Below are 144,179 nucleotides of genomic sequence, written 5' to 3' on the forward strand. Positions count from 1 at the left end.
CACAAGAACTTTAGAACCACAATTAGCCTTGTGTTTGATGTCAACTGTGACCAAAGATGTGCAACAACTACTCAATATTGCCCTGTTTGCACCCACATCAAAGTGATGTAACCCAACAACTGGATCATTTTGATATCAGTACCATTGGCTCCTCAGTAATTTCATAAAGGGTTTCTTTGAGTTATTTAGATATTTGCCCAGTAATAAAGGACTGGATATGTGAGGACACTCTAGAAAATCACAGTTTTCTACATGGTCACCATAAATCTTCCATCTTTTTCTGGAATGTATTTTTGTAGGCTTTATAACTCTCTACAATTTACTCCCGGGGAGTTCATGTACTCACCCTTTAAACATGGGTAAATTGGCCAATTCCTGATTGGCACAATTACCTTGCCTATAAGTCCTCAGTGTATGGGGTGGAAAATGTCAAAAAGACTTGACATTTTAAATCCATTTGTCTAATGCAGCACCTATTACCATGAATACAATAGTAGCAGTGCACACATTTCTTCAGGCCTACCCTGTGTAGACTACTGCAATGTAAAACCTGCAGTGTGGTCTGTCAACATAACCATTTTTGACAGGTAAATCCCACCTTGATAAATATTAGTAAATAACCCCTATGTAGACCTTGTAGCTTACAGGTAGAAACCTTGTAGTACAGGTAGAAAATTAATATTACCATGCACCTACAGTGAGATGGCCCAAAAAGCATTTCATTGTGGCAGGCCTGGTTGTCCTAATTATAAAAACAGAGTACAGATTAAAATACTAATACTGCTATCTCAGGAATGGGACTAACTAGAAAAATAATTAAACAACTATTTTTAATAGTTATTAAAAACAAATTCAGCGGTGAAGTTGAGTTGTTTAAAAATATATAGAAAACTTAACTTTTAGAAAGTTACCATTTACCTGCCCGGATAATTAGCACTAGCCTCTGCAAACTCCTAGCCTGTCCTTAGCCCTGAATGAGCTGTTAAATTCCTCTCAGGAGCCACACAATAGGTTGATCTGAATGGGTATGCATGACTCCCCTGAGCTCAGCAGAATATCTGTGATGTGGGCTGGGGGCATCCTGTTGGCAAACAGTGTCATATTATGTCTGACATCTCTGCTTGAGCCTCATGTAATACTTTTGCACCCTTGACAGGGAGAAAACAAGATTCCAGGACAATTCTTATGTATCCCATTTATGGGTGTCATAAGAACCTGCCTTTTTCCAAACAGACATCTGTCTCCTAATTTGTTTTGGGTACAGGGCCTGCTTCATACTAGATTTTAATGATAGATATCTAGGAACACTAGTATCACAATGCACCTGCCATCTTGAAAATGTCCTGGCACAGGGCATTTCAGGCCAGTTTATAGTTAACCAAACAGTAACTACTCAAAACGTGGCTAGGGTTGCCCCCAGAAAGTTTTACCCGTTGGTTTATGGAGTACCCAAGAGTTATCTCCACTCACTAGCTAGCACCAGGCATAAAAGTGGCACCTCCATCAGAGTACTTTCTAAACCTGAGGAATAACAAAGGAGGACTGAACCATTTGTCTATGACCTGAGAGGAGCCCTGAATGAATGAACCTGCTCTCTCTTGTACTCAATACAAAGAGGTGGACTGCAAGGGTCAGTTGACTTACCTCGATTGTGGCTACAGGGACACAGGAAGCTTCAAACGGCCTATTCCCTAAAGTGCGAAGCTAACCATTGGCAACTGTACTTGGACTGGACTTTGCTGTTGTTAGAAGTATATCCTTGAGGTTGTTTTGACACCTAGCCAAACTTTGGTAGCTTTGAAAAATGTTTGCTCCAGAGATTCAGAGACTCAGTGGTACCCAATGCGAAAGTATCAGTTCCATAACATCAGATAGAAGAACTTTGTCTTTGATCTGTACGAACATCTCCACAACTTAGAAATAAGGCAAAGTCTTTTTACACTTTGAAACACAAAAGATTTTTCAGCTAAAATTGAAATACTCTAGAGCGTTACTGGGACAATCCTGTTTCAGTATCCAACCTGCATTTTCACAGCGGCGGCTACAGGTTCAGCTTCAACATGGGTGGAGAGGATTTTCAACTGAAAAAGTCAGAATGCCTTACTCTTCAGCTAGATCCATCCACTTGTGATATCTTGCCCTTATTTATTTTTTTGTTTTTTAATACATTTTACTCAAATTTTCTGATTCAGTTTGGGATTTTTATAAGGGTGGGCGTAGTTCGCGAAGTAGCACTTCGCGAAGCTACGCAAAGTGAAGTTCGCACTACGCGAGCTACGCGTAGCACTTCGCGAACTGCGTAGTAACATGTTCGCACTGTGCAAGATGTTGTTTTCAATGATTGCACAGTGCGGACAAGCAACCGGCACTGTGCAATCATTGAAAATGGCATCTTGCACAGTGCGAGCTGTAGTTTTCTGCTGCTCGAGCAGATTTTTACTTGAGCGGCAGCTTTCTCAACGCGAACTGGTAGTTTCTCATCGCGAGCAGTCGCGAGCATACGCGACCCCTCGCAATGAGAAACCTGACCTCCTCGCGTTGGGAATCTCGCCGGGAGGTTTATTTTCCATGCTCGCGATCGCGAACAAGGAAAAAGTCTCGCCGGGATGTCATTTTGCTTGCTCGCGGTCGCCAACTTGACGTTGAGGACCGCGAGCAAGCAAAAAATGACCGCAGCACTACGCAACACTACGCTACGCGTGTTCGCACTGTGCTACGTGCAGTTCGCGTAGTGCGAAGTAGCGCGAACTTCGCAAACTACGCGAGCGTAGCGTAGTGCTTCGCCCAGGCCTAGATTTTTACTGCTTGGTGTTTTTAACTTTTTACTGTTGTGGTAATGATTAAGCACTTTACACCTATGCCTAAGGTAAGCTGAGGCACGTGAAGTCTACAATTGTTATGATTATAAATCTATGACCTACCTCATAAATATTCATGAGGGAGGTCCGAATGTGATCCACTAAGATTCAGGATTTTAGCAATTGACCTATTAGAGCATAGGTCTGTTGACTCGTAAAATTCTTTTTTGGTCGCTAAAATGCTGGTCGCTATTTGCAACCATTATCTTGTGACCATTTATTTTTGGAGGTGACTATTTACCTGGCCCCCGGCCATACAGTACATAATCTCTGTTATTTACCCAGTGGCTGGCAAAGTAGCACATAATCCTTGCTGTTTAGCAAGCCACAGGCTAAAGGCTTGATTACAAGTAATGTATTGAACCTGGTAAATAACTATACCTATGGGTTCCTTATTTAAATAAATAACTAATTTTAAAAAATAGCACATATTATGAGTTATTGTGGAGTCACATGTGGATGTTGTTGTTTAACACACTCAAATCTGCATGGCACGGTAAATACCATAAGTGCATCCCTTGTTAAGTTTTAGCAGGTTTGACCTGCTGAAATGTAACAAATGTTTGGTTATTTGATGCGTCTGTTAATTATCAGATCCGTTAAATAAAACCAAACTCATAATTCCTTTCCATGCTTAAACAGACATTTAACGCACAAGGCAAAATTAACCTCCCAACTTGTTATTATTATTATTATACACTTTATTTCGAAATACATGTCATAAAGGTTTCATGTAAAATAACCATACAACATATACCATACATTCCTCGTAGTGTAATAACAATGTCCTTACTTTAAAACACAAGGATAAAAACAATACCATAAAACAATTAAAAGATTATAAAAGGCGACCGGCTATCAATAAATGTATGGGATCAAACAGATGCAGTTACTAAAAATCCGCAATTTGATATATTAAACTTAAATTCATGTAAATCACCCTTGCTCAGGTGTCCAAGGGCACAGAAATATAGTTAAAACCATTATATAAAATCAGTTATCGCTCGCCCTCTGTGCTCTTTTCCTGATACCCCACATTTGATCAAGAAACTTGGCCACCACACATGCAAACAATGGTCTGGTATCAGATCAAAAAAATTGCAAAGCTTCTATGTGATTTTTAGTTCCCAACTGTTTGCATATTGGACTTAACCAGTTAGATCTGGGTATTGTGAATGTCGGGCAAGAATATATTACAGGGGCTAGGAATTCCTTGTGGTTTTACAGCCAGGACAGCACCGGGGAGGAACTGGGTTGCTGTCCCATTTGCCTGTGAAATCATACAGGGGCAAACTGCTGAACCTAAACTGAATATATGGTTTCCTATCCTTTGGTGTTTCTATAAAGTCTAGATAACCCTCCAAGAATCTGATTTATGGGCCATAAAATCTAGGGAATGCTTCGCTTGAGACCCACTACTTATCTGACCTTGCACTATGCATTCCCAGTAGCGTGCTTTAACTTGATTTTTCTGAGGGAGCAAAGAGGTCTCATTTTCCTCCCAAATATCCCCTAGCCCAATGTCAGATTACAGGCTCTTCACATTTCCTAGCCAGTTGACTTTATTAAATCTATCCAAGTGGCTTACTTCCTCCAAAGGGTGAGTATAAGTGGATAATTCAGGTGTTGACCTAATCCTCAGCCAAAACAAGTGAGGACGGAGCTTAGCTTTAGCAGCAATAGAATGTCTTTCCATGTCCAGCATGAGGGGATACAGTGGAGTATTCTTGAGAAACATCCCTAGACAAAATGTGTACTCCGAACTAGTGAGTTCTTTCAATAGCTCGAATCCCCACAGTTACGACCCATACATCGCGGAGCTCACTACTTTGAGATCAGTGAGAAAAGTGGCAGTGGCAGTACTCAGCTTCGGCGTACTCCCCTACTAACAGGAATTGGATCAGTAAGTTGCCCCTGGGTGCTCCACCGTACCTTAGCAAAGTTATCTTCATGCAGATGAATCACCGGTATTAACATTTCATTTGGCAGCCCATATCGGTAAGGGTTTGCCACAATTTCTGTCTAGGGACCAGATCAAAGGCTGTATTTATGTCTATGAAGGCAATATATAAACTACTCCTTCCAATAGTCACTGTTTTCCAATATAATAAAAGAAAGCGAAACACCTGGTCGACAGTCCCTGTTTTCTCTCTAAAACTCACTTTTTAAATATTTAAAATTTCATTTTCTATGGCCCAAGCCTCAATCTGGTGCAAAAGCGCCCGACTATATACTTTCTGAAGTGAATCAATTAAACTAAATTGGCCTTTAGTCAAGGGGCTGATCCTTCTCACCTTTCTTGAATCTTGGCACAACTAACGCCCCCCTCCATGACCCCGGAATTGGGGCGCCGCCTGCTATGGCATTAAATAGCACAGACATATTACGCGACCAGCTGTGCATGTCATGAAGGAAGAGGTCACTAGATATACCATCGGGTTCCGGGGCTTTAGATTGAACTATTGTGTTGATCGAGGACTCAATATCGCCCAAAGTAAAAAGGACGCCATTAGTTTGATGGACAGCTCTTTGCTGGCCACCCAAGGAGGTAGACGTTTCTGGGTTTGCATATAGGACTGAAAAAATATCATACCAGTCAGAGGCAGAAATGTGATTCTCGAGCTGGGGGGCTTCTGACTGGTCTCCCCAAACCAAGCGGCACAGAACATTTTAGTGTCCCTGGCATGGTAGGCATCCTTAATAAGCTGCTGCCTAGATTCGTTCCACTCCTTCTTAGCTCTCAGGATTACTAGCTCATATGCTTCCAACTTGTAATCAGGGTCTGAATAGTGGAGATAATTTACAAGTTAAAAGGCGGCCAGATTATTAGTGTGAAGAAGGTCTTTATTTAACTGGCCATTAAGAAAAAAAAAAAAAGGGACAACAGGCAATGGTAGGGTGGTGGCTATCTTCTAATGGGGATGCAACATGAGTGAGGCATATACATGTAAGTGTGTATTCAAATGTACAATATGTTGTAGAAAGGTAAGTGCATGAATTAATTAAAGATAAAAAACTTTAAAATAAACTTTGAATAAAAGCATTTTTTATTTTAGTATTCAGATATGAAATGTAGGAAACAAACTTTTATTCGAGGAGCTTTAGGATATGGCACACTGATATTTTTCACTTCAACCTAGGAGTATTTGGCTGTCTGCAAAGAATAAAGATGATGCTTTTAAAGCATGTAACATTGATGATTTCTTAGGGCTGGGCTCTTTTTTGTGCTTCTTATGGAAGAGCTTGTGCTAGCTTTAGACTTATTTGAGGGGGGTTGTGCTTGTTTAGTATTTCAAACCTAGCAACACCGCAGCATTTGACAAGCATCAGCAAACAGGGAATGAAGACAGATATCTGGGCCCCAGACGAAGAGATATGTACCGCAGGCAATTGGTATTTGGGTGTGTAGTGCCTTGGGATATTTGCAGGAGGTGAATTGAGTAATGAGGCTTTATGGAATGGAAGTGAAAGCAGGGGACAGGAAAGTAATGCATCAGGATGAATCACAGGAGGAGTTCATTTTGCTGCCTGTAAATAAACACAATTGTGTATAGTATTCACCCAGCAGAGTGGGATTCAGGAATAGATGCTTCTTGGTCCCATGTCATAACTGGCCCCTTCAGCCACACTAACATTTTAATAACCTGCACAATGTATCTTGGGAATGGTAGTGTTGATTTTTACATACCAAGCAGTGTTTAAAATAGATCAACGTCCTGTGTCAACTGAACCCTCGTTTCTGCCCTTGAAAGTGCTGTATAAGCAACAGAAATCTTTAACCCCAATAAAATAATAATCTGGGGGACAGGCATGGTGGCTGAACCTGACTAAAGCCATTGTGGAGGGGCTCTGAGGAAGGAATGAGTAGGACCAGTAGCAGCAGGTTGATGAAAAGTAGGAGGATAAGGGCCAGAAGGTGGACCTGCAAGAGGGCTAAGACGACCAGAGCCACAAGGCCCATGACAAGAAAAACCAGGCTCTTGCATTGCTTAATAAATGAGGACTAGAGTAACTAATGTCAGAAGGGACCATGGACAAACAGACGATTGGGAACAGGACAAGGAAAAACAGGGACAACTGAACCAGGGTGAGGAGGATGAGGAAGGCCAAGTGGATGTGCAACAGAGGAATCTTGACCCAGTGGATCTCTAAAGGAACAGAAATACGAAGTGTAAAAGAAACATAAGGCCAAGGACCATAACAATGAGATGGGCTAGAAGGGTCTGGGAGCTCCAACCAGGACCAGAGGAATGAGTGCAACCAGGGCCAGGAGTAGCAGGCCCAGATAGAAAAACCAAAGAGTACCAGTACCAGAAGACCAATGGAAAGAGGGACCAGAGGCAGGAGGGCCGAGAGCATAGAGATCAGATCTAGGAGGACCAAGGTGCCAGAGGTGAATGGACCGGTACCAGTAAGACTACGACCAGAATGGAACTGGGCTAATAGGACCTGGAGTCACTGGATTGGACCAACCAAGGAGCATATAAAAGACCAGCAAGTCTAGGCCCAGAGGGACAAGAGTCAGAAGGTCCATGAGGGTCAAACTCAGTGGGATCCTATACCAGACTGACAGGGACTACGTGAACCATGACCTGGAACATGGAGACAAGTAAGACCAGAGGACTGAGGAAGACTAAACCAGGACGACCGTACTAGGAGAAGCAGGATAGAGGGGGCAGGGTTGAGAGTGACAAGAAAAGGCAGACCAGGATGAATAGTAGGACTTGGATGAGTAGGAGAACAGGGGGAATGGGAGAGCCAAGGAAAACAAGCCCAGTGTGATCAGCACCAGAAGACCCGATACATGATGACCAGTCACAGGAGTACCAGAATTATATGAACTAACAAAACCAGGAGCAGAAAATTTGGAACAGGCAAACCAGGGGAATGGTTAAACCAGGGGAACAGGACCAGGAGGCCTGATGAATGAGAATTAGGGTGTGAAAAGGTCTAGGACTGGGAGTCTGTGAAACATGCGCCTCGAGATACAAAGGACTAGGTGCAAGAGTACATGGAAATAATGACCCAACAGACCAGGAAGTACAGGGTAAATAACTTCTAAGACTTGCTTGCAGAACCATGAGGTCAAGGAGCAGAAGGATTAGGATCAAGAGGATGAGAATGAAGACCAGCTTGAAGGGGACTATGAAGATCAGGATCTGGAGGGCAACGGCCAGCAGTACAAGGACACTAGGATAATAAGGACAGTGAGTAGGAAGACCAAGTGGACCGGTACCAAGGACACCAAGAAGACCAGAGTCTGGAGGACTAGGTGATCTAAAATGTTTATGTACAGGAGAACTGAAAACAGGGCTAAGAGGGCCATGAGTGTTAGGACCTAGGGGACTACAGCTCAGATTCCCAAGCAGGACAGATCAAGGGGAATAGACAGTGGTATCCATGAGAACAAGGATATGCGAAGGCCAGTACACAAGAGGCCAGACTGAGATGGAACTGTGGTACCAGGGCTAGAATGTTCAGTGTGAGAAGATCCAGGACAAGGTATCCTGAGCCAATTGGACCAGAAAGAAACAGAACAAGATGAGCTGAAACTGGGGCAACCGAGAAAGGTCATAATGGCCAAAAGGCAAGGTTTATGATAACAAGCAAAATAGGACAAGAAGAGCAAAGACAACCAGGACCAAGGAGACCAAGCCTGGGATGGTTGGTTTGAAAGGGCCATGAGAACTAAGCCCAGGAGAAACCAAATTATAAGGACCAGGACCAACAGGATCAGGACCAACAGGGCCAATTGGGACAATTAAAAACAATAACAGCACGAAAATGGCCAGAAATGCCAGGGGGGTGAGTCCAGATATAGGCAACCAGAACCAAAAGGAAATGTTCCAAAAGTACCAGGAAACAAAGGACCAGGGGAACCAGGAAGATAAGGACAAAGAGAGTCAGGAGCTTCAGGAACAGGAGGACCAAAGTAAGCAGAATCAGGACTCGGACATCAGGACCAGTATTATCACAGCCTGGAGGTCCATGACAAAGTGCTAGGAATAGGATGGCCAGGAAGATGAACAGCATGAATGCCAGGTCCAGGAGAGCCTGATAAAGTAGTACCACGATGAGCTTGTGTAGAAGCACAAGGTGTAGGAAGACCAGAGCAAGAAGGATTAGGACCAGATCCAGGAAGACCAGATTAAGGCCAATATGACCAAGAGCCCTGAATAAGCAAGTAAGATGAGTAGATCAATACCAAGAATACCAGGAGGATCAAAGCAAGGAGGATTAGAAACAGTAGCACCAAAAGGACCAGAAACAGGCCTGGGAGTGCCAGGAGGGCCAAAACTATAGGACCAGGTCTCAGAGTACAAAGTAGCAATTGGGGATAGCAGAACCATGGTGAGGAAGATCAGACAGATCAGAACACCAAGAGCCAGCAAAGGTAAGGGGACTGGACCTGAATGTCCTGGAGGACCAGTACTAACAAACATGACAAACATGAAGGACCCAAACAAAGAGGACCAAGACCAGGAGGGCGTAGACCACTGAGTGTAGTGAGGACCATGAGGACAAGACTCAGGGCCTGGAAGACAAAGATAATCCAAACCAGGAAGGCAAGGGCTAAAAGGGCAAGGCTTAAGAGGGTAGGACACAAGAGGTCAGGTAGACCAAGGGAACCATCAGGGCCAGGAACTGATGTACTAGGAATCAGATGAGAGCAGAATAAGAAGTATCAGAAAAACCAGGTCAAATGGAGAAGGGTCATGAGGATCAGTAAAGAAAAGGAAGAGCTAGGATGAGAGGACCTGAAAGGATGGTTAGAAGGACTAGAACCAAGATGATTAGGCATAAAAAAAGCCAAACAAGGAGAACCAGAAACTATTGAATAAAATTGTATGGGCACAAAACGAGTGAACACAGATTTTGAAGACTAGGAGTGCGAAGATCATTTCTAGGTACACCAGACTGAGAGCGAGGATGACGAGGGAACAGGCCCTGAAGGATTAGAGGAGAGGGCCCCGCAACCAGAGCCAGCAGGGCAAAAGCTAAGAGGACCACTTCAAGGAGGACCAGTGGGACCACAACCAAGGGGAAAAGGAAGCTCATGTGACAGAGGTCCAAGGGTATCAAAACCTGACCTACCAGGACAAGCAAGGCCAGGGTGAGGAGGAAAGGGAGGATCACAACAAGGAAAGCCAGGATGATGGGAGTCAAAATGACTAAGCTGGGTGGCTAAAAACAGGGTGACCTTAACAAGGAGGATCAGGGCAAAGTTGCCAATTTAGTCCAGGATGACAATGAGTTGGAGGAGCAGGGCCAAGAGTATTATGACTTGTTGGAGGAGAACCCAGAGAACTAGTCATGGCAGGAGCAGGTAGACAAGGGCCATTATGAACAAGGACCATATGGGGGAGGGCTAGGTGTACTACAAGGCTCAAAATAAGCAGGGCCATGAACAGGGCTAGGAGGACTAGATTGGTCAGAACTTAGGGAACCAGAACCTGAAGTTCCATGTGGAACAGGAAGACTAGGAATTAGGGTATTAGGACCAGGATGGTAAGGATCCGGGAAAACAGGACAACCAGAGCCATAAACACCAATCGGACCAGACTAAGACCAAAGTGGCCAGGCCGAGCCCAAGAACACTTAGTAAGGAGGACTAGGACATGTAGATGCATTACCACATGGACCACAAGGACCAGGGCAAAGAGAATCAAGATGATCTAAAATATGAAGAGTAGGAATGCCATCCCTAGGAGAACCAGGACTACAGGGTTAGGTGGATAAGGACTCAGCAGACTAGCAGGATCAGGGTGAGGTTCCGTAGTACCAGTATCAGGAGGTCCAGAAAGGGCTAACACAAGGTTCAGCCAAGAGCAGGGCCAGTAAGACAGGAATCAGGAAGAACTACAACCAGGAGCACCAGATTCAGGAAACCAGTACCAGCATGGCCAGAATTAGTTAGACCAGACGCAGGATGAGCATCAGGAGGACCAAAATAGCCCAGAAAAGGAACCTGGAACAGGTCTAGTAAGGAGGACCAGTGCTAAAGGCACAGAAGGACATGGAAGAGAAGGAATATGACCGGGAGCAGGAGGGCAGCTATATGAGTCTAGGCCACATGCATAAGGATATCCCTTTTGTAAATGGTTCTAATTCATGCTTCCTATGCTGCCAGCACTGAGATTGAGAAACCCCCACCTCTTCAGCCCATGTATAGAACTGGTAAGTATTTGCTGAAAAAACAGAGCATTCAAAGTGAATTAAAAGACGGGACTGTTACACTCTGACCTCTGTGTGATAGAAGGCACTGTCTTATACTGGCACAGTAGTCTTCAGGTGGATCTGAGGGCATAGGAATTAAAACTTGGAAAGACACTTTAAAGGTGGATAGGTGAAAATGAGTGTGGACTGTGAAAGATGGCAGAAATAGTTTGAGAACTAGAGAATGCAGAAGTCAGGAAAATTGGTTAACAGCTAAGAAAGGAGTCATAGAGCTATGGCAATCTGCAAAGGGGAGCTCGGCATCTTAAAGGGGCTGATGGAGTCTTCAGATAGATCATCTCAGATGCCCCACAAGGGTTGTTGTGTGACCCGCGGATCTTTGCACTGACAGTCCATGTGTGTTTAGGTGGGAGTGTAGCAGGTGTATATTAGTAAGACTCCTTGTGTGATGATAGTCTAACTGCCTGGACCGGTGGGATACAATTTGCATGATGTGATGCAGAGTAGATACAGTTTCCCTACACAGTGGACATGTATTAACTGCATCCCTTTGAATGGAGGGTGAAGACCCAGAACTGAAGCCAGGGAGAATGGAAAAAAAAACTACCCAAAAAAATTACTTCTTCCTGAGTGACAACATAGGGTAGATGGTAGGAGTAAGGGGTGGGTGATAGGTTTCTCTTCTTAAAGGTATCAAAGGTTCTAAGCATAGCTGACATTTTTCTGTGCCTAATGACTGCTCAGGAAAGGTGAGATCTCAGCTTCATTGTGTCCTTGTTTTGGATACTTCTTCTTGGAACCATCACTATTGCTACTTTTGGTAGCGCTATCACATAGCACTTAGGCTATGTCTGAGCTACAGCCAGAAAATGACAATTGAAAGAGAATCACCTCAAATCAAATCCAAAACCTTAATAGTGGATCCAAATCCAGTCTGAAAAATTAATATTAAAGTAGAACTGTGAAAATATCAATTCGCAAGTCACAAAAATGGAGATAAAAATGTATCTCTGTTTATTCAGTGTCTTATTTCTTACAATATTAATAATAAAGCCAGTAAATAAAAATGTCTGTTTAATTTCTTCTGTGTTTGTGATGCCTATATAACTTTCCCTGATTTACTGTTAAAATTAATTCATATTCTGGAGACATTCAGTCAAAGTAATTATAATCCGATTCTTTTGTTTGTATCTTCTCCACAAAATACATCCTTTGTAGAGTCGGGACCGTGATCGAAAAGGACTTTATATTGTCTCCCCTATTAAAGTAAAACCTGACTGTAAGAGACAGGAAAACAAGTAATGAGGGCTCCTGGGGGCGCCACTCGCAGAGTGTGCACCCCCGGGCAGCTTCGGGCACATGGTATGGCCGAGGCAGGTAGGCAACGCTGATTGGTCGACGTTTCGGTAGCGCGAGCCAAACATTCCAGAACATTCTGTGTAGGCGCCTGGAGTGTATGACAGGAAGGACGACGAATTTTGTCCCACCCTCCCCACCCAAAAGAGAGAAAGGGGAAAGGGAGAGAGAAAGAAGAAAAAAAAAAAAAAAAAAAAAAAAAAAAAAGCGTCATGGGTAACGCTTTGTCTGGGAGGTTGTCGCTTGGACAGGTGGCAGAGTTGGAGGAGATCAAGACAGGCAGGAAAGTTTGGGGGCGTTAGGGATAGCTTCGGACAGAGGAAAGCAAGGGAGAGAAATTGGAGGCAAGAGTTAGGCAGGAGATGGAGTTAGGGGTTTTTGGGAGGAGGATTAGGCCGAGCAAGGTGGGGTGGTAGTTGTACGGGGATATTGCTTAGGGGCGGGGGGTGTTAGTTCGGATTATGTTTGTTTAGGACCTGATCTTTGCCTACCTGTCCAATAAAGCGGCCTTTTACCCCACTTTGAGTCTTGGTCATGATTATTGCCCGATGACCCTGTCACCCTGGGAGAAAACTCCAATCATATGGGAGCATAAGCTGTTTTGTTTTTCAAAAATAATCTTCCGGTTTGGGAATTTACTTTTAAAAACATTTGTTTTCAACGTATGCTGGCCATTCATAATGTCTGACACTACTGCCCTTCAAATCTTTCATGAATAGACAGAAACCGTCATTAGAGCCATTCCTGTCAATGTAGAGAGTTGTCCATAGGGTCAGCATGCAACTTTAATCTTGATGGGTGGAGGTCCCGCAGGATAGCAGGTGCATTGTCCACTACTATCCTGATGGAGTGAACTCTGTCCTTTACACTCTAAATCAGGCCCATAGTTTTTCTTTTTTTCTATCATGAGATTGAAATAAAGCCCCTCAATTTTATTATATGGTAAATACTAAGGGGCAGATTTATGTTTCCTGGCGCATCCCTGCAAATCAGCAGGGATGCGCCAGGAAAGATGCGTCACGCAAGTTTACCCTTGCGCCACCACAGATGCGCCGCATTTACAATGCAGCGCATCATGGCGCAAGGATAAAAAGATGCGTGACGCATCTGATGGCATAAGGGCAGCGCATTGCTGGAGTCGTGTCGCAAGCACGACGCAACTCCAGGAATGCTCAGGGGCTGCCCATATCGAACATGCTGCGTCATGCCTTACGCCTGCTTCAAGCAGGCGCAGGGTTTTGACGCAGCAGCGTCGGAAAAGTGACTCAGTGAAATCTTGTAGATTTCACTGCGTCACTTTTCCGAGGCTTTTTCTGACAGAACGCCCACCCTGCATACATTAAACCTGACGCAGGTCTAATGTAGCGCAGGGCTTTACAACGTGACGCATCGGCCTAGATGCGTCACGTTGTAAATAAGGCGCAACATGGTGCATGGTTTACGCCGCTGCTGCGTCACAGAAGTGACGCAACGGCGGCGTAAATGTCTCGCAAGGGGCTTGTAAATCTGCCCCGAAGTGAGTTCATAAGGCGCACTATGGAATTGTTTTTATTTTGATAAAATCACCCTAAAAAATAGATGGCTCTATGTCACTGGGATGAAACATTTCCAGATCTGGTTTTTCCCTTTACAAATCATTGTTTTCAGGTGCTTTAGTCTAATTTGTTTAATTGCACGGAAGCAGAATTAATAATTCCAGAATGCGCTGATTTGCTTCAGAAAAAAAAGGTATTCTGAGAACATAGAGCATTTTTTTAATCCTTTATCTGTCCCTGGTGCATTCCCATAGCTTTGTGAGTAGGAGCGAGTACATTGCTTTGGAAGAGTAAGCAGCTTTAACTCGACTTGCAAAGATTCTAATCATATTTGTCATTAGTCGCCTCTGCATCATCATTAGTTACGTCCGCCAATTAAATGTAAAAAGAGTAGTAGCATTTGTGGAGCACAAGACAACTCCATGAAGGCCTTCCCAAGTTGCTATGTCTTAACCTATGGTGTAATGGAGTGGTATTCTGTGCCACGTCTTTCAAAATAATGTGGAAACATTCAAACATTTGAAACCTATGGGCCTAAATGTTACTGCCTACATCTAAGCTATTTTTAGCATTTAGGGCCTAATTTTGTAAAATCCCAGTGTTTTTGACCACAAGAGTACTTATAATTATGCACAAACCCCTTTTTATGAGTTGGAAATTCTTTTGACTAGTAAAAGAACTTTTGCTTTCCTGAATTGCAAATAGGAGGGTTCATGAAATGGGATTTATCTCTCCCCTTTTTACTTTGGAAAGCAATTTATTGATAGTTTGTGACTGCAGTTGCAAACCATTGATGAGCTAACGGCCACCAAGTTGGGGAGGTAACAAATTTGCAAAAGGGAAGGGGTCCTTTTATGATTCCTTCCACTTCAGAAATCATGTTGGCACCCTTAGGGTGAGAAGTTTTAAAAAATGAGAACAGTACATATTTTGGTTTGCAAAATACTCTTCCATTCTCAAAACGTAGGAGCGGAATTTGTGGCCACTTTCTGCGAATGAAATAATAATACATCAGTACCTGAACCTTTATAAGGAGATGGATGACAATTGTGTTCATTCCAGGGTCACAGTTGAATCTGGTGTAAGTGCCTAATGAAATCTGCATAAGTCATAATTAAACAAAATGTAGGCTGTTTAGACTGCAGCCGGGTAAATAATGAAGTTCCTCTGCTATTTAGATGGCTACTGGCCAAGTTGTGCACTTTGTCTACTATTTAGCCAGCCACCAGCTAAATAATGAAGTTTCTTTTCTAGTTATTTGCCGGGCCACCAGCAATAGAGTACATAATTTCTGCTTTTTAGCCAGCTGTTGAGAAAATATTGAAAATTCTTTGCTACTTGCCATGCTACTGGTCCCGTAATATATAATTTCTGCTATTTAACCAGCAGCCACATAAATAAGTGTATTTACCTGGCTTCTGGACAAATTGTACATGTCATCTGTTTTGCCAGCAGGTGGGTAGTGAGTGAAGTTTTTTGCTTGACTGCTGGCCAAGTAGTACAAACCCCCTGCTAGTTAGCCAGTTTCATGGGATGTTCAGGGCCACCAGCCAAACAGTGCAGAATCTCTACTATTTAGCCAGCAGCTGGTAAATAGTAAAGTTTATCTGCTATTGCATGGCCATCAGCAAAACGATGCAGAATTTCTACCATTCAGCCAGTTGCCAGGTAAATAGTGCAGTTCTTCTGTTATTTACATGGCTGCCAGCCAAACAGTGGAGAATCCCTTTTATTTAGCTAAAAAACAAATAGCTAGCGGTCGGGTAAATAGTGAAGTTTTTGTCTGCTATTTTCAAGGTCTCTGGCCAAATGATTAATTTCTACAATTTAGCCAGCGGCCGGGTAAAAATGCATTTTTTGCCTCGCAGCCGGGTATATAACGGCTACCTTTATTTTAATCTGGTCCAATAGTTTGTGCAATCTGTAAACATGTACATTTGTGCACAATAGGCTATTTGGTTGAGGCACACGTTGTCTTTGTGAATGGGCAACTTTTATGCCTCTTTATACAAGTCCAGGCTACACTGCACAAATCCGAAAGCTTGAGCTCCACCACCCTTTCATTCAGAGAAAGCTGAGTCATAATTTTAGGAACCACTGCCATTAGCATTCATTAAGTTATAAAACGGCATGTGTGCATGTCTCTGCAATTATTTTGTGCTCTAATGACCGTTGTAAATAAATGCGTTCATGGAAAAAATTGTTAACAATACAGAGGCACACAAGTACTTTATTTGCCCGTGGATCATTTAAAATGAAAGCGGCATTTATGGACAACCCTTCTAATGGGCGTCATGCTGAGGTCAGAGCAGCGCCGAACGACCTGTCACGCCTTCCTACTCGCAAAACACAATTTTTGTAAGTGGCGTCTTTCATACAAATATGCCTTCGAGTGCACTGCATGGCAAATGCCATTTACTTAGCAGTTCCTCATTTCAGAAAGATGAAGCCTTAGTCGAAAGAAAGACAGCAGATTGTTTACATGCAAGATCAACACGTGGTTTGGGACATACAGAGAAATATGGAGCAGTTTTCTTTAAATTATAGTAAACGTTTGCAGAACGAACTCCATATTTAAATCACAGATTTGATAAAACAACAACTTCTGAATAAAATATTTAGAGAATATTACACTCATGTTCATTATTTTTATGAAAGGGTTGCAATATTGTGCCGAAAATATGAATAACAAAAATAGAAAGAGAAAAAAATGCACGGATTACACTTTCAAGAGAATTTCAAAAGACGCAGATACCAATTACATGAAACTTACCACCCACTGTGGCACATTTTTCCACTGACCGATAATGTCACGCCACATAGGCAGTTGGGAATAAGGACAAATACATTTGTTTTCCTTCTCTTCCATCCTTCTGCCAGCAGTCCACTCGCTGTAAAGCCGGTCAGAAATGTAGACGTTGTTTGTATGGGCGGCATGTGGAGTTCTCCCCTCGAGAGGATGCTTCTGTGCTGCCATCATCTGGGGTACATTGGGAGGCCAAAATGCGAGTCTAGTTTCAGCACTGTGTATCCTTCAACAACGACCACCAGTTAAACAAGTATTTGCAATGCAATAGGTCTCGCATTTACGCGAGTTTGAGCTATTGGCATTGTAAATGACAATCCCTTTTTTTTTTATAATGTTTTGTTTGTTTGGTTAAAACATAAATAAAACGCATTGTCATTTACAATGCTAACAGCTTAAACTCTCACAAAAACGACACCTATTGCATTGCAAATGCTTGCTTAAATAAAGTAATTTGTTTATTTGATGTAACCTTTTTTTATTTCACATCCAGAAAAAACTATTTGCAAATGACACCTGACCGTATTCTGATCTATAACCATACTTCAAGCAGGTTTATGCCTAACATGCACCAGGTTGTACCTTTGGTAGGAGAACGCTTCTTTTCAAGATATCTTCAACGTTCATTATTATTTAATACATTTCAATACAAGAACTCTCTTAGAGGCAGAATTGACATCTGCCAGCTAGCAGCAAAGTAGGGGAAAGGCGTATTCCTCTGAATCCTCTTCTATCTTATTTAAAAATGAGTGAGAATATTTGAGAGACGGCTAAAGCGGTCTGTTGCCAGAACCAGAAAGCGAAAAAAGGAGTACAAACAGGATCTTTACCTCCTCTCTTGTTGATCAGCCTTTTTACGGAGACTCGGCCTCTGATTGTCCATCAGTTTTGTTTGTGTGCCCAAATACTGTTATTTTCCAGAGACTGTAAAAGCACAGAAAACTGCTGGACTGCAGCACAAACTGCAGAGTTTGACACAGATTACTGGAGCATAGCATGACTGAAAGAGCACAAGATGTACTGCATGTGCACTATGATGACTGCAAGAGCATAGTGTAAAAGATTTCAGGAGAACCTTTAGAAGCAGAACACAGACTACAGGGTCTCTGCACTGGCTGCATGAGCATGAAACAAACTGCAGGAACGCTGCACTAACTGCAGGAACTCTGCGCTGACTGCAGGACCAGGACACAGACGGTAGGATCTCCACGGTGACTGCAAGAGAATGACTGATTTGATTTGATTTGACGAAGATTTATATTGCGCAGACAATAACCCGCAGGTATCAAGGCGCCTATCAAAGTGAAGTATCAGTATATCACCTTACGCATAGGCTTGCAGGAAGAGGCAGGTTTTAAGGGCACCTCGAAATCTCTGAATGGAGGGTAATGATCTGAGATCCAGAGATAGATCATTCCACCATTTAGGAGCCAGGGTAGAGAAAGCCCTACCGCCCCATTTAGCTTTTCTTATCCGGGGGATTGTCAGAAGCAATTTCCTGGAGGACCGCAAGTCCCTTCCGGGAGTGTAGTGAGAGATGATAGAAGCAACTCCCATATCATTATTCCTTGCAATGGCTCTGTAAGTCATACACAGGACTTTAAACCGTATCCGGTATTCAACCGGTAGCCAATGCAGTGTTCTCCTCGCCAAAGTGGCCGAGGAGCATCTAGGAACATCCAGGACAAATCTGGCAGCAGCATTCTGGACTACCTGCAAGCGCTGCAGCAGGCCTCTATTCATCCCTGCATACAGCGCATTGCAGTAGTCCAGTCGGGAGCCGATAAGGGCGACCACTACTTGCTTTCTGGACTGAGGGGAGAGGTACTTCCTAATTTTACGTAAGGTATAAATTAGGCCCCAACAAGAGGAGATGGTTTTACTGACCTGTCCACCCATACTAAGGACAGGATCTATCATCACCCCCAGATTTCTGGCAGACATCGTGGGGGAAGGGCATAGTCCTAACGAATCAGGCCACCAGCTGGCTGACCAAATATCCTGACTCCCTCCAAACACCATCACCTCAGTCTTCTCCCCAATGACAGACTACAGGATCTCTGTACTGACTGCAGGAGCATGACAGACTGCAGGAACTCTGCACTGACTGCTGGAGCTCCGCCCTAGCTGCAGGAACAGGACACAGGCTGCAGGATCTCCGCACTGACTGCAGGATCTGCGCACTGACTGCAGGATCTGCGCACTGACTGCAGGAGCTTGACACTGACTGCAGGAGCTTGACACTGACTGCAGGAGCTTGACACAGACAGTAGGAACTCTGCACTGGCTGCAGGATCTCCGCACTGACTGCAGAATCTTAACACAGACCGTAGGAACTCCGCGCTGACTGCAGGAACTCCGCGCTGACTGCAGGAACTCCGCACTGACTGCAGGAGCTTTGCACTGGCTGCGGGAACTGCGCACTGGCCGCAGGAACTCCAAACAGATTACAGGAGCATAACACAGACTGCAGAATCTCTGCTCTGACAGCAGGAGCTTGAAACAGACCGTCGGAACTCCACGCTGACAGCAGGAGCATGACACAGACTGCAGGAGCTCCGCACTGACTTTAGGAGCGCCGCACTCACTGCAGGAGCATGACATGGACTGACTGCAGGAACTCCGCACAGACCGACTACAAGCACAGCTCTGGCTGCAGAAACACAGCAATGGATGAAACAATCAGGAGGTGCTCAACACACAGACGAATTTCAGACGGCTTTGGAAAATCAACAGAGCAGCACAGGGTGAAAAAACAAACAAGAAACAGACGGGGGCATAGGGTTAAAACAAAAAGCAGAGCCTACGTATAAGGGAAATGGACTGAAAGACAATGCCTTTAAGCTGTCACGAAGAACCTCAAACAAGCTGGCGCAGCAATGCATGAAAAGGTTTTCTCTTCAAGACAGGGTCTGAGAGAGGGAGGAGTCGGGTGAGTCTCAGACAAACGCCACAGTTCAGGAAAGAAGACGGATTGGCGGGTGGAGAGACGGGAGGACGAGAGAACAAAGAGAGATAGTGAAGGGGGCAGAGAGAGTAGAGGCACGAAGAACAAGAAGGGCTGGGCGAGAAGGGAGGGGGGAATGCCAGCAACAGAGGAGCCCGCGAAAGTGAAAGTGATCGTGATTACGATCGTTACGGAGGAAAGACACATGGCGATGCGCGCGTGCACGTTCACGTGCACTGTAGCTTTAGGCCACGGCAGCACTTTGAAAAGCCCAGATATAAAATGTCTCTTCGAGCCTTTGGCTCGCGAGACCTAAAAATGGCTGTCTATAAGAATACCGTGTGGGAAATATTGACCTGCCAACTTTTTGTAGCCTACATAACAAGGATCAACATATCAAGAAGATTAGTTTAAATGGGAAAGAACAAACTGACTATTTTCCTCATCTACATACCTTCAAAATATATATGTGTTCAACCTACATATAAAAAGAGTTAAGTATAATCAGCTTATAGTTACCATTATATACTTAACTTGCCGATGTTTTGATCCCCAATATTTATGTTACGCTATTTTGGCAGATCTGCATGTTCACAGCAAAATCAGGGACTATACAGTGAAAAACAGAAGGACCTAATTTGCATAGGGACATTTCCACCTAATTCCCATTGTCTTATGGTGATGGGCAGAGACAAATAATGATCCCAAACTGTGTAGAAGTGGGAGGTAGCTGCTTTCAGGCGGTTTCCAAAACCACTGTTGTTTGGATGCTTCAACTCTCATGCATAATGCAACCTCTTGTCAATGTTTACATATTTAGAGAAACCAGAGAGTTGTACTTGATTTTATTTCATCACATCGTTAGTCACAGCATCATGAGACATTATATTTTGGCCAGAACATCTGAAGTCCCTTCATTGGAAGTACCATAATATCACACATTTTTTATTTTCTTTGCAGATAATATATATTCTCTTTTAGAGTAAAGTACCAGAGGCATGCTATGTTTAGAAACTGATATGGTTAGATCTTTATTGAAAAAAATAAATATCCGTGGCAATAGCCAGTCCGGCAGACTATTGTACTTTTTCTTTCCTACATGACTCTTCAAAACTTAAAAAAACTGGCATTTAGCCAACTTCAATTTTTCATCGTAGTCAATGCCATGCTTCACTTGTATCAAGCTGGTTTTAGAACTAGTCAAAGTACTGAGTTAATGGTTACTGTAGTGTAAGTTGATCCCTGTCATTCTGGTAGTAGTGGTGACGTATTTACTCTGATAATATTACATTAGCCCTATCCTGAGCATTTGACACCAGTGACTACTCTCTTATTTTGGTGAGAGCTCGTACTTTGACCTAAATGATGATGCCATTAAAATATGTTTTCATCTTTATCATCAAATCATCAGACAATCTTATTTTAGGCAAGTTGGTCATCTGCAACCTCAGTAAACTACAACTACTGGACAATCCCCCAGGGCTCTATTCCATCTCCTCATTTGTTTATTATGCATGAGTATGCATGTGGCTCCTCTTGCATGTGTGCACTACAAGGTATGGCTGCGGCTGCACAATCTATCTATCTATCTATCTATCTATCTATCTATCTATCTATCTATCTATCTATCTATCTATCTATCTATCTGTCTGTCTGTCTGTCTGTCTGTCTGTCTGTCTGTCCGTCCGTCCGTCCGTCCGTCCGTCCGTCCGTCCGTCCGTCCGTCCGTCCGTCCGTCCGTCCGTCCGTCCGTCCGTCCGTCCGTCCGTCCGTCCGTCTGTCTATCTATCTATCTATCTATCTATCTATCTATCTATCTATCTATCTATCTATCTATCTATCTATCTATCTATCTATCTATCTATCTATCTATCTATCTATCTATCTATCTATCTATCTATCTATCTATCTATCTATCTATCTATCTATCTATCTATCTATCTATCTATCTATCTATCCATCCATCCATCCATCCATCTATCCATCCATCCATCCATCCATCCATCCATCACCTACTGGCGTTTGCCAGTAGGTAGTTATAGTTAGGACCTATTATCCATAGGAAATCCGCAACATTCTATTTGGAATAACTTTGGCGCCGGTTGATGAATCTTGGTGAAAATTTCAAAACTGGTGGGGCGCTCCGGTCCACTTCTATCCTGAAATTCTCAGGGTGATCCATCAAGCAGGGGGCGACACAAAAAGGGGGGTCCCAAAACGTGTTTTCCCATGCAAATTTCTATATGAACCTTTAATCACAGCTACAGCCTGAACTGCTGAATGGAATTACACCAAATTTGGCACAGAGGTAGCCCTTGATTCAGAATCGTGCCTTTTGGTTAAATTGTGTAAATCCGTTCAGTAGTTCCTGAAAAAATCAAAAGTAAAATCACATATATATCTGGGCGGAGCCTAACCACACATCTCATCGTGAGATCTGATTGGCTGCCAGCACTTCATCCAAGAAGTGTTGGCAGTCATCTTGGGACCAATATACATGATAGCACCTCATTAAAAAGCATTGCAGTTAATAGAAGGTTTTAAAACTTTAGTTACATTATAAATCACTTGCAGATGGTACCATACTCATTTTAGGAATTGTGGTGTGTTCTAAGGTGATTTTACAATGTGAAAAAGCCTTCTGCTGGGATATCATGAATCATGTTTGAGAGAAAACTATTTCTCATGCTTTTCCCACAGAGGTTTGAAAGGTGATCAATAAGCTAAACTGAGAGCATGTTTTCTGTAAATTCACATTATCTTTCTCAGTCACGTGAGAATGAAGTCTGACATTCTCAGTAAAACATGTACATCCAACAAGGGCAGAGACTGTCAGTTGATTCCTTTGTGTTCTACTGCAGCTTCCCAGAGTGTTCTAAAGAACAAGTAGAGCGCTAACAGTCCTACTTATGACAAACGTATTGCACACCTGAAGCCATCTTGATTCGAATAAAGTGGTAACTCTTAAAACATTTAATTTAAAAAGGAACAAAATGAGGTGGTTCATTTTGCCAAAGAAAGTATGATTAGTGCTGCAGAAAGAAAAAATAGGGCACATTTTGAGTGACTTCTCAAATCCTCTTCTATTTCATTAAAAAATTGTGACATGCAGACTGAAACATGCACTTTCAATACCAGCAGAAGACTTCCCTGGTGAGCAGTATCTTTACTACAGTTATCTAATGAGCAACTAGAGTGCTAACATTCTGAATTTATGGCAAATGTGTGACATATCTGAATTCCTTCTTGATGGAACCAAAGTAAAAAACTGAAAGCATTTCCTACTGAGGAGACTGCAGTAAATGAGGAAATTAGGAAACTTCAAAGCAAATAAATCTCCCAAGATGGCCACCAGAGACAAAAGAGCCCAAATGCAGCACAAATATCCCCCAGATGTAGCCCACATGTAGCCCAATGTGCAAAACACTTTTTATTTTTGGTGTTTTTGCAGTTTTATATAGTGCAGACTTGTCAGGTATTGGAGTGCTTTACATGAGCATTGGTTACATCACACAAGAATAAATTCATTTTGGTTGTAGACATGGGGAGATTAAGTGATTTGACCAGAATCACAGAATGTCGAGCTGAAGCAGAAACTCCAACCTGGTTCCCCAGTTGCGAAGTCTGCAGCTCTGGAAGTAACACCACATCCTCTCACCTAAGTGCAACATTTAATCAAGTGGTCAACTGGATTAAAAAAACATAAAGATGACAAGTAATTTAAAAGTGCTTTTTCGCTATTTGAAAACTCAGAAAATATGTCCTCATTTTAGTTTTTTAGAGCACTAACCATACGTTTGATGCAAATAAGACCCTCACATATATGTAATTTTTAAAGGAAATGCTATAGGTATTACAGTTTTGATTACATCAAGATGACCTCAGGCCTTCCACACATTTGTAATACATTTAGAATGTTAGCAATCTAGTTGTTCTTTAGGATACTGTTGAGAGGCAGAGGCCAGGGGCACGGACTCTGAAAATTGAAGGCAGGTAGGAGGGTGCAGAGGCAACAATTTGACCACACTGGGCAGGCAGGAAGGGCAGTGGCAGCACAACAGACTATGGAGGGCAGTGGAAAGGGGGGCAGGGGCAACAAACCAACAATACAGGACTGGCAAGAGAGGCTGTGGCAATATAATAGACCATTGTGGCAGAAGGAAGAGGCAGTGGTAATACAACCATACATGCCAACAGACCCGATTCAGCTAGGAAACGTCCAATGTTTTAAAGCTCAAATGGGCATCATTTGATCTGTCTCCTGTCTGCAATCTCCTCATTTCCAATGTAACTCAAAGGGGAAAATCAATACCCCAGTTTATTTTCAAAATCTCCCTCTTACCAAGTTCAAAATGTTCGCAAGGATGGTACATTGGATCATGGAAGGCAGGAGGAATTGGGGTAGGGACATGGACTCGGATAACAGAAGACAGGAGGGACATGGAGAGGTGCACCAAACCGACCCTACAGGGCAGGCATCAAGGTTTGCAGCAGCACAATACACCAGACAGGGCATGCGGGACGGGAGTGCAGCACAGCACTCCATAGAAAGCAATAGGGAGGGGACAGAACCATGCACATGGACAACAGAGAAAAGAGGGGAAAGAGGCAATGGTAGCTAGCTGACCATAATGGACAGACAGGAGAGAAAGCTGCAGCATAAAAGACCATAAAGGGCAGGAGGGACGGATCAGTCAATCAATCAATCATTGTCATTTGTATAGCGCACTACTCACCCGTAGGGTCTCAAGGCGCTGGGAGGGGGGGACGTTACTGCTCGAACAGCCAGGTCTTGAGTTGCTTCCTGAAGGCGAGGTGGTCCTGGGTAGTCCGGAGGTGGATGGGGAGGGAGTTCCATGTCTTGGCTGCCAGGTGGGAGAAGGATCTTCCTCCGGCGGCGGCTCTGCGGATGCGTGGAACGGTGGCGAGGGCGAGACTGGCGGAGCGGAGTTGGCGGGCGGGTGTGTGGAAGGTCAGGCGGGTGTTGAGGAGCTCGGGTCCCAGGTCGTGGAGGGCCTTGTGTGTGTGGGTGAGGAGTCTGAACGTGATCCTCTTGCTGACGGGGAGCCAGTGCAGGTCTCTCAGGGGCATTACAATGGAACAGACAAGCCAAGAGGGAGGGAATAGGGGTCTGCACATGGAAACAGAGGTCTGGGGGCAAGGGGGCAGGGCAGGAGCAGCAAGACGATCATGGAGGTCAGGCAGGATGGGCACTAGAAGCAAGACACACCATGGAGAGCAACTGTGAGGCTATGATGGCATACACACAGACCATGGAGGGAAGGTGGGAGGGGCTCAGGGGTAGCTAGCTGACCACACAGGGAAGGTGGGAGGGGCCGTGGCAGCACAGAAGACCATGCATGGCAAGCTGGAGGGTTAGTGGCAACACAATGGCTATGATGGGCAAGAAGAAGGGTGCAGGGGCATGTACAAAGGACCATGGAGGATAGAAGGGAGGGTCAGGACCTGGGCACAGACAAGAGAGTTCAGGGGAAGGGGCCTCACAACAGACCACGCAGGGCAAGCAGGAGAAGCAGTTGCAGCACAACAGACCAGGGAGGGCAGAAGGGTGTGGCAGTAAACTGGACCCTGGAGGACAGGAAGAAGGGGATAGGGGCATGAAATGTGACAGGCAGGGTGGAGGTGGCAGGGACAGGTTACAGTCATCTGACAATGCTAGGCAGGTGGGAGAGGAGTGGCAGCTCAACAGAACACTCAGAGTAGATAGGAGTGGCAGGTCCATGGAACATGGTGGGCAAAAATGATGGAGCAGGAGCATACACAAAGACATCGGAGGGCAGGGGGAAGGAGAATAAGGGCAGCAAGTTAAGCACAGAGGCTAAACAGGAGGTCAATGATGGGGCATAGAATTGGGCAATGGAGGGCAGGAGGAGTGGACTGGTACATCATGCTAAATGGAGGGCAGTGGCAACACATCAGACCATGCATGGCAAGAGGGAGGAGGCTAGTCCATGGATTCAGACAACAGAGGATAGGGAGAAGGTGGATGGGGCAGCAAGCTAACTGTTCAGAGAAGGCGGGAAGGCCAGTGGCAGAACAACAGCTACACAAGGCTGTAATAAGGGAGCAGGGACATGGACTTGGACAATGGATGGCTAGGACGAGGGAAGGCAGGAGCAGCAAGCTTGGGTGGGGGCAGCACAAAGCCAGGCCCTTCTTCCAACCCCACACCATCCATTGTGATATGCATCTTACTTAACGTTAAAAAAACCTAGAAATTTGCTGAAAAAAACAAACATTACAGGGACGATATAGTTAGACTCAGATTTCACTCATACACAACCAGTGAAATTCAGCAGTTATAGTTACCTGAGCTAACTATAACTTTTGCCCCCGCAATGTACTGCTAATGACCTCAGACATTACATCATTCATGACATGGTCAGTTACATCACTCATGACATCACTCATGACATCTCTAATGAGCTGTGAATGGAATGGAACTATAATCGCTAGAACTTTATATAGGGATAGTGTGTGTATATTAACACCCCTTTTTTTCCTTTTCTTTAGTTTAAGAACCATTATAATACGCAACGTGCCCAGATTAAAACGGCTGATAGCCTTTCACTTTAAAGTAATGTGAAGTCCATTGTTTATGTTGATGTTTGCAAATATAAGTATGTTTATTATGAATAAGTCACGTTGACGAACATACAGGTATGGCGGTCACGGGGCAAGATATGCTGAAATGACATTGTGTGCATATTAACACTTGTTTTCTTTTCTTTATTGTATCAATTCCTGAATTTTCACATCGTGACCAGGCCAATATGGCCACCAGCTTTTTAGATTAAAGTTATGCACTGCTGATGACGTCACATATTACATCACTCATGACATGGTCATTGACATCACTGATGACATCACTGATGACATCTCAAATGACATCACTGATTACATCATCTACATGATCATCTGATGCACCACCCCTAAAATACAGACTACCATTCTCGAAACCATAGACACACCAATACTAGTACAGCTACAATATTCTGTGCACTATGCATGCAGACCTCTAATCCGCTACATAGTTTTGATACAGTCTTTTAAATACTCAGTTAGTACCTATGCAGTCTAGGAATCCTTCTGTCTGTCCCATGCACTTCTCCATTCAACCATCCAGCACTATCTACGTATCCTATCACTCTGCCAAAACCTAAGCACTAATAAATTTAGCATGCACTCTCTTTGCAGCACTGAAATTACTCCAGTTATTAGCCATATACTTAAGGAATGGTCTAGCGACTAACACAAGTTCAGGTACAATATTTTGTACACTATGCATGCAGACCTCTAACCAGCTATATACTATTGATACGCTCTTCTAAATACCCAGTTAGTACCTATGCAGTCTAGGAATCCATCTGTCTGTCCCATGCACTTCTCCATTCACCCATCCAGCACTATCTACGTATCCTATCACTCCACCAATACCTAAGCATTTATAAATTCAGCACGCACTTTCTTTGCAACACTGAAATTACTCCAGTTATTAGTCGTATACTTAAAGAATGCCATAGTCAAAAACACAAGTGGAGGTACAATATTTCGTACAATATGCATGTACACCTCTAACTTGCTACAAACTATTGATACGCTCTTCTAAATAATATTTAGTTAAGGTTGATGGAGCGGGTAGAACTAAAATTTTGTATACCCCCTATTCTGCATGAATAAATTAATTAAATAATCTAATAATTATAATATTACTAAATGAGTTTGCATGTGTTTTAAACAACATTACTAATATATGAAATATACATGGGATTTGCATTTCACATGGCTAATTAACTTCTATAACTAAAATATGTACGCATATTAACAGTAGTATATGTAGAATACTGCATGATATATGTTGCTTTTATGATGTTTCGTTATGTTGCTCCAGATGACATCAAATGGGTGAATATGAACGCTTTAAATGACGCTATACGCTAGATAATTACAAGCACATAGAGGGATTAGTAAGGGGTTAACATTTTATTCATTATTTCTATGTATTAATTACTTTTTGTGTTTGTTTTCGCTTAAGTTGTCCTTTGGGCCTAAAAACAAAATGGCCGCCAACGTGACACGACGTGATGGCCACCATTCCACGAGGTTTCGGGCGAAGTGCGACTGCGCATCAGTTTGTTCCTGTGGCCTCGTCATGACCCTTGTCATACTGTGCCCGAACAAGACCACGGTGGGAAGTCGGCCAAGTACCCACACAATGAACTTTTACAAGAAACCGGAAAAATCCAAAACCATGACATAACCTCTTGAACTGTGCTAAAACTCACCGGACGATCCCAACCGACCAATCAAGAAAGCCCAAACTTTGTAAATTGTTACATCTTGACTTTACTTTTATTATAAAAATGATAGTAGAATAGAGAGAGATTGCGCATACTTTCCCTTTTCCTTCTGCTGACGAAGACGACGGTGACGCTACGCAACGCTACTATCTAGGGTGACTGCTTGGTTCCTGAATCTCAACAGTCTGAATGCTGCCCATTTTCCTGATGAACTGCGAACTTTATAAAATTTATGGGCACTGATAGATGCTTGCACGTCTCTGGTCCTTACCCATTCTTGGGACTGTAGTGTGCTGCATGAAGAACTTTGAATTCCGACTGATTGACAGCTAATTTGATGACTTAGAGGATGCCCGATAGCCAGATTAGGTAAATATGGTGTTCTGTGATTTATATAAAAATTAGTGGACTTGCCAGATGTAAACTTAACTCTTTGCGATAAATAGATAAACAAATATTGATTAACAAACAAATGCATTTGTGATTTATTGAAGGAGGGAAGATCAAAATCTTAAATGTGTTTTAGCTGGTTCTAAATCACCATCAACTAATCCAACTAAATGATCCATTGATCACGTGGGAGGAGTACCTTGATGTTTACGATTGCGATCTGTAGGTGTAAGGATATTAGTGTATAGAGATGTAATATAACTTTTCTTCCTGTAGGTTATAAGGTATTCCTTTCATGTCAGCGCATGAAATACTCATCTCTCCTGTAAGTGCAGACCAGTGTTAATTGATGTGTGAATGTTGCTGTTATGGGCCCCACCAATGACTGCATGAGTGAAAGTGTTAATGTGATATATGGTCTGTGATGAAGGGATGATATTTGGTACGGGTCTTGTCCTGTTCCCCGTTACCCAGGTTTCAGCGCTGCAACAGTTTTTCTGGTAGCAAGATGATGGTTTTTATTGTTTTGGTTTGGTGAATATTGCTTATTGCTTATCGATTATTGATTACTGATTGATATTGGTTATATGTATTAACACTCTATATTGAGTCGGTCAGGTTCTATGTTGTTTGCACGGCTTCTGGGATGTAGGAAGTCAGGAGTTTGTAACGTTTCCGTAGTAGAGCAGAGGTAAGCGCTGTTCTCGGGAAAGACGGAATTGTTGTTGCCCTGTAGGTACACAGGGAAAACGTGTAACAATTGGAGTTGCACAACGCATTGTCTGGGTTCGATTCGGTGACATCGTCATGTGTTGCCATTAGAAATATCTCTTGTATGAAAGAAGTGTATGGTAGCGAAGGTCACCTGTGAAATTTTGGTCTTAGGTACCAGGAGTCCAGAAGGAGCTCTGATAATGCTTATCACTGGAAAGGTAATAAGTGTTCCCTAAGCTTGATAGAAGGATAAAGTAGAGGGAAGTGCTAGTTTGTTAACGAGTGTCATGATTCTGTAGTAGGACAGACTGTTCGCTGTTCTTGGGGAAGACAGAATTCTGTGTGAATGAACTGCATTTTCCGTGTGAAAGTGCGTGAATGAAATAGCATTCAGGTTAATTGTGAAACTCTGGTTTTATTTCTCAGGAGCATTGGGTCTCCAACTCGGTGTCTTAATTCTGGAGAAACAGTTAGCTAATGCTTGCTGGAAGGGTAAGGTAGAGGGATGTGCTACTTTATCAACGGAAGTAACGATTCCGTATTAGGGCAGAGGTAAGCGCTGCTCTCGGTAAAGACAGAATTTTTGTGAAAAAGGTAATTAGCTATTCTTTGGTTAGCGAAGCAGACAATTGTGGTGTTTTTATGTCGTTACTAGCAGATTTGTAAAGTAAAAAGAACATAAGAAAGTTACTGATAAAATTTTGTATAGGAGAGGTCAGCAGGAGCAGGAGCTGAGACAGCGAGAAAAGCTGACGTCAGAAAAACCGCGCTGGGATTGGCTAGTCAGTGATAAACGTAGACGCCCTTGAGTGATGCACTAGTGCATGCCGCGCTAGGAGTGGAGAATTACAGGGTGACGTAGACGTTGATGATTGGTGGGTAAGTGTGAGACGCACTGGAATTGGACAATCGCAGAAGTGGCATAGACGCTCCGGATTGGTGCATTAGTGTGAGTCGCTCTGCGATTGGTTAGAACAACAGAACAGTCGAAAGGGAAAAACTAGCGCTACACGGAAGACAAAATGATGTATTACGATACACTAGTAAAGGAGAAAAAGTCCTGGTTTGGGAAAATTAAGAAAGTGTTTAAAAAGGACAAACCGATTGTGACTAGGGAAGGACAATTACTTCCCCCACCGAAAACCCCCACATCTTTTATGGCTGCGAAATACGGATATCATACTTTTTTTAGTTAGACAATTGGGTAAAATACACAAAGAATGCCAAAACTTCATTTCCAGAGCATGGTTCGTTTAACTTAGCGGTTTTGAGAGATTTGAGAGCGAAAATGATATGTCTCGAACCAAGACCTAGACCAACATAGTTTGAAGCACTGACAGAATGGGAAGATGAGATGCATGACAGAGAAAGACAGAGAAGTGGCGGATGATATAGATACATGTTTGGTAGATATGGGCATGAGAATCATGATGACAGAATGAGGAGGTGGCAGAATGCAACTATGACTGAAGGTTTATTTCCTGTAAGAAATGCTGAAGAAGTTGGAGGTAGAAAATGTATGGAAAAGAGACATAATATAGAATAAGGAGGGTATGGAGTGCATGAATCGGAAGATGATATTCTTGATGACATGTTCTATAAAAGTCCACCCCCGTATCAACCAGAATCTGAAATGTTGCCACCAAGTGCCCATTGAGAGAAACTTTGCAAATCATTAAAACTGAACCAGTACCCCAAGAATTAGCGGAAAATAATTCCTTCAGAGAAATAGAGAGAAAATCAGATGATAAAGTGAGTGATAAAAATTCAACAGAATTAGCAAAAACAACTTTAGAATTAACTGAAAAGATAAGAGAATTGACTAAAAATTTAGAAGCTGTGACTGTTCCAGTGACTATAGGCCCAGTTATGCCTATTTTTGATAAACAGAAAGATAGTGAACATTGTTTAACGGTTCCTTATAATAGTAATAAACAGACTGAGAGGCCAAAGCAAAGCATAGATGAAAATTCATGGAGGCAAACAATGAGTGCGATCGAGTCAAATGTTTAAAAAAACCAAATATTAAGTCCAAATATAGCAGAAAGACATACAATAACAATGGAATCAGTATTAGAGACTCAAAAAGACCTAGAACTAAGTAATTTTGAAAAACCAGTGGGTCCTACTTCGGAAGAATTAAGCGAATGGTTGAGAAACTTGCAGAGAAAAGACAAAGAATCCCAATCAATAGATGTGGCTAAGCCACAAGTGGTTCTGGAAAAATTAATAGTAGGAACTATCCCCACAGAGAAGTTAAAAACTTATCAGGATAAGGAGTTATTATTTCTGTGTAAAAGTATAACTTGGAGAGCAAACAATCTGCATGAAAGATTAGAAGAAGTAGCAAATGAAATGGGTATAGATATTGAAAAGGTAAAGGCTCTACAGAAACCATATTGAATAGATTTTACTGAAAAAGATATTGAAAATTTGAATACCACAGGACGAATAAGTCAGATTAAGGAAATAATTATCTTGTTGAGAAAATGCGGAGATGTGGATAAATGGAGAAGCAGGTGGTATCAAAAACGAGATGATGTCTCAGATAAAACTTTTGCAGCTGTCCCTGCAAGAGAAAAAGTAGTAACAGAATGCCCCATTAGAAAAGTTCCAGGAGGAGGATATGTACATGTTCCATGGACTAGGCAAGATATTTTGTCATTTACCAATGATTTCCCTCGACTACGCGAAAAGCCTGTCGAGTGGTATAGGCAAGTGGACAGATTTGTGAAATTATCTAAAGTATTATGGATTGATCTAAACAGTCTATTTGATATAATAGTACCAGCAGATTTATGGACAGAGTGCAAGCTTATGATAAATTGGCCTACACAGGAATACCCTAGCGATCCAAAGACAGGAGCCCCTGACCCAGAAGTATTTATGTGGATTTTTGCTATGTGGAAAAGGTGGTTTTGGCACCTGATTCTGTTGGGTAACAACCTGCTGCTGTCACTGCGGTTGACCACTCACCTCATTCTGCACCTGTGGATTCAATGGGTGGCATTGGATTGAGTTGGGAAAGTGTATTTTTTTGGGGTGGCCTTTCTGATGTTGTTGGGCCTGGCCATGTGGCTGGTGGCCATTTTGAAGCCTAGGCCTGCAAGCTTGCCTGGCCTTGTCTGCCAACAGGCCTGCTTTTTCATCCACTAGGATCAGAGCAGGTAGCCACAGCTTTATTAATCAGGTGTTTTCTGTGTGGTCTGTTGAATTTAGACATCATTTAGAGCATGGATGGCATTGGATTGAGTTGGGGAAGTGTGTTTTTTTGGGGTGGCCTTTCTGATGTTGTTGGGCCTGGCCATGTGGTTGGTGGCCATTTTGAAGCCTAGGCCTGCAAGCTTGCCTGGCCTTGTCTGCCAACATGCCTGCTTTTTCATCCATTAGGATCAGAGCAGGTAGCCACAGCTTTATTAATCAAGTGTTTTCTGTGTAGTCCTTTGAATTTAGACATCATTTAGGGCATGGATGGCATTGGATTGAGTTGGGGAAGTGTGTTTTTTGGGGTGGCCTTTCTGATGTTGTTGGGCCTGGCCATGTGGCTGGTGGCCATTTTGAAGCCTAGGCCTGCAAGCTTGCCTGGCGTTGTCTGCCAACATGCCTGCTTTTTCATCCACTAGGATCAGAGCAGGTAGCCACAGCTTTATTAATCAAGTGTTTTCTGTGTGGTCCTTTGAATTTAGACATCATTTAGGGCATGGATGGCATTGGATTGAGTTGGGGAAGTGTGTTTTTTGGGGTGGCCTTTCTGATGTTGTTGGGCCTGGCCATGTGGCCGGTGGCCATTTTGAAGCCTAGGCCTGCAAGCTTGCCTGGCCTTGTCTGCTAACAGGCCTGCTTTTTCATCCACTAGGATCAGAGCAGGTAGCCACAGCTTTATTAATCAAGTGTTTTCTGTGTGGTCTGTTGAATTTAGACATCATTTAGGGCATGGATGGCATTGGATTGAGTTGGGGAAGTGTGTTTTTTTGGGGTGGCCTTTCTGATGTTGTTGGGCCTGGCCATGTGGCTGGTGGCCATTTTGAAGCCTAGGCCTGCAAGCTTGCCTGGCCTAGTCTGCCAACAGGCCTGCTTTTTCATCCACTAGGATCAGAGCAGGTAGCCACAGCTTTATTAATCAAGTGTTTTCTGTTTGGTCTGTTGAATTTTTAGACATCATTTAGGGCATGGATGGCATTGGATTGAGTTGAGGAAGTGTGTTTTTTTGGGGTGGCCTTTCTGATGTTGTTGGGCCTGGCCATGTGGCTGGTGGCCATTTTGAAGCCTAGGCCTGCAAGCTTGCCTGGCCTTGTCTACCAACAGGCCTGCTTTTTCATCCACTAGGATCAGAGCAGGTAGCCACAGCTTTATTAATCAAGTGTTTTCTGTGTGGTCTGTTGCATTTTTAGACATCATTTAGGGCATGGATGGCATTGGATTGAGTTGGGGAAGTGTGCTTTTTTGGGGTGGCCTTTCTGATGTTGGTTGTCTTAAAGACATGCTTTTGTTGTATGTGTCTGGTGTGTTGGTGTGCGATGCATGCACCCTGCAGACCTTTTTGGGGCCTGTGAATGTTCGTATTTCCATTTTGTTGCATTAAAAAGGCAGAGCAGTGTGCTTTAGCATGCATCCTTTACCTGGCTTTTATATGCCTTTTGTCAGCTCCTGGTGTTTCCCAGGCCCCCGGCTTGTTTGTGATTCGTGAGTGTCCATGTGGGTGGTGGCCTTTTTTTGTGTGTGGATTGGGAGTTATTAGTGTCCTGCTTTTGCCATAGGCCTGCATGGTTTTCCTATTGGCTTACTGCTTCCATCCATCCACCCCCTTTGCCAGCAGCAGCTCCATGGATGCTGAGATGCTCAAATAATTTAATGGCAAATAGGGTCCACCTCACTTCCATTACATTTTTATTTTGGTGGTTATTATTAACTTTTCTATCCTTCCTGAGAGTGTAGTGTGTGACTGTACACAGTAGGATAACATAGCCCTTGTTAAAAAAAAAGTCATAAATGGCTAGACTATCTTTTGTTTGCACTAGTACAGTACTAAGTAACTGAACCACAACAACAAATGCAACATTTCACTGATGTTCTTCTCCTGGCTTATTTGCTTTTAGGTGCACAAAATACAGAAGAGGAGGTGTCATCAGCATCACCGGGCTACTCGTTGTACTGCCAGCCAGACAGAAGTCCTGCTGCGCATCACGTCCACGTGTGACCAGAACTTGTTGTGCATCTGCATCCTGCCTGACATCTGAAGAAGATGGCCCCAAAGAAAGGTACCAGGTCCAGTACCAAGAAAGTTGCCGGTGAGAAGAAGGAACAGAAAAAGGAAGTGCCATTAACCACGACTGGTGGTGTGCCGGCCAATGTTTTGTTTTGCACCAAAAAAGTTCCGTCTGCAGCAGCGTTGTCCGGGAACCAAGCTGGAAGCAGCACAGCGGTCCAACCCCACCAACCTAGGCCCAAGGGCTTTAGTGTCGCAGAGGTAGCCAGTCTACGAACGAGCAGCGATGTTGAAGAAATGTCAGTACCGCAAAGTAGTACACAATCAAGTTCAACGCAGGCGCAAACTCAGCAGATCAGTTTGCAGCCGCAACAAGATCAGCAGCAGCTGCAACAAGAACAGCAGCAGCCGCAACAAGAACAGCAGCAGCCGCAACAAGAACCGCAGCGGCCACAACAAGAACAGCAGCGGCCGCAACAGCCCACCATAGTAGTTTTTGCTCCTGACGTAGGGGCATTTCAGGAAATCGAGCTTCCTGCAGACAAAGTGGAGCAAAGTCAAACCACTGTTTCAGAAGATCTATTGTCTTCCAGACCACCAGCAAGGAAAAGGAGGCTTAGTCCATCATCTTCTTCTTCAAGCCCCGCTTCTGATGATCGTGATGCCACTTGGCTCCCACCAGCTCAGTCGGATAATGATATACGCCACAAGACAATGCTTCTGAAAAGGAAGGTCCCAGAAAAACTTAGAGTTATGGAGGTAGATGTAGAAGAGGGGGGTGATGATGTTGATGAAGACGAGCCAGTCATCACGCACCTTACTCCCGCCCCAAAGGGATTGGAGACCAACATTCTCACCCTATCCAGAAAGGCTGCTACTGAGCGGGATGTAGCACGGATATCACCAACACAGGTTACACCACCACTACCTCCAGCTGCCATATTTTCCAAGGCCCGGCAGGGACCTACATCCAGCTCAACCATCTCAGTCGGTAGTGGTAGTAAAAGTCACAGTCTAGGTGCACAGGGTCACATTTCAAGCACACTCTCCAGTTCATCTAGTATTGAAAGTGGCACATCCAGCAGTGCCAGAAAGTTCTCCTCCCCAGTTTGGCACTTCTTTTCTGTTAGTGCCAAGGAGGAGAACGTTGCTATATGCTCAATTTGTCAGCAAGGTGTTCGGCGTGGTAAGCTTGGTACAAACTATGGTACCGGAGGACCAGCAAGTCATCTCAGAAAACACCACACTATCGTGTGGGAGGATCACCTACTTCAGTTAAAAGAAAGTAGAAAAACTCAACCCATTGAAGTTGGTCAGGATGAATCAGGGAGCGATATTATTGCGGTGGCAGGTGAAGACGAGAGAGAGGCATTTCTAGCCCTGTCCCCAGTAGTGCAGTGGTAACGCCCACATCCTCCTCAGTAACATCAGAGTGGCACCGCAGTAAGAGCCATACTCTGAGTCAGGCTGAGAGTGAGACACCAAGGCGACCGCGTACCGCAATGAGACAATCTGTGTCGTTGAGCCTTAGTGGGTTAATGAAAACAGCACCACAAAGGAAAGTAATCCAGCCTACCATTGAGAGCATGTTTAGGTTGGAGGGGCAGTTCCAATGCAACCACCCAACGGCATGATTGTACAATGTGAAGCTGGCTAAAATGTTAGCGCTGGACCTTCTTCCTTTTTCATTTGTGGAAGGGGTGGGTTTCCTTGAATTTGTGTCTGCCATCTGCCCTAAATGGAAGGTTCTCAGCCGGTCCTATTTCGCAAGAATTGCTGTTCCGGCACTACATCATAATGTGCTGGGATTGGTTGGACAAGCTTTGCAGCAGAGTGCTGTGCACAATATCCACCTGACAACACACAACATACATGTGGACCAGTTGCCAAGCCACAAATTACATTTGCATCACTGCACAGTAGATCTCTTTTGTGGGGGTTACAGATAAGCTATCTGCACGAGGTGCTGTTGACACAGCTGCGATTTTTGAAGGTACTCGGAAACATGCAACTGTAGCCATGTTCGCCATGGAGAAATCTCATACGGCTGAAAACATTTTACACGAGTTTCGCAGCAAGGTTTTGGAATGGCTGCGGCCAAGAGGGCTTGGTATTGGTTTTGTTGCCACAGACAATGGCAGTAATGTACCTGAGGCCATGGAACTTGGTTCTTTTTTCAGGGTACCGTGTTTGGCGCACTGCATAAACATTATAGTTCAAGACTTTCTGAAAAAAGAACCCATAGTCAGCAATTTACTGACCATCTGCCGAAGAATATGCGCTCATTTCAGCCATTCTTTTAAAGATCGGAAGCAGCTGAGGATCATCCAACGTGAACATAGGATGCCAGTCAAGGCACTCATCCAGGAGGTGGCAACACGTTGGAACTCAACATATTACATGCTTGATCGTCTGTATGAGCAGTACAGGTCACTCCATGAATATGTCTGGAACAGAAGAGGGGATGCTACTGTTAAAGGCATGAACCTTGAGATGGAGCAATGGAGCCTAATTAAATGCCTGACTGAGATGCTGTGTCCTTTTGAGGTCTTCACACGTGAAGTCAGCAAGGAGGACTGTACAATGGGCCAAGCTATCCCATTATTGCAAATGCTGGAGCATCAGCTGAATAATGTGTCTGAATCATACAAAGGTGTAGAGGACAAAAGGCAAGCCCATTGAAGAATACAGGCCCCAGCTAGGCCCGCAAAATACAAGGGTTCACTCTCCTGTAACAAAAGTTGGAAGGAAGTTGGCACGGAAACTGCAAATACAAAAACAGAGTTTATTAACCCTTAAGGGTGGTCCTACAACCTATACAACACTCTTCAGTATTGCATAGAGTAGCACAAAGAACTTGCATACGCGATCCCCTTTTATACACAACAGAGGGGCTCATAAGTGGGTGGAGACAACATGAGGCAAAGTTCTTTACCTTTTATGTACATTTTCGATACAGAATCAATATGTGGGCGGAGGCGACAATGTCCTGAGCCCGCGAAAACATGGTCAAGCAAGGACTAACTGATAACAGATGTGGTCAAGTCTGGGCATGCGCCAGACAAACAAAGGAGCTATTTATAGACTGTTACCAGGCAGATTACAAGAGCAAGTGACAAGAAGGAAGGACTCTTCTCGTGCAAAGCACGTGGAGGCATGACATTACAAGATGGAGTCCAGACATTAGTCAACATAAGACAAGAAACATGTTTTAACTAGAGAGAATTCATGTCTTTAGTGAATGCTTAATCATATCGCCGTTTTAGTTTTCAACAGACGACCCTTTCAGCATTTACTGAAGACATTCAGCTTATTAGGATAATCATCATAGATGTCAATTTTCATCATCTCTTCCACCTCTTTGGTTAAATATTTCTGGTGGGTGACATTGGCAATAGCTTTCTTATCAGGAATATAAAATGACACACATAAAGAACAGAGTAGAGGATCACACTGGACACAGATGCAACAGGAAAACAGAACTGCTACAATAATGCAGAGAGCAGTTAAAACTTTCCATCCCCATGTAGTGATCAATGCCCAAAACTATCCAGAAAAGGTCCAAGTACCATTTTCTGTATGAATCTCAGCTGCTATTTTATGCAATTTATTAATAGCGTTGTAAACTGATGGCGTATGATCAGGAATGAACACACAGCAACTACTTCCGATAATTTTACATGCTCCACCTCTATCAGCTAACATAACATCTAACACCATACGATTCTGAAATGCAACAATTCTAGTAATTTGTAGTTCTTCCGTAAGATTCCCAAGAGCAGCAGCGGTTTGATTCGTCACAGCCTCTACAACGCTTGTTAATCTACGAACCTTCCTACTATTTAGAGCAGCTCCAACAAAGAAAAACAATCCTGAGTTAAAATCAACATACTGCTGTAAGCTAGTATCAGTTTGATCAACATCATCAATGGATAGAGTACGTTTATACCTATTTACAGTTACATTGTTCAGCAACTTCAAATCTTTATGATAGGATGCAGGTGCTAAGAATACAGGAGGTAATAAAAACGCTACATAACATACTCCGGACCAGCCGGCTGGTAAGCGATAATAACCCTTATTCCCACATACAAAGTATGTATTATGGGAGGCTAAGAAAGTACTATTATTTAACCCATCTATATTCAGTACAATAATGCAATCACTAACACCAACAGGAATATAACCCACACTCTCGACACACAGGTCCACTTGAGCTTGTGCCACTTGAATCACAAATCGTTCTTTCCCTGCAGTGTCTCTGGTGTTCGTGAAAATGTAGGGGATCGATTCATTGTCTGGTCGATATTCTTCCCACTCCCATATTGTCCCATTCGCTTGTGGATAGCCATCTTTATCTTGATGACATTCCCTATTAAGTCTGAAAAGTAATCGTCCCACTGTAGGTTTCCGTGTGGCAAAAAGCAAAGTATACCATGCTCTACAAGAGCCATTATGAGAGAAAGGAAGAGGTATGAATGGCGTTCCTCCTTTCTTCTGATGAGCTGGCATCATACCACATATCCAACAGTTCGTAGCATTCGTAGCAACATGGGTATGATGTAACATCTGGATAAAAGTGTTATTCAAATAAGACTGACGATGCTTCAATTCTTGATACGGAAGGGTATAGAAGTAGTGCTCCTCAGGCACTGGAGTGGTTAAAACAAGCAACTCACGGGCAGGAGTCACATCCTCAACAAACCATATGGTTATACCAACAATAGCTACAATGATAATAAAGCTTGTCGCACAAAGAATCTTCTTCTTTTCCATCTTGTAGTAGAAAGTCAGTATCTTCCTGAAACTAAAAGGTTGTCAGAACTCTTCCCCTTAGGCAGCCGTTGATTTCTTCACCAGCGGGCCAAGACGGGTGTCACTACACTAATGTAGGGCTGATCCCCCCCCTTGCCTCATTGGCTCTCCGTTTCACTAACCTAAGGGCCGTTCTGACAACGTATCTGGGTACAGAAAAAAGAATCACTTCCTCGGTCAAAGATGATATCTCCCTCCTCCAGGGATTTCTTGGTCCGGGAAGAGCTCCTCAGTGTCGTTCGGTTCCACAGCACGGCCTTTCTCCGCAGTCAGGATTTCTCGATGGTCGGTCAGCACAGCAGGGTCCACCAATCCAGGCGGCACTTTACGACAGTGCAAGGAGTGGATCCAGTTCTTCCGATTGGAAACTCGCACAGCTGTCCTCGTTGCGAGCAAGACTTGCTCAGGACCAACCCATCTCGGTTCCAGACTGTTCGTCCTTTCGAATACCTTGATCATAACCTGATCGCCAGGTCGGAGGTTATGACCTTCACCTGTGGACCGATCAGGGAGCGCTTCTCGAACCTGTTGATGAATAGAAACCAAATTATCCGTTAACTGTGCCAGATAATCACTCATCATTACACAAGGTACATCATACACTAACTGCGGTTTTGGTGGACCCCAAATATTCATTGGGCGTCCAAACACGATCTCGTAGGGTGTGAGACCGGTCCGAGATGCGGTATCGATCTAATTGACAATAATGCCAGCGGTAAAGCATCTGGCCAAGTCAAAGAAGTTGAAGCTTGGATCTTAGCGATCTTAAGCTTCAGAGTACCGTTATATTTCTCAACCAATCCCGCAGACTGAGGGTGAAACACTGCATGGAACTTCTGAGTAATGCCTAAGCCTTTCAGGACATACTTGATAACATCTGCTATAAAATGAGGTCCGTTATCACTCCACAGCAATCTGCAAACACCATATCGAGGGAAAAACTCCTTCAATAGCATCTTGGCTGTAGTCATTGCAGTATTGTCTTTCGTAGGGTATGCCTCAACCCATTTACTGAAGGCACAAACCACTACTAGAACATACTTCAGATTGTTACAGCGCTCAAGCTGAATGTAATCCATCTGCAAGACCTCAAAGGCTGCAGTAGGCGTTGCAAATCCTCCTGCTGGAGTTCGTGTACCCTTTCCTGGGTTGTACCTTAGGCAAATCATGCAGGTCTGCACTACCCTCTTTGCCGTACTAGCGATCTCCGGATGCTCCCAAACTCGTGTGAGTAATTTGACAATTGCAGAAGCTCCGACATGTGCTAGTCCATGTGCCATCTGAACCATAGGTTGTACGAAGGCTGTGGGTAACTTCCATTTATCCATCTGCTTACTTCTCCAACACCCTTCATCATCTAATTCTCCATCATTGGACCATTGCTCCCGTTCCTTATCGGAAGCGGTCCTCTGTATCTCCAACACTTCTCTCCTGGCATCGTGCCATTTTTCTGTCTGCGATTTCACAACATACATTGCAGTAGCACCAGGCTGCATTGCAGTCTCTCGCGCCACCCGGTCTGCTAAAGCATTCCCTTCTCCAACTTTATCAACCACCTTCTTATGGGCACTACATTTAACTATAGCAATCTTCTTTGGATATGTTAATGCAGTCAAAAGGTTGTGAACTAACTCCCCATACATTATCTGGGTTCCATGTGACATTAGAAACCCTCTCTCCTTCCAGAGTAGGCCGAAATCGTGCGCTACTCCGAAGGCATAGCGGCTATCTGTATAAACATTCACACACAATCCTGTACTGAGCTCACATGCTCGTGTTAATGCTAACAGTTCCGCTGCCTGAGCTGATTTCTGCGGTATGCGTGCAGTCTCCACTATTGTTTGTAATGTGGTAATTGCATACGCTGCTGAAGTCGTACCATCTGGTAGCTTCAGGCATGATCCGTCCACCCACAGTTCTCCATCTACATCTGTAAAGGGCGTATCCTGGAGATCAATACGACCCTTTGTCTGTTCCTCAGTCACAAGAATACAGTCATGTGTTTTTCGTGCTTCAGACTGAGTTTCCGGAAACGGCAACAATGTGGCTGGATTTAGCGTTGCACACCTCTTTAACGTAATATGAGGAGCCAAAAGTGTCAACTCATATCCCGTTAAACGAGCACTGGTCAAATGCTGCGTCTTTGTCTGATTAAGCAGGGCATCCACAGCATGGGGAACTAATACCAACAGCTTGTGAGATAACACAATTCCCTCACTTTGGCGTATTGACACAGCTGTCGCCGCGACCGAGCGAAAACACCCTGGTAATGCTCGGGCAACAGGATCAAGTACAGCCGAAAAATATGCACAAGGGCGCTGCTTGTCGCCGTGCATCTGCACTAAAACTGATAATGCACATCCATCTTTCTCATGTACATACAGTGAAAAGGGCTTCGTATAATCAGGGGTACCTAACACTGGTGCTGAACAAAGGGCTTGTCGTAATTGCTGGAAAGAAATTTCACACTCATTTGACCAGGGAAGAGGAATCGGAGTGTCTTTTGTCAAAAGTGCTAACAATGGCTTAGCTATGTGTGAGAACCCCAATATCCATTGCCTACAGAAAGAGGCTAGATCCAAGAATGCACGCACATCCTTCTGTGTGGAAGGTACTGGCGTATCTAAAATTGCTTGAATACGATCTGGTGTGAGTGCACGCCCCTCCTTAGACAAAAGGTGACCCAAATAAGTCACCTTTGGTCTACAGAATTGCAATTTCTTCCTCGACACTTTGTGATTGTGAGATGCCAAAAAGGAAAGCAAGGATAACGTAGTCTTCTCACACAGCTCAGGAGTGTCAGCCGCCAACAAGATGTCATCGACATAATGTATAAGGGCGACACCATCGGGCAGAACAAAGGAATCCAATTGCCTTTTCAATGCTTGACTATAAATACTAGGGCTTTCTGTATAACCCTGAGGGACTCTACAAAATCTGTAAGACCTATTATTCAAAGTAAAACCGAAAAGGTATCGGCTATCAGGATGAATAGGAATCGAAAAGAAGGCATTTTTTAAATCAATAACTGAAAACGTGGTCGCCGTTGGCGGAACCAAAGTGAGTAACGTCGTGATATCAGAAACCACTGGATACTGAGGTATCACTATCTTATTCACTTCCCTTAAGTCAATGATAAAACGATAAACCCTGGTATCGGTATCTTTCTTCAAAATGGGTAAAATAGGGCTGTTGCAGACATTGTAGGGAACTTCCTCCACCACTCCCACCTTAATCAAATCCTGCACAATCTGTATGAGTGCCTCCTCCCCCTCCTGAGAAAAACGATACTGAGGGAGGCGAGGTAACACCGCACCCTCCTGGACACTAATGTGGACAGGCGGAATCACCATCTGTCCCACATCAGTATCCGAAGTGGCCCACAAAGAATGAGGGAGGGAAGCCAATGCAGTATCCTCCGCAAACACACACATCCCGTCTGTCAGTGGGTGATTATCGTTTAATATCACACGTACTCCAGTAGGGGAGCAGCGGATCGTAGCTCTGAAGTGCTTAAGCATATCAAGACCCATAATGTTGTCGGGCGTGTTCGGAGCAAGCAAAAACGGACAGGGTGCAGAAAAGTGGTCAACATGGAAGGCAAGGGGTCGGGAAAGAGGGCTTCGAGAGAGTGTACCATCAAACCCTACCGATGTAACCATTAAGCCAGATGGGGGAGCCCTCGGAACCAATTGTTTAGACAGTGCACTGCGAGTAGCTCCGGTATCAACTAGGAACCGATCAGTAGAACCCAAAACACTTGCTGAAACATAAGGACCCTTCTGATCAACCGGTACTTCAACTGATTCCAACCCCCATCCAACGCAATCCTATGCATGCTGCGAATCATGGTACCCAGGGCGGTCATTCTCAGACATTTGGTACTGATTTTGTCGATCAAATACGTTAGGTCTATCTCGTTGCTGCACGTTAGAGTCAAATCGAGCACGATCATTGGAATTCCCTCTGAAATTCGAAAAGCCCCCTCTACCTCTCGGTGGTCCCTGACCACGTCCCTGATGAGATGCATATAATACCGGACAATCTCTAGCCCAATGACCCGACTGTTTACAATACGCACATTGATTTCTATTAACATCTGACCGAACGGAAGGGGGACCATAGGATCCTCCTCTACCTCTGTCGACACCCCGACGAGGCGGACCATACACTTGTGCTAACATCACCTTAGTTTTCGCTTCTTGTTCCTGACGCTCATAATACTGAGCCATAGTCAGGAGGGATGCCGGAGACGAAGTGGACCAGGAACTTTCACTCGCTTTTAAACGAGCTGCTATTCCTGGTAATAAATTCGCCACGTATTTATCAACAAAAAGATGTCGACCCGTATCATCCGTAAGGGACTGACTACTGAAATCATGAAATGTCTCCTCGAAGCGCGTAAAGAAGTCTGAAACCGATTCATCAACCTTCTGTTTACACGAGGCTAACATGTTTCAATCAATCTTTTTAGGGGGGATAATTGTTTTCAATTTAGTCAAAATAGCAGTGGGAAGATCTAAAATAAGCTGGGGTGGTTTTTGTGCGGGTTTTCTCTCCCTATCCCCATCCTCAATCTCAGACCATTTGGCCTTAAAAGCGGAGTGATCATCCACCTTCCGCACAGATCGCCACATATCCGGTGGTAAAATAAGCCCAAAGAACAAATCTATATCTGCTAAGGTCATAGTACAAGAATTCAAGGCCCCTTCAACCTCTTCGTAAAAGCCCGCTGGATTCTTGCTGGGGTCAGGCAATGCATTCTTTAATGCCATAACATCAGCTCTATGCCAGGGAGTATACACCCAATTATACACAAAATATCCCCTAGCATCGGGGGAAGATATATCTGAACTATTTCCTGCTCCTTTAGGAGGAACATACAAAGGTGCCGCTTCTCGCATCGGTTTAGCATGCACTAGTTCACTCTTATCTGATTGGGAGGTAGATGACTGGTCGCCGCCGGTACGTGAATCCGATTGCTCCTTCTCCCCTGCCTTTAGGCGCGCTCTCTCTTTAAGTTCAAACGCCGCGTCCCGCAATGCAAACAGCCGTCGGACCGCATCGGGTACCTTAGAGGGAGAAAAAACACCGTTACGTAATGCTTTAGCATCTGAAACTACAGCATCAGGCTCGAAAACATCAGAATATTTCCGAAAGGCATTAATCACTTCATCAGAAAAAGTTGCCGCAAAATACAGCTTCTCTCTATCCTGCCAACTTTCCAAAGAGTCCAACAATTCAGCAAGGAGTAGCTTGCCTTTAAGCACACGCAAAGAAATTTTCCGAAGCTCACCCATACGCTCAACTGATAACATGGACCGCGTGTCTACCTTATCCGAAACCGATCCAGAATCCTGTGATCTCGGGGCGGACGCGCCAACATAAGGGGGCGGAGAGCGATCTAATAAATAAAAATCATCTTCAAGATTAGTAAGGACAGGATAAAGTGGCTGGCGGACAGCATATTGACCCGAGACTTGCAACCTACGCTCTTTCTCTTGTCTCTCCGCCAGTTCTCTTTCTTCCCGACGCTTCGCTTCCTGCGCTCTCACATGATCATTTTTCCTTTGCTCTTTATCAAACAGCGCTTTCTCACGTTTTTCTCGCTCACGCACTTCCTTTACCCATAACCGTACACATTCAAACATGTCTTGCCGAGCACGCCGTTTACACATACACTGTTCCACATACTCAATCTTACACATATCAAACGATCCATACAAAGGCCATCGCAACTCAGGATCCTTTTTAGTGTAATTCCTCCACACTGTGCTGTACATTATAGAGGAAAGACCATGCTTCACATACATATCCCTATTAGGAGTCCCCTCTGGGGGGGCTGGAGCAGATTCCTCGAGATTTAACCGGTTTCCAAAACAGCAGCACCACTTACGGAGTGCGCTGAAAGCAGGCATGCTCAAAAATAATGCAAAATATGCAGTATTATCAAAAATGGCACTTAAACTTTGTGCCGTTCAAATTTACACAACTCCGGAGAAATATCTCCACATTACCTGCCTATATGTGTTGCAACGCATATATTCTCACAGTAATCAATACAAAATATGACCGGTCATCACAAATCAAACTCAAATAGCCAACCCAGGCTTCAAAACTCGGAGCAAGTACCGTACAACGGTTCTTACCAATCAAGAGTGTCCAGATTCCAACTGCCAAGTTCCAAAATTCGCCCAAACGGCTGTCGCGGCAAAACCGACAGAAGAGGTCTCAGTCGAGGACCGGCGCCACCCAGAAAGTCAGTTCGGAAGGGAAGGAAGAAACCTCGGGATGCCAGGACTAAAAACGCCCCTGGCAGTGATCACATCCCCGGCCAAATTCCTCACCTTCGTTACGACCAGTCCTTCGAGCATCCGAGTCGCCGATGAGCCCCACGTGACGGGCGCCAATTGAAGAATACAGGCCCCAGCTAGGCCCGCAGAATACAAGGGTTCGCTCTCCTGTAACAAAAGTTGGAAGGAAGTTGGCAGGGAAACTGCAAATACAAAAACAGAGTTTATTAACCCTTAAGGGTGGTCCTACAACCTATACAACACTCTTCAGTATTGCATAGAGTAGCACAAAGAACTTGCATACGCGGTCCCCTTTTATACACAACAGAGGGGCTCATAAGTGGGTGGATACAACATGAGGCAAAGTTCTTTACCTGTTATGTACATTTTCGATACAGAATCAATATGTGGGCGGAGGCGACAATGTCCTGAGCCCGCGAAAACATGGTCAAGGAAGGACTAACTGATAACAGATGTGGTCAAGTCTGGGCATGCGCCAGACAAACAAAGGAGCTATTTATAGACTGTTACCAGGCAGATTACAAGAGCAAGTGACAAGAAGGAAGGACTCTTCTCGTGCAAAGCACGTGGAGGCATGACATTACAAGATGGAGTCCAGACATTAGTCAACATAAGACAAGAAACATGTTTTAACTAGAGAGAATTCATGTCTTTAGTGAATGCTTAATCATATCGCCGTTTTAGTTTTCAACACCATGACTTGGTGGAGAGCTTATCCCGGCGCTTAGCTGAAAATGTAAGGATACAAAATAAAATTTTGTCACAAGAACATTACATTTGTGCCACAATTCTTGATCCACGTGCAAAATTTGGACTGAAGACATTCTTTGCTTTTTCCGAGATTGATGTTGCCCGCTACAAAAGTTGTATAGCTGAAGCAGCCAGTAAGTTGGAAAACGAACGGCTGCTAATTAAAAGCCCGCAAGATCAACCCACAAGAAGTACTGAAGCAGGCCCTGCAGGATCAAGTGCATCTTCGTTGGCTGAGGGCAGTTCGTTTGGATCACAACACTCACCATCACTATCGACCACAGAAACAATAACTGGATCATTAGGCCGAGTACAATCATTACACGATTGGTATGTAAAGTTAGGCATTAATAAGCACAGTGCTGATGCACAGAAAAAACAGCATGAAAGCTTACCAGTGGCAACCCAGAACATTGAGCGGATGGTCCAGGCCTATCTGGACGACCCAACAGAGATGTACATTGATCAAAACCCATTGCAGTATTGGTATAGGAAAAGGTCTGAATGGCCACAGCTCAGCAGGCTGGTGATAAGCTATCTGGCTTGCCCTGTCGCAAGTGTCTCTTCTGAACGTGTTTTCAGTGCTGCTGGTTCCATTTTAACATTGAAAAGGACCAGTCTCTCGCCCAAAAACGTGGAGAGGTTAACAATGATCAAAATGAATCAGCACTTCATACCACCGAATTACACAATACATGAAGCAATGAACGAAGATGAGGACAGCGGCTCAGGTGACGGAAGTAGTGTGTCACATGATGATTACCTACTACTGGCTGACCCCCCAGAGTTTGAGGACGAGCTATACTTCCCTGACAATTAGGCTTGCACTTACTGTCTTCCTCCCTTTTTTCCCACCGTTATTTGTGTGTCTGTCGTTCCGGTTACAAACTTGTGAATCACAACAAATCCATTACCACCGTCTTCTACTCTTCTTATTTAATATACAATTTTCAGGTGTCTGCAATTTGACAGTACAGTCCTCCGAATCCAGCTCCTCCGCTCCATCGTACTGAATCTCCCGACCAAATCCATTGCCCTCATGAATGATGATTGGATGATGGTAAAATACTACAAGAAAAAAATCAAACTTTCCTAGTCCTGCCAAAAGAAGTGGAGCATGAATCAGATGACTACTATAGCTATCCTCCTTTTAAGAGCCGAGAGAGACTGGCCATTAACTGAAAATAAGATGGAACAGGTAATGATTGATGCCTGCATTGGACGCAGAGTCGCAGACTGAATGATTTTGTTGTGTTTGTTGTGCATGAATTTATGTAATTGTGCACTGCCACTAATCAACTTGCTACAGAACACACTAAACTTAACTCAAGGTGAATTCAATTTTCCCCTTCTTGCAAATAAGAAATTGCAATTTCAATACAGGAAGGGGACTCATTATATCTGCGCAATGAGTATGATGACACAACAGCACTGCCCATCATGATGATGGCGAAATAGACGGCCCGTTAACTTAAGATGAGAAGGAACAGGTAATGACAATTAATGGCATGCATTGGACACCAGACTCTGAGCGATTGGCCTTTGTGTTTTCGTTGTTTGTTTGTTGTGCACAAAGTGAAGTCAAAGTGTACTAGTAATCTATCTTTCTGTACACACTAAAGACTGACTCAAGTCAATAATATTTCTACTCTTGTTGTGTAATAACAATTTTACTTCTACTGCAGGTTGATCTTTACAGTCAGTCAGTAAAAGTATCGGAGATGATGATGAAGTCAGGAGGACGTTTCATGAGTTGCATAAACTTAAAAGCCTAAAGGTAAACACGTCAACAACAACCACAGCAGACCCAAATGTCTGTAGAAGTGGAATAGAGTGTAGCGGTGGGATGACTGTGGTGCATTGATTTACTACCTTAAACTGTAAAATGCTATGTTTGGAATGGATAATGTACTTTGCCTTTGTCCAACTCTTTAAAAAATGTTTTTTTTTTTAATAAGTACTCTAAAGACTTAACGTAGGATGTGCTACTGCAAAGCACTGTGGGCCTGCTCTCTCCTGTTATTGTTGAAGGTCAATGCTGGAAACAGACTAGAGTAGAGATGATGCATACATGCCACCTCGGAAAGTGTTCTTGTTGCACTACACCATAACTTGTGCATTTGTTTCAACTTTGTTTCTCAATATCCCCTTTGGTTTTCCATCTACAATTACAGGCCGGGCCTTGCCCTATACTTTGGAAAACATTACAATGCACACTTACCTTACCAATAAATCGACATTTTTGTTTCCAGCCGGGCAGTGGCGAGTGGCGAGGTGACACACCCAAGATTGATGGACGAGAGGAGGACCAAGAGGAATGCCGAGATGCAAATCCAGTCCACATTTGTTACCAGGATAACACAGTAACAGTATCCACTTTTATCTTCTTTTAAATAATTTGATTAATATTTTGTATACAATCTTTACAACAGTGTCTTCCTGGAGTTGTTATTATGATCATTAGGTATGCTCTCTGTTTACGATTCTTCCCTACCAATATTTAAAATTTCTATTTGCTATCTGTAAAAGTATTAAGGCCGGAACAACAGAACAAGAATTAGAAGTGTATGTAATCCGGGTCTCTCATCATCATGCATGCATTTCCTTTTTCTCCCTTAACATATGGATATGGTAGTCTTCAATGATTGTCGTTTGTTTGTCCATGCATACTGTTTTTCTATGTCAAACCTTTCCCAAAAATCCCCTTCCCATCCATTCAACAAACCCTAACCCTCTCCCCCCGGGCTGTGTGACTTATTGTCGAGGTGTGACTAAATTAAATGCACACCAATACTTAATCACACACTTGCTGGGGCGGATGTGACGAAAGCAACAGTACTTCAATTTCAAGGCAGACCTATGATCTTCTTTTGCTTGCCCACCCATGAGTAGAATATTTTAGGTTATTTTATTTAACAAAGGAACATATACCTCAGCATGAATTGCCGGCATTGATTGGATTTGTTTGTTGTCATTCCTCATATACAGAACGAATTGTTAGGCTGTAGGCCTAGTCAAGTGACTCGACACAACTATAGTTTGGAACTCTGTCTAGTAGGCTATCCCAACCACCATTATGTTTTGTTGTCTAATATTTGAGCATATTATTGTTGCTCGGTAAGTTCTGTACTGTACTTCATTCTACTACTCCTCTAAGAGTCTCTCAAAGGTGATTGACTGTCTGCTTTTCTTTTTTTGCAAATGCTGCCGCCCTGCCAGTGTCTACTACTACTACTATACTACCACCACCACCACCCCAATCATGGCATGTTAGAAAAAGGATACCATCTTTACCATGCAGCCATTGCTGTGCCACAGTTGGACATAAACATCAAGCACAGGTAAGAGAGAAGTTTGGGGGAGGCAGAATTAATAATGGACATGTTGTCAATGATTTCATTTTCACACACCAGTCCAGATAAATAATGCATAGACTAGAGGACAGACTGAAAGTACTAGAAGTACAAGTCAATCAGTGAGGTGTGTCGCATCTATCTGTTTGTGTCTTACACAGTCAGCCAATTATTTAAATCAAACACAGGCTATGGGCGGCCATGCACCAGCAAGGAAACAGTGTGATGTAAAACAGTTACCCCACCTACAAAACATTAACAACATTGCATGTAACATAGAAAAATATATTTAATTTACCCTAACAAAAATAAACTAAACCCACAAAAGCTGACCCCCCCCCCTCCCTAACCCCAACTAATGTCCAATTGTCCATAGGAGAAAAAGTCCGTAAAGAAAAAATCCCAAACCCAACGCCCAAACAAGTTCCCACCCACCCAAACAAGAATTAAAAAAGGGGCAGAACTTAATGACAGGGACTAAGGTGTGGGGCGGGACTCAAGGAGGACACGCATCTGGTGCTCTAGACGGGCGACGCGGTGTCTTAGGGCGTGGCAGTTGCAGCCACAGTGGGGGGGGGGCACCGGAGATGGCTCTACGGTGGCAGCGGGTAGCTGCCAGACGGTGGCGCCATACCGCTGGAGGGCGGTGGCTGGGGCCCGGGGCACTGGAGGAGGCATGAATTGCTGCCGCAGTCTCCTCCTCCTCCTCGGCTAAGACCACCAGCCGGCGGTATTCCCGCTGGATTGCCTCCAGCTTCCGGCGCCGTGCCTTGGCAGCCAACTCCTTGCGGTTTAGTTTAGGAGTAGCTGTGTATCAAAAAGAAAAAAACAAGACAATTGTAAAATATACTCTTAGAAAAACAGTTAGACAAGTTAATTATTTATACACATAGTGGCATGGTAGAGTAGCACTATAAAGCACAGTAGTACATAACATTTTAAATCTCGCCCGTTCTTCTTACTTCCACCCGTCTTTCACTTTTTAGTTGAACAGTGCACCAGGTGCTCTTCTCCATAAAACTTTCAAAGCGGAGTTGAAATCAGATATATGAGGCCATTGGTTACTCAATACTCCCGCTCCTATGCAAATTAAAGGGATTCTAGTCTTCTAGTTCACTCTTCAAACGTCCCCAACAACTCATACTTACTTACGACATCAGATGGCGGCCGGACTTTGTCCGCCCGCCATGCTAAAAAGGGTGGGGGTCCCGTGGGGACAATTAAATAGGATGATGCGCCCGGCACAGTGGCGGGCGCATCCTGTGTTTTTTTACATTCTGGTTGGCGGTGCCGAAAGCAATGCTAAAAATACATGTTGTGCTGCTTTTCCAAGCACAACATGATGGGCCCCGCACGGAGCCTGTCACGTTTTGCTTTGAAAGGCAGGGGGGGTACCATAGCATAGGTAGGTACCCTCCATGGGGCCCCCAAGCATACTCTGCAATGTCTGCATGCCTTTCCATGGCGGACGGCAATGCCGCCACGCAAAGGCATTCCAAAATGCAGATTATATGGCGGGTGGTGTGTTCAGAGAGACACCACCGCCATATTGAACCCTTTTCCGCCTGGTCGACATATGGGGGGGGGGTCTGACTCTTTTCTACAGGGATGGCAGGAGGTTTGCCCCTGTGATGTCGGCGGTGAATACCGCCGGCCCGGCGGGGGCAATACGCCTGCCATCCTAATGGGGCCCTAAGTCTCAACAGTACAGTATACATATACATACAGTACTGTCAAGTTCAACAATAGTCAAGGATTATGAATCTAATTTACCACTGCCCACCACTGGTGCTGACACTCCCCCTACCGCTCCGTTGCTATCTGCAGCAACTGCCGCATCCTCGCCCTCCGCGTCGCCTTCGCTGGCCCCGGCAATGGTGGTCGGTAGTGCGCCTAGAAAACATTACACATTTATTAGGCGTCATATACACCTCCCCCTATTGATCAGTAGCAAGGTTGAAAAATGAGTTAATACTAACATACATCACTAGTACAAATCAGGTAGTAGTAGAGTAGACACTAATAGATATATATGGTCATTATTGTAGCCTTTGCTTAATTAGCCCGAGCCATGCTACCATTTTACCTTTGTGTCTTTTATTTTTCCACATGTGACGTTACCTTGCAGCTTCTTGTATAAGACACCTTTGAGCCCACATGACCTGCCTCACACTGCTACTGTCTAGTCTACGCGCTGCGTACAAGCGGTCAACAAAAACATTAACAAGCCACTTTTTTAGAAAGTACTGGTGTTCTGTTACTAGTCCATATTGCTTATCCATAAATGCTACACTTTTTGGCACAGCTGAGAAATGCTTGCAAGTTGCAAAATACTAAAGCACACCATTTCATTTTTCGCATTACAGATGGAAGATTCCCTTCTACGAACCAGAGCTTTGCAGAGCTTCTGAATGATGCAACAGCTACCAGTACTAGGTTCTCCTAAGGTGAGGGGTCCCTTCACTCACATCTTTATTTATAAATTTATATAAACTAAATTCCTTGGGGATGGTGGTGCTGCCTTCCACCACTGTTCAGTTATCATGATTTAATTCCCAACTGTATAAGTGTAACAATGTTTATTGTTTTAATGTTATTGATTTTCCGGTTGGTGCTGCATTTTATAATAAAACAATGTACAGAGCTTATCAATTCAAAATAAACATTTTGAACTGGTGGTATTTGGTGTGGACTAACTTTCACGAGTGAGCAAATTAAAGTAAGGGTGTGCATGTGCATTGCTTCCACGACTGAGAGGTTGGGTGTGTTATGTTCTGAGTTGTCTACTTGTTGGGTATCTTGGGGGGAGTGTTCGGAGACAGTACTATAGTCGTGCAGTGGAATTGTGGTGGGTGCTGAATTTCTGATTGAGGTGTGTGAGGAAGGTCCAACCTACCATCACCAACATTCTATTTTTTTGTGCAAAGGTCTGTGTATGTGCAAGATCCCTACAACAGTAGTAGTATGTCCTAGAGGCTATCATATCAAAATAGTAATAAATCTGGTTGGGCTTTTGTTGCTGTGTATTTTCAAAGCCTCAAGATTAACAAAGACTCAAGAACAATAAGACTAGAAGTAGTACAAGACGACGACCCAAAGGATTGGACTCAATGGCTAGAGCTACTGGTGAATAAGAGTTTTATATTACAACCTTTCACATAAAGAGTGGCACTGGCCAACTGGGTACAGACAGACTGATAGTATTAGTAGTAGTAGTACTGAGAGTCATCATAGCAGAGGCAGGGATAAGATTTTTGAAACCGTACAGATCGAAGGATAATTGTTGGTAAAAAAACAGCATTTGGAAACTGAAACAATAGTTCGTGGAAAATATGGTGCAGTAAAAGTTATAGAATAAGAAATATTATTAAAAACAAGAAGACTTACTGGGGCCAGCAGAGGAGCCCTCATTGGTGTCCTCCTGGTGCTGTTCGGACTGTTGTCCCGCCGAACCCCCACTCCCTGTCTGTCTGCCCCTGGGTGCTGATGAACAGGAAAGATATAAGAAAGAGACAAACATTGATGGATGGTGTCAAACAAATACAATATTTTTCAACAACGGTCCAAAAACACTTATGTAAACAACAATTGCAATAACTAAATTGACCGATCTCATCTGGTCAACAAGTAGTATTGGAGGATTCGCGGATCGACTACTTAAGTTACTATTTATCAACAGTAATCCTGTCTTCCATTCTGATTCCAGAATACTAAGTTACAACTAAGCCTAAGTACGACGTACCACCCAACCTAGCCCACCTATTCCAGGCATGCCAATTGTAAATTAAGTATGCATTTCCACTTCTTTTATTCCTCAACAATGCATATGGTCAAATGGAGGACACATGACTACATTTTTTGTATACACCAAATTTTGGGTTGATTGATTGATGCTGATGTTCTGCTAGTGCTAAGCCAATTACCACCACTCATTGAACAAACTATAAAAGGTTCTAATAAAGACTGCCGTACTAGCAGCACGTCACGTAACTGAGGGGGCATCACGCATACCACTAACAAATTAGAAACTCATACTTACAAAGTACCTAAACCTAAGTATCAATCCACCCCTATCTATTAGTGACAGGACAAAGTAAGGAGTGGACTAGAGTCACTGTAGCATTACGTAACTTAATTTCTCTAAAATAAACTCGTACAGAATCACGCTAAGCGAGCGCAAACGCAAAGTTGCAAACAAGAAAGATTAGTAGTAGCGCAGAAGAGCACCTGTGTCATAAAAAATCACAGAAGACTTTTAAACGTAATTAACCTGGAATGTAAGCAGCAACATTCTAGCTGGTTGGAAGAAAAAAAAGATATTCGCAATATATAACACAGAGCAGAAGAACAGACACAAAGTAGTAATAATTAAATAGGTACTCACCAAGCCGTGGGACCTCCACTCCTAGCAGGTCCAGCAGGTCCTGCTCACGGTCCAGGATGTCGGACAACCGGTGCATCAGCTGCGCCTGGGTGCGCCGAACCCCAGGGAAGCGCGACACTGCCCGGCGCACCTTCCCCCACCGCTGCCGACGCTCCCGGAGGCCGTACCCGGACCCAGGCCTGCCACCTGCTGCCAGGGTTGAGGGGAGGTGGCGTTGCACAAAGGAAATTAGTGCAGCCAACTCCACCTCCCCAAATAAGGCCCGTGCCTGCACCCCTTGTGGGCGCCGCCTTCCGCAAGGAAGGCGGTCGCAGCTCTGGCTGCGACGGCGACCAGCCCTACCCTTAGACATGGTTCTGGGGTAAGAAAAGGTAATAAAATTAAAGAAGTAAAGGAAATAAATAATAGCAGGCAATAGAAAGAGAAAAAGTAGCTAAAAAACAAAAAAAAGGAGACAAAAACCAAAAATATAGAAGCTGGAAAATAGTAAGAGAAATAATAAATAAGAAAAATCAAAAAAAGTGGGTTGAAACAAAGGATATAAAGATTTGGAGAGGATTGAAAATCAGGCCCCAGAACCATGGAATAGAGTGAAAAACAAGATGGCCGTGCCCATTGCGACCACGTGCGCAAGTTCGTGCGATATTTTCTCCCCGAGCAAGCATAAAGCAACGCGATCAAGTAAAAGCGGTCGCGAACAGGAAATAGCTACCGCAAACGGGCGCGAATATGCATTGCGCGAACAGGAAGTTAGCATCGCGAGAGGGCGGGACAAGTGAAAACAAAATGGCCGCGCCCGTGAGCAACCGCATGGGTAAGTTGGCAACCCGCGATCACGCAAAAAATACCGCAAACAGGCGGGAAAAAAACTTCTGCATCTTCGCGATATTTCCGGCGTGTTTGCGGAGATTTTTAGCATTTTCGCGATAATTTGCGAAAGTTAATTTCACAAATTCCGCCCACCCCTAATTGCCGCCAGCACTGAGCCCGGCCGATCTTCCTCACCCTAGGGTCTGGCTGACGCATACTTGCCCGTATGCTTGACCTCACTGTCAGCCTCCTCATGGAATTCAGCCAATGTGGCCTTGAGTTGCTCACGTAAATCGGGGTAATTATTGAGACATAACCGTGCCTCCAGATCTGACAGACGAGCCTCTAGCATGGCAAAGCGACCGCGAATGGCCCAGAGAATGCCCGCATGTTTACTAATGGCAACGCCTGTAATAAAAACCTTGAATGCCTCCCAAACCGTAGTGAAGGAGTCGACCGAACCCACATTGATATTGAAGAATTCAGAGATCGCATCACTCAGCTCGAAGTGAAAGACAGTATCCAATAATGAATAAGGAGGAAAACGCCACAAATATGGGGGAGGGGTGCGAGGGGGCACTGCGATCGTTAACATGACTGGTGAATGATCTGACCATGAGAAGGCCAAGACGGAACAATCCTGCACACTAGGCATCAGAGTGTGCAAAATGAACCAATACGCATATCATGTTGCGCTGAATAATGTTTATAACCTCCACGGACAGCAGAACGAGACCTCCATACATCAGCCAGCTGTAATTGTAAGGCGATATCCATCACTGACTTCGCCGAGGCTTATAGCAGATGCGGGGGACCCTCCGAGCGATCAGGAGACGTATCTAATATACAATTAAAATCCCCCCCCCCAGAATACCAGCAGGGAATCGCAATCTGTAAGTAATGCAAAAAGGTAACGATAGAACCCAGGATCGTCATAATTCGGGCCATAGGAGTTGACAATCAAAAATTCCCACTCCGGGCTATACCATCTAGACACAACATATCTGCCTGCTGGGTCCAACACCAATTGTTCCAGCTTGAGACCTGTCATGGGGTTGAGCCATGTCAACACACCTCTAGAGTGGGAAGTAAAACTAACTGCATGAGTGGCACCAGTCAATCTGCTACCCGCAAGAAGCGCGCACCCAATGCCACGTCAATCTCTTTACATTTCAGATAGGCAATGATTTTCTGCACCTTGCGGTGGTCATTCAACCCCGAACATTCCATGTCGTGAAGGTCATTCTTTTAATCAGGCTAGCCCTATTATTAGACTCTGTCATGGAGCCCACAGATGCACAAAGTGTGACCACCATCCGAAGACCCACCACCTGCGCCTCCCACCAAGAATAAAAAAGGAGAACATGTGATCTATGAAAGCAAAAAAAAGGAATCAAACCAAATGAGCAGTCCCCCCCCAAGCCTTGCACACCCCAACTTTGCAAAGGTGAGCATCAATCCTCCCACATACCACAAAAACCAACAGCCATGATGCAATTCCATCATGAATACTAAAAAAAAAACGAAAGCTAGAAGAAATACAGCGGTTAATGCAATGGGGCAGATGTTACCCAGCGGTACAAACGTATCCATCCCACCATCACAACACTGTATTTAGATATGTGTCATGTTGATACCAGTAAACAACTGGGGGGCTACCCCCTATATAATCATGCAGAACCGTGTCACCCCAATCCAAAGGGGAACGAGAGGGGGAGTAGAGCCGTGAAGTAGAAGCGTGCCCAATGCAAGCACACAATACCTTATCCACCCAAACAGGCTACCCGGCCCGCTAATCATGCTGGCATGCTAACATTGTGGAGCCATTGCTAGAATTGCATTGAGTCAGCACCACAGTTGTGGTAATTGCACACCCCTCAGTCATTGTCATCAAGGCCACCGGGAACAGCATTCATAACAGGAGTGTCACTCTGTCCTTTTCCACGCTTGCCAGCTTTTTCCCAATCTTTTTTTCTTTTTTTAACTTTATTTATGAAAATTTGAGCGACCATACATCATAAGCAAGTTGTAGCAATGGGTACACATGTCAGTCGGAAGCAATGCAAAGGCGACAAGGAACAGCACAACAAGCATCAACAGTGCAAATATGTCATCAAATCAGGATTTCATTTCAAGTCTACAATAACTGTACAGTGCACTGAAGACCCTACCCTTTCTGGCGGAACCGCACCTCATGCCTTTCATGACCCAGCACCAGGTATAAGGAAGACACTGTCCACAAGGCTAAAGACCCCCGCATATAACGGCCAGCCATCCACACCTGAGTTGGAGCACACTCTCCAACCCAGACTCTCAGTATGCCATGAGGGAAGGTCCCACACGTAGCTACGGGAGAGTATCCCCCCCAACAGCATTCCCCCCTTCTAACAAATAGCAGGTCAGTGGAGCCCAAATGTCTGCTGGTCTCGAAGCAGGTGGCAAGAGTTCAGAGTGTGTATTAATTTGTTCTTGGTAATAAATAAGATCCTGCATCCAGTCCTTAAATTTGGGGGCCCTGCCTCTGCCCCACCTACACGCAACTCGTCTTTTAGCGAGCAAGAAGGTCAGCGCAATAAATTTGCGATGCGCAGCTTGTATGGGCTCCACGTACCCTAAGAGGGCAAGGATAGGGGAGGGCTCAATCTCCGAGTTGATCATTTTAGATACCGCTGTAAATATCTGGCGCCAATAGCGTTGCACCGCCTCACATGCCCACGCCAAGTGGAGAAAGTCTGCCCCAGGGACATGACAGCGGTCGCACCTATCATCTTCCCGGAGTTGGTATTTGTACAGCTTGACAGGAGTGTAATACAATCTGTGAATGTATTTATAGTGCATTATTCTAAATCTACTACTAGAAGAAATACGCTCCGTCTGTTGTAGGCAGAACTCCCACTGTTTGTCCGTCAGTGGGACCTGCAGCTCCAGATCCCACTTCTCCCGAGCCGCAAGAGGCGGCGCGACCACCAGCGAGTGCACCGACCTATAAATCTTAGAGACCAACTTGGCAGGGGCCTCGTCCCGGAGGATACGTTGTAACGGTGCCACCTCCGGCGGCTCCCGCGGAAAATCGGGTGTTAGTGCCTTAAGCCCTTGCCGGAGCCGGATATACAAGAATACCTCAAGGGGAGAGGGTTGGATGCCCCCGTAGAGATGCTCCATAGGACGGAACATGCCAGCATGGTACAAGTCCCCCCACGTCTTAACGTGGATAGCATGAGCTAATTTCCGAAACCCCGCTTCCTGCAACAGGGGCATGGTAGGGTGGTAGGCAAGCGGCAGGAGCGGCGCGTATATCATATTTATGCCGAGCTTGGCTGTTATTCGTTGCCAGGCCGTCACCGTACTCGCCACTGTCGTGGGCGTTGTATCTGCCCCCGTTACTGGGGTATATAATGCACCTTCTATAGGGATCGGATGTGCCAACCAATGTTCAGCCGCGAGTTGGGGCATGTATCGGGGCTGCCGTATCCAGAAATAGGCATAATGCGCCTGCGCCGCTTGAAAGTACAACTCAAAGTCAGGGACGCCAAACCCGCCCCGATCAAACGGCCTAGTGAGGACCTCCCACTTGAGTCGGGGTGATTTCCCGCCCCAAACCAGGCGAATAAGCTCCGAGCGTAGGGTCCGGAAGAAGAAACTGCCCGGATAAAAGGGGATGTTCAGGAAGAGATACAGCAACTGCGGCAGGATTACCATTTTGATCAACGACACCCGGCCCGCCATAGAAAGGGGGAGCGTGATCCATCGAGTAATGCAGTCCGTAATACGGGTCATTTTCGTGCCATAATTGGCCCTCATCAGTTCCTCCCTATTTTTCTCAATGTGTATACCTAAATATTTGAAATCCCCCTCGCACCAGGCTAGAGGGTACTCCAGCGCAAACCACGTTGTAGACGCTGTAAGCAGGAAAACCCGTGACTTGCTCCAATTGATCTGAATTCCAGAAAGTCTGCCAAACCTGATGAATTCCCTGAGAATTGGGTTAAGGTTATCACAGGGGTCCCGTATATATAGAGTAATGTCGTCAGCGTACATAGATATCAATATCTGCGTCTGGAAACACCTCAACGCCTTATCCTTATGATGCTGTCTGAGCCGTGCCGCTAGCGGCTCCATGGCGATAGCGAACAGCAGGGGCGACAGGGGGCAGCCCTGTCTGGTGCCCCTGGTGATAGGAAATGCCTCGGAAAGTCTACCGTTTATCAGCACGCGGGCCTTAGGGGATGTGTACAAGAGCCTAATCCAAGAAATAAATATGAGGGGAAACCCCATACGTTCCAGAACCTGGAACACATAATCCCACTCTAACGAGTCAAAAGCTTTCGAGGCATCAAGGAAGACGGCAGCCATCGGGAGGTCGTCATGTACGGAATTTAGAATCGAGAAAAAAGTACGTAGATTATGGGACGTTGCCCGTCCGGGCACGAATCCCGCCTGGTCAGGTAGTATTAGGTTAGGGAGGAGTAAGTTAATGCGGGTAGCAATTAGTTTAGCAAGTATTTTCACATCGCAGTTGAGCAGTGAGAGCGGTCGATATGAGTCACACTGGTCGGCAGCTTTACCAGGCTTAAGGAGTGAGGTAATGAGGGCCATATGCATAGAAGGGGGCAAATGGCCCACCTCAAGAGCATCTTCATACACTTCCTGCAGGACCGGTGCCATAAAATCGATGTAAGTCTTATAGAATTCAATTGGGATCCCATCAAGGCCTGTGGCCTTGCCCGATTGCATGTGCATAATGGCCTCACGCACCTCATCCAATTCAAAGGGGGAGCTCAAAAACGCCCTGTGTGTATCGCTCAGCCACCCCAGGGATACATCCTCCAAATATTCCTGCAGTTGTAGATCCCCAGCCCTAGTCGACTTATACAAGTGGTGATAGTGCTCTACAAATGCGTTAAGGATGAGCGTGGTGTCTCTGTACACTGGACCGTCCACGCCTTCAATTTCCAATATAGTGCTTGGCGGTCGCGTCAACCTTATCGTCGCTGCCAGGGCTTTCCCTGGTCACTCGCCCTCGCCATAGCAAAGGGCTACCCAGTGTTTACCCCTAAATTTTGCTTCCGAATTAGCTGCGGCCATATACTCTGCTATCTTTTCACGGATATGAGCTAGCGTGGCATCCTCAGGGTTGTCGGCCAGCGACACCTCAAGCACCTTAAGATCACTCTCCAGAGTACACAAGCGGGTTAGTATACTTTTCAGAACGCCTGACCCCTTAGCGATGCATATGCCCCGTATGGTAACTTTAAAGGCATCCCATATGGTTTCAACCTCATTCACGGAATCTTTGTTGCGCTTAAAGAAGTCCAAACATTCCTCCCTTAGTTCGTCCTGAAACACAGTGTCCAGCAGCATCGTGGGCTGCAGGCGCCAGGAAGTCACAGGAGGGCCCAGGTCCGCCGCCCGTAACGTAACGCGGGTCGGCGAATGATCAGAGAACGTTCTTGGGAGATGGTGCGCACGATCAAGCGCCGCATGAAAATGAGGGGATATAAATACATAGTCAAGCCGTGCCCATGATTTTGCCTGCGCCGTGAAGTGCGTACCCTCACGCGTGTCAGCATGCAGGTACCTCCACGCGTCAATCAAGTTATGGTCAGCCAGTGTCTCCAACAATTTCGCACGCGCCTTGGTGTAATGGTGCGGGCCGGGTAAGATCTGTCCCTAGACGGATCCAGTGTGGTGTTGAAGTCCCCCCCCCAGATGAGCTGTCTCGGGCCCACGCCTATAATCGCCACGTTGAAGTCCGTAAAAAAATGCGGATCATCTATGTTGGGGCCGTAGCAACAGACCAGCGTAACTGCCACATGTCCCAGCCTACCCCACATCAGACAATACCGCCCCTGAGCATCACTTTTAGTGCCCTCCATACTGAAGGGCGTTCCCTTCTTTATCAGTATCGCCACACCCCTAGAGTACGAAGAATAGGAGGAGAAGGCAGTACATGTTGCCCATCTATCGGCAAAAGTGTGAATGGCCTGCGCTCTAAAGTGGGTCTCTTGGATAAAAGCAATGTGTATGACATGGCGGTTCAGATAAGAGAGTATCTGTCTCCTCTTTCGCGGGTCTCCCAGGCCCCTAACATTCCACGTCAGGACATTTAAATCAGAGTCTATCCGAACCATGGTGGCAATAAGGAGTAATATAGTGCTTCAGCAGAGGATGGCTCCAATCGCAACAATGAGTATGCAAGCTTAACCGCTGTTTCGCCCTTACACCAGAGCAGCGCCACCCCCTGCGTCCCACAATACCGCAACCTCCCCCGCCAGATCCCATGTGAATGATTGCGGGAGGGGCCTGCACCATGAGGGGGTCCCTTTGCACGTCACCAGCAGGCGCACCCATAATCTCCAAAAATAGCATCGCTTTGATATTGGTCGCGCTCAACATTGCAACAACATATTCAAACATTCCCATCCCTCCACCCCACATCTTGAACATTTCCAACATAATTCCCGTAACCTCTTGAAAAGCATGGCCTACCGGTAACGTAACCGAGTCACTCCCATACTGTACGGCAAAGCGTACCCCCCTGCTCCACCCAGTGCCAGTCCTCCTGCATATCCACCATTTCCAAATGTTCGGAGCTATAGCTATGGCCAGGTTCGTCACGCTCACTCGTTCTGCCCTCGCCATCAGGGATCTATCTGTCAGAAAGTTCCCACTATCCTGAGCATGCCAACCCCTACCACAGTCCTTAGGCTCGGGCACATCAGGACGGCCTGGGCTAGTAAGCTCTAGGGCCACCACTCTAACCTCCTCCCATTCACCCCCAGAATGCAGGACAGATAGCCCCGTACGCTCCATGACCCATGATCCCTCAATGAGCATCCCTACCCTATCGCTTCCGCAGTCCACATTCACGAACAGTATATGCAGCAGGGGTCCCCGCCATTGCCAATCCCTCCTCCCGGGCGCTGTTGTCCTAGCAGAAATGAGGGCAACGGGAGAGACCAGGGCTGCCACGTTCATCCCTACCCCACCCCCAACCCACTGAAGCAACTCCAACTTGCCAGAATCCCCTCCCCTCCCACCTCCCATAACTCCCCATAGAAAGCTCAACAGGAGCAGCATATTCAGTGTAATCAATGGGGTATACCCCATGGGGTCCATCCAGAGTGCGCCCATATCCACCTCCATGTCCTGCCCCCTCTCATAGCAGGGGAAGGTGTGGGGAGGTGGTGCCTGGAATACATTACCAACTGCTGTCCCACATTCGACTACGGTATTCTCAAACAGTCTCGGCGTCGTCACACGTGCATGCCCCTCAGGCGTGCATCTGTATTAAGCATATGTCAATAGCCCTTCAGGTCGCAGGTTCCATCTAGCAAAAGGAACAACCTCATGTCTAGTGTTCATCTTCTTGATCTTCTTCACCACCAGCAGACCTCTCTGCCCGCCCATTCTTTATAGCCTTAAGAAACTCCTCTACTTGCTGCGGATTTGTAAAGAAGTGTTGCTGTGCTTGGTGGGTAACTCTCAGTTTTGCCGGGTAAAGTAGTGCATAATCAATTTGTCGAGCCCGAAACTTCTTCTTAACCTCAAGAAATTTACGCCGCTATTCTTGTACGAGAGGCGTGAAGTCTGGGTAAACGGTAAAGCTGACCCCGTTACACGAAAGTGTTTGAGCCGTGCGAGCTGCTCGCAGCGCTGTGTCCCGGTTTCGATAATTGAGTAGCCGTGCAATGATGGGTCTTGGAGGAGCTCCTGGTTTTGGCCGCGGCCCAAGAGAGCGGTGTGCTCTCTCGACGATAAATTGTTTAGAAAAAGCCTCGGAGCCAACGGCGGCCAGGAGTATCTTTTCCACGTAGTCTTCCATGCGTCTTGTATTGGTGGACTCCGGAATCCCTACCACGCGTATGTTATTGCGGTGGCCACGGGCCTCCATCTCCTCATTCTTTGCCGCTATAACTCTTAAGACATTGTCCATTCTGGAGAGCTGCGTGGTGTGGGAGGCTGTGGTATCGTCGTGATCAGATATCCGCCTTTCAGTTTCCGTTATCCGTTCTTCATGTATATCCATTTTCTGCGCGATGGCGTCCATTTTTGACGATAGCCGGTCCACTTTATCCACAATTGTAGCAAAGCCTTGTCTCATCTCCTGCATCAGTTGCTGTAGGTCCGTGGCTGGAGAGCAGGAACTTGCATCCATCGCGGGTGAGCCTTGGGTGCCTCCCGAATCTTGCGTACCCCGCACCCCCTTCTTGGTCGCCGGGGCCTCATACGTGAGTTTAGGCTGCCGACTGTCCTGCTTGCCCATCGTGGGTGTTGGCACAAACCCGCAGCAGCACACGAATAGGGCGGCCTCTGCTGTCCTCGAGGGCACAGGCGGGCCCAGAAGCCCTGGACGGCACACAGCGCGACCGCAGCAGCGAGTATTTGGCTCCCGGTGGGCCCGAACCAGCCACCCCGAGCGGAGAACGCAGGCAGAGAAGAGGCGTCCACCACCGCCGCCCCTAGAGGAATTCCGGCCGTCGTAGCCCTCCAATATCCACAGAGGCCTTGGCAGTCAATCAAAGTGAGATGTCCTGCAGTGGGCACTCGCCCGCCGCTGTCAGCAGGTCGCAGGAGGCTGGGCCGTGGCGCCAGGAGTGCGGTACGTCCTTCGAACCTCCAGACAGTAGGCTGGTTCCCCAGCAGAGCACTGCAACACGGGAGACACGCCAGCGTCGCCCCGGCACACAATCAGGAGATGAGCTCAGCCTCCGCCGCATCTCCGCCGACAGCCCCGAGGCGGGGGGCCTCCGAGTCCCCCTCACAAGCCCGGGCACCACACATCTGCCCCCCCGTCATGGGGGCGCAGGCACGGTCATCCTTTCGTCTCCGCTTGGCAGCAGGGGGGGGAGCGCGCTTCGGATCCTCGATGCGCGAGTGTCGCCTCAACCGGTCAGCCCTCCACCTCTGCACCACTCTCAGGCCTCCGGGGGAAATCCTCCAGCACCGGACCCCGTGATAGCGGGTCGACCAAGGCAAGGTACACCGCCGCACACACTGCCTGCTACTCTTCCGTTATTTCTCGGCCCGTCTTCGCTGCTCCAGAGGATGGGGGGGGAAGCGGAGGGGGGCCCCAGATGCACCAGAGCACGCCGTCCCCTATCGCCCGCTGCATGCTCCGACCCCTCACCCCACAGCGTCCAGCACGTCTCTCCCGCAGGCGGCCCTGCTCCTCGTAGGGCCCCGGGTGCATCGATAGCCCTCGCTCAACAACGCTGCTTACTTCAGTTGGGAGTGTCCGGCTGCGCCTCGTGTCCTCTCAACGCTCTCTCCACCTCGCAGCCCGTACAGTCCGCAAGATGCCGCCCGCGTGGGCCTCCAGCACGGCCCACTTGCCTCGTGGTGCGCCCCGGCCTGGCGTAGATCTCGCGCCGGGAGGCTCGCACCGCCCCTCGTCAGCTAAGCGCCCTTTCCGGCTGGCACCGCCGCAAACTCCGCCGCGGCTGATCGTACAGGTCTCCAACTTTCGCCGAGGCTGCAGGAAAGCACCATTAACATCCACGGGTAGTTTAGTCGTGAGATCAGCAGTCTAAACAGGATAATTTACGGATTTCAGTTCCAGGCTGCAGGAGCCTCACAGGAGTGCGGCCATTCTGCGTGCACGCTCTCTAGCGCCCCCCAGCTTTTTCCCAATCTTTGAACGCTTTTTGTACTTTTAGTAACACTATTAAACAGGAATATTGTAGTGAGAAAATAAAAGATGAGAACATGTTGTCTGCCTGTAAAGGAATTAGAAAGAAGTAACACTTGTGAGGTATGTATTGGGAAGTGTTTGTCAATGTGTGTTTTTTTATTTATATGACCACTTTGCATATGCTTAGATGGTGAGAAACGTTTTTTGTGCTTGCACATAGCTATAGATACGGTGGGACTTTTGAGTTTACTTAAAGATGTAGGGCCTCATGTACGTAGCCGAATACCGGTCGGTAACGGCCGATTTTCGGTAATTATACCGTTACCGACCGGTATTTAGGCTTGTGACATGTAGGGGGCTCATTTCTGTTTTCGGTAATTTACCGAATCGGTAAAATTACCGAATCGGTAATTTTACCGATTCTGTAAATTCCGAATACAGAAATGAGATGTAGGGGGAGTGTGTGGGTGTTGTTTGGAGTCGGTATTTACCACCAACTAATAGTTGGTGGTAAATAAAGTATGGATGTGTAAAAGCATGTTATAGCGCTTAGAAGTGTGCAATGTGGCAGACATACATGCCCTTAGGGCATGTATGTGTGCCACATGTGCACACATGGCCGAATCAGAGGTGCAACAGGGTGTCAATGTGACACCCTGCCACCCTTGCATGTGCTCCCCCATTACCGAATCGGTATTTACCGATTCGGTAATGAGGCATACCTTCCCATCAATGGGAAGGTATGCCTCATTACCGAATCGGTAAATACCGATTCGGTAATTACCGACTCACTCCGATTCGGTAACATTTACTGAATTTTTACCTACATACACTTTACCGATTCTTAAATACCGAATCGGTATGATTCGGTATTTTAGAATCGGTAAAGTGTATGCCACCTACATGAGGCCCGTAGAGAGGTATATATTTTGGGAAAGATGGCTTGACGGTGTACATCTATTAAGAAATCATATGTATGTTTACATGGTGATCTATGTTCAGTGCAACCGCAACCCATGCAGGTGAGAGCGGTGCGGCAGTGGGGCTGGGTGAGGGGAGATTTCGACAGATGATGGCGAGGGAAAATTAATTATTTATATCATTTTCCCTCATCATCTCACGTCAAAACCTCCCCCCACCTGGGCCCACTGCCCCACCGCTCTTACCTGCATGGCTGGTTCAGTAAGGCTGATGAAAATTTCATATATATGGTAGGGGTAGAGTTTTTCTTTAAACATGGCTTGTTCAAAATGGAGAAGGATTAACAGTACAGAATGCCTCGAGAGTTCTTGTGGTAGCTTCATTTTGAGAGTAACTTTTGCTTGAAATTTACTGAATATATGTTTTAGAAGCAGAAGAAGCATTTGAGAAATGATGTAGGTATGCAATTTGTGCTTTGAAAAATGTCAATATGTTGTTTTCCATTTTAGAAACTTACTGATGCATTTGCACGCTTAGAAACAAAGCAATGTATGTTTCTAGAGATCCATGGATGCAATTATATATCAAGTGTGATGCCTAGATTTGACTCACACATAGCTCAGAATAAAAGCATGTATACAGTAAAACAGGAAGCTTGATACTGACAGAAGGAGATAACCAATGATTCAGAAATATAGTGACAACAGTTATGTATCTAACAGCAATGAAGGTACTTTCTCAGTCAGGCAGTACTCAGGCATACATGGAATCCCCCAGCCACTACTCAGGCAGTCATCAAATCAGTGATTCGGGAACCATTGAGTTATTAAATTATCCAGAAACTATACATGTACTCTTGCAATCAGGCAGGCAAAATGTATGTAGTCATTGAAGTATGCAGGCACTACATATACATTCATCTAATCACTAGGCACTATCTATTAAGTTATGCAATTAACAAGGCTGTAACTGCGCATTCATTATAACATTTGCACAGAACCTATGCAGCCATTTAAATACCCACTTACAACCCATGCAGTCATTGAAACACTGAGGCACACAAGTGCACTGATGAAATACTCAGGCTCTACTCATGCACTCACGTAATTACATAGAGAATACCACTGTAGTTGAACAAGTTGTGAGAGTAGTTGATAAGGCCTTTGCTTTGAAGAAGTAGCGTTTCATTTTGATTCTAAATAGATGTATGAGGAGACAAAATCAGAAGAAAAGATTAGCGGATAGAAGTAACTATTATACAGTTTTTAGTGGGAAATAGATACATACTCTTGTACACATGCTTTCTTTGATGAAGAAAGCTATATCCAGTATATCAAATTAGTTAATGCTATTGATTAAAGAGGACAATGTTAACAAATGAAGAATGGTAGTCCTATTGCAAAAGAGGTGATGATACCTAGAAATGTAGAAGAAATTATAGACAGGAATCCATTGATAAAGTAAGAAAATTCCTATGTATCTTTCTAAGGCAGCGTTTAAAACACAAAACAAGTTATACCACTCAACAATGCTTACTTTAGGTAGGTGCCTATAGTATGTGAAATCTCCTATTTTATGTTTAGAAGAAATAAGTGGAGCACTTTTGCATGGTAGTGTGGCAGACATAGAAAAGGTTTGTGGGGATGTGCAGTTTCGTTTCTTTGGTCCTGAGCAGGATTCTAGGGAAAAGGAAGTCGTTAAGAGGAAGAGTTGCAGAAAAAGACACATATATTACAGTTGATAGTTTTAAAAAAGAGATTTCAAAATGTCACAGAGTGTTCTGTAAAAAAGCAGAGCATGCTTACATATGTTGTTGATGCGCTTACTAGATGATTGACTTAAAAAGTTAAATAGAATATTATAATAACTGCCAAAAGTTACCTGGGTATTTATTTGTAGAGAGATGGTTTGACTTGTCTACATGGTAAGTTATATGTAAGTAGTGTTACAATAATTTGGAAGATAATAAAATGAAGGGCCATTATGGACTGCTCTCCAGCACTAACTACAACGATCCATGCAGTATGATGCCATCGAGGAAAACTGTGGAGCTGAATCTTGAAGTTGAGATTGGACTTTTGAATGGACTCTCTGATTCGGTGTTGTTGTGCTGCTATTGAACTTGAGGGTCCTTCAGCTTTGCATTGCCTTCTTGCCGGTCACTATGAACTCCTTTCATGAAATGTGCAGAAATTATAAAAGGAGTTAAAAAATACCATGTATGATTTTGGCAGCATTGTGAATAGCAGTAACTCACTGCTCACCAGCTGTTATAACAACATGACAGTACATGCAATACGTGGCCATTCTTGAAAACTGTAGAGCCATATATGTTGTAGTAGTCTATGGGCCAGATGTATCAAAAAAACAGTTTGCGATTCCCAAATATCAATTTGCTGGGAAAAAATCACAAAAAATAGCGATTAGGTAAAATCGCTACCGCAATTACTGACTTCTATCACTGCGATTCTGTAATTGCGAAATCGCAACTAAGAAATTGCAAAATTACGAATCTGCCATTCAGGTGCAGCATGATGACATCACAACCAGGAAGTGTGACTGCCCATGCTGTTTCCGAGTGCCTGAGGCTATGTTACAGGCTGGGAGCAGGAGCACACCACTCAGAAGCCCATCTTGAGTGCAAATACACCCACAAACCCACCATGGATACCCAGGAGAAGGCAAAGGAGGCTGCAGTAAGAAAAGGAAACAGAAATTCAGCGAAAAAGAATTGGAGGTCCTCATTGAGGAGATGGTGAGGAGCCATGAACAGCTGTTTGGTAAAGAGTCTCTGCACATCCATGAGTCAGTGAAGAAGAAAATCTGGCAGGACATACAGGCAAAAGTAAATGCCATTGGTGTCACACAGCGCTCCATATAGGACCTATGCAAGTGCTGATACAACTTGCGCTCAAGGTCAAAAGAAAAGGTTTCAAGCAGACTTGTGGAGGCCAAGATAACTGGTGTAGGTCCATCTACTGAGCCAGCATCAACACCCCTTGAGGACCACACTATAGCCAGAAAACATCAGCGGCATAGCAGACATTGACAGCTCAGCCATGCCCAATACCGGACAAGGTAGGATTCATGCTAAATCACCCCTGACCCATTACCCCCTAAACACCCCACTCAGGAATGACTCAATATCTAAGTATGATAGCCACTCCATGACACAATTTAGTGATCACCCAGCAATGCATCATGGGAGATGTAGTCCCACACACAACACAGCAAAGCATTGATACCGAGTAACATGTCTGCAGTTGAGATACACCAGTAGAAGACCAATTCAAGTACAGCATTTAGGTATACCAACTGAAGTAAATTTAGTTTGGAAATAACAGAAAGCAGGACACACAATAAGTAGTTCTCTTGTATTGACATATGAACCTGCAACACAGGGTGAGGCCACATCAATTGATAAGGCGCTACAGGAACAGGTAGGAGGAGAGGAGTCAGACCACAAAACACAGACAACACCTGCACCAAGACCACACTGTTACACTGTGGCTCCACTATGGGAGTTGGAGAGAGGGGTGCAAGCCATCTTGGATGAGCCACAGCCAAGGCACAAAGAGCAGGCACGGCACCAACATGACCAGTCTCCTGTGCACCGCATCGACAGCAGTCGCATGAGACGTAGACCAAGGTCACAACACACCGCTGATGAAGGAGAGGAATCCTCTGTCTTCTCTGGGCTGGAGGGCACAATGGTGAAGGTGCAGCGACTGCAAGCAAAAAGCATGTGGTCAATGTAAAGGCAGCTGGTGTCTGTAAATCACAATCTGACTGACATGAAGGATGGCATCAGGAAGCTCAACAACCCTGTGGCCGAGGGTAACAAGGCATGTGCAGACAGCATGAAGGACATGACCGTAGCCATCAAAGAGCTCTGTGACACCATGCAGAGGGACCATGCCTCTAGAGGCAGGGAAAAGCAATGCCTATTTACCCATCTAGATCATTACACTAAGGCAGTCAACTGTCTGTGCAATGCCACAGCTGTCCTTTCCAGACGCACAATGTCCATGCAGGTTGAAATGGCACTCTGCAGCCAGGATGTTGCCAAGGGGTTGGTGCAGGTCACAACAGCAGTTGAACAGCTACAGACAGCCAAAATAGCTGGCACAGGTATTCTGGGTGTAGGGGACAGTGAGGAGGTATCCAGCCGCAGCAGCATTACCCCACCTGTGATTAAACCCAGACGGCGGAGTGTGAAGCAGGGAACAGCATCCAATGCCTCCTAAGGGAGGGCAAGAAATAGACAATGTTGTGTGACAGAGTCAAGCAAATGTGTGAGGTAACCTATGGCATACATGCTGTTGCGACATTGTGCAGCATGGCACAAGTAGCCATGATCTTGCAACAGGTATCAGGCCTATACTGCAGTGCTCCTCCACTTTTGTGCAGACAGCAGAACCTGCTCTTCAGTACTCCAAATGTCTGCTGGATGACATTGTGTGTTGACTTGTGTGCGCCATTGTATTTTCTCTCACTCAGATTAGTTGGATTGAGGTATGGTGTGAGGATGAATAAGTGTACAAAATATGCACTGTCACCTACAGGATGAAAGGCATATGGTTAATCACTGTCCTATTCATGCAGAAGTAATGAGTCCATCAGAGTGTGTAAAATGCATTTGCCTAGCACGTATCCTTCACCAAATTCACCCCCAGTGAGACGTGTGTATATTCCACTGTGTCTAAATATGAAGGATTCGTGTGTACTGCCCGGGTATTTTGCCACTATTTCAGTTATTATGTGCTTTGTGTTACATATAACCTGTATGTTGGATGAATGGAATAATTTCCTTTTCCTGAATACATACTCATTATCTGAGCGGGAACAGAGGGCTACATGTGTCTCATCAATGCACTCGATTACATGTGGGAACTGTGCTATCTGGTAGAAATCCAATTTGGTCTGCTGAAATGCCTGTTGTGTGGTGGGGAATCTGATGTAATGGTGTATCCGCTGTACCATTGCATCCAAGAATGCATTCAAGAAGCATGACAGTCAACTTTGGGACCCCCCTCCTGCTGTAGCTATGACCCCCTGGAAGCTCCCTGATGCTAGTAGGTGCAGTGAACAGAGGACCTGCACATGTGTTGGAATAGCTTGAGTCCTGCGGGTTGGATGCTCAAGTATTGGTTGTAGGTCAGCTATCAGGTCTAGTATAGTTGTTGAGTCTTGTCTATACTTCTCATGTATTTCTTCCTCTGTCTGCTGAAACAGGGTTATGCGCACTCTGTAAGCGCATTCCTATTTCCTCCTCCTTCTCTGTGCTGCTGTTTGAATCCCCATCCTCCTCGTTATGACCTACAGCACTGCCATTGTGAAATACACTGAGGCATTCTGGGCCTGTTTAAATAGGTTGCACCTGGTTTCCTGCCCTGAGCTGGTGGTAATTTGAAGGTGCAAAATTGCTAATTTTACTTATTCGCTATTTGCAAATATTACATACATTCAATTGCAAATTTGCTATCTGCGACAAACATTTTTGCGAATTTGCAATTTGGGACTCGCAAATTGCAAACTCGCTAAGGGCTTTTCGCAGATTTGTTGTTTCGCAAATTTGTTAATCACAAGTTTTGCGATTATTCATTTTGTGATATGGAAAACTGTCACACATTGTGACATGCTATTTTGCATTCGCAAAAGCACTATTTTTGCGATTCACAGTGTTTGCAAATGCAAAATAACTTGATACATCTGGCCCTATACCTCTAAAGGGACTTTCTGGCTTGGAATTGTTTCTGTTGCTACTGATGTAGATGGTCCTCCAGCTTCCCTCATGTAGATCACCAGTTGGAGACGTTTTTTATGGTGGGTTTAAGATAATATTAGATGGACGTGGTCCCACATGAATATTTTGTGTTCGTCCCTCAGAAGAGGGTCTTGTCAGATATATTGCATTGCACTAGTTTTGTAGCAATTTTTGATTCCCCATAAGTTTGGGTAACAATGGATAGTCTGATGTTTGTTTGGAAGTTATGATGTGTTCGTGTGTTTAGATGTTCAAAGTTATTTTTTGAAACTTGTTTTTTATAAATATGTTGTTAAAATAAATCTACGCAGTCAGTTTGCTAAGAGGTGTTCTGAGACCAAAGCCCTTTTCTGCACCATTCTGCAAACAAGTCTCCTGGCACACTACTGGTTGTTGAATAAAGTTATCTTGGATGCTAAAGGACCTTGGGGACCTAGAAGCCCTCCTGGTACTTCCTATAAGTTTGACTTGATTTCTGGGAGCTGGTCTGAGACCCCGTCCCCTATCCACACCATTCTGCAAAGACCATTGCTACTTAAAAAAAACATGGAAATTCTGAAAAAAACAAAGGTTACAGGTAAGTTATAGTTAACAATTAGCATTCAAAAATCTTAGAAATTCACTGAAAAAACTAAAGGTTATAGGGACGTTATAGTTAGGAAATAGAATTTGAAAACAGCTTAGAAATTCACTGAACAAAAAACAAAGGTTAGAAGGACATTATAGTAGGCTGACATTTCACTTATACAAAACCAGAGAAATTAAGCAATTATAGTTAGCTCAGCTAACTATAACTCTCAACCCCCCAATGCACTGCTTATGACCGCACAAATTACATTGCTCATGACATGGTCGGTGACATCACTGATGACATCATGGATGACATCACTGATGACATCATCCTAAGAATCTCTGACGGAGCCTCTCACACCCCCATGTAACCATTCATACACCCACTCCATCTTTCACACTACCAATCTCGTAACCAATGACACACCCATACCAGTACTTACATACCCACTCACTCATTCATAGGTCTACACACACATCCACTCACCCATACATTAATTAATTAACTTCCCACACGCATTCCTTTGCAATGCTGTTTTTACAACGACCATGTTGTTACCACGTGAACCATTACATCGCAAGTCGTTTCAACGACTTGTTATAGGGGGTGCGCTGGACTTAGGAATAGTATTATTTACTATTCCTACTCCAGTTTGTGCAACAGCAGGGAAGGTGTTGGATTCTAAATCCAACACCAGCCAGCCTCCTACAGCAAGTCATAGAAATGACTTGCGATGTAATGGCACGCATAGTAACAACGCGGTCATCGTAACGACCGTGTTGTAATGTAGCGCATTGTGGAGACAGCGTTGTAAACACTGTTTCCCCAGCCCACACTTAAAATATAGCTAAAATGAACAAGTGTAGCACAATTTACATATTTGATAATCAAGTAACTAAATATTTAATGATGAAATGTTAATTCATTATTACTTTATTAACATCCCACTCAATACCTCTACAAACATAGCACACCTCAAATAAAACATAACAAAAAAAAATCAGTATTACAGAATATACATCATTTATTATCAATTTAAAATGAATAATGAATACATATTTAATTATTGATGAATTATTGCTTTACTCCCCACTCTATATCACTACAAACCCAACAGCTCACACCAAAAATATAAATAAAATATAAGGTTATTACACTATTTACATAATTATTAATCAATTGAATAATGGATAATTAATTCATGATTGATTGTTAATTAATTAAAAATGAAATAACTTCCCAGCCTATACCCCTACAAACCCAACAGCCTGCACCTAAAATATAACATAAAGTATAATTATTACACAATTTACATAATTAATAATCCATTAGATTATTAATAAGAACTTACTAATTAATTGTGAATTAATTTTTATTTAATTAGCTTCCCACCCAATATACCTACAAACCTAGCAACCCGCTACAAAACTATAAATTGCTATTATTAATTACATTTTACAATTTTAAATCACTTAACATGACAAACTATATTTAAACATATTGTTAACAATTATACAAACAATAACACATAAAATTAATATAGGAACTAAAACAATTTAAGATAATTAAAAAATAATATTTTTACAACAATATTTCTGCATCATGATAATTTATATCACAATATTTTCTTTCGATATTTCTGTAACTCAATATTTTGTCCAATCCTTAGCATTTAGACGGTTATGAGCATGGTGGGAAGGCGATTACCATAAAAGATTTGGTTGGCATTGGTTTGCGCAAATAATGTTTTGCTGTTGGGTAACAACTACTTTAAAGTTTTCTGCATGATCACGGAAATTGATTAGTGTGGGTTTAATAGGAGGTTGTATAAATGAGAGTAATGAGGTTGTTTGGAAGAGGTGGGTTTGGGTATCAACTTAGTAGTAGTGTTTGGCTACGTTTTTAGCGGGAAGTCGTTCATTATGGGGTGAACTGTGTTTAAAGCATGGATTCTTCATGTTTAAGGGCAGTAACAAACATGTTTAAGTGGTTTAAATACACAGTTCAATTATAATGTTTTGAATTTGTAGAATACCACTGACGAAGGGCCAGGAAAGGCCCGAAATACATTGGGTTATAAAGATCTACTAATGAGGAATACTTATGTACACTCCGTGCCTCAGAATTAGGCCTGGATTGGCACTTCCGTTGCATTTAGGGTATAGTGAAAATGTAAGCCGTTCCTCATGTGACAAAAGGAAAAACAATGAAAAATAAAAAGCTTTGGATGAAACTGGAATAAAAATTGGTAAAATTGGACTAACTTGTGGCATCTGTGTTATGCAAGTAGAAATATGCTGTGCATCCGGCATTGGGGTACGACTTCGCCCCAATTTCTGAATGAATCCTTGATGCTGCCCTTTTTTGTCATGGTCAAACACGGATCATGCATGTGATCCATGACATACCTGTCTCACATATGTTGGTCTTGTTGGACAGAGAAGGACACATAAAGCACTACTCTCATATTAGTGAAAGATTACTGCCCTTGACAGGAGTCAAGCCGCACAAGCATGGTGGTGGTAGCAGAAATTGTAATGATCAGTAGAAGTGAACAGGCCATTTTACATGAGTCACTAGTGTGATACCTACAGGCTCTCTCAAGTAAAGTTCCTCTGTTGTGTGCTTAACTTACTCTTTGCCTACATGAAGTGTGTAGATAGCAGTGCACATTTTTGTATGAATTTTCCCTATGTATGTGTGCCTGTGGATTGCACACTACATGACAGATTTGGGGTCCCATTTTGAGAGACCCAGGGCTGACTGGAGGAGCACAAGGAGATAGAGAAATGCCCCCAAACGGATTTGTGGATTTCTGCATATCTGTGAGCTGAGTAGGGCCCACACACTAGAGAAAGAAGAGGAAGGCTCTTCCATATGCTGCATGAGGTGTTCCTTGATTCAACAAGAGGCCCCTGGGCACATCTCAGGAAGGAGATGGGCCTGATAAGAGAATGATAAAGAGTCAGGCTGGGACCCTGGAGTAACCTTTTGATGCCCATATACCCGTGGCTGACATCCAGGTGTGAAACACCAGCCACTCTTGTTGCCTGTGTTGTGGGGATATCAGATTTGGAAGAATGGGAAGGGCAGAGAAGAGGGAACTTCAACACGAAGTAGACCTCCAACACAAACTTCAAAGACTCAGATCCTAAATCCAATTTTTTGTCTGGAAATCAACTGTAAGAAAAGGATATCTAGGCCACTCAAAGTGTCAACTATGAATGAGCCAGTCAAGCTGTTTGAGGAGGTGACGATCTGTAAGGCTTCTGTCTGTGACCAGGGTTGGAGACTAAGGACTGCCAGCCTCCCAGCTGGGTGAGGGCACATCACCCAGAGATACTTAGAATGAGCCAACGGCCCATGCAGGTAAGAGCAGTGGGGTGGTGGGGCCGGATTTGGGGTGGACAGACGAACAGGAGGGAAAATTAAAAAAATAATTCATTTTCCTGTATCGATGTCCACCGAAATCCACCCACCCAGCCCCACTGCCCCACCGCTCTTACCTGCATGGGCCGCGGCTGTCCAAGACTACATGCCCTGGAGCCTTTGAGCACCAGGGCCTGTTTGCTTACCAAGACCAGTGTGCCTTGTAAGGAAGGGAAGATTGCTGGATGGAGTGAGGTCCAGTGGGGGATCCTGGCAAGTGTATCCTTGTGTAGCAAGATGTGCAGAGAAGGCTGTTGTACCTATCAGGTCATCTCCCATGTGCAGGTTTGAATCAGTGACCCTGTATGCCGGAGGGGGCTGCCATGAAGTTAGTCATGTTCAACATCACTAGGGAAGCACTGATGCTGCTGAACCCACTACCCGGCAGAGCCCACTGCCCACGTCTAGTCCCTAACTTGAAGTATGAAGATAACAAACCCTGTCCCAATTGCTCTGGCCATTTGCCACAGATTATACCCCTTCCTTTAAAATCATTATCGATTATAGATCAGACCTCAAGTGTTAGATCTTCCTCCCTGAAGCATATGGAAAACAAGCACTCCATTAAGGGAAAACTAAATTGTGGATTACTAAACGTTAGATCCCTTCCGAAACATGCAACAGAAATACAATTGCTTATTGAGTCCAATAACTTGGACATCCTATTTGTTACCGAGACATGGACTATGATGGGAGCAGACTTTGAATTGGGGCCGGCATGTCCGGTAGGATACAAGATCGTACATAAACCCAGGACCTCGGGACGAGGGGGAGGAATAGGAATCATCTTTAGGGAAGATTTAAATATTGTCACTTTGTGTATTGATGCTGTTTCATGTGTTGAAATCCTTGGGATATCGATCAGAAATGACTCAGGCTACTGCATTACTGGCCTAATTTGCTATAGAGCGCCGGGCCATTTTAATGCAATGCAACAACAGAAACTGATCACTGTTTTCAACAACATGGCATTATCACACAGCAGGTTATTGATATTGGGAGATTTTAATTTAGGGGATAACGACCAATCACACTCGGCCTTACACAGTATTACACAATCTTGCAACAACTTGGGCCTGAAACAATGGATAACCACCCCCACACACAGGCATGGGAACATACTGGACCTAATATTCGCTGATGAGGATCTCGTCACGGTGGGAATAATTTCACCAGTAGACTGGTCTGACCACCATCTTATAATTTTTAACATCTACACGTTGTTTAACACAGAATCAACAAACACACAGACTAGGACCTTTATTAGCCGCGACTGGAAGGGTCTGCTAAAAAGGAAAGAGGAAGGGAAGTCTGATTTCAGTCTAGTTGGGAATTCGATCAATCCTGAGAATGATATCACCACCAATTACCACTTACTATGTCAAGAGGTAACCAGGCAACTTAATGATATTGCTCCATTGAAAGTTATTAGAAAAAGAGGGAAACCCTCTGCGCCCTGGTACACCGATAAACTGAGAGAACTGAAAATTATCTGCAAAAAGGCGGAGAGGTGCTGGAGAATAAACTATTTAGAACAGGAGAAGCTGACCTGGAGGCAGACAATAGGGCATTATAAGAAGGAAATTAATATCGCCAAAGCTAACTACTTCGCAGATTTAATTCTTAACAGCTCCAATAAATCCCGCGACACCTTTAGATTAGTTAAAGAGTTGTCTCATCCTGAATGTGCCAACAGTCAAATCAGACCATCACAAGAGCTATGCGATGGTTTAGCTTCCTTCTTCCAGGAAAAAGTCGCAAAAATAATCGAGAACATGAAGGATGCCTCCTCCCCCCGAGTGCAGGGCAGTAGTGAGAAAAATGAAGGAACTATAACATCCTTCACTCCAAGGGCAACCCTGGAGAATCTCGATACCCCGACAGAATCAGAATTTGTAAAGACAGCCCTCAGTACAACCTCAGGATCCCCGCTGGACCCCCTCCCGCACAAAATATTAAAGGAATTTGGGAATGAGTTTTTCCCAGTACTTCGACAGCTATGTATACAGTCCTTTAACACAGGCACTGTACCAAAGGACTGGAAATTAGCAGTCGTCACTCCTCTGCTGAAAAAATCTAACCTTGATCCAAGCTGCCACAAAAACTACCGACCCATATCACTCTTGCCTTATCCAATCAAGATCATGGAACGGCTGGTCAGCAGAGGCCTGGCCCTCTTCCTGGAAACCAACAACATCTTGGAGGAAGAGCAATTTGGCTTCAGACCAGCACATGGGACCGAGTCAGCTTTGCTGACGGTACTGGACGATCTACGAATGAGGGCGGACAGGGGAGAGTCAGCAACTCTTATTCTGCTCGACCTGTCTGCCACTTTCGATACGGTAAACCATGACATCCTACTGACCAGACTGCAAAACATCGGAGTCGGAGGAGCTGCGCTTGGCTGGTTTCATTCCTATCTGTCAGACAGACAGCAGGCAGTAGCAATTCCGCCGTACCAGTCGGAGTTTGCTCCTGTTCCTTCCGGGGTCCCACAAGGGTCCGCAATCAGCCCAATACTCTTTAATATTTACATGCAACCCTTGTTGGGCATCATCAAGACTTACGGCATCAGCGTGATCAACTATGCGGATGACACGCAGTTGATGATTTCCCTCGATGGTACTCAGGCAGACTCACTCGAAATTTTTCACTCCTGTTTGCGGGAAATGGCATCATGGCTCAAACAGAACTCTTTGCAATTCAACAGTGATAAAACTGAAATAATGCATTGCAAAGTAGGCAGAATCACCAGAAGTCTACCCTCAGACTTCTGGCCTCTGGAGCCCAAGAAGTCGTTAACCCCGGTAAAGTCAGTAAGGAACCTCGGAGTGAGCTTCAATGAGAATCTGAGTCTCGAGACCAATGTCAACAAGCAGGTAGGCAGCTGCTTCGCTCTATTAAGAGGGCTGCGTAAGCTGTTGCCTCTTCTACCAACACAGGTCAGAGCCACTGTAGTGAGAAGCACTATTCTCAGCCACGTAGATTATTGTAACTCCCTACTATTGGAGTCTCCTGCCTACTTGATCTCTAGACTTCAGACTATTCAGGCAGCTGCGGCCAAACTGACTCTCTCTCGAGGGCGAAGAGCCTCCACTACCATTGCCTTGGCAGATCTTCATTGGCTACCTGTACGCCAGAGGATTCTGTTCAAATCCCTATGCACTGTCTTTAAAGCAGTACACGGGATGGGCCCTCGTCCACTTCAACACAAATTTAAGTGGTATGAACCCACTCGGTCCCTTCGATCATCCTCTTCCAGACTCATTGACACCCCTAGGTTTAGGAAAGTCACCTGTGGTGGGAGAGCCTTCAGCATAGCGGCAGCACATCTGTGGAACAGTCTACCTATTGATATCAGGAAAACAGATGAACAGATGGCCTTCCGAAAAAAGGTGAAAACCTGGCTCTTTCCCAGAACCTAACTGTTCAGACTCTTAAGATTCCCTTCCTCGCTCTCCCTGTTGCACAGAGTTCCTAGCTATGTATACAGCGCCAGGATGCCCGTAGGGTTATAGAGCGCTTTATAAATGCCATAAATAAATAAATAAATAAATCACTGACATGCTTATCCATCCATTGCTCGTGAGCAGAGTGAAGTCGGCTACCCCGTATGCCGAGAGGAGCTGTCTTGAAGATTACTGCAGTGCTGACTGGGCATGTGCAGCACAAAGTTGATGACACCGTATACCAAGTGCGATACGGTAAGAAGGACAAGGACAAGGATACCGGGAAGGACAAGGATTGGTGCCCAGTACAATCCATTGTTGCGAGGAGATCCCACCATGGTGACCTGTGTGGGCCCAAGCCCTGTAAGAAATTGGGTTACTGGTTGTCCGGGGTGTGAGCCCTGGTCAAGTAGCAACCACAATCCTTGTCAGGGTAATGCACTAGCAAACCCCAAAGTGACCTGTGCTCAACCTCTAGTAGCTTGTCACAACGTTTTCAGGCTTTACTTAGAGGCAATTTGTATTTGTGCAACACTTCAAACAGTAATACAGTGAAAACACCAAACAAAAAAATACCACACCAAGTTACATAAATAGAGCAAATTTTTATGAATAAACCAAGAGCAATTATACAAAACTCTAATCAGTAGAACCAGAGTTATGAATTTTTAAAGAATAAACTGTAAAAATAGCACCTAAAAGCATTAGGCACCAACTGCAGCTATATGGATGCGCTGGAATGGGTCGAAGTCATAAGTTCAGGATGACCGAGATGGGGCATGGTTTGTATGCTGTCCCAAAGTAGGCCCAATGAAGGTTTACCTTCTCGAATCTTGTACCATGAGCCCTGTTCGCATTGTTTTGGGCAACGAGGAGGAAAGAGGGCATTGCGGTTGGTTGTTGGTGTGGAGCGAAGAGCAGGCCAGGCATTGTTGTCGTCGAGCTGGAGCTTTGCGTTGGCGTTGGGTTGTTGATGCTGCTATGCGAAGAGATGGGCTGGCAGAGTTTTGGACTGGATTTCAGTGAGAGTGGCAGGGTCTTGATGAGAACTGGCCCGTTTGCGGTCTCAAAGAGCCCAAAAGCTTGATTCAAGAGCTTGTGAGCCAAACCAAGTGTCCAGGACCTGTAAGGCACCATTTGGGGGTCAGGAATTCAATGCGGCCGGGTCCAGGAGATGGTTGGGGAGTCTTTAATGTCACTGAGGGTCAGTGCAGGAGGTCAGCAGACTAGCCCTTCGAATCAGTCTTGAATCCAGGGTTCAAGATGAAGCTGCAGGTCCAGTACTTCTTCCCCAGGGCAGAGGGCACGAGGCAGCAGGTCAGCACAGCAGGGCAAGAGCTCCTATAGAGCAGCAGTCCAGCAGAGTGCAATCCTTCTTGCAGCACAGCGGTCCTTCTTCCTGGCAGAGTATCCACAGGTACAGAAGTGTAATGAAGAGTTAGTGTCTGAAGTATAGTATTTATTCACATTTGTGCTTTTGAAGTGGGACACAATCTTCTAGAGGTTTCCCTTTGAAGTCCCCAAGCATCCTTCCTTCTTTGTCCTGGCTCCAGACTAAAGGCAGAGGGGATGGAGCCATTTGTGTGGAGGTAGGACACAGCTTATTCAAATGTAAGTGGTGCTGTGCCCAGCTCCTCCCTTGCATCCTGCCAGTGATGACCCAGCTACACACACCTATGCTCCATATTGTTTGTATCTGTCTAGGAGGAACACACAAAGCTCAACTGTCGACTACACACAGTCATGTGACCCAGGTACAGGCTTCAGGTACTAAATGGTGAAGGCAGGAAAATGCCAACTTTTTCAAAGCGGCATTTTCAGACTTACAATTTGAAATCTGATATTGCCATAAGTTATGATCTTACATTCTGATTCTAGGGACACCAAACTGGTTGTCTCTTCCCATCTGTGAATAACACTCAGTGATGGTCCATACAGGTAAGGGCTGTGGGGTGGTGGGGTGTTGCAGGGGGGTTTTGAGGTGAAAGTGAAAAATGACCGGACAGGGAATGTAAAATAAATAAAGAAATAAAACAACTTACCTTGCGCTCCTACTCGACGATGCGGCGAGCACGAGGGAAGTGGTTGTATTTATTTATTTATTTCACATTTCCTATCCTGTCATTTGCCACTTTCACCCACCACACCCCCGCCCCTCCACCCCACTATGCTTACCTGTGCGGACCGCCACTGATTACACTTTTAAGATTAATATCGCAACTCTAATGTTAGCCTATGGGAGAGAGAGGCCTTGAAATAGTGAAAAACTAATGAAAGAGTTTGTCGCTATCAGGACAAGTAAAACTTAGATGTAAATGCCCTACTTTTTAAGTAACGTGCACCCTGCCCTCTGTGATTTATTTGTATTAAAAAAGGAAGGTTTGAGGCTGGCACCCACAGGCTCTGCATTGGCAGGCCTGAGACATGTTTAAGGGGCTACTTAAGTGGATGGTACAATCAGTGCTGCATGTCCACTAGTATCATTTAATTTGCAGGCCGTAGGCACATGTAGTTCTGCATTACTAGGAACTTATAAGTAAGCTAAATATGCAATTTGGTATATGCCATTGTCACCATGTTTACAAGTGCTTTAGCACAGGTTAGCAGTGGTAAACTGCACAGAGTCATTACTTCAGTAAAAATTGGAGAACACCCATGCAATGCCCATGCAATGCCTCCATAGCACAAAGTAAGGCAATGCAGCAATTTGTTCTGTGTTGCTTTATTCGAGATTTATGAAGCCACACAGGGGCATGCAAAGTGGCCTTGTGTAGATTTATAAATCTCCTTATTCAGTTGCATCATCCATGTACTACATTACGCAGTGCAAGCGCAATGCAAATGGGGGTCACAAATATGGCCCTAAGTGTGCAATGGAATGCCATTTGGGTAATATGTATGGTTTTATTATTTATAGGCAATTACATCACAGTGACATAATTTTTCTACTGTCAGTCAACCATACAGCTCCCTACCTCTGTTAATGTAATCTTGATTATGGCTTTGAAATATGTACGTTTTAGTTAGTATGTTACAAAAGCTTTCTCTTTTCATTCATTCTCATTATTTGGTAAGGTACCGATCTGGGAATTCCAGATAATACTCGAAAATGTCTAGCCCATGATGAGCACCTGTTAGGTGTTTAAGATGTCCCATTTTACCTACAGTGATGCTCAGCAGTGAGATCAATTTTCGAAAACAAAATTCAGATCATACGCAATATCTGCTAAGTATATCAACTACTGTGCCCCTTTAACCTTCTGCTAGCCAATAGCTTTCGCAAATATGTGCGTATTTGTTTCACGTGTAATCTCATGCATATCATGAATATTAGGCTTACATTGGCCTTATAGCTTTTTCTCATGTGTGGTTTGGTTTGACCAGAATATGGTGGCAACTATGATGTGTTCTCCATGTGCTGTGCAAGTACTTTTTATGTGCTTCACTTGCACAAACGAGATCGACAAGCTATGACACACCGTTTGCACTTAGTGCATACCTTCCATAAGTGTGATTCGTGATGGAATGGACACTCGACGGTCTTGAGGGTAAGCTAAGTGAGCCCATTTAGACTCAAGAAAAAAAAGTGGAAGAAAAGGGAGCGCTGCGCAGGACAGGGTCCTGTAGCCCCTTCAGGGTGCTCATATTCAACTCTGGACTACAAATACCTGAGACGCCTGGGAGTTTCAGGATCCCCTCAACAGATTTACACATTCATCAGGGGAGCCCACCATTTTACGTTAGGTCACCATTCAAAAGTCCATGGACCATATTACTGCAGTCGGAAATGGCCTGATTCACAGGGTTGGGCCTTTTCTGCTCACAAAAATGCTTTTACATACATACTAAGCACACATTGCAATTCAGTAACATGTTTGTATTTAGTGATTCAGTGTTTGGAATGGGTGTGTTTAGGGCGTCCATTCCAAATACCAAATTGCAGTGCTATGCATGCATGTTTTGCAAAACATTCATTTTTTCATGACACCTCAAGGGTGGTGGTAACAGTTCACAAATTGGAGGGGGTCCCCGCTGTACCCCTTCTGCTTTGTGATGACATGGTGATCCCTGTGATGGCTGTAATTCCTAATTGGTCGCAAATTTCAACCTACCTCATTAATATTCACAAGATAGGTTTATTGTGACCCCAAGTAGGGTTTGCTAGCACCAATTTGAGCTTTTTTGTGCTTTAGGAATTGAAATTTCCTAATTGTGATTAGAAAAGAAGAGTAATTAGGAACTCGCATTTTCTAAATTCTGACTATATGGCCCTTTATTTCTGAACAAGCAGATGCCCTTGTGTACCATTTATAAATTCCATAGTTAATGTGAGAATTACCCGCACCAAGTGAGAAAGAGTCTATGCAACTTCACCTAGTCCTATTTGCAATGTAACTGCTACACAGTCAATTGAACAAGGGAGAAAGGTAGTGTCAGTGCTGCACAACGCAGTGGATCAACTGATAGGGCCTACCAAGAAAAATATTACTCGGGAAGCAGTAACCCATCAATATTTTACCTGGAAGATTTTCAAGAAGCAATCAAAATAACTCCAGTATTAGAATCCCACAATGGATTTTCTTTCATACATACAGCATAGTACTTCTGTGTTGCATATTCATCTTTAATCAGGAAGATGATTTGTAGAGAAGCAACTTTTTTTGCAAAATCATTTTATATGAAAAACTGTTTTCTTTAAGATGTCATGTTTTTCTTGATGAAATATTTAATGTTTGCTTCAGGCATCTTCTACTTTATTACAGGTTCATTATTTGCTGAACATGCTCTTCAATGCAATCTAAGCATACTTATTGGGCAATAGATTTCTGAGAAAATATATTATAACAACAACTATAATTGGAGCAGAAACCAAGACATGTTAAGGCATTGTTATGAAGAAGATTGAAAGTGTAATAGACTACCACCATTGTGCCCCATTTCTGCTTTTGTGAATCTGTCATTATGAGATGCTATGTCAAAAACCTGTGTCATTATTAGTATGACCATCAGCGCAGCTTTGAGTACAATACAGTAGTGATTTTGGTTATTGTTGCTGTACATTGCAGTTTTTAGAACTGGGACATACTGTATCTGCATTATGTGCTTCAGCCCGCCCATAGGCTTCCCATTGGCTGGATCCTCATTGCTCCATTTTTAGTCATCATCGTTGGTCAAACAAATGCATACATCATGCCTCTTCCAGTGTGCAGCCCTCCCCCCGAGCGCACCGCCTAACTGTATTTCAACGCAGACATTGTAGGGTATTGCTTCAGGACTATTATCTTATTTCAGAGCATCTATGTTTTTACTTGCAACAGTCAGGCTTCAACATTAACAAATATGGTTTAATTGAGTATTGCAGCCCAGCTGGGTCGTGGTCAGAGCCGAATGCCATCTTGTCCCTTTACTTATTTCCTCTTTGAGGCAACACCCAGCAAGAGCTCTCTCTCCCTTCTGCAAAACTGGGTGCACCTTGTGTTTGCAGGCTTCCATCAGGATCATGCTCAATTAGATAGAGTAGTGGGAGCCCCACCCATACCAATATGTCATATGCACTTGAAACACATGGAGAGAACATATGCCTTTAACTAGTAAATAGAATGATAATGGAATGAAGCAGTTCTGTTCTTCTAATCGCTTTAATATCACCGGCCGCTAATATTTAGTTTATTGCTATCAAGGTATTCATTTGAAAGGACAAGAGTTTTAACGAGAATTTGTTCCTCACTTTCCCCCATTTTCGAGCCCTCAGAGAACTTGCCACTAGTTGAGTATTGCATGGGCTACTGTTGCTCTCACCTGCTTTGTTTACAACCCTGCTATCTTGGCACAACTTGCAGTGTGTCACTGGCAAAGACTGATTCATTTCCTGGCTCTGCCCCGATGAGTAATGGTGCAGTGCCCGCTCAGTGATGACGTCACAGTCATGCAGCTGCCGCAGGAAGTGAGAGTTTCAGTGACCGATGGGCAGTGAATCCTGTTATAGCTGTGATTCTCTCATGACGTCACATCCTCCTTTGTATCCCCTACATCAGGTCGATATTTATGAACCTGCTGTATTTTTCATGCACACATGGGTGTGAATGGGGGAGACCTGCACAAGGCCATCTGTTGACCAAAGATGAGGGTCTTCTGGTGCGAGTGGTGCCCCTATTTGTCACCCTATACCTAATCCGGGAATGGGACTACACACCACCAGAGGGCCTGCTCAGATAAAACAAGCATTTGCAATGCATTAGGTCTCGCATTTGCGAGATGTTGTGCTATTGGCATTGTAAATGACAATGCCTTTTATTTATATGTTTAAAAAACATACAAAAATAAAAGGCATTGTCATTTACAATGCCAATAGCACAACATCTCGCAAATGAGAGACCTAATGCATTGCAAATGCGTGTTTATTTATTTTATGTTTTTACCAGCACTTGCTCTCACAGCCACCTACTGCCCTACTCAGTTTTTGGGCACGCTGAATGGTGTTTATTTTCTTGAGAAAATTCCCCATCGCGTATCATTTGAAATTACAAAGTAGAAGATTTGGGTGGTTGACAAGTGCAATGTTCTAATTTACGATTAACCTGAACTGGCGTAAAAGGCTTTTTCTGTTAGAAAAGAATGATTTTTTTCTACTAAAAGGAAATTAGACCCCTAAAAAGTGGGTAGTTTCACATCTATACATTATCTCCTTTTGTATCATCTTCTTATATTTATTTGCAGTTTTATGTAGTGCGAACTCGACCACAGGTATATCAGAGCGCTTTACATTATCACCAGTTGCATTTCAGACCGGCATATTCTTTTTTAGAAACTGGGATTCTAAGTGATTTGCGCAGAATCACCGGATGTTTGAGCTGACGCTGAGAGCCAAACCTGCTTCCCTAGCTTCAAAGTCAGCCACGCTGGCAGTTAAGCCACATCCTCTCTGCTTTGCCTAAAGTCATGTAATGAATAAACAAACAAGGTCCTCAGACATACAAAAAAATCGATTCTTTCCTACTTTAGTATGAAGTACTTGCACAGTCGCTGGCACAGTTATGTACAGTCACGAAGAGCCTCTGCTCTCAGAAGAGGTCCCGTCTCAGGGTGTGTTTGGAGGAGCAAGAGTTTTTTATGCTGCTTCTGTAACTAGAGTACTGAGGGAAGTGCTGTGTCCGAGCAGCTGGGCTGAAGCCGGTCTTGGTGGCTCAGAAACAGGCTGTTACTTATCTGCATATGTGAGCTGTAAACAACATTTACATTAACTCTCTCTGCCTCGTTGAAAGGAAGGGGCTTGGATGGGCAACAAAACCCACAAATGACTCCGTTGTTTTTTATTATTGATAAGCTTCTTTAAGCTGTTTTATGCCCCGGACACACAGCTGGCACGCCGAGTGCAGTTCAGACGTCGATGGCCATTTTATTAGCCTCCTATGAGTGATGGGAAAGCACGCTCATGGCTCACAAGAAGCGCCTTGTATGTCCGGACATCCAGCTGGCACACCGACTGCCATTTTATTAGCCTCCTCTCAGTGATGTGTGCGGTGGCCACCACTGCCATTCTGACAAAAAATGAAAGAGAAATAAAATGAACACGAGAAGCACCTTGTGACAACAAATTAAAGAGAACGCACACGCGGCGCGCAGTCAAGGGCAGCATCCTGTGAGTGTTGTGTGTGGCGCTCACTGCCGCAATTGTAAACGATTAAAAAACAAAACTGAAAGTGTGCTGAAAATGACAAGCACTGGCAAGGGACAGCGATAGTCCAAATTAAAACAAGTGAGGGGCTTCTGGTGGCGAGCGTGAAATCCGCCATCCATCCACTCCTGCAGATTCAGTAATATACAGTAATACCGGCGCACATACACACGCATCCACTCGTCACGCACCTGCCGCTATTGCAAAAGAAAACAACAAAGTAGTGCATACATTAAAAGATATAGCCCTGCAGCGGAACTTAACTGCAGTTAGGCGGTGCTGCTTCCAGAATAAACGGAAGCAAATCAACAGCCAATAAAAAAGCAGCTAAGAAGAGCAATGCCAGCAGCAGGACAATTTTCCCGGCAATGGGCGGAGTTTCCCCCAACATACAGATTACTTGATGTCTTGGACAGACAGTGCATGCGCTGCCTAGGCGAGACCTAAAAATATTTGCCGACCTCGCTAGTACACACTGGCCACAACCATGAAGTGATAGGTACTATGCTGGTGGACATTGAGTAATACTTTTCTTTCAAAGGTCCCACAGACAAGTAACATAGCACACAAACTATCAATAGGCGAGTCATCTAAGCACAAGAAACCAATCATCCAAACGGGGCATCTTCCCTACACAGGCAGTCCCATGATCATTTTCATATCTGCACAGATCAAGCAGTGCACAGTCATCCCTGCACTATATGGCATTGACCTCTCAAGGCAATTTGCATTCTGAAATGGTCACCGCCAAAGTGCTTTCAACCTGTTGCACTACATGGTGTACTGGTAAACTGAGCGACCCTGTACTTGTTTGTGAATAGCAGCATGCACGGTCCTATCACCCTGCTGTCTGTTGTATTTACACAGAGAGTACATGGCTCTGGGTGTTGTCACCTTGTGCCTTCTAGGGAGCACGGGACATTGGCACATTGCACAGTGCTGTCATTCGGGTTCCTTCTGGAGAGCATGTCTCTTGGATGGTGCTCCGACACATTGTACCATGCTGGCATCATGTACCATCCCAGAATGCACAACTCCTTGGACACTGTCACATTGCAAGGTGCTGTCACCATGTATCCTCCGAAAGTGCAAAGCTCATAGGACACTGGCACATTGCTCCCTGCTGTCAACCTAAACCACCTCGGAGTGTATGGCTCATGAGATACGGATACATTGCACGGTGCTGTCACCCTGATCCCTCCCAGAGTTCACAGCTCATTGGACACCAACACATTGCACGGTGCTGTCACCCAGTTCCCTTCAAGAGTGCAGATAGGTCACCAGCTTCTTGTGGAATTAAAAAAGAGAGGAGGAGGCTCTGATGTGGAGTGGGAGGACGTTTCCTGCCTTAGGGTCAATGTAGGAGAACACCTGTCCTCCTGATCTGGTTCTGTGTATGCGTGAGATGTGCGTGAGCCAGAGTCCTGCAGAGCGGAGGTGTCTGGATGGTTTGTGGAAAAAGATGTGACCGTTCAGGAAGGTGGAGCCTAAGTTGTGTAGTTCCTTGAATGTATGTGTAGGAGACTGAAATGAGCACTTTTGTGTATCAATGAGCCAGTGGAGCACACTGAGGTGCGGTGTGATGTGAATTCTCTGTAGGAGGTTCAGGGTGAGTTTTGCTGCTTAGTTCTGAATGGTTTGTAGTCTACTAGTAATTTTCTTGGTGATTTTGGTATAGAGGGTGCGCCAGTAGTCGCTCTTGCTGTTGACTTGGGCATTGTGACAGTTTTTCTAGTGTTGCGTGGGAGTCATTTGAAGATCTTCCTCAGTATCTTCAGGCTGTGCAAGCAGGATACAGTGTTAAAGACTACATGTGGTGTTGTGGCATCTAATTCATTTGACTATGGTCCCTGCATGCATGATCAACTGCAAGAAAGTGCTAGGCAGGAGTGTTTGATAGTGTGTGAAAGTGCAAAACACAGACTTTTGCTATCCTTTGCACAGAGGTAAATCCACAAGTTCACTGGTCTCCACTTGACACTGAAGTCCGTTTTCCTGTGTTCAAAATCTTGGGAGTTCAATTCTTTGTTTCTGTGCAAGCTAAAAAGGGACAATATGGTGTTATGTCAACAAAGTCTTAATGTGCTAACTGTGTTACTCCCTCACTGCTTTGGTTTTCAGATTGATCGCTCACCTCCTATGTATGAAGCTGTTCACAAATCACCGACACTTAAGAACACTTCCCATTCATTCTATGTGAATTGTATGGAATCTTGTACTGTTCCACAGCTCACTTCCACACATAACATGTTCCAAGTTCCCACTGAGCTGTGTTTGGCAAAGCATAAAATATCAGATACATTAGTAAAATACAAATTATAGATATTCGTTTTTTATTTATTTTATTTTATTCTAATAAAAATCCGAAAATGTCATATCACTGTACCCAGATCTGACATTACACTGAAAAACATATTCTGCCGCGAGAGTTCATCAGTAATAAAAGAGAGATTGCATTTTTATTACAAAGGCAAGATGAATTTTAGATTACATCAAATTGAATTTAATGACATTGATACCTTAGACAGTGAAGAAACCTACCGACAGGCTCTAATATGACTTTTGATTTATCTAGTTTTATTGCTCAGATTGCATTCCATTAGAGACAACATTTCAGTTGAGCATCAGGTTAGTGTGACTGCATGAAGTGTACTATTGCTGTATCTAATAACATACTTTGGACCCAATGTGCATAGTTCACAAAATTGTCTGTGTTTTTGCATGCTGACTGCTTGAAAAACTGGCCTGATTTTATTTTTTTGATGTCAAAGTATGTTATTTATTTTTATACAAGAACACATTAGCAATTCTGTTACAGGATTAGTATAGGTTATACCAAGCACAGCTTGTACATCAGTGTATTGACTCCTTATGTCATGTTTATTTCGCTAACCCCTCATGACGATAGAGAAAAGGGAGAAAGAGGCAGACAGAAAAAGGCAGAAAACACAGAGAGGAAAGAAGAGGAAGGAGACAGGCAAGGAGGGTTACAATCCTTATCAATTACATCTGACATTCTGTGGGGATGTTGTCGCACATGCAGTCCGTGTCGGTAGGGCTCCCCCCTTGCGGCAGGCCCGAGAAGGCGACAATGGTTGAGACCAGTAAAGAACATTTGTCTGTGTAGTGTGATCATAGGGGGTGCCAAGTTGTGTACCGCCGGCATATCTAATTTTCGTGGTGGTTCATAAGAGTCTAGGTACGTGTCAAGAGATTTCCACATCTTTCTGGATGCCGGTTTCCAGGGTGAGTTCTGTAGTGCAATATTGTCCGCACCTCTGAGATGGGTTATCCAGTTGATCCAGCCTTTGTGAGAAGTTTTACTTCTGTCCTTCAAATTGGCGAGGACCATTTTTACTGCTGCTGTCAGTAGTAGGTGTAGAAGGTCTTTCTCGGGTTCAGATATCAAGTCTGTGCATATAAATGCCATGGTAAGGGTGGAAAATTCTTTTGTTTGCGTACAGTCAAACAACCCATTTATAAAAACAAAGATTTTGTCCCAGAATGTTTTGAGTATTGGGCAATGAAAGATTAGATGTGCTAAATCCCCATTTTCCTTGTTACAGTTCCAACATACCGCGTCATTCCTGAGGCCTAGTGAGAATAACCGGGCCGTGGTCCAAAAAGCCTTGTGTAGCAGCCAACATTTTGTTTGTGAGTGCACCGCGGAGATCTTATTTCATGAGGCCGAGCTCCATAGTGTGGACCATTCTTGTTCGTTATGTGTAGCTTTAGTTTGTTTGTCCCAATAGGCAATAGTCTTATCATTAAGTTTAGATGATTTTGGTCGGAGAAGTTTGTAGAGCTGTGAGACATGGTGCCCCAATTTATTAATGTTTGCCACAAACCCGGAGATTGATGGTTGTGAGGCGGATAGTTTGGCTTTTGACAGGGCCGTTCTAATTTTCAAAAAGTTATAGAATTCAATGTCAGCTAGTTTATATCTTGACTTGAGGTCTGTGAATGTAATAGGGTATGTTTTGTTTTCTAGTTAGTAAGGGTAGAGGATACCTTTCCCAATCCATGTATCGAAGGTTAGGCTTTTCCCCTTATACAAAATCTTGCTATTGGCCTAGAGCAACTCCAATTTAGACCCATTGATGCTATTCTCCAGCTTTTTATCAACCTTTAGTAGCGCGATTTTTGTGTTTTTAAAGATTGACTTGGAGGAGTGGGGGTAACTATTTGCTGTTAGTCGAGCCAGGGGGCTTAGGTTATTTAGTATGGCCCTCTCTACCTGTAGCCATACCGGCATGGGAGTGCGCAGGCAACAGGCACTCAGCACCAACAGGGTTCCTTCTTGCAAACTTTTGTGTCCCTTATTTTGCTAACAGGACGCCAGCTCTTCCCAGGATCTTGGAGATAGGTGGTCAGAAGGGGGCAAAGCACTCAGCACAGCTCCTCTTCAAGCAAGGGGGGGACACAGCACACAGCAGAGAGTCCCTTAGTCCTTCTTTCCAATATTAACAGCACTGCAGGTCAGCTTCCAGACACTCAGCAATGGCAGTACTGTTCCTCAGTCTTCCTGGCTGTTCTTCTTGGGCAGGGATTCCTTCTTGATCACGAAGTTTCCTAATCTAATTTTACAGGGGTTCCAGTCCTACTTTTATACCCCAAATGTCTTCTTGTGTGAGAGGTCCTGGACCCAGTCTAAACCAGTTCTGGGTGCACTTTGCCAGTACACCTCTTCTTCTTTTTTGAGTGTGGGCCAGGGCCATCAGACGCACCGCAGGAGGTGGAGCCAGCATTGTGGCAGGCAGGCACAGTCTTATTGAGACCCAGGTGCTACTCCTCCTCACCACACTACATGCAAATGGGGCTTTTCGGCCTATTGCTGACTCACCCAGCCTCCTGGAGCCCCCCCAGCCCCTGTCACTCATAAACCAGACAGTCAATACACAAACAGGCAGAGGCACACAGAAAGGATGAACAGGAAAATAGCCACTTTCTAAAAGTGCTATTTCCAAACTTAGAATTTAAAAACCATCTTCACTAAAGGATGTGTTATTAAATTCTGAGTTCAGGGATACCAGATTCCGTATGTCTATCTTGCCGTTATGGGAAGATGTGCAGGTAAACATGTTACACAGCATTCCCCATGTTATCTATGTGCAAGATAGCCTTTCAGTAGTGAAAAACAAAATTGGCAGTATTTCACTATCAGGACATGTTACTCACACTAGTACATGTCCTACCTTTCACATACACTGCAACCTGCCCAGGGGGGTACCTTGGGCCTACCATAGGGGTGTCCAATGTGTAAGAAAAGGGAAGGGTCAGGCCTGACCAGTGTGTACACTGGCCAGGACAATATAGCAGTTCACAGACTGAGCATAGGCACTGCGGTGGCAGGCCACAGACACCATTTTAGGGCTACTCATGTGGGTGGCACAATCATTGCTGCAGCCCCACTAGTAGCATTTGAATTACCCGCCCGGCACACTTAGTGCACTTTACTAGGGACCTACTGGTAAAACAAATATGCCAATCATGGATAACCAATCACAGTAATAATTTAACCAGGGAGCACTTGCACTTTGGCACTGATCAGCAGTGGCAAAGTGCCCAAAGCATCTAAACCAGCAAAACGAAATCCATCACAGTGTCAAAAACGCAGGAGGTAGAGGCAAAAAGTCAGAGGAAACCACGCCAAGGTTGCCAGGTCTAACACGTGTCCCCTCCAGCTGAAGAGTGGGGAGAACTACCCACCCTCTTGGGAGTTCTCATTACTAAGGCGGAAAAACCTGGACAGACCATCAGCATTGGCGTGTTCTGTACCAGGGCAGTGTTCCACCGTAAAGTTCATTCCCTGTGGGGAGATGGACCACCTCAACAGTTTTGGGTTCTCACCCCTCATCTACATCAACCATCTGAGGGGCCTGTGGTCTGTCTGAACCGGGAAGTAAGTCCCAAACAAGTAGGGCCTTAGCTTCTTCAGTGCCCAGACCACAGCAAAAGCTTCCCTTTCAATTGCACTCCACCTCTGTTCCCCTGGGAAGTAGCCTCCTACTAATGAAAGCTATGGGTTGATCCAAGCCCTCGTCGTTCATCTGTGAGAGTACTGCTCCCACTCCATGCTCTGAATCATCTGTCTGCACCACATACACTTTGGAGAAATCAGGCGCCTTGAGCACGGGTGCCGTGCACATGGCAGCTTTCAGGGCATCAAACGTGGTCTGGCAGGCATCGGTCCAGATCACCTTCCTGGGCTGCTTCCTTGAAGTCAGCTCTGTCAAGGGGGCAACAATGGTGCCATATCCCTTGACAAATCGGCAGTAATACCCAGTGAGTCCTAAAAAGGTTCTCACCTCTGTCTGGGTCTTGGGGGGCTCCCAAGTCAGAATGGTGTCAATCATCGCTTGGAGGGGTGCCACCTGGCCGCTCCTTACCTGGGGTCCCAAGTACACCACAAAACCCTGCCCTATCTGGCACTTACGGTCATTGATATTGAGGCCTGCCCTTTGCAGAGCCTTCAAAACTTCGCAGAGTAGTTGCAAATGTTCTTCCCAAGTGGAGCTGCACACAGCAATGTCATCCAGGTAGGCAGCACTGAATTCCTCCAGCCCGGACAATACCCGGTTGACCAAACTCTGAAAGGTGGCAGGGGTGTTCTGCAACCCAAAGGGCATGACACGGAACTGGAAGTGCCCCTCTGGTGTTGAAAACACTGACCTCTCTTTGGCCCCCTCAGTTATGGCAATCTACCAGTACCCAGATGTTAAATCAAACGTACTGAGGTACTGGGCAGCGCCAAACCGGTCCACGAGCTCATCAACTCTGGGGATGGGGTGTGCGTCAGTTTTGGTGACCGCATTGAACCCACTGTAGTCCACAAAAAACCTGAGTTCTAGAGTGGCACCGGGTACAGGAGCTTTTGATGCTAAGACCACTGGGTTAGCCTAGGGGCTGCTTGAGGGCTCAATTACCCCTAGCGCTAACATCTTAGAAACCTCTTCCTTGATGCTGGCCCTGACCTTGTCAGCTACAATGTAAAACTTCTGCTTCACTGGGAGGCTGTCCCCATCATGGACGCACCAATCGGTGACTCCTGGTGTCAGGGAGAACAGGGAGGCGATCTCACCCAACACATGGCGACAGTCCCTTGCTGTTCCAGGGGCAGTGTGGGGGAGAGGTTCACCCCATCCACTGACCCATCCCGCTCCTTGGCTGACAGGAGGTCAGGAAGAGGGTCACTTTCGTCCTCCATCCCATCATCTCTAGCAAGGAGCATTGTCACATCAGACCTCTCAAAGTGTGGCTTGATGCGGTTCACATGTAGGAGCCTCAAAGGGTTCCTGGGAGACTGCAAGTCAACCAGATAGGTTACATCGCTCTTGCGTTCCACCACCTCATATGGTCCAGTCCAATTGTCTTGGAGCACGCAAGGTTCCACTGGTGCCATCACCCACACCTTCTGCCCAGGTTGAAATTCGACCAGAGTGGCATTCTGGTCATACCATCTTTCATTTCTTCCTGGCTAGCTTCCAGGTTCTCCTGAGCGAGCTTACTAAAGCGTGGAAGGCCAGCACATAGCTGAACACATCCTGGGGGGTCTTACCAGAGGATTTTTCCCAACCCTTCTTCACCAGACTGAGAGGTCCTCTAACAGGGTGGCCATACAGGAGTTCAAAGGGACTGAACCCTAAGGACTTCTGAGGCACCTCCCTGTAGGCAAACAACAGGCATGGTAAGAAGACGTCCCACTTCTGTCTCATGGGCTCTGCAAGGCCCATTATCATGCCTTTTAGGGTTCGGTTGAATCTCTCAACCAACCCATTGCCTTGAGGATGGTAAGGCGTGGTAAACATTTAAGTTACCCCACACTCCTCCCACAAAGACTTCATGTACTTTGAGATGAAGTTGGTACCCCGGTTGGAGACCACCTCTCTGGGGAACCCCACAAGGGAAAAGATCCCAATACACGCATGACCCACCACAGGGGCTGTGATTGTCCGGAGAGGGACAGCTTCTGAGTAACTGGTGGCATGGTCCACCAAGACCAAGATAAACTTGCTGCCTAAGGCCGTCTTGGGTTCCAGAGGCCCCAAAATGTCGATGCCCACCTGCTCGAAGGGCGTGCTCACCACGGGAAAGAGTTTGAGGGGAGCCTCACACTTCCGTCCACTCTTGCCACTTGCCTGGCAAGTCTGGCAAGTTCTGCAATGGGTACTGACGTGCGACTTCATCTGGGGTCGGTAAAAGTGGGTGACAAGCCTTTGGTAGGTCTTGTCATGTCCCATCAGGAGCCAGACCCAGTAGGAAGGTCCTGAAGCGCTCGGGGACCACCAGCACACGGGCTGCACCGGGCTCTGCGACCTTAGGCTCACTATAGGGTAACCCATCCTCCCAGTAAATGAGATGATTCCTAGACTTGCCACCTGCTGCCTGGTCTGCGGCCTGCATGTACTGGAGAATTCCAATAGAAGCACATGTTCACGCCAGAACATGGGCTTCTATTGGAATTCTCAAGGGCATATTGTCAAGCCCATTATCGCCGCTTTAGCGGCAGTTTCCTGCCGATAAACCGGCGAAACTTTTAACGCTGTCCTTGATAATATGCCCCCAAGTTCTTTGTCAGTTCAAACATGCACTCACCTCTGTTCTGAGCAATAGCCCCAAAAGTTCAAATGTGAGGTGCAATATATGTAGGCGAAGTCCAGGTAGGTATTGCATGATAAACATTGTTCACTTTCTTTCACGGAGGAACAGGCAGTAAAACACATTTGAATACAGGTTGTTAGAGATAGTTTTACAAAGTGAAATCTGTATTAGTAGCCAATTAAATGCCAATCTAGTCGATTATATCCTGCAAATGCAATGTGGGAAAATCCAGCAGTGCCAGGAAGGACTGAGGAACCAAAAGCGGACCTGGCAAAAATGCTCAGACCTGCCCCACTCTCGAAGGGGCATATTATCAAGACAGGCGATAAAATTATCGCCGCTTCAGCGGCAGAAGACTGCCGCTAAAACGACGATAATGGGCTTGATAATATGCTCTATGGAATTCCAATTGAAGCCCATGTTAGATGTCCTTCACATCTAACATTTATTTATTTATTTATTATTTATTTATTTATTGAATTTATATATGGCGCACAGCTACCCGGAGGTTTCCCGGCGCCATGGGCTTCAATTGGAATTCCATAGAGCATATTATCAAGCCCATTATCGCCGCATTAGCGGCAGTTTTCTGCCACTAAAGCGGCGATAATTTTATCGCCTATCTTGATTATATGCCCCTTAATCTCCTGGAGCAATCATTCTCTTCCCATTTACCCATTGCAATCTCTTTCCTTTTCTTCTCTGTCTGTCCTCCCTCTCTGATTGCTGTTTTCTCTATCTTCCTCCCTCTCTTTCTCTTGAAGCCTGCCCATACCTGCTGCAATTAAGTTCAGGGAGCCAAAGAAAGAGAAAGAGACACCAGGGGCTGCCTTGGATTTTCAAAGTCGCGCCTCCAGGGGTTGTCAGCCCGCCGAGGTAATGCCCGGTGGAATGAAAGGCATGTCCAGCCCTGAGCAGTACCCTTTTAACTGGTAATCGTTCCATGAATATTTCAAAAGGTACGATTTAAGTGTAATCTGTTATGTAAAAAAATATACATTATCTATTATATTAATCTAGGTGAAAATAGACGGACAACAAACTGGGAGCATCGCTGCAAAAAATCCCCTGCCTCGCTGATAGACTGGCTGCTCTGTTATGCAAACATTAGGCCAGGAGGATTTTATTAGAATCAATTAATGATGATTATGAGGTCTACCAGTATTGACTACAGTCTTCACTATTGATTAGGAGCACTAATAAAAACTCAAACTCTACCGTGCAGCCTCACAAAAGCAGACACATTGTGCTCCTGTTTTGCTGATGCTCCCACACCTCATTAAAATTGATGACGATTATGCATGTGCCTTATGGCGGGTTGACTTGCATCTTTGCCGGCTTCGCTCTGAGTTTCCCCTGCAGTGCCTCCTAGAATTATTTCTTTTCTGAATAATTCATACCCCTTGCTCAAAATAACAAGCAGGAGTCATTTCCTTGAAGTAATATGTGTTGGGAAAACTGGAAAAAAGAAACTGTTAATTTTGCACAGCTGAATAATGCTCCGTTTAGGCTCCTTCAATAAATAAAAAAAAAATGTCTCCAGCGTCTATACAGAACCGCCTTCAATAATACACAAAGAAATAGGGTTTTACATATAATGACGATGTTTAGAAATGCAAACACCGATTACTGTTGAAATGGGAGATATTTACGGTGCCAGTGCATCTTAAACATCCACTTTGCACTTTGTTCTAATAGAATGTATTAAGTATTGGCTAGCTACAATGCAATCAATTTCAGGATTAATAGTAATGTTTCCTTTTCCTGTTTAGTAGCTCAAACTCTTATATCTGTCTCAACTTGTCCACTTTCCAATTTTGTGAGCTGCTTCTACATAGATACCAGAGTACTTAAATTATCTAGACTGATATTTGGGCTGCAGGTGAAAGGGATAGTCAAGTTATTAATGTATTCTTATCCCACTTCACTTTCTCAAAAGTGATCAAAACTGGAATCTGTACTCCATCCAGGCAAGCTGTTGTCATGGAAGTGAATTAGGGTTAGACGGTGGTAACAGCCTGTACCTCTGCTTGCTCCTTGATATGCCATGCGAGGTCTTTGTCATCCCTGGTGCAGGGGCTGAATAGTGCTGTATCAGGAGGAGAAAGTAAACCTAACACCACAAACTGCCTTTACTTTTCACAGTTTCTACTCTTTGGACTTCATTCAGCCCCTCAGCAGAACAATTAGGCTATTTAGAAGCGGTTGGTGGGGCAAGAGTTGAAGCTTACAATACCATCAAGGGATGTATAGTATCAGTTCTGCTTTCCAACTTTAAAAGTAAATTCATAATATTCAGGCCACAATTACAGGTTCAGGACCGAGGGCGAGATATAGCGTTAGCAAACCCAGGGGCAGCTCCTCCGTTTAAGCGGAGGAGCATCATCCCACTTGCCAAAATGCCCCTAAAAAAGCCCCAGAGATGAAAAATAAAATGGTAGTAAAGTTAAATACCATTTTATTTTTCATCCTCCCTGTGCCGAACCGTGTCAGAACGGGGCGTGGCTTGTTGCGAGGTAGCAGCAGGGAGGAGTGAGTGCTGCCTGTGCACTTTTCAAAGTGTGCATGTCCCTTTGGCAGCCCGGAATACTTGGAATAGGTGGCATTAATTAAATACCTCACATGTGGGTAATGGTATTTCCTGGCTTTGGTAAACAACCCACCATGTGTTCATTTTACCCAAGACCTTTTGACTTAAGTAAAACTATACGTGTAATAAACTAATTTATAGGAGCTTTCGTGCAAACCTCTTTAGCTACTGGTGTGTTGTTATATAATTCACATCTAACTATAGCATATAGTATGGAGCAATGGGTTAGCACATTTTAGTCATTGGGTGACTCCACTTTGAGTGACTACATTCTTCACAAGGTGCACATCTCTAGACAAAGTAGTTACCTTCAGTTTCAGGGAATACTATGAGAATGTTCACGCTTTACATCAATAAGCTAGGAGATCACCTCATATATCGCTTTATTGATATTCCGAGAGCTAGTTCGAAAATGCTCCCTACACTCCTGTACACAGACGATGCAGTGTTGTTTGCCAGAACTGCTGTAGGACTCCAAAAACTTTGAAATGTTTTTATAGATTTTATGAACTCACTCCATCTAGCCACTAACTTTTCGAAATCCTACACCATGACGATAGGAACCCAGAAGACTGCTAGATGCAATTTCCTTTTCAGGGGGGCAGAACTAACAAAAGTGTCATCCTTCAATTATCTGGGGGTGTTGTTCGACGACCGAGGCACCTGGGCTACGCAAAGATTACATAAAAAGAACGTCTTGGCAAGAGCAGCAGGGGCTACTATGGACTTTGCAAAAAGGCTGGGGTCAAAGCCCGTTCCCGCCTTGCTCAATGTGTATAGAGAAAAATGTATCTCTATGGCCACATACGGTGTCATGTATGGGGATACAAAGATGTGAGCGACATTCAGGAGGCAGAAAACAAATTAATGCGTAGACTTCTTGCTGTCCCCCACCACTCCGGCTTTTATTCTGCATGCAGAGATTGGATTGGGGTATATTTCTTATTGCTGTTGTGCCCCTGATGTGTTGGTTGAGAATGTATTCCAGTCCAACCACTAACCTAAACCAACTTGTCGTAGCACACTGTACTGCACATGAGAGGTTCCTATGTATCCCGTGGTTAAAGTATATTATGGAGCAAATGAAATGGCTAGGCTGCCCGACCTGTACTCCAATCCCAGGCCTTTAGGCCCAGCGGCTATCAGGGATATCAAACATCAGTTTTTGCCCAAGCAGCAGGGGCTCAGGGAGAGTAAGGAATTAGCCAAGCTCACTCTGAGAAGGTATGTCACACTGAGTCTGAGCCCACAGGTACAGCCTTACTTGTCACTGGTTACTGGTGTGCACCATCGCTTCGTGCTAACCATAATCCGATTGAATCTGGTACCGTGGTTATTAGCCATACCTAAAGGCTACATAAACCCTGGTGCTTTAAAGCAATGTCCTTGTGACAACTTCTCTGAACAGGATACTCTACATGTTATCTTTTTCTGCGATTTTTATGATCCCCTGTGCAAAAGGTCCATACTCCTGCTGCTCAGAACTAGCCAATTTGTTCAAGTAAGGCCTTCATTAATATACTTACAAATGCTTTCCTCTCCCATGGTCTGTTTGGGGTTGCAAGCTTTTTAACAGGGGCTTTAAGACTTAGGAAGAGGTTGTCTACGCAGTAGCTAGGCTGTATCTGTCCAATGTGTTCTAGGGATCATATGTCCCATTCCGTGCCTGTCACTGCAATTATCCAGCCCATTCACCAAGCTAAAGTCTCATCACTTTTGCACTTTACCTGTTGAATTTTACTTCTATCATGACACTCAGCGTTGGTTCATAATAATGATTTTTTATTTTTATTTGTCGGTATAGCTAGTCCTACCTATATTCACTTGTGCGATTTGGATTTTTAAATGTACATGTGGAATCTTTTTAAGCTATTGTAATTTCCTTAAATGTTTTAAATGTCTTCTTTTATGGCTTTTAGTGGCCGAATAAAGTATCTTTGACCTGACCCGTGTGTTATTTTAAACTAAAAAAGTTTCGCTTTTTTCCATTTTTTTATATTGTCTATAGCGCGGCAACTCCTACAGCAATGGTTTCTAAAAAAAACAGCTAAAAGCATGCTGTAACAGTCCTCTTTAGGGCAATTGACTACATCATCATGATGGAATAGGATGTTTCTAGGAAGCTGATAGAAAAATAATGGTTATATGGATCCCCATGCCAGACACACATAAGATGTAACAATGCATAATAGGTTTCCGTACCCCCTCTGAGTTTAGCAGACATCAGTCATACCCACTAAGGATCCAACGAATGAGGGCCCTCCTGTTGTTCCCTCTTTTGGTGTTTCCTCATGCACTATTGAACTGTAACTCTGTTGCCTTTTCACCGGAATCTAGCACGTACTGCAGCCTTATTGAATACTCCTATTATTGCCAGAAAGTTTGGGGAGAATTAGTCCAATCCCTTTCTTTCGTTTGTTAAACTTGTGATGCATAGCTCATATGTGTTGCTTCAGCCTTTCTGTGATATGTGGTATGGAGATGACTGCCATGGGACATCAGCACCAGTCTGGTTGTAGCATGCATGGCTATACATTTCCAGGCTTCTGCAAATGCACCGTAGGCTCTGGTGATCTCGGTTACTGTGAGGAAGTCAAATTATTTTAATTATTGTTTAACTAAACAGTTTCCATTAGCAGCAAGTGCAGGTGCATACTGATAACTTTCATTAGTTTCATCCCCAGGTGAGGGCCTGTTGCTGCTTTCTGTTGAAGAAGAACATTCTTCTGGTGAATGTCCACCAGTATACTGGATGCACAGCATGAACTACAGAATCAGAACTTCACAATGTTATTCAAAAAAGAAAAACAGATCATTCTATGAATATATGCAAAAGATCTGTAATGAACATAACACATTAGAATCAGATTATTATCACCATTTAATGACATGCAGTAAACATGGGAAAAATAAAATACTAATACCAGTATGTTGCTGAATCAATTGATGATGTCAAATTCGTTTGAACAAATACATATTACAACTGGATTGCCCAGCCACGCCCAATGCATTTCGGAATTGTACTAATCCCTTCTTCAGGGGCCACTGTAAAAGAAAAAACAACATGAAAAACAGTATTTTTTATGTCCAATGATATCAAAGGCAATAGATACATCGCTTTGAATGCCCAGAAAAGGCTGAAAAGTACCTACATATGTGTTACCCAAGGCAATACAAAATATGATTAGTGCTGTTAAAAGCTGAAAAATTATAAACCCGTGATCTCAAGATTGTGAACAGAAGTGAACATGCCTGATCAATATATCATAAGTAAACCAAAACGCTCTATATTAAGTGAGGCTTGTATAGTGAAAATTGCAGAGAACTGATGGAAAATCCACTATGAGATTACAAGAGTACCATGTAGTTATCATGCTAGTGAAAGAGCTGCTGGTTAACTCAATGTTCACTTACTTCTAAGCTGTGACAACATGTAGTCACTATCTGAGAGTCCCAAGCAACGGAGATAGTGTGAAAGCTGAAGAAATAAAGAACAAAACATACCCAATGTGATATCCCTTGATGCTAAACAAACAGTGATCTAATGGATGAAAAGCCAGTGTTTTACCTCGTGGTGAACAGATATGACAAATACGTCTTCTCCAGTTGACAGCGTCTTGCCAATACATTTTACTTGTTTAAAACCTGCAACAAACTAATACCAATGAGCATCTGATGTATACCATTTCCTCACTAAAATTAACTGATACCTCTGCTATACAAATTTCAGTTCAATAAAGTATTAATGGAAAAGTGGCAGGCTGTCCTCAACAAATGTTCATTAGACTTGATTTTATTACTGATTGAAGAGCTGTCTCAAACTATCTGAGAGTTAGAGGAGGAAGCAGAGGTGATTAAATCAGAAAGATTAAATTAGAAAGATTACAACCAACATAAACACTAAAAAACACCAGAATGTCAGAGATGAAATTACCTCTCACAACTTCAATATTTTCAAAAAATATTTTCTAAACATGTGATGTAATCATTCTGAAACACCACAGAAAAAACAAGAGAAAACGAGAATACAGCAAAAATCAAAACTATACTAACTATACTAAGCACATCAGCGGTATATCTATGTCATAGAAAAATAAGGAATGAAGTGCAATCTATCATTAATCAAGATGGTGCCCTACTTTATATCCATATAACTGAATTTAAGAGGTCAACCAGCAATTTATTAAGCATTCAAAAGCAAAACATAATCAATAAATGGAGATAAAATATATATATTCACTGAAAAAACTAAAGGTTAATGGGACATTTTAGTTAGGCTGAAATTTCATTCATACAAAACCAGAAAAATTCAGCAGGTATAGTTAGCTGAGCTAACTATAACATGCACCCCTGCAATGCACTGCTTATCACCTCAAATATTACATCACTCATGACATGTTTAGTGACATCACTGATGACATCTTAAATGACATCAGTGATGACATCAGTGATGGAATCATCCAGTGACTGAGGGTTTTTACAAAATGTATGAGTGGTAAATATACATACCATGGTGTATTGGTGAATCGGTGTGTGTGTGAGTGCCTGTATGGATGATTCAGTTGGTGCGTGACTGACTATAAGTGAGTGATTAGCTGTCACAGTGAATATATGGTTCAGTGACTTGTTGTGTGATTGTCTGTATCTGTCTGTCAGTTGGTGTTTAAGTGGTTGTGTATGTGTGTGAGTGGGTAAGTGAGTTTCTGTATGGGTGAGTGATTGGTTGTATGAATACATGTGTGGGTGTCTCAATGTCTGTGTGGGTGGATGAGGGGGGGTGTAACTACCTGTATGGATGAGTCAGTGGGTGAGTCAGTGGCTCCATGGGTTAGTGAGTGTGTGTGTGTAAGGAGCTGTATGGGTGAGTGAGTGTGTGTATGGCTGTGTCAGTGAGTGAAGTGTTGTGTCAGTGGTGAGTAACTTGAGGTGTTCAGGTTGTTATGGTATGATTAGTGCAGTATATCTAATGTTAGTATGATTAGTTATGGTGTATTCAAGGGTTCGAAATTCCTGTTATGCTTAGTATTACTGAAAGGGCCGAGAACCAAACCACCTCCATCTTGGATTGTGGCTCTCTCGCTCAGGAATCACATGGTCTCTTCCGCACACCATCTGCGTCCCCTTTTTCATAAATTAGTTAGGAGACAGGCTGAATTGCTGAGAAGCAAGGTCACATCTGCTAAAAGGGAGTATCAAGCAAATTCCTCTAGACCTGGGACGAGAAGGGAGTCACCCTTTCGACCTTCTCTGTAAAGATAGTAACCCTTTGTATGTGTAACCGAAACTAGATATAGACATGAGCTCATTAGGAGCGCCAGGACTAACTGGTACTTTTCCACATATAAGGTTTTGTATGCTGTACTGATAATTGTATAAAAGTGTGTTACTGTCAAGGAGCCAGGAGTCTTCCTCGGCGCACCTGATGGGTGAGGATCGACGAGGCTCCTCTATATAGAGTTCTGTGGTGGCTAATAAACGTTTGAACCTTCCACGTTGCCAACTGCTCCTTATTTTACTTAATATTGCGGGCCAGCGGTAAGTGTGGCCCTTGGAATAATTATTTGGACACAACAGTTGGCGACCACGAAGGGACCCCGTGACAGGGTCTCCCCCCCCCCGTATTCGGGTGGTGGGATTGGGGGCGTCCTGACCGGTTGGCGGGAGAGGAGCCTGAGGATTTCTCCCACCCTGCGCGACTTTTCGGTACGTCCCCTGCTGCTAGTCACCCTTCACCGGGGTCCTACGGGCTTAACCCAGAAAATGGACTGATTTGGTCGGGAGAAGTTGGCAGCGGAGAATGAACATTCGTATCTGGTTGCACCCGGTGAGTATAGATTGATTTGATTTGACGCACGCGTTGTAAACGGTGCATTATTTTGTTGAAGCACGCGTTGAAGACGGTGTGCTATTTGATTGATTTGAGAGCATTTGTTGAGAACGATGCATTTTTGATTTGAACACTGGCTGCATTTGTTTGAAGCTCGCGCTGGACAGCGGTGCATTGATTTGAAGGCGCGCACCGGAGAGTGGTGCCTTGCTTGATCGGGTTAGCATTACAGTGGTTTTGATTTGAAGTACGTACCTTTTGATTGATTTGACTAAAACAACGTGCCGGAGGAATATAGATGGATTGCACGTGGAAGAACCTGCGACCTAGACTGGGTAGCCAGAAGGCATACTCCTGACGGGGCTAGTCCTCGTTGGGGCTGGTCTTAGTGGTGAGCCAGAAGGGTGGCCGGAATCCCGCGTGCAGTTTGGTGTCTGAACTGTGAACCAGAGTCGACGGGCTTGGTTCTCTGATACCGATCGTATATTGTGTATGATTCGTGTCGATTGTTGTTTGTGTGTACATGTCTGAAAACTAACCAAAATGTCCTGTTTTAGTAACTAAATTGTTTTGGCTGCTGCTGCCGAACAAGTGACTCCAGATTAGCTGAGAGCCAACCCGCCCCGCCGGAGGGCAGTCCTAGCCATTTTATGTATGTCAAACATGGGATCTCTCCTTTATTGTTCTGCACTCTGTGGCATAAGTATACTAAGGGAAATGAGGAGTTACGATGGCCCAAGACGGGTTCGTTTGATGAGAAGAAAATTGCGTTCCTACAGGAACAACTGTTTTCTAGGCGAAGTAGGCAGGCTATGTTCGATGCTCTAATTGCATGGCAGAAGGAGGCCAAACAACGGCGAATAAGGGAAGAGAAAGTAGCTAGAGCCAAGGCAGGACAGAATATTACTCAGAAAGCTATGGCCTATGACCGAGACAGAGTAGAAAAGGGATTGGATTGCATGAATCGCGAATTTAGATTGAAGGTTGAAAAGAGCTATGTGACCCGCCCAAATGCGGAAGATGAAATAGAGGATTTATTGGACACCAGGCCACCGCCCCCTTATGTACCGCAGAGGATATATCCGGAGGTGTCAGGGGCCTCGGCCCCGGTCCCAAATATGTCTCTGGGGGCCTCGGCTTCGGCTCCCCCGGCCACTTCTACCCCTCCCTCCCTGCCGAACCTCTCCCGGTTGCCGACATCTGTGTCTGAAGTTATGGCCATGCTCCCTAATGTATTGACGGCAGCTGCAGCCGGGACCCCTCAGCTGTTGCCGGGGTCAATGTCTTCCCCTTCTGTTCTGCCCTCCTCCTCCGCCAGTACAACGCCGGTAACAGCTGTGACTACTCCAATACATCCGGCCAGTCTAACGGAGGGTAGGAGGTTGTTCACTCGTTCTGCCTTGGGGACGGAAGAAAGGGAAACTATTGCCACACTCAATGCCACTGGGACATTGTCCCAGTGGATGCGGCATCCTATTTATACTCTTTCTGATATTTGGAGTACTATGAGAGACTACGAACCGGTGATGCAACAGCATGCCCTGGAACATATGGCCAACCGTCTTATTTCTGTATGGGAACAGGTACACCAGGGAGGGAGAGCTCCGGCTATATTGTATGATATCCTTGATCAGATTCACAAATCTCAGTTGACGCCGGAAGAAGTGTATGGGAAGGTGCAGACTTTGGTTTCTTATAGAACTCGTTTGCAGTCTGCCATTCCTGCCGGATTCTCCCAGTTCCCTATGCGAGAAGTGCACCCTATCTTCCATCCGGAAGTTACTGAGGTGGTGGATGCCCACGGTGTCATTACCCGCCCGAGAATAGACGCCCGGTTCCAGGAACAATGGGTCTATACCCCCTGGAAGCGGAGTGAGGTATTATCCCTAAAAAGCCAGTTGCCAGATCCTAGAAAAAACCCCACTGCATATTACAAGGAACTGACCGAGGCTGCCTCGTCAGCAGTAATGACGTTGGCGGATATTGAATTATTCTTTGCCTTATTAGTACCGGTGGACATTTGGCGCCAGGTACATGACCAGGACCATGTTACGGAATTTGGTGGGACATGGGACCAACTGAGAAACTGGGATAGAGATCGTAAACCGGGGAACAAGCCCCGACCTGAGATACTGACCTTGCCTGAAAAAATAATAACCTATATGCATTCATTGATCCCACCCAGGAAGGTAGATTGGGATAAACTGACGGCTTGTAAGCAAAAGAAGGATGAGAGTGTATCCGATTTTTTCACGAGGTTTGAGGGAGTATTCATTGATTTCAGCGGACAGGACCTGGCCACGGAAGGGGGTGTGCGTTTATTTGTTAATAGATTCGTAACAAATCTGCTACCTGAGGTATCGGCCCGGTTACAGGCAGCTGAGAGTACCTGGACGACCACCACGCCTTCCACAATATTAAGCATGGCCCAGTATTATAAGCATTGGGAAAATGAGAGCAAGGATAAGACAGAAAAGAAGTCGAAGGATTTGAAAACACGAGTGTTACTACAGCAAGTAGAGAGGGGTAGGGGAAGAGGAAGAGGGTTGCAGAATTTCGTTCCAAGAGGGGCGGGACCCACGCAAACGGTTGGACGAACGGATCTAGGCATAAATCAATGTGCTTTCTGTAAGGAGGAGGGGCATTGGAGAGCCCAGTGCCCGTTGTTGTATGAGCAGAATAATGCTTCAAGGGGTCGTGGACGGGGAAGGATGAGTGGGCACCGAGGTGGATACACGAGACAAGAACAGGCAGCCCGAGGTGAGAATAGTCAGAATTATTTCGACCAAAGCCAAGGTAAACAGTACTACCATGAAGGACGTGTGACTGACGAAGGCTCCGGATATACTCAAGCATAGGACAGCCAAGGGCAGAGGAAGGGGCATGTGTCAATCCCGATAGATCAAGCTGGACCTTATGTCCATGCTCAATTGCTGGATGCATCAGGTAAGTTTTTGGTTGACACAGGGGCTATGAACAGTTCTGTTTCACGTGCCCTGGTCCCGGGGGCCGCGCTGTCTGGCCAGAATAATGTGTCCGTGGGGTTCTCTGGAACTCCTGTGGTGAGCCCCATTTCTAAGCCACTTTCCCTTACTCTGGGACCGGTAACGATAGAATCGCCTTTCCTCCTCACCTCCCAGTGTGGGGAAAATCTCCTGGGTATGGATATATTAAAGAAACTGCATGCCCGCATCTTTTGCTCCCCCGATGGAGTTTACCTGACCATTAGGAATACCTCTATCCCCTCCATTCAATGTTTTTCAAAAACGGACTCCCTACCCCCTGAGCTTGCAAAACTCCTGAGGGATCTTTGGGCCCTGGGGGACACTGATGTAGGGTTCCTACAAATTCCCCCGGTGTCCATCACTTTGAAACAGAATGCCAAATTGCCGAGGATCCCACAGTACAAAATAGCCCCCGAGGGAGAACGCGCTTTACTGGCCATTATTTCTGATTTGATTAGAACAGGGGTGGTGGAGGAAACGACTTCCAATATCTGCAACAGCCCTATTCTTCCGATTCTTAAACGAGCCCCCGTACACCAGTCCCCTGATTATGCTGATACCTATCGATTTGTGATTGATTTGCGAGAGATTAACAAGATTGTGGTGCCCCAATATCCTGTGGTACCAGATATTAATTCCATTTTAACCATGATTCCTCCCACTGCGACCTTTTTCTCGGTGATTGATTTGAAGAATGCTTTCTTTAGTATTCCCATTCATCCAGATAGTAGACATTTGTTTGGTTTCTCATTGGGGGGCCGCAGCTTTAGGTTCTGTCGCGCCCCCCAGGGGTATACCGAAAGTCCTAGTATCTACAGCCAAGCTCTAAAGAGAGTATTGGATTCTTTACAATTGCCGCCAGGTAATGTCCTATTGCAGTATGTCGACGACCTCCTTGTGGCCTCTGATACAGAACATGGTTGCCGCGATGCCACGGTTACCCTGCTGCAGCATTTGGCTACTCACGGTAACAAGGTATCGCTCTCTAAATTTCAATATTGTCGACCGGAGGTGACCTATCTCGGTCATCTCCTGTCGAAGGAGGGAAGACGGTTGACTTCTGAGCGCATCGCAACCATAACTAACATGCCTGTTCCTCGCACGCAACGTGATGTCCGCGCTTTGCTTGGTATAACCTCCTACTGTCGCCAATGGATTGCTAACTATTCTCTCTTGACTAAACCTTTCCTGTATCTAACTACGAAGGATGTGCATGAACCTTTACCTTGGACTGATGAATGCCAGACTGCCTTTTCCGCTCTGAAAACTGCTCTTTGCTCTGCTCCTGTGCTTGGCACCCCTGACTACCGGAAGCCTTTTGTGCTCTACATGCATGAGGTGGACGGTTGTTCTCTTTCAGTGTTGACACAGGACTTTGGTGGTAAGCAAAGGCCTTGTGCATATTTCTCGGCGGTTTTGGACAATGTCGCCAGAGCACTTCCCAGTTGTCTGAGGGCTGCAACGGCAGTGGCCATAGCAATCAGACAATCGGAAGGGCTAGTCCTGAATACGGATCTGACAGTAATGGTGCCTCATGCTGTGGACGTATTATTAAACAGGACACAGACGCAGCACTTAACTAGTGCGCGTCTTACAGGGTACGAATTGACCCTGTTTGCACCTCATATAACGATCAAAAGATGTGTTAATTTGAACCCTGCCACGTTGTTACCCCTCCCTTTGGGAGACGGTGGACAAGACATACATGGTTGTATCTTTCGAACTGAAGAAGAAACCAAGGGCCGGATAGATCTAACCGACACCCCACTATCTGATGCCCAAGGAGAATTGTACGTTGATGGGTCATGTTTCAGATTACCGGATGGTACGACAGCTGCGGCTTATGCGATCACTACCCTGCAAACGGTAGTTGAGGCAGCAAAGATACCATACCGGTCGGCCCAGGCGGCCGAATTGGTTGCATTATTCAGGGCCTGTGAGTTGGGGAAAGGCTTGAGGCTAAATGTCTACACCGACAGCCAGTACGCGTTCGGTGTGGCACATAGCTTCGGGAGGTTATGGGCGGAAAGAGGATTCTTGACATCCCATGGCGAGAAAATAAAGAATGGACCATTAGTTGAACGATTACTAGCCGCATTAACATTGCCCAAGACCTCGGCCATAGTCAAATGCAGTGCACACAAGGTTATAACTGATGATGTGGGGAGGGGAAATTTCTTTGCGGATAGAATCGCCAAGGAAACGGCCCAGTCTGACACCACTTCCATGTTTGTAGTAACAAGAATGATAGAAGCAGGGGTTTTTAACAACACCATAGATAGTGTGAAAGAGCTACAAAAGGAAGTGACCCCGGAAGAGCTGACATACTGGCAAGAACAGGTGGGGAGGCTTGATGAGAATGGATGTTGGACTGACTCGTCAGAGAGGTGTAGATGGTTGCTGCCAAACGCATTTGTAAATGCGGTAGTAACCATGGCACACGGACCTTCGCATGTGGGAGTTCAGGGCATCTGTGCAACATTGGATCCTGTCTGGTATAATGTTAATATCCATAAGACAGCTAGGAACTTGGTCCAGCATTGCATAATTTGTCTCCAGCATAATCCTGGGGTTAGTATTCCAGTCCTGGCGGGTAGTTTTGCGCCACCCACTCTGCCTTTTGAAGTACTCCAAATGGATTACATACAGCTAGAGCGAGTTAACAATCTGAAATACGTGCTAGTGGTGATTTGTACTTTTAGTAAATGGGTGGAGGCGTATCCCACAAAGGAAAATACTGCCCTGGCAACTGCGAAAGCTCTGGTAAAGGAGTTTTTTCCTCGATATGGGTTGCCACGGGTGATTTGGAGTGACAACGGGACACATTTTAATGCTAACTTAGTTAAGTATGTATGCAAGGGTCTGTCCATCCAGCAGAAGTTTCACGCAGCCCGACATCCTCAGTCAGCGGGCCTGGTTGAGAAATATAATGGGATTCTGAAGTTGAAACTGGCTAAACTTCAGGACACGACAGGATTAAAATGGCCTGATCTCCTGCCCCTGGCCCTGTTGTCTGTGAGAACTACTCCCCATTCACGGAGCGGTATCTCCCCTTATGAAGTAATTTTTGGCAGACCTGCCAACGTGTGGGGAGTACCCCGGCCCAAATCTTTCAGGGACATTGACCATCCTATGTTAACTGACTATTTGTATGCTTTGACTAAAGATCTTCATTCCATTCATCAACAGATATCTGCCGTACTGCAGCCCCTGCCGGAGGGTCCTGGACACAGCGTAGAACCTGGACAGTGGGTCTTGGTCCGAAACTACTAACGAAAGTCGAGTTTGGATCCGCGCTGGTCCCGGCCGTACCAGGTGCTCTTGGCTACGCGAACGGCGGTGAAAGTCGAAGGGAAGCAGCACTGGATCCATATCTCCCATCTTAAGCGAGTTCCCCTCCCATTGCCAAGGGAGCAGCTTGACCAGGAGGAAGGTCTGCCAACTCAGGGCGAACCCAGCACTGAAGAGTCACTTTCCCTGGACACCCGCAGAGAGGTTGACGGGCGAGTGCTGTGAGCTTGGAAACCCCTCTTTGTGGCCACCAAATTGCCCAAAGCGAAGCATCTGGTCGGGAGCCCAGCTCCTCGTCTGACCCCACTGTGCCCACCTTGTTTGTTAATCCTGAAACCCCTGGTCGGGATCGATATCACCTGCGGCCCCGGAAATAGAGAATCCCAGGTCTAGCCTCGACGAGTGAAGTTGGAGGCCCCAGCAAAGACCTGAGGATTGTTGGAACACTGGACTGAACTCGTTGAGAGCATGGAACTTTAAGTAGAGCTCTGTTCAGAACGAAGATAGAGACATTGATCAGTTGGTGGGGGCCCAGGTGGAGTTTCTTTTCGACACAGGTTGCGTCAAGTGTGACCCCAACGCGAGAAGTTTTTATCTTTTTACCTTTTTGGGTTCTCTGAACAATAGGAGTCTGCCTGTGAGGCTCTATACGGACACAGGAAAGAAGCACCCTCCGGCAGGTCGGACTGCTTGTAGACCCCCTTTTCCCGAGATTATATTGGACTTTTAGTGAGAAAATGTACCCTTTTGCTCGTTTTGTCCCTGAAGAAGGGCGTCCCATAGTACCCCGTACCATTCCCCCGCATTTGCCAATGTTCTCCTCATGGAGTTTGCGTGTTAAAATTGTTTTCATTTCTATATTGATTGTATCATTTGTACTATGCTTAGGTTTGTTTATATATCCAGAGTTCCGCCATCCTGTACACACCTTGATAGTGTCTACCCCTGCTCCTAAGGAACATCATTTCCAGACCTTTGCCCCTCATAAGGAAAGGCACCGACAGACATATGTACATAATGCCTTCATTGAGATGCTGCACCAGACTCATAGTTCCACAAATGTTACTGATTGTTGGGTCTGTGGTCTCCTCCCGTCAGTGATGCATAAGCAAGATTTGTTTATATCAATGCCCTTATCTTATTTAGGTAGTTGCGAAGCCTGGTTCAAAATGTTATCCATGCTGTACGAACACTACACTATAGATGAACGTCGATTCTCAGAGAAGGATTATGCCTTGATTCTAGCCTATATAGAGACACACCAAGGTTTTACTCCTAATGCTGAGGGAACGGATGGTACCCTTGATCCTACCGCCTGCATGAACGTGTACACTGATCATGAAAATGATACCTGGTTGAGGGATGAAGTATTGGATTTCATGACTTTTAACTTTACTGAGTATTTCAAATATTTCCAGGAGCGAAATGTCTCAGATGAGAAAATCATTCCAGTCCCGGTGCTGAATACATCCTCCTCCTTCTGCGTGCAGGGTACTGGACATTTATTTGTAGGTTATAGTAGATGTAATTACACTTATAGACTGCAGACGTTCAGCAGTCCCCCCACACTCACCCCTCCCAATGTTTATTTTGTGTGCGGTGAAAACACATACACTTGGCTACCCAGAGGATGGGCAGGTAGGTGTTACTTATCTTTCCTTTACCCACCGGTTTACATAGCCCCTTCTGATTATCATAAGTCCCATTCCTTAAATCGGCGGAGTTTGAGAGCTGAAGCCGCCAGTAATGATGCCACTGACCAGGCTGACACTCCAGCCCAACACTTCGTTGATATCATAAAAGGGGTGTTGCCCATATGGGGACCCATCCTCACTAGTAAAGAAATTAGGAGGCTATCCAGAGTGGTGGAAGGGGTGGTTATTACTACTGCAGGGATATTAACTAATATCACGGTGGAGCTCCAGGCGACCCGGCTTGTGACCCTTCAAAATCGTCTTGTTTTAGATGTTATCCTGGCTGATCGTGGAGGAGCTTGTAGAGTCATCGGCAGTTCCTGTTGTGTATATATACCTGACTCCGCCCCTTCCGTCCATTTAGCCATCCAGAAATTGCATCGGCTAGCTTCTGAAATCCACACCGAGACTGGTACTTGGTCCTTGTCCGGGTGGTTTTGGGATTTGGTGACTACCTGGGGATGGAAGTTATTCATGATTCTTTTGGGAATAGTAGGGTTCATTTTCACCTGCTGCCTTTGTCTCCAGTGCGGGCCTGCTTGTTGTGCATATTGCGCTACTCAGGTTCGCCAATCTATCCCTAGGCCCAGGCCCACCCAAATCAGGATGGATACCCAGCGGGCTCAGAAGGAGATGCATGACTTAATGCAGATCGATGAGGGTATTTTTGAAGACTGACTCCGCCATTAGCTATGCTGCGCTAAAAGGGCCGTTCTGAGGTGTTCAGGTTGCTATGGTATGATTAGCGCAGTATATCTAATGATAGTATGATTAGTTATGGTGTATTCAAGGGTTCGAAATTCCTGTTATGTTTAGTATTACTGAAAGGGCCGAGAACCGAACCACCTCCATCTTGGATTGTGGCTCTCTCGCTCAGGAATCACATGGTCTCTTCCGCACACCATCTGCTTCCCCTTTTTCATACATTAGTTAGGAGACAGGCTGAATTGCTGAGAAGCAAGGTCACATCTGCTAAAAGGGAGTATCAAGCAAATTCCTCTAGACCTGGGATGAGAAGGGAGTCACCCTTTCGACCTTCTCTGTAAAGATAGTAACCCTTTGTATGTGTAACCGAAACTAGATATAGACATGAGCTCATTAGGAGCGCCAGGACTAACTGGTACTTTTCCACATATAAGGTTTTGTATGCTGTACTGATAATTGTATAAAAGTGTGTTACTGTCAAGGAGCCAGGAGTCTTCCTCGGCGCACCTGATGGGTGAGGATCGACGAGGCTCCTCTATATAGAGTTCTGTGGTGGCTAATAAACGTTTGAACCTTCCACGTTGCCAACTGCTCCTTATTTTACTTAATATTGCGGGCCAGCGGTAAGTGTGGCCCTTGGAATAATTATTTGGACACAACAAACTGCATAAGTGAAAGGCAGTATAGGTGAGTGTTGGTGTATATGAGTGAGTGAGTGAGTGAGTGAGTGAATGTGTGACTGAGTGATTGCGAGATTGACCGTATAGTGGAGTGTGTGCTTATGTCAGTGACAATAGGTAAGTGAGTATGTGTTAGTATTTGTATGAATAAATGAGTGGGTGTGTGTATAACTGTATAATGAGTAAATGGCTATGTGATTGATTCTATAGGTGAGTGAGTAGGTGTGTGATTAGCTCTATGAGTGACTGACTGTGTGCGAATGGTTGTATGGGTGTATGAGTGGATATATCAGTGGCTGTATTAGTGAGTGTGTTGGTGTATGAGTGGCTGTATGGGTAACTTTGTGGATATGCGTGTAGACCTATGAATCAGTGAGTGGGTGTGCAAGTACTGGTATGGGTGTGTCAATGGTTTTGAGAAGTCGAAGTGAGTGTATGAAAGTTTATATTGGGATATGAGTGGCTGCATCAGGCAGGGCCTCTGACCATCTCTTAGGAGAACCCACTATGTAAGACTTACAGAAGTACCAGGACGGCTTCTTGGTCCTCAAAGTCCCTTATCATCCAAGAGAACTTCATTCCCCAACAAGTAGTGTGCCAGGCAATGCGTTTTCAGAGTGGCGGAGAAAGGTGGTGTGGCCTCCAAAGATCTCTTAGAAACTCACTGGGTGGGACTTGCTGGATGTAACACGAGAGGTAGTTTACCCCCAGTGACTCTCAATTGCCAAGGGAACTTCATCCCCCAACCTGGTAGTATGCCAGGTGGTGCGTTTGTACAGTGGTAGAGAAAGGATGTCCTTTATGATTGCACAGGTAGTGCTTGTGTGATTCTATGAGTGCAATTGCCAAGGACACACTGCGAATGCTGAGTGTTTTTGACAAAGTGTAAAACACATATATAGACATATTTTGCATAAAGTTTCAGTGTTGCTATTTAGTAAGATGGCGGCCCTCATCCTCCTGGATCTCTCCGCCGCCTTCGACATGTCTGCCACCGCACACTATGCACACGCCTCCACGACGCAGGGATCCGAGACAAGGCCCTGGACTGGACCACCTCCTTCCTATCCGGCAGAACTCAGTGAGTCCGCCTCCCCCCGTTCCGGTCTGAAGCCTCCGAGATCATCTGCGGCGTCCCGCAGGGATCCTCCCTCAGCCGGACGCTGTTCAACGTCTACATGGCACCACTAGCACGCATCGCCCGGAAGCACAACCTCAGCATAATCTCCTACGCCGATGACACGCAGCTGATCCTCTCCCTCACCAAGGACCCCCTCACCGCCAAATCCAACCTCCACCAGGGAATGAAGGTCGTCGCTGACTGGATGAATGAAAGCCGACTTAAGCTGAACTCAGACAAGACAGAGATCCTCATCCTCGGGCCCAACCCCTCAGCATGGGATGACTCCTGGTGGCCTGCATCACTGGGGACACCCCCGGCTCCCACCAACCATGCACGCAACCTGGGAGTCATCCTCGGCTCGAAACTCACCATGACCAAACATGTCAACGCAGTCTCCTCCACCTGCTTCAACACCCTCCGTATGCTCCGCAAGATCTACCGATAAACACGGGGAAAACAGTCACCCAGGCCCTAGTCAGCAGCAGACTTGACTACGGAAATGCCCTCTACTCCGGAGCCTCGTCCAATCTCATCAACAGACTGCAAATAATCCAGAACGCCTCTGCACGCCTAATCCTCGATGTCCCGCGCTGTGACCACATCACCCCCACCTGAGGAACCTGCACTGGCTCCCGTCGAAAGAAGAATCTCCTTCAAGCTCCTGGTCCCCGCACACAAGGCACTCCACAAAACCCGCCCAGCCTATCTCAACAGCCGACTCTCCTTCTCCATACCCAACAGGAAACTCCGCTCCACTGACCACGCCCTGGCCACGGTCCCACGCATCCGTAGAACCACATCCAGATGCAGGTCCTTCTCCCACCACGCCGCCAAGACCTGGAACACCCTCCCTCTCAACCTTCGACAAACCGAAGACCTACTGACCTTCAGGAGATGACTCAAGACCTGGCTCTTCGACCAGTAGCAGCAGCACCCCCCCCCCCCCACCCCCCCTCAGCACCTTGAAACCCTCACGGGTATGAAGTGAGCTTTACAAATGAAGTGATTGATTGATTGATTGATTGATTAAGATACTAATTTAACTTTCCACTTTGTATACATTTGTCGAAATATCTACATCAAAAATGCATTTTCCTTCTTCACAGCAACACCGGAGATCGCAATGACATTAATAGTCACAAATACAAATGACAAAATGTAAAACAGATGTATACACATATTTTACACAAAGTTTGAGTCTAGCTGTTTAATAACATAAGTGTTTAACTTTATTTTAATAATACATTTCACAAAAACAACAAAAATAAACTTATAACATCTGAATCATGAATGGAATATAACTACAAAACACCCATCAAACTAACTACCCATTCCTACCCAAACTCAACAGGAATTAAAAACTTCTCCAAAAGTAGTGCAATGCGCACTCTGTGAAAAGAACAAAAAATATTAATGTGGGATGATATCCATGTTCTATCATCTTAAAACCTAACATAGAAAATTTTTCCAACCATAAAACCAACAAAAGTTTTTAACTCTTTACAAAACCGCTAAAAAAATAATGAAAAAACAAAACAGGCAATTATCACACTTTTCAACTAAAAGAATAAGAACACACCCATTTATCTATCTATCTTGAACATTATTTAACAGGAGTTCATAGTGAGCAGATTTGCACAATGCACAATATGTCACAAGACTTTGTCAAGGGGTACAACAAAAAAAAACAATTCTGGACTAGGTCCATGCTTTACCATGTAAAAACATACCAAAGCAATAGTGTAAAAGCAGCAAGAAGGCAACCCAAGGTTGAAGGGCACTGAACTTCAATACTAGCCACAACAACACTGGGGCAAAGAATCCCTTCAGCGGACAAATCTCAACTTCCAGATTTGGCTTCACAGTCGTCCCGGATGGCTTCATACTGCATGGATTGTGGAGTTGTAATGAGTGCTGTAGAGCAGTCCATAAGAGCCCTTTGCAATGCTGCAAAGAATCATAAATGGTGTTGGTGTTTTTAGGGCCCTTCATAGTTTTTCCACATTAGTAGGCATTTTATTATCTTACAAAATGGGTATCTAATATCTATGTGTTGGTAATTTTATTATCTTTCTAATTTATTGTAACACTACTTACATATAACTTGCCATATTGACAAGTCAAAGCATTCCTCTACAAATAAATACACAGCTAACGTTTGCTAGTTATCATTATTTACTTTTGCACTTTTTAAACACAAGTCAACAGTCTGTGTCAAAAACGTCTAGTGAGTGCGTGGACAACATATACAAACATTATCTGTTTCTTTAGACCACACTGTGTTAAATTTTGTAATCTCTTCTTCAAAACTATCAACTGTAATATCTGTGTCCTGTTCTACAACGCCTCCTCTTAACAACTCTTCCTTTTCTCTAGAATCCTGCTGAGGACCAAAGAAACGAAACTGCAGATTATCACAAACCTTTTCAACATCTGCCACAGTACCATACAAAAGTGCTCTATTAATTTCCCCTAAACATAAACAGGGGTTTTCACATAGTACAGCCTCCTAACTAAAGTTTTCATTGTTGAGTGGTGTACAACTAACATCCTGAAATGAAGAAAGGGGATTTGGCGCACTTTGTTTGATAAACAAGCTAGTGAGGGTCCCTGTAAATTTGTATGCTTTCAAATCTTGCAAAGATCCAATCCTTGTAAAGTAGTTATTTTTTGTTTTAAACTCAGCTTGGAAAGTTATGTAAATTAATGGATTGTTGTTGAATACCTCAAACACTACAACAATTCCATTTCTATACAGGCACCTGACTCCGCCTTCCTTGTACCTGTGCTCCAATAAGTTGCTCTACATTTGTAGATACCATCACCTCTTTTGCTATAGGAGTGCCATTCTTCTTTTCATAATATCGTCCTCTGTAATCAATAGCATGAGCTAATATATTATCCTAGAAATAGCTTTCTTCATTAAAGAAAGACTCTGTACTAGAACTATGTTTGCATTGTCCACTAAAAACTGTACAAAAGTTACTTCTATTCACTAATTTTTTTTCTGGTTTTGTCTCCTCATGCAAAGCACCATTTCATCAAGAATCTTCATTCTATCTATAATCAAAATGAAAAGCTTCCTCTTCAACGCAAAGGCCCTATCAACTTCTCTCTAAACTCATTCTTTCTGTTGGAGTGCCTCCCTCTTCCTCTATACTTCTTCATATTTCTCAATAGCTTTATAACTACTGTACTACGAATCATCCTGGCTCTGATTTCCTTAAACTGTTTCTGTCTCCTGGTTAAGGTGTGTCCATATTTGTTACATTCTTTCCTCTTCTTGTTATATAGATTTTGTCCACTGTTATTCTTTCTCATAGCTTGAATTTTATTTTCATTATTTTGTAATCTTTGGAAATGTCTTACATATATTTTTAAGTAAAGACTTTGTTCTCTTACCAGTAGTCTTTTTTCTTTCTCCACTTTTTCTTCATTTTGCCCCTTTTGTGTCTCAGTTCTGCATAAATACTGTAGTTGCATCTGTTCCATCTTCCTCTGAGCTTTTGTAGGCATTCTGTCTGCATAATAGAAAAACAGTTTTCATGTTATGTTGCAGTGTTTTTAAATATACAAAACAACCTACCTACATAACTACAAACACTTACCTCAATGTACCAATCCCAAACCAAAACACATAACTTAAGTTATTACTTACCATTTAATATTATAGCACCCTCTCTTACAACATAGCTGCACCATATCTCAGTTCTCACTTATACATGCTAAAAGACCACTTTATCCCTTTTGTACTAATTTTTAAAATAAACATCAACCAAAGTGTAAAAGTACATACAGTGTCTTAATACTGTAAATCCGAAAACACAACATAAGAGCTATTTCTGTACCACTCAACCACTGTGTCACTGGTAGACTTTGTGTTTCAATACTTTCCAACTTAGATGATTTTCATTTTGAGAAATGCTGCATATAAAAATCTGCACATTAATCTGTATCACAGCATATAGTGTGTGATAGGTTACATATATAATTCACTACATGGTTCTAAAAGAGCACATCTAAATAAAACTTGCAAATACATGTGTTTCTAGTTGAGTACAACGGTACTACCGGGATGATTGGATGAGTGCATATATAATGTCTAGGTGATACCCTCAGAATATAGTTAGTAGTTCCTGCCTAATTCACTGAGTATGTAGGAACTACATCAGTGGTTACGTATCTGCATAGTTAGTGCCTGTGTATTTACATAACTATATTGCTACTATCTGGGTGATTGGAAGAACGCATGGGTGTTGCCAGATTAGGTCAATGAGTAAATAATTAGTGCCCGTGTGATTGGAAGAGAGCATGTGTAGTACCTGTGTGATTGAATAAGTCTAGATATCACACTTGATATATAATTACATACATGCCTCTCTAAGAGCATACATTGCTCTGTTACTCAGCATGAACATGCATTAGTATGTTTTGAAAACAACAATTCATACCTTTTGAAAGCACAAAACCTTTTCTTATGGCATACCTACATCATTTCACCAATATTTCCTGTATCTTTAAAACATATATTCAGCATTTCTAAAGAAAAGTTACATACCAAGTGAAGCTAGCACACAAACTCTCAAAAGACATTCTGCACATTAACCCTCCCCAACTTTAAATAGAGCATGTTGAAAAAATGCACCACCCTCACTCTATACATGACATTTTTGACAGTCTTGAAGAACATAGATCACCATGTAAACATATATGTGACTTCATCATAGATGTACACTTTCAGGCCATCTTTCCCAAAAATATATAGGGGCATATTATCAAGCCAGGCGATAAAATTATCGCCGCTTTAGCGCCAGAAAACTGCCACTAAAACGGCGATAATGAGCTTGATAATATGCTCTATGGAATTCCAATTGAAGCCCATGTTAAATGTGAAGGACGTCTAACATGGGGTTCAATTGGAATTCCATAGAGCATATTATCAAGCCCATTATCGCCGTTCTAGCGGCAGTTTCCTGGCGCTAAAGCGGAGATAATTTTATCGCCTGGCTTGATAATATGCCCCATAGTTCTCTGCATGTTTAAGTAAACTCAAAAATCTCATCGTACATATAACTATCTGAAACCACAAAAACCATATCTCACCATCTAAGTATATGCAAACCAGTCATATAAGATAAACACCACATTGACAAACAGTACCGAATGCATACCTAACAAGTATTACTACTTTATATTTCATATACAGATGCAGCACATTTTCTTAACTTTTATTTCTGCCAACACTACTCTTGTTTAATCTTGTGACTAAAACTACCACAACTCATAGAATGCAAAGAACATAGGGGCATATTATCAAGAAACAGTGTTAAAATTATCGCTGCTTTAGCGGCAGAGAACTGCTACTGAAGCGGCGAAAATGGGCTTGATAATATGCCCTTGAGAATTCCCATAGAAGCCCATGTTCTGGTGTCAACATGGGCATCTATTGGAATTCTCTGCGGTATATTATCAAGCCCATTATCGCCGCTTTAGCCGCAGTTTTCTGCCGCTAAAGCGGCGATAATTTTAACGCCGTGCTTGATAATATGCCCCATGGATGTATCTATTCTGCACTTAATGCTTAGACATTTAAAACACTGTCATTTTTAAAGGCATTGCTCATGGTAAGTTTCAATAGTACTGACCTCTTAAACACATACCCTCTGACAGATACAGGTCATCTGATATTTCTTTTTCACATCACTGTGATATTCTTTTTAATCAAACTCGCATATACATCTTCATTTCTCATGTACATTTTAAAAATAATTAAAAAATATATACATACCGGTGAATTGAGTTTGCAGATTATATTGTTGTTTAAGCTCTTTCTGGATAGTTTTGACACTGTTAAGATTTGTAAAAACTAAGCACAAGAATGGTACACCACTCTCATAGAAAGCAACTATAAATAGCAACCTCTTCAACTTTCCACTCTATGATCATGAGAAAGGCAGCAAATGAAATACTGTCTTTCATTTTAAACTACTGCATCTCCACTTGTGAATGGTAAGCATCTTTCAGCCCTTTCCCTCGTTTTCAAAATGAGGTTCCTGTGTATGCATTTCCGTAATGTGTTTGTGATTTTCGAGGAATAATCGCAAAAGAAAACGGGAGTCCAAACCAATATTTACCTACAGTTTTTTTTTAATTTAAACACTGAACAACAGTTTATTACATAGTCCTGAGTTGGAAATTAAAGTTTGCTATTACTTAAATTGTGTCATAACTCCTCAACTTAAAAAAAGTTATTTGTCTTTTTAACAATCTTCCCCCCAATACACTCCTAGCCCAGTGTACCTAGCAACCCAGTGGAACCAGTAGGTCATAAGTTCACAGCACATTCTAGAAGGAACCTTCTACTTCCAATTGAGATACCCATTATGAAAATGGGGTGACCCAGTGGTCCTGGACCTGTGTTTTAATGTGGTACAAAAAACAATGGTCCTAGAACTAATTTCGATGATGAAACAAATCACAACCTACAATACTAAAATGACCAATTATTTACTGAGCCCATACCCTATTGGCTCACAGTAATTAATACATACAGTTTACTGAAGTGCAACAACCACAAACTTTTTTTGCATTACAAAGGGTTGTATTCCATCATATTTAGCGCAACAGTATATTCTTTACTGTAAGTGGCAATGTTGGACAGAGAAGGAAGGGAGAGGTTGCTCCAGGGGAACGTGCAGTTTGAGAAAGTGCTATTGGTGTGGAAGGGTGAATAGAATTCAGATAATGTGGTGAAAGAATAAGTTAAAATTGTTCATTCATTAGACTGATAGATAATTCTAAGTATTTGTACTACGTGGCCACATTTTATCATTCCAAACCAATTTACATTCAAATTTTAAATACGCAATACAATTCTTGTGTGGCACGTTACAGTCAGGGACTCGTGGTCCAGGTTAAATGGGAGTCAATGTTTCGACCCATCTTAGGGCTCAAGGGGTAAGTGGGGGCCTCGGCCTGCGGGTCTTCCTCAGGACGGAGTGGGGCAACCTGAGTGTATGTGCGGTGTCTTGGTCACACACCCGCTAGTCCTCGCTGGGTTGAGGAATCCTCCTGTTTATTGGTGCAAAGTGCGTCCTCATCCATTGGTGAAGGGTAAAGTACTGGCTAATGGTTCCAGGGCAATTGATCCTGGAGCTGTAGAAACAATTGTCCCGCGTGCGCGGTCCGCTGCCAATATCCTTCTCTGTCCAGCATTGCCACTTACAGTAAAGAATATACTGTTGCGCTAAATATGATGGAATAAAACTCTTTGTAATGCAAAAGAAGTTTGTGGCTGTTGCACTTCAGTAAACTGTATGTATTAATTACTGTGAGCCAACAGGGTATGGATTCAGTAAATAATTGGTCATTTTAGTATTGTAGGTTGTGATTTGTTTCATCATCCAATTGAGATACAGAAGGTGTGGTTTACTCCACAGATTCAAAAGCATATCCATGTCTGTATTACATTTCTTTTTTTAAACAACAGCCAATAATAGGACTTCTTGCTAAGGCATCCAACACACTACCTAATTTTATCTACTTTCCTTCTGACAGCATCTAATGAAATATATCATTTTGAAAAAATCACCTCCATTTTAACTGCTTTTTATATGGAAAACTATCTCATTCAGCTCCAGCCTTCTCTTAGGAATAGTGAAGTGCTTCACTTCAAAATGCTTAGAGTATGGATTGTGGGCCACAGCTTTATCTATTGGGCTAAAGCGGGTGAAAAAAAAGAGGTATGGACAGGGACTTGGGTTTGATAAATGTGCAGATTACTTGGTTTAGCCAGAGAGGGTTAAAGATTCATCAGTTGCTGGCTTTGGCTAAAATGTGGATTTCCAAGCTCCTCTCCTCATTATTGTGCACTGTGGTGGCAATGACCTAGGCACATTGACTGGGGTAGGGCTGGAAATCCTAATAAACAAAACCTTTGCAGAACTAATGTCACATTTCCCTCATACTGTCTTGGTGTACTCTAATAAATGCCAAAGACAGAAATGGAAGTGGTCAAATCAATTCTGTCCACAGATTGACAACATCAGGAAACATGTTAACAAAACAGTTTCTGCATTCCTCAGAGACCATCACATGGGCTGTATCCTGGGCCGGACTAGTCACCGGGCTTTCCTTAATAAACAAAGCAAAGCAACTGGCACATGCATCAACAATGCCATTTGCGATTCCTTAATAGCGAAAAATAAGGATTCGCTAATAAGGAATAGCAAAAGGCTATGCATGTAGAAATCGCTTGCAAAATAGCGATTTCTAAACATTCCTAATTGCTACTCGCAAATTGCGAGTGGCTATTAAGGAATACCTCCCCATTGATTCCTATGGGCCTAGAGGCCCATAGGAATGAATGGGAAGACTTTCTCAATTTGCTAATCTCAATTAGAGAATCACAAATTGCTCATGCTATTTCAAGGGTGCCAGGGCGTCAAAAAGACACCCTGTTGCACCCCTGACATCTGTATATAAATACATCTTGCACACACACATGCCCCAAGGGCATGTGTGTGTGTAAAATGGAACTTTGAAAAATGCACTTTAGTGCATTTTTCAAAGTTTTTGCAAATTACCATGAAGTTCAACTTCATGGTAATTTGCTCCCCCTATTTGCAAAATCGCTAATTTTTAAACTTTCATGCATTGCATTTAAGGAATCTCAATTTGGGATTCCTTAAATGCAATAGCAATTTAAGGAATCGCAATTTAGAGATTCCTTAAATTGCGATTTTTGCATTTGGGATGATGCATCCCAAATGCAAAAATCCCAGTCGCAAAGGGGCAGATTCTGGGAATCTGCCCGTTTGCGACTGGCTTTTGCTTTGATGCATGTGGGCCCATATGTTTTAAAAAGTAGGCTTTAAAGCTATTTGTTTAGCATTGTTCATTTGAAGCGCCTGCAGCTCCCCAGCGACAAAATGGGCTCCTCCACAGTGAACCTGAACCCCACCCTGCAACCCTAGCAAAAAATGCCCGGTAGCCAATCCGGACCTGGCTGTATCTGTATAAACAATCTAAGAAGGAATTTATAGAAATGATGGAGGGCACTTTATAAACAAAGGCAACAGGGTGTTTCTAAGTAACCTGAAACTCTGCATCAGGTCTTATGTGTAGCTGTCATTTACACACAATCAACACAAAGGTTCTTTCAGAGCCACCGTAGTCTCAGAAATATTGTTAATTTTCTTTAAAAAGATCCTTTTTTTTGTTTTGGGGATCTTTGCTACAACATCGCAATGGTCGCAGATACTGTACAAGAACAGAAAACAAAAGCAGATATTCAGCGGCCGCCAGCACATCCAAAAATGATACATAAAAAAATCCATTCTAAACATTGTGCAACACATGTTACTATATAACTGCTTCTTTAAACACGTTTAAACTCATATTTTTGTACTAAGTATCTTTAAAATCCATCTTTAAGACCTATTTTCCATTTTTGCTCATTCCGGATGTCGCAATGTCACCAAAAACCAGGACGATCGTGCCTTTTCCATATAGGGAAAAACACACATATACACACATATTACAGTATTTTACACACTAGAGGTTTATTACTGTACACTTCAAACTCATGTTTTTCTAGTGTATTTCTAGAACAACCATCTCTAAAACCTATTTTCCATTTCCGTAGTGAGACCGAAGATCGCGATAACGTTGGTCATTGCAATCCCTACGGTTACGTTGCGAAAGCGGAAAGCAAAAGCAGGAATTCAATAGCCACCACAACATCCAAAAATTATAAATATATAATTCATTCTAACCATCATTCTAGATAACTCACTATCTAAATAACCTTACAAAAACATTTATCACAATCTTAATAACTCTATAACAGTACTTTTTAATGATTCAGTGACTTTTCTCATATTTCCACCAATATTCGAGAGGACGCTGCAATGTTTAGGACAACCCCGTAATGGCACATGGGGGCCGCTCTGGAGGTCACAGCATCATCGTGAATATTGTGCATGAAAAAAAAAATCAATTTTGGGCTCATAACTTCTGTCACGATCACACCCATTTCTCAAACATGGGGTCAGAGTATTGCAATCCTGACCCCTTCTGTTACCTTTCCCACAAATTTTCAGCCCCAAGAACCGTTCCCAGATGATAAAATGGTGGCCGCAACTTTCTGTTCAGGTTGCGTCCAGTCAGTCAGAGCATTCCTGTTGGCGCGCCTTCGCGATTTATCGTGAAGCCCCCGCAAAATATCTGTGAGCCGACATATATCTCTAATTTTTGGCCTAAATTTCTCAAAAACTACTGGACAGATTTGCACCAAATAACAAAAAGCACAATCTGCGTAACAGCAACTACCTTTCTGACAAATTTGGCATAATTCCATCCAGCAGTTTGGCCTGTAGGTTTGACTATGTGTTCCTCTGGGAATTAACATTACAAATGCAACCTTTTTTCACAACCCTATTTCTTGGTCCCCACTGCAAAGATCACCCCCAAACTTTCCATGACAACCAGAACCTACTTTAACACTTTTTGGACAATTGGAATTATTAAATGGGTTCAGTACATTTAGAAAAGCATTTTAGCAGCGCAAACCCTGTGATTCACTGAATCTGAGGGTGTGTGGCTGTTAGAACACTTTGTACCTGAGGTCCTAAGAGAAATGACATGAGAAGAAGTAAACAAACATAGATAAATCAATCAGGTTGGTCTGTTGCATACTATGTGCAAATTGATACATACTTCAGTCTGTAGGAAGTTACCAGTTTACGGTTACCCGGGACACTAATGACCACCTCTCAGCCTTCAATGACAAATGAAGAGTCGGTCAGACAGTAGAGAATACAAACCAATATCTGTTTATTCAGGTACACTCAGAGTGAGACAGTCTGCCCAATCGCTAGGAGTGCTACAGAGGGACTGACATCAGCAAGCATAAAGATACATTATGTACATTTCAGAACCAATGAAGGCACGCCCACAATGTAATTTCCCAAGCTGATGCAGCAAAATAGTGAAATACAGAGAATAAATTTTGATTCTGAGGTCGGGCACTCACTATCTATTACTCAAGGTGGCTCTGCCCGTGCCTGCCACTAAACAAGTGGGAGAAGGCCTCTGTCTAGTGGGAAAGGTATGCGCTAATAAGAACAGTGCATTCATTAGTGGAGTGAAACCCAACTGAGGCCTCTTCTCAGAAATGACGAAGGATAAGTTTAGATTATAAGCAAAAATAGTGCCCACATAGAAAATGGCGACGCAAATGCTAACCTAAATAGAGCAATGTGCAAACATGAATTTCTCTATTCTAACAGACCCTCCTTTTAGCATGAGCTAAACATTTTCTAGTAATAACAAAGAACATATAAATTGATAAAATAGAAAATCATAAATAAACTTCTTAGGCGCACTCAATACTGTCAGCATCAGGAATAGAGACTGTAAGGAGGGAAGAAGTCTCTAAAACGCCCTCATCTATCTGCATTAGGTCATCTATGTCTTTCTGGACCATAATTGCAGAATTGGTGTCATGAATCAATATTTTCCTCTTAGGAGTGAGAAGAGTGGTGCAATAAGAACAACAGAGGGAAGGCATTGAATAAGGGCACAACAAGAAACTAATATCACCATTAAGTAAATCACCTTTTCAAGAATGCAGCCCCAGCTGCCAAAAAAAGATCAACTCCAGTTCCCACTTTCCATTCCCTTGACATTGTCAAGAATGTTTAAAATGTGTTGGGTAATATTATTTTCCATATTTGTTATCCTGATAACACACTGAGCTCCCACTTCCACGCATACACCACCACTCTTGGCCAAAATGAAATCAACAGCATATCTAGTTTGTTCCGAATATATTCACATACTCTCCAACTGAGTGGTGATGTCGCATAAAGCAGCCACGATAGTATTAGATAACATATGGAGCTTACACCCAAAGTATTCTCTGGATTTCTCACCTCAGGCCATAGAAGTACCACCCAAAGTGAAAATAGAGGAAAGAATGTATCCAAATGTGATGCCATTACTATAATTATTAACCTCTATATCAGTCACTCCCTCACAAAATTCTTTGGTCAGTTTTCTTTAAATCCATCTTACTTTAGGCTTTGCACTTTTACAAGGTACACCCAAAGGCAGTACCATCCCAAGTGCCACATCATTCGTACCATTATGTACATTAGAATAAGTCCCATTAGACAAAAAGAAAAAAAACTTGGTGTGCATAAATCGGTCTATCGTAATCCACTGCAGAGTATCGGGAATTCCACCCAAAGGAACTAGAGTCCCCGGAATTCACCAGAGGAAACGTGGTCTTATGCAACACAATTCCTGAACAATTTATGTGCAATGAAGTATCAGTACTATTAATAATTGGACAACAAGCAGAATAATAACCAGCTTCTCGGGGAACTGTCAATTCCTTGTAATGCCAGCCCACCAAAGTTATATTATTTTTCTCCATATAAAACCTATCACAGTACGTACTATCATGGCAGCCAGGATAACCCACCCCCAATGGTTTTCTTTAATAAAGGCAAGGTCCTGAGTAACCAAACCCAAACACTCCTTTAACTTCTACAAAATCAGTTGGCCGAGTATAAGTATAATTCACAAGTGATAAAGGGTATGCGGTCCATAGACTAGTGAGAGATTTAGTGGGGTAAGAAGCCATCCCTTCTCCAAAGAATATCCTATGTTTCTCCAAGAATACATTGGTCGGGCGGCTCTTCTATTTCTTGGGGAAAATAACCTTACCCTTACTATGTGAAAGTACACTTTGATCATTTTCCAAAACCCATGATACACTGCATAATATGATCAACAGCAAAATCACAAGGCCAACACATGTTAACTTTTGGTTACGGGTCCACACCATATTGTGCTGGGCAGCAAGAAGCACTGGCTGCTCTTCCTCGGCAGCCATGCTAACAAATGGATGCATAACGAATGTTGAAATAGGGGCAAAATGCAAGAGAAATATACAAGTTCCCAGTGTCCGTCAGAGCCTCACTGGTAGAGGCTCCTATTGGCCATCAAAAGTTAGCCCTCCTGAGCACCGGCGGTGGAGCTTGTATCCCACGTCAACCAGGATAATATACCCCCAAGGTATACTTCGATCTATCCTGTCCAATGTTCAAACAGTGCACAAAAAACTCTCACCACCCTGAACTAAGTCCGTTGGTACTATAGAAAAGTACATCCGAACTTACACAGTCCATCCCTAACTAATCTTTTTTTTCTTTTGGTGCACCATCCCTCAGCTGAGGGTGAAAATTATACCAGGTGGCCCCAGGCACAGAATGGGCAACAAACAGGGGCTTCTGAATAACTCGTAATTCCAGAGGAACTGCTGCATTCAACACGTCATCATTTTCCTTGTCAGTTCATGTCCAGGTCAGTTTGGCATCACTAACGGGGACAAACTGAGGCACTGTCTTGACATTTGCCGGGGGTCCAAACATGAATTCATACAGTGACAATCCTGTCCTAGAATGTGCTGCAGTTCTTGTTGATGAAAAAGCTAATGGTAAAGCATCTGGCCACTTTAACCCTGTCGTCGCCTGAATTTTTGCCAGTTGAGCTTCAGATTACCATTGTAATTCTCAACCAAACCTGCTGACTGTGGATGATGTACAGCATGAACCTTTTGCTTTATGTGTAAACCCTCCCAAATCAATTGAATTTTGCATTAAAGTGACTTCCGTTATCACTCCAGATCACTCAGGGCAAGCCGAAGCGAGGAAATAACTCCTTCAGGAGTACCTTTGCAGTCGTAATGGCTATATTATCTTGAGTGGGATAAGCCTCAACCCATTTACTAAATGCACATACAACCACAAAAACATACTTCAAATTATTGCATCCCTCCAACTCAATGTAGTCCATGCTGAAGGAAAAGTGGGTGGCGTAAAGTTACCAGGCGGTGTAGGGGTACCCAGTCCAGGATTGTGCATCATGCACACCATACAGTACTTCACTAAATGTGCGGCTGTCTTAGGTATATTTTAATTCTGCCATACAAGGTCTAAAAACTTGCAAATACCCTTAACGCTGATATGAGCTGGGCCATGGGCCATTGTAACCACAGGTAGAACATAAGCATCGGGCAACCTCCATCTCTGCTTCCCTGACTTATCAATACAACATCCCTCATCATTCAATTGTACTGTACTTTCCTGCCACACTACTAACTCTTCGGCTGTGGCTTCACTTTGTATTTCCTTTACACTTTCAAGAGGGTCTTTAAACATAACAACTTAGGCAACCCATCTAGCTGGACCTGCTACAAACATTGTTTTCATCTTTGTCTGAGCCGTTTCCTTAGCTGTATGATCTGCAAAAGCATTTCCCCTACCTTCATCATCTGTGACCTTCCAGTGTGTGCTACACTTCACTATTGCTAATTTCCTGGGGAGTGTCAAAGCAGACAAAAGCCTCAAGATGAGGTGTCCATGCTAGATTTTTGTGCCATACGAAGTAAGGAACCCTCTCTCAGCCCAGAGTCACCCAAAATTATGCTTGACCCCAAAGGCATACTGGCTGTCAGTATAGATATTGAAAACTAGTCCCTCATTTAATTCACAAGCTTGAATAAGGGCAGCGAGCTCAGTAGCTTGAGCCGAATGATAAGGGAAACGTGATGTCTCTATTACTGTACGCAGTGTGGTAATAGCATAAGCCGCAGTTGTAGTGCCATCTGGTAATTTGAAACAAGAGCCATCGACATATAGTTCCTCTTGTGGTTCAGATAAGGGAAGGGAACGTCAGTCAAGTCTACCCGTCCTTTCATCTCTTCTTCCATACGGAAGATTCAGTCATGTTTATCGACTTCATCAATCTCAAAAGGGAGGGGTAGTAACATGGCTGGATTCAGTGTAGCACATCTTTTGATCATGATATGTTTAGCAAACAATGTCAATTCATAGCCAGTAAGGCGTGCACTGCTGAGGTGCTGTGTCTTTGTCTTTTCAGAAGCATGTCCACAGCATGGGGTACCACAACTGTGAGATCAGTATCAAGCACAAGTCCAGCCGATTGTCTGATTGAAGTGGCCGCAGCCGGGACCACTCTTAGACAACTCGGGAGGGCTCTCACGACTTGGTCAAGAACAGCAGAGAAATAAGCACACAGTCGTTGCTTATCTCCAAATTTATGTGTTAGAACATATAGCGTGCAACCAGCCATCTCACGGACATACAACACAAACGGTTTGTCATAATTAGGTGTGCCGAGTACTGGAGCCGAACAAAGCGCAGTTTTCAATTGCTCAAACAACTGCTGACATTCAGGTGCCAAGGCAGAGGCTCATGCACTTCTTTTGTTGTTACTGCAAGCAGGGGTTTGATTAGCAAGGAATAATTAGGTATCCACTGCCTACAGTAGGAAGTGATGCCTATAAAAGCGTGCACATCTTTCTGAGTCTGTGGAATAGGCATTTCAACGATGGTACTGATGTGCTCACGGGTCAACCTCCTACCCTCCTTCGACAGAAGTTGACCTAAGTAGGTGACCTCCTGTCAACAACACGGAAATTTAGAAAGAGAAACTTTATGTCCATGCTGAGCTAAATGTAGCAATAACTTAACTGTACTGGCTTTGCAAACTTGTTCAGTATCAGAAGCAATAAGGAGGTCATCGACATACTGCACCAATACATTACCTGTGGGAAGTGACAAGGAATACAACTGACCTTTTAATGCCTGGCTATAAATGCTCACACTTTCTGTATAGCCCTGAGGAGTACGACAGAACCTAAAGCTCCCACCAGCTAGGGTGAACCCAAACAGATATCTGCTATCTGGATGAATAGGAATACTGAAGAACGTGTTTTTCAAATCAATGACAGAAAATAATTTAGCAGTGGAAGGAATCATTCTCAAAGGTGTGGTAATATCTGGAACCACTGGAAACTGGGGAACCACTATTTTATTACCTACGCGCAAGTCAATCGCAAAACAGTAAACATCTTCAGGATGACCGTCAACAAGAGGATCACCTTCAAGCTCCTCACCCACGCTCACAAAGCACTCCATAACACCGGACCAGCGTACCTCAACGAACGGCTCACCTTCTATACCCCTAACTGCCAGCTTTGCCACCATCCTCAGCATCTGTCGAGATACCGCCGGCAGCAGATCATTCTCCCACCTCGCCACAAAAACCTGGAACACCCTCCCCATCCACCTACGACAGACCCAGGACCTGCTGGCCTTCAGGAGACTCCACAAGACATGGCTGTTCGAGCAGTAGCAGCACCCCCGCCCCCCCAGTGCCTTGAGACCCTCACGGGTAAGTAGTGTGCTCTACAAATTAACTGATTGATTGATTGATTGATTGATTGATTGATTGATTGATTGATTGATGATCACAAGAACCTGAGAGTGTCTGTTTTAGAATCGGAAGAATGGGACTATTACAAATATTGGCAGACGTCTCTTCAACCACTCCTTTGCGTATCAAATCCTGAATAATTTGAAGAAGGGCCAATTCTCCCACCTGGGGTACTTTATACTGAGGAATACGAGGCAAAATAGCAATATCTTTAACCTGAATCAAAACCAGTGGTATATGCAGCAGTCCCACATCTGTATCACCAGTCGCCCATAAAGTGGATAGTATGTCAGCGTATTCAGCGGGAAGAGGGAGTGACAGGCACTGCTTAGTACCTACACTTGGACCCATTGTCATATAAACACCTGCTGGGGAATAATAAATATTGGCATACAGTTTTTTGAATAAATCCAAACCCATCAAATCTTCACCACAATTGGACATCAAGAAAAACGGGGAGTCCACAGTGAAAGGACCAACAGTCAATGCAAGGGGGCATGAAATGGGGCTTACAACTGGTACACCTGAAAAAACTACCGAAACATTATTATGGCCAGACAGAGCTGTCCCAGGGACCAAAGATCGAGAAACAGAACTCTTTGTTGCACCTGTATCCACCAAAAATTCCTTAGTCGAGCCATGCAAATCTGCGGTGACATAAGGACCACGCTGATCTACAGGTATCGGAACTGGTCCCTCACTCTGTCCCTGGCTATCCTAGCTGTAAGACATCCCTGTGACCTCATCTATATCATACTCATTATGATAATACTGTCCATCATGAGGGTAATTAAAGTAATTGTTATCAGACCGAACCTGTGAGACTGCAGCAACCTGAGCCCTATCAGTCCATCAACCTCGTCCCTGTGGACCTCGCCCTCTAGGAACCGCCACCTTCTGCAGAAGCACAGGACACTTGCTACGCCAATGACCCTCTTCCTTCTAATGTGCACACTGATTCGACCCCAAAGGAGTCATGGTGGACTGCCTACGAGTGTGTGGAAGCTGTCTAGCAGAGCCACCACACCCTACCATTCCCTCTAAACACTTGCTGCAACAGCACCTTCGCCTTTAAATCCTTATTCCTTTTATCTGTCTTTTCTTTCTCTTCCTGATCATGATGCTCATAATATTGAGCCAAATTCAAAATAATAGAGGGGGAAGAGGTGGTCCAGGTACTGTCAGACACCTTCAAGCGAGTCGCAATTTCAGGAAGTAGTTTAGAAACAAACCTATTGACAAACAATCGAACACCTCCCTCAATAGACATATCCTGCCCACTATAATCCAAAAAGGTATCCTCAAACCGAGTAAAGAAACATTTTCATCCCTTTTCTGTCTTCAAGCCGTCAACTTGTCCCAACTTACCTTCTTTGGGGGATAAGAGAATGCATATACATAATAATGTGGACTGGCAAAGCAAATATCTCGGCTCAGGGCTTATCACCTGGCTTCCTTTCCTGATCCCATCCCTTAATCGCATCCCATGTTCCACCAAATTCAGCGACATGATCTTGAGTATGACCCTGTCTCCAAATGTCAACAAGAAGACCAATAAACAGTTCAATGTCAGCAAGGGTCATCACAGTGGAAGAGGCCACTTCAGTCAATTCTTTATAATAAGCAGTGGGTTTTTCAGGTAAATGAGTCTTAAGGGGCAGAACCTCACTCCGTTTCCACAGAGTATCAACCCACTGTTCTTGGAAACGGGCCACTACACCCGGTCTGGTGACAACGCCATGCTGGTCCGTTAATTCTGGTTTTCTGGGTGCCATATAGGATGAACTTCTTGCATCGGAAACTGAGACACCGGGGTACGACTTTTCTCATGCAACCTACCCCTGTAAGCAATCAATGTTGCAACATTCGCGAAAACTTGGCCAGGCTCCATACCACTAGGATAGAAGCAATCTTTAATGTCACATAAAATTTGCTGTGCATCATCCCCAAAATGTTGCCGCCAGAGATTAATTAACGTAGCAGACATATAGTTAAGGGCATGCTGCTGTACAAAGGGCTCATAATATTTCATTACTCCTCAAACATCCTCCACACTGTAGATGGGATTACGACTCCACTGTGCAGCTTGATTGGCTACTTCCTTTTTCTCCTCATCCCCCACTACAGATCAAACAAATGGGCTCATACCCTGTCCAAGGCGAAAGCCAGTTTGTGAGTTCCGAAGAAGGCCATTGGACTCTAGGAAATGGGAGAGTTTTTGATTAACTAGTCTTTCTGTGACCTTGCTAAGTCCAGGGAGTAGTGAAATTGGCCTATAATTGGCCAATTTTGCCGGGTCTAGGAGAGGCTTTTTAAGAAGAGCTTTCACAGTAGCTCTCTTCCAGCTAGGTGGAACCACTCCCTGCGAAAGCGAGGCATTAATAAGGTCAGTAACAGGTATAGAAATGGTGGTTGCAATCTGCTTCAGGATCCGCATGGGTACCGGATCGCTAGGAGAACCGCTTTTGATGTCGGCTAGAGTTTTGAGTACCTCGTCCACTGACACTGGACCAAAGGCATTGAGCTGAATGTCGGGTGTTGCTAGCCGACTGCTTATATCTATTCCATGATCGACTCGGGGCAGGGTGGCTAAGATGTTATGAATTTTGGCGTCAAAGTAGTTCGCCAATTTGTTGCATTTGGCCCCTGAGATGTCTTGAGCCAGAGGGGGTTCAGGCACCTTGAGCAGTTCCTTGATGATTAGGAAAGTTTCTCTAGAGGAATTAGAAGAATGTTTAATTCTTTCGTCGAAGAATTGTCTCTTGGTGCTGCGCAGGGCAGCCTTATATGCTCTCATGGCGGTGCGATACTCATCTTTGCTGGATCCTGCCCAGTCTTTCCTCCAGGAGCGCTCCAGCTTCTTACATCCTTTTCTTAGGAGTTTCAGCTCGGGCGTGTATTGGAGTCGATATAGTAAGTGTACTAACAGTCAGTTGCCACAGATGGCGAAGCCAAAGAGGGAGCAGGGGGTGCCATAGCCAGAGCCGTTGAAATAACAGCAGTAGATACAGAGACTGTTGGAGCAGTAGTAACAGGCTGCTGTGATACCAAGGGAACAACGGGATATATCCTCTGCATGGCATATAGGGGTGGGGGTCGAGTATCTAACAATTCCTCCACAAAAGTGTCATTTTCCTGTTGGGCCAAATAAGATTTATCAATCTGTAAACAAAACCTCCTATCTTCACATTCAACTCCTTTTTCCTGCTTTTCTCTTTCATATGCTACAGCTTTCTGAGTCAATGTTTGCATCTTCCCTTTCCATACATCTTTTTCCATTTTCAATAGTCTCTGCCTAGCTGCTTTCTGCCACGTTCTGAGGGAGTTAAACATTGACTGTCTACTTCGCCTTTTAAATAGCTGTTCCTGTAAAAACCCAATCTTTTGTTCATCAAAAGTGCCTGTCAACGGCCACTGTAACTCGGCGTTGTCCCTTGTATATTTGTGCCATAATGTGAAAAACATAATAGGGCCAAGACCATGCTTCACATACAAATCAAAATTAGGAGTGCCTTCTGGAGGCGCTGGCTGTGCTTCTTCCAATCGAGCATCTGCAGAACAACAACGACAACAGAAAAGCAAATCCTTGCTTATCCCAGGCCTTTTTAAAAGGAATCAAATTCCTTATTTTTTTTCCTGGCAAAGCAATTACAAGTGCTTTTATCCAAAACAGTCCTCAGACTGCACCAAACTCAAACCATAATGGTACTATATCCACTAAGAACCAAAATAAACTCACCTGATATGAGGAGATCAAACAAACCAATTCTCGACTGCCGACTCTTCAGACCAAACGGTCAGGCCCAAGGGTTTCACCGTTCAGGACTCCAGTCAGGATGACCAATGGGCGAGGCCCCATCCGGCGGGACAGAAAGGGCAGCTGCCAGTATAGAAACTCTTTGTGAGATCCCTGATCTGTCAGTCCGACCCGACGATAGCCTCGACCTCCCCCCCCGTCCGCGGAACGGGATGGGTCACTCACCCGAAGGAGTCCTTGTTTGGGCACCAACTGAAGGAAGTTACCCGTTTAGGGTTAACAGGGTCACTAATGACCACCTCTCAGCCTTCCATACCAAATGTCGGTCAAACAGTATAGAATACAAACCAATATCTGTTTATTCAGGTACACTCAGAGTGGGGCCAAGTCTGCCCAGTCGCTAGGAGTGCTGCAGAGGGGCTGACATCAGCAAGCATAAAGATACATTATGTACATTTCAGAACCAATGAAGGCATGCCCACAATGAAATTTTCCAAGCAGATGCATCAAAACAGTGAAATACAGAAAATAAGTTTTGATTCTGAGGCCGGGCACACACTATAAATTACTCAAGGTCGCTCTGCCTGTGCCCGCCACTAGACAAGTGGGAGAAGGCCTCTATCTAGTGGGAAAGGTATGTGCTAATAAGAACAGTGTATTCATTAGTGAAGTGAATCCCATCCTCAGGAAAATAAAAACCCAACTGAGGCGTCTCCTCAGAAATGCTGAAGGATAAGTTTTGATTATAACCCAAAATGGCGCCCACATAGAAAATGGTGCAGCGAATGCTAACCTACATAGAGCAATGTGCAAACATGAATTTCTCTATTCTAAAAAGCCAGGTACATATTCACAAATGGAGCACATAGACATCCACCCAAACCAACCCACCAACGGAAAGGTATTAACACTAAATAAGAGACATGCAGGAATCATGCATGCAGAGAAACATTGAGGAGCCCAAATATCTGAAATCTTTGCCACCAGTGTAGTCAGATCAAATGACACTGAGACACCTGTGCACATATTCCAAAAGTCAGATACAGCCAAGTACGCTAAAGGGCACTAGGAGATACATATCAGAGTAGCACATGGGGAAGTGCATCAGGGGATTCTGCAGTGACATACAACAGAAGACCACACAAAAATGTGAACCAGGGAACATATGGAGATGTGACCATATAAGCACAGAGTGATGTTGTATAGGGGACACAGGTTACTGAAAAAAAATACAGGATGTGCACAATATGTCAATGGTGATTTGTCAAATAGAGTTATGGATAATGAAACAAGGAGGTTGCTGTCAGACGTAGCTTATGGAATCCATAGCAACGTTCCCTAGGGGAGAAATGAGTAATATTCAGTTTAATGGAAGAAAGTGGTATTCTGCAGGGGCACAGAATGATTTCCAGTATGGGGGCCTTTCAATGTGTGATACCATAAAGGAAAGATGTAGCTCATGTGTTGGAGGCGTTTGGTGATAGCTCTAGTTTGCGAAATTCATGCTTTCCTTTTCTATTTGTTTTGAAACAGAACACCGATTTATTGTTCACGATGTTATCAATTTCAATTTCTTTGTCCAGATTTAAAAAAATATATATACATATATTCCTTGTTGCCATTTTTCAAACATATTGAAGAAAGCATGAGCTATGCCATGCTCAACCTATCCTTTTTATTTTTATTGGTACCTGTTTCTATTTAATTACAGGCACAGTACATCCCATGTAAAACATTGTTGTAATTGGGTAAAAGAAAGAAAAGTATTTCTGAAGCATTTTAAAATGGCAATTAGAGAAAAATGAAAAGCGAAAAATAATTTCTGGAATTGATGACTTCTTTAATAATTATGCTACTAATGTAAACCGCAAATGAAAAACGAGCTGCTTCACTCACAGGCCCTTCTACTTTATTTAGCACACACAGGGCCAGATGCACGAATCACTGATCATAAAAAACTTGTCACAATCCAACAGTATTTTTTAAACCCATAGAGGATTTTACAAACTTTCCTATATACTAATTTGTCGGTTCGTAACATTTATTTCAATTCAGAGTGGGTGGCAATCTGAATGTTAATGAGGTAGGTCACAAATAGCAACTCAGTTCAACTGGTGGCCATCACTGGGATGGTGCTGCATTAAAAAAGTTTAGATTCATTTTAAAGTTTGTTTGAAAGTTTACCCTGTTCCCCTGGGTCACTGCATACTCCTGAAATGACTTCTTTTTTTTTAATTCACAAAGGGGAAAGGGATCCATTTGCAAATGACTTAACATTCTAACTCTGGAATAAGCAAGTTTTCAATGTTTCACAAACAGATTTCATTCACAAAACAATGATACATGTCAGGCCAATTTGGAAAGAATACACTTCTCCCAAAAACCAAATCAATATATGGTTGAAATCCAATTTTAGAAGCCAGTAAAACTTAACTGATTCCTAAAATTGGATTAGTCAATTAAAAAATCATTTTTATGGCCCCAACCTTCAATCTCCAAATCCAAGCATTTGTAACAATAAAAATGCTTTTTACATCACGCCCCAGTTCCTAATTTTTAAATCCCAAAAGGATTTGTCATGCATAAATACCACTTACAGCATCAGTCATTTGCGATCACAGATGGCACTTTTTTCAACCTTTGTGATCTATTGGTATCTAAAACATATTGTTATTCATGTACAAGGTGCACATTAGGTCGTAATAGGTTCTCCACAGGTTTAATTAATTGCAATGATCCTCAATAAACAAAAACTTATTTTACTGCATTCTCAACTTTAAAGTATTGGCAGCTCTTGATATAATGTTCTGCTATTTTTTTTGCGATTTGGTAATTTGTTACCCGAATTGCAATTTGGATTTGAAACGCAATTCCTATACTGTATTGGGAAGGTGAATGTTTAGGGCATCCCTTCCACATACCAAATCGGAAATCGGAACTTATGTATTAACATTTCACAAAACATTAATACATTACCAACTACAGAAATCTAGTGGTAATTCCTTCGCAAATGGAAAGGGGTCTCCTTTGAGAATGTTAAAAAAAATATCTGTAATGGTAAGCAGTGGTTCTATGACCCTCTTCCTCCCCATAAAAAATGTAAGTTAAACCTTAAATGTATCCGTGTATCCAATTTTCCTTTAAGGAAAACAAGTTGCATTTAAAAAAACAGATGTATTTATTGAAAAACAATCAGCGATGGTGGTCTGCTATCCCCAGCTGGCCACCATTCATCTGAAGGGTGCGATTCCTAGTAGATTGCAAATTGCAACCTACCACATTGATATTCATGAGGTAGGTCGACTTGTGACCCACTAGGACTGGGCAATTTGCGAACTGATCTATTAATGGGAAACATTTGGAAAAATGCGGGCAGAGCCACACATGTTCCGACAATGTTATCACTACCACGATTGTCTTAACCACATATTTGCGTGGCTAATGCAGTGCGTGGTCTAACTGCTGGCTGCTGTTGGGCGGAAGCAGGAAGAGGTAGGATCGGGAGAAGATGCGGTGAGGTAAGTGGGGCTGGGTTTTGGGGGGTAGTTTGTAAGGGTTGGGGTAGTTTTCAGGGCTGGGAGTCAGGTAGTTTTTAGGCCTCGGGGAGGGTCGGTTAGTTTTTAGGGCTTAGTGGAGGGTCAGGTAGTTTTTAGGACACGGGGGCCGGTCGTTATTTTAAGTAAGGGTTAGGATTTTAGGCCTCAGGGCAGTGGAAGGTGTTGGGGTAATTTTAGTGACAGCGTGGGGAGGGGGTCGAGGTTGTGTATGTGAAGGGGCAGGGTTTTAGGCATCAGGGCAGTGGGAGGGAAATTGGTAGGTTTTAGGGAAGATTTTGGGCCTTGAGTGGGTGGGGCAGGTAGGGGGTTTGTAATTTAGGGATTAGGGTGGGGAGGGTTGTCACAGTAATGACGACCATAGCTACACATACCCCTCTTACCATTCATGTCTTTACCACAAAATTGTTTAGTAAAGGCATGCATGTTATAGGAATGCATGGTTAAGACGCATTTGTGGTTCGGACTGTGTGGCAGAGGCATGCGTGGTTTAGACATGCGTGCCTCTATCATACAACGCCTAATAATACAAAGGTGCCTCGCACAATAGCACTCTGGTCACAAAAATGCTGGTAACAAATTGCTGCCTGTATTTTCCAACCAGATTTTAGTACATCTGGCCCATGATTCTGGTTATTATATCCCCAATGGGCCTGATTCCTTAATACCTTGATGTATGCTTATTAGCAAAAAAGTAAAAAAGTATGGAAACAAATTCCATTTCTAATGCACAAAGGCAAGGTTATCATGGTTTTAAAAGCAGCAATGTCACTTATGATGCAGACGATCCTCTACATAAAGATGTTGTTGGACGTGGCCCTCTTTGCAAGGTTATGCCCAAACCTTTTGCCTTCTTCCTCCTATTTTTCTGAACTGTTTTTGTTGCCTTTAGGACTCTGTGCACTTTACCAATGCAGCTCTCTGTCTAAATTGTAACAGTGATTGGTTTATCCTTGATTGGCATATTTGATTTACTGGTAAGTCCCTAGTAAAGTTCACTGTGGGTGCCCAGGACCTGCAAATAAAATGCTAATAGTGGGACTGCTGCACTGATGCACATGACTAGCTCTGCAACCATGCCTTAGACCTGCCACTGCAGTGTCTGTGTGTGAGTATTAAATTGCCATGTTGACCCGGCTAGTACACCCACTTTCTAGGCCCAAACCTTCCCTTTTACTACATGTAAGGCACCCCTACGGTAGGCTCAATGTAACCTCATGGACAGGGTGCAGTGCATTCAAAAGGTAGAATACGCACTGGTGTGTTTTGCAGGTCCTGACAGTGAAATACTGCTAATTTTGTTTTTCACTATTACAAGGACTATATCTCCCATAGGTTATCATTGGAGCTGCCTTGTAACCTCATACAAGTGTACATTCCAATTGGAAAGAGATAGAGAGTTGGAGTTTGGGATCTTTGAACTCAAAATTTAAAATACATCTTTTAGTGAAGTTGGTTTTTAAATTGCATGTTTGAAAATGCCACTTTTAGAAGTTGGGCATTTTCTTGTTCTACCATTCTATTTCTCTGCCTGTCTGTGGAATACACGTCTGGTATAGACTGACATTTGGACTGTTTGTGCATTCACTCTAGACAGTCACACAAAGGGAGCTGAGGTGTTCCCTGCATATCTTGATGGCCCTTCACCAGGCTGATGGGTCTTCCTGAGCTGGAGTGATGGGAGGAGTTGTCACTGACACCTGAATTGGGCTGGGCCTGTCCTCACACAAACCGGTCTCCACCCCCCTGTAGTGTATCTGGGGCCAGGTCAGGGCAAGGCAGGATCTTGTGCGCTACGACTATCATTTGAAATATGCCTACTTCATAGGCAGAAAGGGGTATACATATTGGACCTCTGACCCCACATTTTTAGAACACTTCTGGGCTAAGAAGAGGTTCTGCCAAGGAAGAGAGCTGCAGAAGCTGTAGGAAGGAACTGACACTTTGCTTGTTGCTCTGTTGTGCTGGCCTGCGGCTTCTGTCTTGGAGAGTGAGAGGACTGGACTTTGCTTTCTTCATTCTGCTTGCCAAGGACCTCCAAGGACTTGTGTGTACTTGCCTCCTTTTGATAGTCTCTGGGAGATCAAAGACTTCATCCACATCTTGTTGCCAGCACTGGGACTCTCCTGCTGTGAGTCCTGCTTTGCCAAGTGGTGCCAAAACCAGTCCTGGGCCCTTGGAACTGAGTGGTTGTGCTGTAACTCCAAGGAAAGCAACCCAACACTGTTATCAATGTCGCTGCCTCCACTGAAGCCGTGGTCACCGCTAGTGGGAAGCACGACATGCCAACAATAACGACATTGCAGCCCCAACCTCACCAACGATGACATTTCACACCATCATCGATGTCGCTGCCTGCACCATGCCTGAGGGCATTATTTGTGAAGAGCATGATGCATCACCCTGTCTCACATCGCATCTCCTTTTTTGACAAATACAGCACCATCGACTCTGACTTCATCCAACGAGCCGTTGGATGAAGTCAGAATCGACCTTCACTGTGGCTGAGGGCTTTGCTTGTGAAGAGCATGACGTATTACCCTGTGTCACACCGCAGCCCCGTGTATACTGACAACAGCCCTTCTGCATTGACACTGTGCCGCTCCCTGCATCAAAGTTATGGTCACTGCTGATAAAGATCATGAGGCATATACCACAACAACATCGCAATCCTGACACCTGCCAATGCCAGCTCTGACTTCGACATCACAGAAATCGATTTGCAATGCGTATGACTAAAAGGATTCATTGACTTCTTCACCGACTTCCGAAACCGATGCCCACCGACGCAGGTGACATCTCATCTTTGGATTTAATCCCAAGGTCCCCGATGCCTCTTCATTTCCTACGGTACTGTTTTGCGGGTCTCTCCAACACCGCACAACTGAACTGTTGGATTAGTTTTGTTCACAATGCCGCGATAACTCAGGTTGGTGCTATGGACTTCAAGGAACTGTATTTTACAAATTAAGTAGATATTAGTGGCAGGGCACACAAATTGCTGCACCACTACTAGTGTTTTGACCAGAGTAAGAATCACAGCTATTTTCGCATTAGCTCTCCAATTTAGTGCCCACCTCTCAAGAACCAGCCTCCAACAATGGTCCTTAATATAACAACATGAAAACAAAAGTAAGAGAGGCACAAAAGAGATAATTAGACAATGTTCTTGGGATAGTCCTTAAAAACAGCAAGACCACAATGACAGAGGTAGTCATTCTTTTTGTGTCCTTAATATTCTTTTATTCATTTCTTGACACTATACATATATCTTAATCCAAAAACATTCAACACATTTCGCCCACACTCCGGGCACAGCTGTCATTTTATGTGTTTGGAAACGATGCCTGGGGCTGAAAAGTAGTATGCAAAACAGATGAAAGGGTAAGGGTAGAGTTTCCCTGACCCCATATTTCTTTAACAGAGGTAGCACAAATAGTTATGTTGGGTAAGAAGTTGCCTAAAACATATTTATTATCCCACATGTGAGATCCATGGAGCCCTCGTGACGCTCAGTGTGGCCTCCCAGGTAGCTCACAACAGATCCACGAATCTCACCGAAAATTAAATATATATATATATATATACTCACACACCCACTCACAGACTCACTCAGACACTCTCACACCCAATTACAGGTACAGAATGATATTCGAAAAATACCTACTAACAGACTGACAGAGACACTCATACACCCACTCATAGATACACAGAGAAACTCACACACCCACTCACAGACCCACACAGATTCTCTCACACTCACTCACCAGCCCAGAAGGACACACATATACCCACTCAGAGACCCACAGAGACGCTCACATACCCAGTCACATACCTGCACAGCCACTCACACACCCACTCACAGGCCCAGGGAGACACTCAAAAAACACACACTCACAGACCCACAGAGACACTCACAGACCTATTCACAGACCCATACAGCCACTTACAAACCCACTTACACATCTGCATAACCACTCATACACCTACTCACAGACCCACATGGCCACTCACATACCCATACATTCACTGATACATCTACTCAGATACTCAGTGAATCACTCACACATCCACACAGATACTCAGACACCAACTCACACCCCCATTCTGCCACTCTCACATTCACTCACAGATCAACACAGCTATTGACACAATCACTCACACATCCATACAGCCACTTACACACCCACTTACACATTCACAAAACCACTCACACATCTACTCACAGACTCATGCAACCACTTACACACTGACTCATATGCCCACATAACCACTCTACTCACAGACCCATACAGCCACTCACACACCCACTCACAGACCCATATAGACACTCACTAACCTACTCACACACTGAGAGGCACTCACAAAACCACTATACCACCAACACATCTACTCACAGACCGATACACGCCCTAGAAATGGGGAACTCCTCAATATGTACACACCTGATGACACCTTCCTCACAGAGATCTGGACCGCAGCCAGCTCTGCACCTGTCAGCGCAACCGCCATACCTGATGGATACAAGATCCCGAGAAAAGTCCATCCACCCGCCCAGGAGGCCTCGCCATTGTCCACAAAAGCTCCCTCCGATTGACAACCACCAACTCAGATGATGCCTTGCACCCTATTGGAACACATCCACTTTCAGATCCAGCCCAACCCCAGAAGGATACTCAGCAGAGCACTCACCTATAGACCTCCTGGGCCCTGCACCCCCTTCACTAATGTCATTGCAGACCTCATCGCACTCCACGCCCTCGCCTCACAGACGACATACTACTCAGAGACCTGAACTTCCACCTGGACAACCACAGTGACCCCCAACACCAACGCCCTCCTAGATAACCTCACCAACATAGGACTGAAGCAACTTGTCTCCACCTCCACTCATAGAGCAGGACACACACTGGACCCCATCTTCGCTGGAGGGAACAATATTTGCTTCAGCCACACCACGGAACTGCTCTTAACCGACCACCACTGCATTAATTTCTCCTGTATGAAACACACCGCACACAAGCACTCGCTTCGCCTCCCATGCAGAAGCTTTAGCAATGTCTCCAAAGAACACCTCACCTCCACCCTCACCTGCCCTCCACCCCAACTACAAAAGACACCAACACAGAAGCAAGCAACATCCACGAATGGATCGCCAACTGAGTCAACACTCTCGCCCACCTCCAGACCACCTCCAGACCACCATGAGACGACACATCAAGAAAGCATACTGGTTCACCACGGATCTCGAGAATCCAAGCACTCCTGCCGATCTCTAGAGAGATGTGGAAAAACAGAAAACCCCAGAAGCATGCTCTGCCTACAAAACAGCCATCACAGCACAACTCATCAAATCAACAAAGAAAAACGTATCCAAGACAGAATCCACTCCAACGCCCACAACTCCAACGAACTCTTCGCCATCATACAGGAATTTGCCAAACCCAACAGCGAAACAACCGGCGTCCCTCCCTTCCAAGACTCAGGTCCTTTTTTCACCTCAAGATCAAGACACTCTATGACAACTTTGACAACCAATTCGACTGCACCGCCCCAACCCATTTCCAAGAAAGCCACCCAATAGACCCTTTTCACCTGGACCCCTCTCACCACAGAAGACACCTTAAAGACAATGAAGAGCATCCACTCCTGAGCACCTTCTGACCCCTGCCCACTGTGCATCTTCCACAGGGCTGCCATTGCCATCGCACCCGAGCTACACCGAACTGTCAACTGCTCCCTCGAGACTGCCACATTTCCCAACAACTGGAAGTGTGCTGAAGTCAACTCCCTTCTAAATAAGCTCTCCGCAGACCTGACGGACCTCAAGAACTTCAGGCTCATCTCACTGCTTCCCTTTACAGCCAAAGTCATCGATAAGGCCGTCAACACCCAGCTAGCACACTTCATAGAAACCAACAACATCCTAGACACCTCTCAATCTGGATTCCGCAGCAACCACAGCACTGAGACAGCTGTCACCAACGACATCGGCGCCCTCCTCAACCCAAGGCCATACAGTCATCCTCCTGGAACTATCAGCAGCCTTCGGTACTGTCTCCCACCACACACTAGCCACCAGGCTCCATGACACCTGCATCCAAGGAAAGGCCTTAGACTGGATACGATCATTCCGCTCAGACAGAACAGAGAGAAGACTCCCGCCCTTCCTCTCAGAAGCAACAGAGATCAGATGCAGAGTACCCCAAGGAACCTCCCTCAGCCCCACACTCTTCAACATCTACATGGCCCCCCTCACAACCATCGTCAGAAACCATGGACTCAACATCATATCCTATGCCGATGACACCCAGCCCATCCTCTCCCTCACCAAGGAACCCAACATCACCAGACAAAACTTCCAACAAGGTGTGAAAGCCGTCACGACCTGGATGAGTAATAGCTGCCTGAAGTACAACTGGGAGAAAACAGAAGTCCTCATCCTTGGCTCTACCCCATCTGCATGGGACGACACCTGGTGGCCCTGTGCCCTTGGAAACCCACCCACCCCAGTGGACCATGCACATAACCTCAGCATCATACTCGATTTATCACTCACCATGAATTGCCAGATTAACGCTGTATCCCCCACATGCTTCAACACCCTCCGCATATGCTGGAAGACAGACATGTGGATCCCCTGATTCCAGGAAAACCGTCACTCATGCACTCATCACCTGCAGACTGGACTACGGCAATGCCCTCTTTGCCAGACTCAACAAAAAACTCCTCTGCAAACTCCAGACCATCAAGAATGATGCAGCCAGACTTATCCTCAATATCCCATGGCACAGCCACATCACCCAACACCTCCACGACCTCCACTGGCTCCCCATCGAAAGAAGAATAACATTCAAG

This window comes from Triturus cristatus, chromosome 6, assembly GCF_964204655.1.
Source record: "Triturus cristatus chromosome 6, aTriCri1.1, whole genome shotgun sequence".
Lineage (NCBI taxonomy): Eukaryota > Metazoa > Chordata > Amphibia > Caudata > Salamandridae > Triturus > Triturus cristatus.